The 144179-nt window shown below is 45.7% G+C and overlaps 2 protein-coding genes across 2 annotated transcripts in view; one reads left to right on the top strand and one right to left on the bottom strand.

The window, feature by feature from the left end:
• Positions 1 to 4061: 4061 nt before the first annotated feature.
• SAPCD2 (suppressor APC domain containing 2) lies at positions 4062 to 61198 on the bottom strand. Its single transcript, XM_082262843.1, has 6 exons — positions 60733 to 61198; positions 34670 to 34803; positions 21784 to 21918; positions 13182 to 13283; positions 11204 to 11302; positions 4062 to 4195 (listed from the first exon to the last, which is right to left on the bottom strand). Exons 1-6 carry the CDS (start codon positions 61193 to 61195, stop codon positions 4067 to 4069), a joined length of 1062 nt encoding a protein of 353 aa, XP_082118969.1. The 5' UTR covers positions 61196 to 61198; the 3' UTR covers positions 4062 to 4066.
• A 29663-nt stretch (positions 61199 to 90861) lies between these two features.
• The window catches only part of LOC309559841 (epithelial sodium channel subunit gamma-like), a gene marked incomplete at its 5' end in the record, with an annotated part of 64059 nt that continues 10741 nt past the window's right edge, over positions 90862 to 144179 (top strand). The window contains 7 exons of the mRNA XM_082263274.1: positions 90862 to 91212; positions 100375 to 100586; positions 114615 to 114745; positions 122063 to 122226; positions 128465 to 128569; positions 132597 to 132717; positions 135113 to 135185. Of these exons, the coding sequence (XP_082119400.1) occupies positions 90862 to 91212; positions 100375 to 100586; positions 114615 to 114745; positions 122063 to 122226; positions 128465 to 128569; positions 132597 to 132717; positions 135113 to 135185 (1157 nt within the window). The remainder of the gene's footprint in view (positions 91213 to 100374; positions 100587 to 114614; positions 114746 to 122062; positions 122227 to 128464; positions 128570 to 132596; positions 132718 to 135112; positions 135186 to 144179) is intronic.

Below are 144179 nucleotides of genomic sequence, written 5' to 3' on the forward strand. Positions count from 1 at the left end.
TACAGGCAAAGTGACGTAGGGGTACGTTGCTCGCCCACGAGCCAGTAGGGGGCGAGCGCGTGGCGCGCTGCCGCCCCCGCTCGTTTCCTGGGGAGCTAGCGCGTGTGACTGGTGGCTCTGATGCCCGCCGGCCACTCGCAATCTCCCACAGGAGAGGGAGAAAGACAGACGGCTGATGTAAACAAAGCCGTCTGTCATTCTCACTAAAGTAATCACAGAGGCTATGTGATCCTTCTATGTAGGATCGCATATCTGTGATTACATCACAAGCCACACCCCCCCAGATAGAATCACGCCCCTAGGGACACACTTAACCCCTTGATCACCAGTAAAGTTAACCCCTTCCCTGCCAGTGTCATTTTTACAGTAACAGTGCATATTCATAGCAGTGATTACTGTAGTAATGTCATTGGTACCCCCAAGAGTGTCAAAAATGTCAGTCAGGGGTCTGATCTGTCCGCCGCAAAAAAAAAAAAAAAGAAATTGCAGATCGCCGCCATTACTAGTTAAAAAAAAATTGGCCTTGTTAAATTTAGATTTTTACTTTTTTTTTTTTGAGAATTTCATATAAAAAAAAATGTGAAAAATCTTTTTTTAAAAATCGTCGCTCTTTGTTTGTTTATAGCGCAAAAATAAAAATCGCACAGGTGATCAAATAAAGCTCTGTTTGTGGGAAAAAAAGGACAACAATTTAATTTGAGTACAGCGTCGCACGACCGTGCAATTGTCTGTTAAATTAACGCAGTGCCGAATCGCAAAATATGGTCTGGTCTTTGAGCAGCCAAATCCTCCGGGGCTCAAGTGGTTACGAAATTTGATTTTTTTATTGTTTGTTTTTTTTTTTTTTAAGTAGAAAGTTAAAAAAAATTTTTTTGTTTAAAGCGCAAAAAATAAAAACCGCAAAGGTGATCAAATACCACCAAAAGAAAGCTCTAATTGTGGGGGGGAGACAAATATTATTTGGGTCAAGAGTCGAAACCACGCAATTGGTACAGTAATGCAGTGCCGTATCGCAAAAAATGACCTGGTCATGAAGGTGGGGGGAGGGTAAACCTGAAGTGGAGCTGAAGTGGTTAAGGAACATAAAGGAAGAACATAAAAGGAAGCCATATTTTCTCATGACATATTCAGGCTTTGCTTCCTGCATCACAACTACACAATGTTGTGTTTTACTGGTCCTCTGCATAATGTTATTCTAGGAGATGGCCGACTCAGTAAAACCAATACCCTCCTTATGCGTCTCACATCTGATCTCAAAAGAGATTTTGTAAAAATTTAAATTGAGCCACTGAGAGCGCCCCTTAGTGGCGAATCTATAAATCTCTGGATCTAATACGATAACAATACATATATGAGTAAGCAAAATGTGAGCTAAAAATACACAATATTTGCACAGTAAGAAAAAAGAAGGTACTGATGGATGACAACCTACCAGCATAAACCCATCTGAAAGAACAGCCTTGGGTGGTCTGCCTCTTTATTTTTCTGACAGCATCAGATGTCATCAATAGAATTCTTAGACAAATGACCATTTATAACAAACATATATATATTCTGTTCTACAAGTAAACAAAGACAGGCACTAAAAGGTTTTATAGTAAAAGAACCCTGTTCTGTGTCGTAGAAGGCAGTGAAAACGGGGGTTATAGTAAACCTATCAGCAGCTAAGCATATGCTGAAAAAATGCAAAGTAGAGGAATCCGCACCTAGAATTACAAGCAGCTGAAGTTATGTGCAAATCTCCAATTTTCCTGAAAGTCAAGCTTGGCCCCACCCCTTTTTGAGCCTCTTATCAGTCCTTTAGCCTAGGATTAGCTGAATTCACACAATTTCAAACCGGCATTTCAGTCCGATTTTGGGTGGCGATTTGACAGACATCTGTGCGGGTTCCTGCACAGATGTCTATTGAAATCGCCAAAAGTAGTGCATGAACTACTTTTGGGAATCGGAGCGACGCCGCAAAGTTGCACCAATTCGGACAGTGTCGTTGCCGGCAATAGGCTCTGATTTGCCATGCTAAATGATCCTGATGTAAACGGAAGCTAAATATGACAAGCAACCCCAATGATCAGCAGGGAACTCTGGGGAAGGCTGCGGCCACGCTTGACTTTAACCACTTGCCGATCGCCACACGACTATTTACTGCGGCAGTCAGCCCCCTACAGGCAAATTGACGAATCGGTACATTGCTCTCCCACTAGCCTGTAGGGGGCGAGCGCACGCCGCCGCTCCCGCTCGTTCCCTGCCTAGCCAGCGCGTGTGACCGGTGGCTCCGATGTCCGCCGGCCACTCGCGATCTCCCGCAGGAGAGGGAGAAAGACAGACGGCTGATGTAAACACAACTGTCTGTCATTCTTACTAAAGTAATCACAGAGGCTATGCGATCCTGCTAAGTAGAACCGGATGTCTCTGATTACTTCAATAGCCACGCCCCCTAACAGTTAGAATCACGCCCCTAGGGACACACGTAACCCCTTGATCACCAATAAAGTTAACCCCTTCCCTGCCAGTGTAATTTTTACAGTAACAGTGCATATTTATAGCACTGATTACTGTAGTAATGTCACAGGTACCCCGATTAGTGTCAAAAATGTCAGTCAGGGGTCCGATCTGTCCGCCAAAATGTTGCAGTTCCGCAAAATCGCAGATTGCCGCCATTACTAGTTAAAAAAAAAAATAAAAAAAAAATAAAAAAGGACATAAATCTTTCCCGTAGTTAGTAAAACGCAATAACTTTTGCGCAAACCAATCAAAATACACTTATTGCGATTTTTCTTTTACCAAAATATGTAGCAGAAAACAAATTGGCCTAAAATATTAAAAAAAATTGATTTTTTTTGAGAATTTCATATAAAAAAAAATTTGAAAAATAATTTTTTCAAAATTGTCGCTCTATTTTTTGTTTATAGCGCAAAAAAAAAAAAAAAAAAAAAAAAAAAAATCGCACAGGTGATCAAATACCACCAAAAGAAAGCTCTGTTTGTGGGAAAAAAATGACGTCAATTTCATTTGGGTACAGCGTCGAACGACCGCGCAATTGTCCGTTAAAGTCACACAGTGCCGAATCACAAAATAGGGCTTGGTCTTTGAGCAGCCAAATCCTCCGGGGCTTAAGTGGTTAAATTGCCAAAATCTGAACAAGGTTTGATCTCAGGATCTTATGTATTTTCCCAGCATATACAGTTAAAAATTGCCCAAGTCCTGCTCTTCCAATCCTAGAACGCGTTGGGCATCAGGAATGAATTTATAATGCCGGGTCTGCTAATGTAATGGTAGGGATCCCATAAGAACTGAACACAGAGCATGCCTTATTTTGCCATCTAAATGCAGGAAAAATAAAAACCCTGCATTAAAAATGGTAAACCCAGAGAGCTAAGAAAGAGCTGTTCCTGGTCTGCCTAAGCAACCAGAATTGTGCATAACGCTGTCTTCCAGCATTTGGAGTACCTTCATTATACCAGATAAAGAATGTTATATCTGATGCCTTAACTACAGATTACTGTTCCTTTTGCAAACAGCAGAAATCGTAAACGCCAAAAGAAGCAGGTCAATGCAATCTGCATTCTACTGGCAGAAATCAGGAGTGTTAAATTGTGCAAATAGCAGCACTGCAGTGCCCTGATTGGCTGCTGTAAATGTTGCGCACTTCACCATATGCTACAATAGTGCTCTTCTGTCACCTTGTGGCGAGTCACATTACTGCATGCCAAATTCAGGGCAGGAACAATGTAGAACTTGACAGCTGCCAAAGAAAAGGGTGATTAAACAAAGTTACAATTAAAATGTAAAAGAAAGTCTTTAAAAAAAAAAAAAAAAAAAAATCTGTAAACATTAAGGAGTGTTTTCCATGTGATTAGGATTTGGTTGTGTTAAGTTCCTTGTGATGGGAAAGTCAAACATGTTTGGTAATTCGGTGTCATCTTGTGCACAGTTTTCAGCAGTTCGTGAGTTAATGAAGAATTTTCTGTACCGTAGAAGACAATCATGCAACACCACATTTTATCCGTGTTATTCTTCTCCCTGGAGCGCCACACACTCCAATCAAAGGTGAGAATCTCCCAGCAGTCTATATGAATGTGGAGTCCATTGCGCTGGTTTCAGGATTACTGCGAGCTCGTGCTTCAAAAAGCTGCTTGATTAAAGCTGATTTTTCCTGCTCCAGCTGGGTGATGCGATCACTTTTATCGGACACCTCCTAGACACACCAATACAGACATATTAAAAAGGACATGACAACTATACGCCAACATTACCATTTCAAAATAAGGATGGTAAACCGATAATTGTAAATAGAACTGAAGAAGAGGAATTCCAGGTATAGATATACCATATATATTTACATCGATCCAGCTTGGACCTATAAAACTATATATATATCCCATACCTGGCTGATGGCCCTGCACACTGGAAATCACTGAAGTAGACAGAGCTACTCTGGTGATCTCCACTTTCTTCTGGGCCCTGTGCTGAGTGGCCGGCCTGATGCATTCTAAATTAATGCAAAGCGTTCTCTGATTGGACAAGGTAGATAGGCAGGGCAGTGATATCACACTCTCCACCTTATCCAATCAGATGACATTTTGCATTCATTCAGAAAAGCATTCTCTGAATGGCGCCCATGTCATGTGGCCGACCCCCTGTGTTCACAACACAGCAGGGTAGCCACTTAGCATGGGACCTGCAAAACAAATGGAAATTACTGGGGTAGAGGTTCCAAGCTGGATTAATAATGATGTATAAAAAAAATCTATAGCTGGAATTCATCTTTAACCACTTGCCTACTGGACACTTTTACCTCCTTCCTGACCAGGCCAATTTTTACCTTTCAGTGCTGTTGCACTTTGAATGACAATTGTGTGGACATGCAACACTGTACAAGTAAGACTTATATTTATTTTTTATTTTTTTACACAGCCTTCCATTTAATCACCACTGGGGTTTTATTTTTTGCTAAACAAAAATGGGATTTTTGACTTCTAGTAAAATCAATTTCTCTAAAGTTCATTGACGGACACAGCTCTTCATCTTCATGACCATAGGGTTATGCTGCCCCCTACAGTAGGAGGACACTAGGCAGAGAAAAGCTTGAGCACGCCTATGGGGCTGTCCCTGGGGGGGGTATACTCCCACTTCCTGCTATAGGTATTCAGTTTTGCAACAAGCGAAAGAAAATAACCCAATTCCAAAAGAGGGACAGGTGCTGTGTCTGTCAATGAACATCAGAGAAATTGATTTTACGATAAGTCAAAAATCCCATTTTCCCTTTCGTTCATTGGCAGACACAGCTCTTCATCCTCACGACAAGAGATGAGCGCAGGCGTGTTCGAGTTCCTAAGTGCCGATCCCGCCAGGAAGTCGACACTGCACTCCACTAATCACAGCAGTGAGACATTTCCCGATCTGGGCAGCTGCGGATCAGGAAATGTCTCACTGCCTGTGATTAGTGGAGTGCAGTGTTGGCTTCCTGGCGGGATGGGGTACGTGCAAACTCGAACACACCCGAGCTCATCCCTGCTCATGGCGGTAGGGACGTTCCAAAGCAGTGTCAAACATGAGGGGTGGGAACAGCAGATAAACTTCCCAAAGGCTAAACATAGCCAACCAGGAAACTTGGAGCTCAACTGAGAACAACTGGAGCTCACCTGAAAAAAAAAAAAAAAAAAACACCCTTAAAGAGGATAAACCTCTAAACAGCTGCCTGCAAAACTTTGAGGCCAAAAGAAGCATCCGCAGATGCCCACACATCCACTTTTAAAACGTTGTGAATGTGTGTACAGATGACCAAGTGGCCGCTTTGCAAACTTGCACCACTGATGCCTGGTGACTGAAGGCCCAGGAATCAGGGCAATAAGCGCCCAAGTAGAGTGCGCCCGGACAGAGAAAGGAGGAACCTGACCCTTAATTGAATAAACCTGAATCACAGTCTGCCTGATCCATCTGGAAATGGTCACAGCAGAAGCAGCTAGCCCCTTGCGAGGTCCATCTGTGAGGACAAACAGAGTCTAACATCCAAAACGACTCCGTAGCTGCCAGGTATACCCTGATATCCCGAACCACATTAAGAGAATGCAAGACAACTTCCTTAAGATGCTTAAGCTTAGGACACAGGGAAGGCAACACAATGTCTTCATTCAGATGAAAATCAGAAATGACCTTAAGAAGGAATGATGGACATTGCCAAAGAACAAACCTATCGCTGTGAAAAACTAGATAAGGCGAACGGCAAGACAGCACCGCCAGATCAAACATCCTGTGCGCCGAAGTAATAGCCACCAAAAAGGCCACCTTCGGGGATAATGTAAGCAGAGGAATCTACCCAAATATTTTCAAAGGGAGGTTTCTGAAGAACTGTCAACACCAAATTGAGGTCCCACAACAGCAATGGAAACCGCACCAGGGGAGCCAAGTGTCTCACTCCCTGGAGAAAAGTATGCACCAAGTAGTGTGAGGCCAATGAATGTTGAAAGAAAAAAAATCGCCAAGGCCGAGACCTTGCCCTTGATGGTACTCAAGGCCAAACGTTGCTCGACCCGCAAAGACAAGATCTGAGTCACCGAAAGGGAGCGAGGTGAACACCAAGAGACTCACACCATGCAATGTACGTCTCCCAAGTACGATGGTAAATCTTTCTGGAAGTAGATTTTCTAGCTTTTAAAAGTGTAGGAATTTCCGAATCAGACAACCCTCTATCCTTCAGCACCTGGCTTTCAACAGCCAGGCCGTCAAAGCCTGCGACTGTAAAGCAGGATGGAAGATCGGTCCTTGAGACAGCAGATCTTCCCTGAGAGGGAGTCTACAAGAACATCGACGATCAGCTGTACCAGATCAGTGTACCAAGACCAGCGAGGCCAGTCTGGAGCCACTAGAATGACTGGAATCCCTTCTGCCTCGATCCTGCCCAGGAGTCGTGGCAGAAGCTTAAGAGGAGGAAAGGCGTACATCAGACGATAATGACTCCAGGAAGTCACTAGGGCATCTGTGGCGTCGGCTATAGGGTCCCGAGACCATGCCACAAACCTCTTAAATTTCCTGTTGAGACGAGAGGCCAACAGGTCCATCTTGGGAGTCCCCCACCGGAGACACAACTTACTGAACACCTCTGGATAAAATGACCATTCTCCCTGGTCCAACACCTGTCGACTGAGATAGTCCACCTGTCAATTTTCCACCCCTGAAATGTGTACAGCAGAGGGCTGGAACAAACTGTTCTGCACACCCTAGAACATTGGCTACTTCCCAAGTCGCCAGAACACTTCTGGTACCCCTTTGATGATTGACAAAGGCCACGGCCGTGGCATCGTCTGATTAAATCCATACCGGAGATCCCTGGAGATGAACTGTCCAAAGATCAAAGCAAAGCCTGGTCGCTCAGAGCTCCAGTACATTGATCAGTAAGTCTGGAGTCCTTCGAGTCCAGACTCCTTGAGCACAATCTGCGCCGAGGACACCTCCCCACATGGATAGGCTGGCATCCTTGGCAACAACCATCCAGTACAGGGGAAGAAAGGATTTTCCCCGAAGAAGTGCTGGAGAACGAAGCCATCAAACCAGGGACCCCCTTGTTCTCCAGCTCAACATGTTCAGATTGTCTAGAGACTGAGGATCCTTGTTCCACTTCATCAGAATCTCCTTTTGCAGAGATCTCGAGTGGAACTGTGCAAATGGAACCGCCTTTAAAAGGTAGACACCATCAGGCCCAGTACTCGCACACAAGTCCGAAGAGATGACCGTCTGCTGGACAGCAGAAGCTGAACCGCCACCTGCAACTTCTGCAGTTTTGCCAGAGGGAGAAACACTCTGGCCGAGGAGGAGTCCAGAGGAAGTCCCAAATATTCAAGGATCGTAGATGTGACCAGAGCAGACTTCTGAAGATTCAGAATCCAACCAAACTCTCTCAGCGTTTGCAGAGTGAACGCCAAGTTGGCTAACAGGGCAGTCGAAGACTCTGCTCGCAAGAGGAGATCGTCCAGGTATCCCAGTATCGAGATCCACCGCTGACGCAGTAATGCTAGAACCAGGGCCAACACTTTTGTGAAGAACCGAGGAGGGGAGGCGAGACCAAAGGGTAACGCAACAAATTGATAATGCTCCTCGTCCACGGCAAAGCGGAGGAAGCGTTGATGGGTGATACAAATGGGGCTGTGAAGGTAAGCGTCCTTGATATCGATGGATGCGAGAAAGTCCCCCTGATTTAGGGATGCTACCACTGTGCGAATGGACTCCATTCAAATCTTTTGTACCCGCACAAAGCAGTTGAGCGCCTTGAGGTCCATAACTGGATGCACCTTGCCCTGCTTCCTGGGAACCGTAAACCAGTTTGAATAGAAACCTTGAAAGCGTTCAGACTCCGGAACCAGGACAATCACCCCTTGAAGTAACAGGTCTTGTACTGTTCCATAGAGATCCTGTAAGCAATTCCGGGGATAAGTGCAGGTTGGAAGGAAAGAACCTTGCCGGTGGGTATGATCGAAACTCGATCTTGTAGCCGGATTGAATAACTTTGTGGAACCACTTGTCCTGAATTAGGAAGGCCCACGGGTCCAGAAAACAGCAAAGATATGGGTGAGGGAGTCCCTTCATGTGGAGGTGGTTTTGCCTGCAGGCCTGGCAGACCCTGCTCTTGGTTTGCTCGACCAAAACTTCTTGGAACCCCCATTGGAGGCCCTGAAGGGTTTTGATCCCTTGTCCTGAGATCCTGAGGAACAAAAAGGCTGCTTGTGAGCAGAAAAATATAATTTTTGTAAAATCTTACCGTAAAATTCTTTTCTCTGAGTCCTCTGACAGTCGCCGCCCATTCATACAGTCTTCCCGACTGGGTATTGTCCTTCACTGCAGGAGCAAGCTAAGCAGTAATTTTGTTAATACAACAAACATTAACATAGACACACCCACAGGGGGCCATCCCTCTGGCTTATATGCTTCAGCCAGTACCACTCTAATCCAGTTATGTAGCAAGCAGTCCATGAAAAACCATCAACCCCAAAGAGAGGGGCGGGGGCGGCGACTGTCAGAGGACTAAGAGAAAATAATTTTACGGTAAGATTTTACAAAAATTCTATTTTCTCTTACATCCTCTGACATTCACCGCCCATTCATACAGTCTTCACGCTTGGGACGTCCCAAAGCAGTGTAGATGTGAGGGGTGGAAAGACGCAACCTTAAAATAGGCAAAGCAGCACCCAGGTCAGAGAAAAAACTGAACTGAACCAGTGGAGTAAGTAAAGCTCAACAGGAGCTAACCCGGGAAAAAAATGAAATAAACCCCATGACTAAGAGACATTAAAAAAAAAAAAAGAATGTCTCTTGAAACCACTGCCGCACTCAGCCAAAAGAAGTATCCGAGGATGCCAACACATCAAGTTTGTAAAACGTAGAAAAGGTGTGCACAGACGACCAGGTTGCCCGCTTTGCACACCTAGTGGAGTGCGCCTTAACAGGTAAGGGAAAGACACTGACCCTTAATCGAATAGGCCTGCACAATCGTCTGTCTGATCCATTTGGAAATGGTTGCCACAGACGCCGCTATACCCTTCCGAGGTCCTTCAGGAAGGACAAACAGACAATCCAACTTCCAGAAAGAGTCCGTGGCAGAAAGGTAAACCTTGATCGCCCGGACCACGTCCAAGGAATGCAAGGCAAATTCCTTTGGATGCTTAGGCTTCGCACAAAGCGAAGGCAACACAATATCCTCATTGAGATGGAAAGCTGAAACCACCTTAGGAAGAAAAGACTGATTTGGTCGCAGGACCACTTATCCCTATGAACAACCAGATAGGGGGAGCGGCAAGACAGAGCCGCCAACTCAGACACTCTGCGAGCAGATGTGATCGCCACTAGAAAGGTAACTTTCTGTGAAGACACAGGCAGAGGGATCTCAAAGGGAGGTCGTCGTAAAACGGATAGAACCAGATTCAGGTCCCAGGGAGGTAAGGGAGACTTCCTCGGGGGAGCCAGATGATGCACCCCCTGAATAAAGGTGTGAATCAAGGAATTATACGCCAAAGGGCGCTGAAAAAGAACGGCCAAGGCCGACAATTGGCCTTTGATCGTGGTCAGCGCCAGGCGCTGTCCACCTTAGTCTGTAGGAAGGACAAAACCCTCGCCACTGAAAAGGAGCGGGGGTGAAGACCTTGTGACTGACACCAGGCAAAATATGCCCTCAAATCTTCACAGAGGAAGCTTTTCTAGCTTTTAGCAAGGTAGGAATGGCAGCCGACGGGGTACCCCTGTCTCTCAAGACTTGGCTTTCAACAGCCAAGCCGTCAAAGCCAGCGACTGTAAAGCAGGATGGAAAATCGGTCCCTGAGACAGAAGATTGTTTCTTAGTGGAAGCTGCCAGGGAGGTTCGACAACCATCTGCATAATGTCCGCGTACCAAGACCGACGCGGCCAGTCTGGAGCTACCAGAATCACCAGCATCCGTTCCGAGGCTAACCTGCGGAGGATAAATAATTTGGGGGAAGGAACTAGAGGTCAGCTCCTAAGAATGGCTGCAATAAGGGATGCTCACACCTGCTAATTTCAAAAATGCAATAACTTTATTGAAAAACATAGGATACTGAGTATAAAACAACCCCAATATGAGGGGAGAAATTCAAAAATAATACATGGAATAGAATCAATTTGCGGTGACAATTGACATGTACAACATAAAAACAAAACAATGACTCACACACACATGGCCGGCCACACACAAACCAGAAGAAGAGATACACTGATACTGACACCTGCAGCATATAGCTCAATTAAGAGTTTTGTTAATGAGGCAGCATTAACAAAACTCTTAATTGAGCTATATGCTGCAGGTGTCAGTATCAGTGTATCTTTTCTTCTGGTTTGTGTGTGGCCGGCCATGTGTGTGTGTGTGAGTCATTGTTTTGTTTTTATGTTGTACATGTCAATTGTCACCGCACATGACAAAAAATCTGGCCTGGGAAAAAAAAAAAAAAACAGATTGGGAACCTGTCTTCTAATTGTACACCACAAGGGAGGGTCATACGGGTGTCACTGCCGTATCATCCAATTGACAGAAGGCCCTGAGTCACCCCAAAACACACCTTAGAATCAAATGACAGGAAGAGCTAGTCTCTGGATGGACAATGAGAAGTCCATGACCACCTGATGCCTCTTCAGCCCCACTGTGATGAATAGACAATATCCAGATCCCATAAACATATAGGAGAAACATGAGGTTTTCACTCACCTTTGTCAGTAAACGATTCTGCTCCTTTAACATATTTACAGTTTGCTGCTGGCCAGATACAGTGGCGGCATTGGTCACAGGTGATGAGTGGTTACCAGTCTGTCAATAAAAGTAGAAGCATTAGCAACTAGAAGGGCAACAGATGAAGGCTGTGGTCAAACCGGAAGAGCTGTACACATCCATACTGTATGTAGGGTTTTATCTGCCAAAATATTTCTATCAGATTAGCCACGCATGTGAGCTCCAAATTCAGCTTAAAAAAAGTTAGTAAATATACTTAAGGGCTCATTCACACTGTCTGCAGTGACCTATGTTCTCTGCACTAGGAAAACACAGGTCTCTGCAAGACACATTGAAAACAATTGTTTTCTATGTGTCTATCCACACCAAAAACACTGGGCGGAAGTGTGCGGAATTATTCAGCATGTCTGCAGTTTTCCGTACAGCTTCGCACATAAATTTAGGGAAACTGACAGAACCACTCTGCACTCCAGGTGACAGGTAGTGTAGAGAAGAGCAGAGCGGTGCTGTGTGTCCCAAATGCATGGCTGCAGATAAGAGGGGGGTAGCAGGAGGAATTGGATGGTGGACAGGAGGGGGTGATCGGTGTGGCAGGGGGGCAATTACAGCAACTGATCTCTTGTGAGTTTCTGCCTGCTGCAGCTGAAACTACCAGGAGGGAAAGGAGAAGCCAGCGGCAGGTGGCAGAGACACACAGGGGTTCAGTTCCTGTATTGCCTCCCTGCCACACCAAACCGATCCACCGTGTCTCTTTCCCTCCCGCTGCTGAACGTTGGCTTCTCCTTTCCCTCCTGGCAGTTTTAGCTGCAGCAGGGAGAAACACACAGGGGATCAGTTCCTATAATTGTCCCCCCTGCCGCACCGATCATCCCCTCCTGTCCACCATCCGATTACGCCGGCTGCCTACTCTTATCTGCAGCCAGCTTCTCCTCCTCTCCCTGCTGCTGGAAGAGACACAAAAGGGTTCCCCCCCCCCCCCCCAAACAACCTCTCCTTTCCACCATCTGAGTCTTCCTGCTGCCCTGGCCCCCTGTGTGCTCCTTTACCCCATAGCACCGCCAAATTCCCTCCTCTCCTCTAGTGCCGGCTGCAAAGGTTTGGTTGGGGGGCAGGGCTTGACAACTGCAGGTGGATCGCCACAGCAATCTGACCAGGAGTTGGAGCAGGTACCAATCAAGAGTGGGGTAGTTCTGCTTCAAAGTAAAAGTCTAGTTTTTTTTTTTCTATAAAAATAATAAACATGTCATACTTACATGCTCTGTAAAGTGATTTTGCACAGACCAGCCTCAATCCTCCTCTTTGGCACTCCTGGCACCTCCCTCCTGTGAGTGCCCCAACAGCAAGCAGCTTGCTATGGGGGCACCAAAGCCGAGCCGCAGCTCAATGTATCCATTCAGACACAGATCCAGGGTTCAGCCCCGCCCCCTCTCATGCCTGACTGGCTAACTCACTGATTGACAACAGCGGGAGCCAATGGCGCCTCTGCTGTGTCTCAGTCAATCAGAAGGAAGAGTACAGGATGGCCGAGACACTCGTGGACATCGCTGGATAAAGACGGGCCTCAGGTAAGTATTAGGGAGTGCTGCTCACAAGACGGCTTTCCATCTTAATGCATAGGATAAAGAACTTTCTAACTTTATAACCACTTTTAGCACAGCAGAGGGTGATATCAGGACTTTCCTGGCGAGATCCCAGCAAATGCAGATTTCACAACTCTCTCAAGAGGAGGCTCCAGAAAATAGCAACTTTTCTTTTCAACATTCCCCGGGATCAGGACATCATTGTTGCCTAAGCACTCTGGGCAGAAGCCGGGGATAAGGCAAGTATTTTTAGTAACTTTTTTTCCCCACAGGTTTTTTTATTTGGGGGGGGGGGTGGGGGTGATGTAATAAGCAGACCTTGCTTTTAAGTATAATGCACACTAATAAGCCTATATGATGAATCGGAGTGAACTCACTCTGCAAGGAGAAAGGAGGTCACTCAGGCACCGGTTCACTTCCTGCAGTCTGGTCAGCAGAGTATTTGGGAGTCCTCCTGGTTGGGCATCACTGAAGAATTCCTGGAGAGAGACAGAGACTGTGAAAACAATGAAATAAAAGCGCAATCTACAATGCAACATTTCTGTTCTACAAAGGATCTGTGGCATCACTACAGACATGCATGACTATGTCCTCATCCGCAGTGGACAAGCAAACTTGTAGAGACATATGGGTGCTGCAATCACTGACCAGAAAATGCCAACTGTCTGGCTCTCTTGCAGTTGTGCCCTAATGCAAGCTGCATTTTCCCATTGACACAAGTACAATCAAGCGTGTCTAAACCCCCCCCAAAAAAAAAAAAAATATATAATATTATTATATATATATATATAGCAGCTTACCATTCCTTGGAGTGGCTGCATTAGTTGTCTTTTTTTAAGCTTTTTTTCATTTATTTGCACCTGCTCCTGCCAGTAACAAACTTCCTGTTTTAACCGGTTCCGGCACAGCCTATGGCCGAATGACACCGGAACCGGCCTCTCTTTGATCCGGGTGGACGTCACATGATGTCATCCTGGATTGGGCAACGCATCTATGCAATTTGTAACCGACTGTGTCCACGGGACACATTCAATGACTGATCAGTGTACTGGCCACTGACGGTACCATGTGACGGCCGTGAAGAATCACAGCAGGTCATATGAGAGTTGTACACAATGGATGGCTTTCTTTAATGCCATCCAATGTGTACAACTGTGTTGCTAGCTGTGATTGGTGAATTTGATCACATGGTACGGACAGGGCCAATCACAGTCCATCTGTACCATGTGATTACCTTTGACCAACCACAGCTAATTACAACAAAACAGACTGAATTAATCAGTTACATTCAGTAAAATGCTTGCTTGTAGCAATGAAATACTCTGCTATAAGCAAACAATGTGGGGTTTGTTTTTCAGGGGTTGGGCTTGGCCCGTTAGTTCCAGTGAAGAGAACTCTTAAGGAGTCAGCATACCAAGACATTCTGGACAAATTTCATGCTCCCAACTTTATGGGAATATTTTGGGGATGGCCCCTTCCTGTTCCAGTGTGACTGCTCACCAGTGCACAAAGCAAAGTCCATAAAGGCATGAATGAGCGAGTTTGGGGTTGGAGGTACTTGACTGGCCTGCACAGAGTCCTGACCTCAACCAAACAGAACACCCTTGGGATTAATTTGAGCGGAGACATCAGTGCCAGACCTCACAAATGTGCTTCTGGAAGAATGGTCAAACATTCCCATAGACACACTCCTAAACCTTGTGGACAGCCTTCCCAGAAGAGTTGAAGCTGTTATAGCTGCAAAGGGTGGGCCAACTCCATATTGCCCCCCTCGGACTAAGACTGGGTAGCCATTAAAGTTCACGTGCGTGTAAGGCTCCATTCACACCTGAGCGTATCGTTTTCAGGCGTTTTTTGCAGGCATTTGGAGGCAAGTATTGACATCTAACAAAATCGCTTGTAATCTGCCAAATAAGAAACTCATGTACTTTTTTTGAGCTTCAGGCGTTTTGCTTCAGGCGACAAAACGCTCATATGTGAACAGGGGCCATTGAAATGAATGGGATTTTGCTTGTTGGGCGTTTTGAGACTTCAGAGATGAGCGTTTTACGAGCTGAAAAACACTCAGGTGTGAACAGGGCCTAAAGGCAGGAGTCACAATACGTTTGGTAATATAGTGTATTTTCAGTTATAGAACAAGAAAAATCCGGATGGCTGCACACCAACAATCCACTTTTATTGAACCATTAAGACCAAAATAACGGGTGATAAAAAAAAGGTACAGTGAAGAACTAACAGCTAGCATCTATTTGGAAGTTTTTCTTTTTTATTCCTCTTTGTCTACCATTTAAACTATCCTTTTGCTCAGACTAGGGTTGGTTTTCTTTCTGCGGCCACATCCGGGATGATTGCCTACACTCCCATGAACCTTAAACTTCTTAAGGCAAAAAGTTTTTTTTTTTTTTCGATAGAGTAAGGGAGGGTTATAACCCCTGTCAGTTTTTTTTTTTTTTTTCATCAGCGTGCTAATGGGGAGATTTTCCTTCTCTTCCTGTTCCATAGCCAAAACAGGAAATGAGAGGAAACCCCTGCAAATTAAGGGAATCCCTTAGGGACCCCCAGGTCACCAGAACTAGTGTCCCCATTGGAAGATTTCCTCTCTACTACTTTTCTGAGAACAACCCAAAATTTGGCATTTTCTTTCACTTTCAATGATAATGGTAAAAAGGACAAATAGAGAGGGTGAATTTTCTAATAGGGGCACAGACAGCAATAAAAACTGACAGGGTCTCTAATCCCTCCCCACCCTATCCGAAACTGAAAAATTGAATTTTTGACTTACCGTAAAATCTATTTCTCTGATGTTCATTGACGGACACAGTTCCTTATCTTCTTGACCATTGGGTTATACTGCTCCCTACAGGAGAAGGACACTAGTCAGGAAAAAGCTTGATTACGCCTATGGGGCAGTCCGAAGGGGGTATACTCCCACTCTCAGCTATAGGCACTCAGTTTTGTTACAAGCAGTGTTGGAAGAAAGCCAACCCCACGGAGGGGTGGGTGCTATGTCCTTCAATGAACATCAGAGAAATGAATTTTAGGGCAAGTCAAAAATCTAATTTTCTCTTTCGTTTATTGACAGACACAGCTCTTTATCTTCTTGACAATGGAGATGTCCCAAAGCAGTGTCCAGCATGAGGGGTGGGAACAGCAAGAAAAAACTCCCAAGGTTAAACCGTAGCCAACCAGGTAACATGGCGCTCAACCATAAGCAACTGGAGCTCACCTGAAAAAAACAATACACTCTCAAAGAGGATCAGGTCCTCTAAAACAGTAGCCTGCAAAACCTTGCGGCCAAAAGAAGCATCCGCAGATGCCGACACATTCACTTGAATGTGTGCACTGACAACCAGGTGGCCGCCCTGCAAACCTGCAGCATCGATGCCTGATAACGGAAGGCCCAGGAGGCACTAAGCACCCGAGTAGAGTGTGCTTAAACAGGGAAAGGAAGAACCTGACCCCTAAAGGAATAGGCCTGAATCATCGTCTGTCTGATCCATCGGAAAATGGTCTCTGCAGAAGCGGCCAACCCTTTCCGAGGTCCATCCGTGAGTACAAATTGTGAGTCTGACTTCCTAAAAGACTACGTAGCTGCCAGGTACACCCTGATTGCCCGAACCACACCCAGGGAATGCAAGACAGACATTTCTCTTAGGATGTTTAGACCTGGGATATAGGAAAGGCAACACAAGGTCTTCATTCAAATGGAAATCAGAGACGACCATTTGAAGGAACGTCTGACAGGGATGAATAACCACCTCATCTCTGTGAACCACCAGACAAGACAACACCGCCAGCTCCGACACCCTGTGCGCAGCAGTAATAGCCACCAAAAAGCCAGCCTTCTGGGACAACGTAAGCAGGGGACTATTTTCAAAGGAAGGTTTCTGGAGAACTGACAACCAAATTGAGGTCTCACGGCGGCAATGGAGACCGCACTGGAGGAGCCAAGTATGGAACTCCCTGGATAAAAAAGGTACTCACCGAGGAATGTGTAGCCAATGGATGTTGAAAGAAAACCACCAAGGCTGAAACCTAGCCCTTGATGGTACTCAAGGCCAGGCACTGCTCAACCCCTCGGAGGAAAAAGGGGGAACCCCAAGAGACTCACACCACGCAATGTACGTCTTCCAAGTACAATGGTAGGTCTTCCTAGAGGTAGATATTCTAGCCTTTAACAGCGTTAGAATCACCAATTCAGACAAACCTCTATCCTTCAGTACCTGGCTTTCAACAGTCAAGCCGTTAAAGCCAGCAACTAGAAAGGAGGATGGAAGATGGGCCCTTGGGACAGCAGACCTTCCCTGAGAGGAAGTCTTCAAGGAGCATCGGCGACCAGCCGTACCAGATCTCTGTACCAAGACTGGCGAGGCCAGTCTGAAGCCACTAGAACGCGTCTGTGGCGCCGGCCAGAGGATACCGAGACCGTGCCACAAACCTCTGAACCTTCCTTGAAATGTGTACAGCAGAGAGGGCTGGAACGAATCGGTCTGCTCACCTTAGAATGCCGGCTACTTCCCGAGCCACCAGGACACTTCTTGTGCCCACTTGGTGATTGACATAGACAGACCATGGCCGTGGCATTGCCTGATTAAATTCGTACTGGACACCCCTGAAGACGAATTGTCCAATGATCCAGACAAAGTCTGATCGCTCGGAGTTCCAGTACATTAATTGCAGAGTCCAGACCCCCTGAGCACAATCTGTGCCGAGGATGCCTCCCCACTCGGACAGGCTGGCATTCATGGTGATAGCCATCCAGTACAAGGCGAGAGAGAGGATTTTCCTTGTCAAGGTGTCGGAGAACAAAGCCACTTCTAGAGACCATGGATTCTTGTCCCATTTCACTAGAATCTCTTTTTCCAGAGATCCCGTGTGGAACTGTGCAAACGGAACCACCTCAAAAAAAAGGTAGACACAGTCAGGCACAGTACCCGTATGCAAGCCTGGAGGGATAACCGCCTGTTGGACAACAGAAGCGGAATTGCCTCCTGCAATGTCTTGAATTTTTCCAGAGGTAAAAATACTCTGGCTGAGGACAAGTCCAGAGTCAGACCCAGCTAGTCCGGTTTTGTGGACGGAACCAGAGCAGAAGGTTCAGAATCCAACTGAACTCCCTCTGAGTTCGCAAATTAATCTCCAAGTTGTCCATCAGAGCAGTCTGAGGCTGAAGATGATCGTCCAGGTACTCCAGTAACGCGATCCCCAGCTGATCCAACAATGCTAGCACCGGGGCCAACATTTTTGTGAAGACCCGAGCAGTGGAGGAGAGACAGAAGGGTAATGGCACAAACGGATAATGCTCCTCGCCCACGGCAAAGCGGAGGAAGTGCTGGTGACTGGCACATATTGGAATGTGAAGGTAGGAGTCTTTGATGTCGATAGAAGCAAGAAAATCCCCCTGATGTAGGGAGGCCACTACCATGCGAATGGACTCCATTCGGAACTTCTGTACCCCTACAAAGTAGTTTAGCGCCTTGAGGTCCAGACTTGGACGTACCCGTTATTCCTTCCTGGGAACTGTAAAGAGGTTTGAGTAAAACCCCAGAAAACGTTTCGGAACTGGAACAATCAGCCCTTGAAGTAACAAGTCTTGCACTGCCCCAAAGAGACCCCATAAGCGCTCTGGGGACAAATGCAGGTTGGAAGGGAAGAACCTTTCCAGAGGATAAGATCGAAACTCGATCTTGTAGTCAGACAGAATTACTTTGTGGACCCATTTGTCCTGTACCAGGGAGGTCCACAAATCTGGAAACCAGCGAAGACGTCCCACCCACCCCAAATACAGATGATGGCGCCCCTTCGTGCAGAGGAAGCCTTGTCCGCAGGTCTGGAAGAGTCCGCTCGTGGCTTGCCAGACCAGGTCCTCTTGGAACCTCCGGTGGAGGCTCTGAAGAGCTTTGATCCCTTGTCTTGAAACCCTGAGGGACAAAAATGCCTCTTATGAGATGAGAAGAACGGCCCACGACGGGGCTCCTTCCCTTTGGTAGCCTGCGGAAGAGTACTCTCCCCCCCCCCCCCCCACCGCGAGACCCTTAATGATGTCATCCAAGAAAGCTCCAAACAGGCGATCCCCTACAAGGGGGAGATCAGATAAGGCCTTCTTAGAAGTCTGGTCCGCAGACCAGCATTTCAGCCAGACAATACCCCGCTGATACAGACAGCCTAGAATCAAAAGGAGCAACATCCAGAGGCATCACAGATAAACTGTAGTCCCTGGACCAACTGATCCGCCAGGTCCGCAAAGGCAGGTCCCTGCGTAAAGGTTTAGCCCACTCAGTCAGTTTGCGAAACCAGGGCAATAGTAAATACTGGCCTAAGTGCCAAACCAGCCACAGTGAACATATGGTGGTCAGAGCCTCCACCCTCCTATCACTCGGATCTTTAAAGGTCGGGGATTCAACTGGAATTAAGGTAGCTTGAATAAACCTGGAAACCAGTGAGTCCACTACAGGTAGGACCGTCCACTTTTTAAGCAGGGAATCCTCATAAGGATACCGCATAGCAAAACGCTTAGGGAACACAAGAGTGCGTTTTGGACAACCCTGTTTTGTGACAATATTGTCAAAGTAAGCGGGAAAGGGGAACACCCTCGCCGCTTTGGAGAGCCTGTGGGTTCCAAAAAAGACCAGCGCCTCCGACTCAGCATCAATCGCATCCTCCATTTTTAAAGTTTCACGCACTGACACAATCAGTGCATCCACCAGTGCCTTTTTATGCTCGCTAGAGGAGCAGAGGAATCATCCTCACTATCTGAACACTCAGGGTACGTGGGAGCAGACTCAGTAGGTTGACTTGCATCCGCAGCGGCCAAAAAAGATTCAGGATATCAGGAGACAGATGAGGCAGGGGAGGCAGGGGAGGGCGGGGGGCGCTATATTCTAAGCTCACCTGGAAAACATAACAATCAGGGGAGGGCCACCGACTGCGATCCCGCAAAGGGGACGCCGACCAAGGGACCAGGAATGGACCACCTACTGGACCCCGCAAAAAAACAAGGGGGTTGCCCTCCAAGCCCCTTCATAGGGGCCCGCACAATAGAAAATAGCCCCATTAAAGGTGGGCCACCTACCGTGACGCAGACGCACAGGCGGGGTACCCCGATGGTCGGAAAACCAACAGTGACTACTGAAAATTTTAGAGGAGCTGGGGGGGGGGGGGCAGAACCCAAGGGTCCCACGTCCACCCCAAAACACCCCCCGGGGAAGAGGTGGGGACAGCTACTTACCATACCAGGAACAGGGTGGGCCCCGCTTCTAATAGACTACCGCTTCATCACAACAGGGGAGCTGTCAGCCAGGAGGAACTCTGCGATTCAGGCCGAGGCCAGGTCATGTGCGCCCTTGCGAGACCTTTAACTCGCAGGGCCAGCCCCCGCCCAGTGGAGTTATGTTGTGGCTGACCTAACGCGGAGCTGAGGTCTGCGTGTGCTCACTGGCCAGACTGGAGGGACCCTCTGGATCTAGATTATCCAGTCCATTGCCCAGTTCATAGTAGATTCTCACAGGAACAAAAAATAAAGATAGGAAAAAATAAAAGGAAAAAATCTATTTAAAAAGGAAAACAATTGGCAGGACCAGAGATCCCAGCAAGGAACTAGGACCTCCTCCTGATTAGGCAGAAAAAAAAACCTATAGCTAAGTGTGGGTGTATACCCCCTGGGACTGCCCTGTAGGGAGCAGCATAACCCAATGGTTAAGAAGAATCTGAACTTTGTCTATCAATGAACGAAAGAGAAAAAATGTTTTGCCTTTAGTTATACTTTAAAGAAGAACTGTAGGCATAAAGTTGTTTTTTTTTTTTTTTTTTGGATAGAGTAAGGGAGGGTTATATCCTCTGTAAAGTTTATTCTTGCCATCTGTGTCCCACTGGGGAGATTTACCTTCACTTCCTGTCCCATAACCAACACAGTAAGTGACAGGAAATCCCTGCAAAGTGAGGGAATCCCTTGGGGAGCCCCAGATCACCAGAACTAGTGTCCCCATTGGATGATTTTCCCTCTATTACTTTTCTGGGACAACCCAAAATGTGGGATTTTCTTTTACGCTCACTTTCAATGATAAACAGGAAAAATAGAGAGGATAAATCTCCCTAACAGGGGGGCACAGACAGCAATAAAAACTAACAGGTATTCTAATCCCTCTCCACTTTCCCCAGAATTAAAAAAAAAAAAAAAATTGCCTTTAGGCATACTTTAACCCCTTGGGGCTGGCTGATGGGCCTTTGTGCCAAGCGGCTACATATTTGCATGCATTCGTGTAAATACAGCTGTGCCGAGTGTGAAAGCCCTGCGCCCTCCCGGGCGACTAATGGAAAGCTCCCAATCGCTACTTGCGATTAGGAGCTTTACAATCAAGTGACCGTTGTGATAGCCAATCATGGTGGTCACATGATCATAAACCCCTTAAAGGGCCGGGAGGAATTGGCTCCAAAGAGTTAATTAATGTAACTGTAGTCACAGGAACATCATGTTGCTTACCAATGGCATGCTGGTCTAATTTTTTTTCCTCTGACCTCCTAAGACAGCATTCTCCTTTGCTTTCTCTGGTCTATGTTCAGTGTACCGGTGTAGAAAAAACATGAGGTCCACACAGCATGTGTGTGTGGAGCAGCGTAGAGGTGCGTGCCCACAGCCTGTGTTACTCAATGGAGACGCAGCAGCTGCACTGGCTCACCCGTGTTTGACAAGCATGCAGGGACAAGTGCACAGCCAAGAATGCACATGGTCTGTCTGCATTTGGAGTGCCCATCCGCATACCAATCAAACTCAGATGTGCCAGAGAGCCTGCACAGCGGCTACATCTCCATTGACTAACATAGGGTGCCTGCATGCAGCTCTACGCTGCTCCAGATAAGTAAGCAAGCGGCTCTAACATATTGAATGGGCCTCTGCACCCTTGTAAACAAGTATACAGGACAAGTTCTGGCAGACAAAAGGGTTTCATTTAATTTACTAGATTACCTGTTTTGCTCACCTACCTTCTTTCCCAAATTCCTTTGCTGCTCTTGCACAGTATGCATCTGCTGGAGGTACCAGTCCCGAGCCTTCTCCACCATCTCCAAACCTTGCAGAAGTAGATCCTTCTCATGTTCTAGCTCCTTCATCCTTTTGAGCTGTAGACACAAACATTTGCTCTTTAGTGGCATTGCAAGCTACCAATTTCTCAAAGGCCACAGAGTTTAAAAGAGCAACACGCAACGCCGGTGGCTGCCAGGCACAATATTTTAGGCATTTATGTGTTCGGCCCTTTGTGCCTTGGACCAGTCTGCTGGGGAATGACCTTGGACCAGACAGCTAAGGTCTGGCAGATGAACATGGCAGCAGTGGCCTACAGTGATGAAAAATTTTTTTTTTTTTTTTTTCGTTTTTTATTGGGAATGTTTTATAGCAGAAAGTAAAAAATATTGTTTTTTTTTTCCAGAATTGTCGCTCTTTTTCTGTTTATTGAGCAAAAGAAAAAAAAAAAATCAGAGGTAAACAAATACCATAAAAAAAAAAAAGCGCTATTTGTGGGGGGGAAAAAAGGACATCAATTTTATTTGGGTACAACGGTCGCACGACCGCGCAATTGCTGTATCGCAAAAAATGGCCTGGTCATTAGGGAGTAAAACCTTCTGGTCATTAGGTGGTGAACCTTCTACATACAGTATGCCTCTTTGGTACTGCTGACACCCACCAGGTGAGGGGCTGTGAGGAAAATCTGGCTGCTCCTCTCTCCTTCAGCCCCTCCAACAAACATGTAGAATCCAGCAGAACGAACATGTTTATGGGGTACACTGCGCAGAGAATGGCCTGGGGGCGGTTGGAGCATGCTTGCAAGTCTCAAACTATATCCTCAATTCACCAATGATGCTCTTTAGGGTTGAAGATTGCACTGGACTGACTCACTCAGTTGGGGGCCTGTGAGTGGGTAATGGGGGGCCTGTGAGTGGGTAATGGTGGGGGTGGGTTGAGAGTGTTCACTCCCGATGATTCCAGACCAACTTAACAGAAGGGTGGCGGTGAGCCCTTTTGTGGGGCTTGGGCTCTGGGCCACTGGCCTCAAGGTAGTTTCCGCATATACTTGTAAGGGTGTGTGAAAGGAGCGCCCAGTATCCAATGAGAAGCAAAATGAAGGTGGCATGTAATCCCTTTTATTGAAAGTAGCAACAAATAATCAAGCCAACACGTTTTGGGGGAACAGAGACTTCCCCCTTCTTCAGGGCTGTTGCTGTATGCTAATGGTGAGTGGGGATCTATCAAAGAGCAGCTCTCTATGCTGCCTCTGCAAGAGTAAACAGCAATAATTCAGATTTTGGTGGCACAGACACACCAGTTTGAGTTATATCCCCACTCACCATTAGCATACAGCAACAACTCTGAAGAAGGGGGAGGGTTTGTTTGACCGAAACACGTTAGCTCAATCATTTGTTACTACTTTCAATAAAACAATTACATATTCCCCTTCATTTTGCTTCTCATTGCATACCGGGCGCTCCTTTTACCTACCCTTACCTATCAATGATGGGCAGTAAGAAGTAAGCTGCAATCTTGCCCAAAAGTGAGAAACTTGCTATATTCAGATGGTATATTATGGGGAGATATTTGCTATATTCAGATGGTATATTATGGGGAGATACTTGCTATATTCAGATGGTATATTATGGGGAGATACTTGCTATATTCAGATGGCATATTATGGGGAGATACTTACTATATTCAGATGGCATATTATGGGGAGATACTTACTATATTCAGATGGCATATTATGGGGAGATACTTACTATATTCAGATGGCATATTATGGGGAGATACTTACTATATTCAGATGGTATATTATGGGGAGATACTTGCTATATTCAGATGGCATATTATGGGGAGATACTGGCTATATTCAGATGGCATATTATTGGGCGATACTTGCTATATTCAGATGGCATATTATGGGGAGATACTTGCTATATTCAGATGGCATATTATGGGGAGATACTTGCTATAATCAGATGGTATGCGTTGAATAAAGTTTAGATTAGATTGAATACTTAGTGGTATTCTATTAGGTCAGAAGACAACATAATATCCTTAACAGCTAAAAGCCTGTTCACAGAGTTCAATAACTCAAGCTAAAACGTATACATATTGACTCCTCCACCACCCTACCCTCATTAGGGGACTTTGCCTGAAAATTAAAATTAGAGAGAATTATCTATGCTCTGGCAGTTCTGTGTAATGGCCGCTCAATGTATTGCATTAAAAACAAAGCTTGTACATAATGAAAAAAACACAAACAAAAACTTAGCCCACTCAGACCAACAAACTCAAAGCGGAGCTTCACTGGATCTGAGCACCACAAACCAAAAACACATTCATTTTTAAGATTCAAAGCAAACTCCCCCATCCATGGCTAAAATCAACTTTGAGAGACAAATAGCGGAGGATAGTAAAAAAAACCCAAAGAAATTCTTTAAATATATCAACAGCAAAAAAACTAGGGCAGAGCATATTGCACACATAAGCAACGATGATGGGAGGATGGTTACAGAGGACACTGAAAAGGCCACCGTGCTGAATGCTTTTTTCTCGTCAGTCTTTACACAGGAAAAGGAGGGGTACACTGACCATGACTGTATGGTTAGTAGTAATACACAGGACTTGCCACTATGGCTAACATAGGGGGAAATCAGGGAAAGGCTGGATAAAATTAACACAAACAAATCACCAGGCCTGGATGGCGTACATCCGAGAGTACTCAAGGAACTCGGTAAGGTTATATCTAGACCACTGTTCCTGATCTTTGCTGACAGTATTAGAAATGTACCAGGGGATTGGAGGAAAGCAAACGTGACTCCGATATTCAAAAAGGGTCAGAGGCATATACCGGGAAATTATAGGACTGTCAGTCTGACATCAGTAGTATGTAAACTTCTGGAGGGGATGATAAGGGACTATATCGTAGAGTTTACTAAAGACAACAACATCATCAGCAGTAATCAGCACGGGTTTACAAATGGGCGTTCTTGTCAAACCAATCTCTTAGCATTCTACGAGGAGGTGAGCTGTGAGCTAGATAGGGGCAGACCAGTGGATGTGGTATACTTAGATTTCACGAAGGCGTTTGATACAGTTCCCCACAGGCGCTTAATTTATAAAATAAGGTCTGCAGGTATCGACAGCGGGGTTTGCTCTTGGATACAGAGCTGGCTAAAAGGGCGCGTACAAAGGGTGGTAATAAACAGTGCATACTCAGACTGGTCTGAGGTAGTAAGCGGGGTGCCCCAGGGCTCAGTCCTGGGACCAACCTTGTTCAATTAATTAATAAACAGCATTGAGGACGGGATCAGGAGTTCTATATCAGTTTTTGCAGATGACACAAAATTGGGCAGGGCAATAACTGCACAGCATGAAGCAGATATCCTACAGAATGACCTGGACAAAATAACAGAGTGGGCAACGACATGGCAAATTAGGTTTAATGTGGAGAAGTGTAAGAGCGACTGCAATCGCTTGATTTATTCTCCCTGGAGAAGAGAAGCCTGAGGGGGGACATGATAGCAATTTATAAATATCTCAATGGGGATCTCAGCTTAGAAAAAAAGCTGTTCAGTCGTAGGGATTGCATGAGGACTCGAGGGCATACAATGCGATTAGAGGAGAAGCGTTTTAACCTTAGGCAACGTGGGGGGTTCTTTACTGTTAGGGCTACAAGATTGTGGAATTCTCTACCACAAGAGGTGGTTTCTGTGGGAAGTATGGTGGCTTTCAAAAGACTCTTAGACGTACATCTCAAGGATCAGAACATTCAGGGCTATGTGAGATGATTACAGCCACACACACCTACACAGGTTGAACTGGATGGACTATTGTCTTTATTCAACCTCAACTACTATGCAACTATGTAACTTATGTATGCTTTATTATGTTGAGAAAATCACTTTGAAAAACAAAGCTCCTCTCCTGAATGCAATATTGGTGCATTCAGATTTCAGCCCCTAAACTCCTGTAAAAGCCTGTGTACCTGGACACATAAGCTACAAATAGAGGGGCGTTTAGGGGCAGAAAAAAAAACATAGCTGAAGTGTGCATGAGGCCTTAAAAAGAAGATTGCGGGTGGATGAGAAAAGGGGAAACCAGAAATGTATCCGGCATTTTGTAATGGAGAATTCGACTTTCCCTTTCCATGTATGAGGAATGCAGACCTAAGTCAATGACCCAACAGCATTAAGTGACCCCTCAGCTAATTGTTTTCTTGCTTCCCCCTCTCCACGGGGATTCCATCACTCAGGATTTTGTGATGCGCATGGATGAGTGGATGAGTCATTCGCATGCAAAGAGACCACTGAAAGGCAAATTGAGCCATTTCCTTATGCACAATGCTGGCCCAGTGCTCCCTCTCTAGAGGCCAGGGCTTGGCAGACAGCGCATAATGAAACTGGTATATTAGAGAGAGGGAAAAAAAAAAGAAGAAGCACACAGACTTCTCCAGGTCAACAATACTGTATACACTATGGGGGTTGTTAAACTTAACTGCAGATCCTTACCTGCTTCTGTTTTGTAGATATTACGATATGCCGTTCCTGTGCACTTGCTGGATTCTTTCAAATAAGCTTCTAAGTGGGAGGTTCTGCCTTAGAGGCATGGTGGACGATCCAGAGACAATGCATTTAATAATCATTGATTTTGGGCAAAGTTTATCTACTGCAGCAACCAAGGCAGACTTTCTTCTGAAAAGCTAGCAGCATGCTGGTCTCCAACTTATATGCTTTATGAGCAACAAAGCAGAGACAAGAATGCAAGCTATGAAAAAAAAAAAGTGAAGTCGAAGTTCCTTATCAGAAGACTTGACTTATTTGGGTTGATTTACCAAATGCAAATAGGCTGTTCACTTTGTAAGGGAAGTTTCACTTTATACAAGGGAATTTGCCCCAGAGCTTAGTGAAGGTGGCTACGTTTCACTTTGCAAAGAATATCCAATTGCATGAAAAGGTAAATAAAAAAAAAACAGTATTTTTATTCGCACTTGATTGGATGATTGAAAATCAGCAGATCTTCACCTCATTCACTAAGCTCCGGTAAAAATTCTCTTGAAAAGTGCAATGTCACTTGCAAAGTGAACCAGCCTATTTGCCTTTAGTAAATGAATCCCAGTCACTCTCTAGATGTGCAAAGCTGGTAGAGACATCCCCAAAAAAACATGCAGCTGTAATTGCATTGAAAGGTGGTTCTACAAAGCATTGACTCCGGGGGCTGACTACAAATGCCTGCCACGCTTTTCACATATCTGTAAAAAATTTGAAAACCATTTACCATCTTCCTTCCACTTCACAATTATGTGCCACTTTGTGTTGGTCTCTTACATAAAATCCCAATAAAATACATTTACATTTTTTTGTTGCAACATGACAAAATGTGGAAAATTTCAAGGAGTATGAATACTTTTACAAGGCATTGTATGCCTATCAGAAAATCCAACCTATCAAAATAAAAAATAAAAAAACTTTTTAGGCAGAAAATGGTTCTAGTATCCAACCTCATTTTCCCCGCTGTCAGAGCTATTTTTTCTATAGAAGATGCTTTATTCAACAAAAAAATAAATTTTTGACTTACTGTAAAGTCCATTTCTCTGATGTTCATTGACAGACGCAGCTCCTGATCTTCTTAACCATTGGGTTATACTGCCCCCCTACAGGAGTAGGACACTAGGCAAAAAAAAAAGTCTGGCTACGTCTATGGGCAATCCCAGGGTGTATGCTCCCGCTCTCTGCTATAGGTACTCAGTTTTGTTGCAAGCAGTGTCAGGAGAATTACAACTCCACAGAGGGGTGGGTGCTGTGTCCGTCAATGAACATCAGAGAAGTAGATTTTACAGTAAAATCAAAAATCCCCATTTTCTCTTTCGTTCATTGACGGACACAGCTCCTGATCATCTTAACCATTGGGACATCCCAAAGCAGTGTTAAACATGAGGGGTGGGAACAGCGAAAAATAAATTCCCAAGGCTAACTATAGCCAACCAGGTAAACAGGAGCTCAACCAAAACAACTGGAGCTCACCTGAAAAGAACAATACACCCTCAAAGAGGACCAGGTCCTCTAAGCAGCAGCCTGCAAAACCTTGCAGCCAAAGGAAGCATCCGCAGATGCCAACACATTCCCTTTTTTTAGAACTTTGTGAAAGTGTACTCCGATGACAAGGTGACCGCCCTGCAAACCTGCGTCACTAACGCCCGATGATGGAAGGCCGAGGAGGCACTGAGCGCCTGAGTAGAACGCGCCTTGACAGAGAAAGGAGGAACCTGACCCTTGATGGAATAGGCCCGAACCACCGTCTGTCTGATCCATCTAAAAATGGTCAGGTACACACAAGGAAGGCAACACAATGTCTTCATTCAAATGAAAATCAGAGAAAACTAAGGCTGCAACTACTGATTATTTTCATAATCGATTAGTTGGCCGATTAATCGGATAAAATTTAAAAAAAAAAAAAAAAAAACGTAAAAGTGTGGCGTATCATTTAGTTATTAAGTAAAGTTTAAAAAAAAAAGAATTTATTCTTGAATATCTCTATGCAGTGGTAAATACAAATAACCAGCTATACGATAAGAAAATATATGCCAGTGCTCAAATCCCAATAGCTTGTTCATGTACTTGAACTATCAGGTGCTAAAGGGGTGTGAACACATTAACAATACAAATTCTGGATGGACCCTCTGCACACGGCTTTACACCCTTTCCAGCAAACTATGCGATAAAAACAGGGATATTTAGTTCACATATATTGCAATACTGTACATATTTAAGCTGACCAACTGCGACAAAGAAATCCCTCTTCTGGTCAGTCCTACACTGCTTTGCCACTGCAAATGCTACGGTGGACACCATGCCAACCTCGGGCATAAAGACCCAAGATGGGGGAGAGCTACTAGGTTCAGATCTGGTCACTGACCTGTGTTACAACAGAGAAAAGATATACCTGTGCTCAAATCCCAATAGCTTGTACATGTACTTAAAACTATCAGGTGCTAAATGGGTGTGACCACATTAACACTACAAATTCTGTATGGACTGTATGGGAACTAAATAGCTCTGTTTTTCCTTTCATAGTTTGCTGGAAAGGGTGCATAGCAGTGTGCAGAGGGTATCTTTCAGAATTTGTAGCTATATGGTGAGGGATCAAAATATCGACTATACTCTAATAACAGACAGAAGAGATGCAGTATATATACTAGTGTTGCACCAATACCAGTAGTGGTGCCGATACTAAGTATTTGCACTCGTGCAAATGCCTATACTAAAAACTATACCCGTTTTTGGGGATTTCATTGACTTGCATGGAGTTTGTTAAATGAAGTTGCAAGCCGCAAAGAATCTAGGAGGTCCAAATTACACTGATTTGCGGCTTTGAAATCAAGCTGAAGTAACGCAATTTCAAAGCCACAGAAGAACGGTTCTTCATAATTGTAAAGAAACAGTAATAATTTTTCATTAGTCTAAAAAAAACGACAAAAATAAGTATCGGTAATTGATATCAGGGAGTACTTGAGAAAAAGTATCAGTACTCGTACTTTCTCTTCTGGGGTGCCCTGTCAGCACTTCTTGCTCCTCCGGTCTTAAAAGTGCCCCTATAGCAAGCCCCAAAGTATAATATAGAGTTCCCCTTTAGCAAGGTATGGGACTACATGTCCTATGAGGCATTGCTCCTTGCACATTCACAAGCTTATTGACATGTATGGAGGGTGTACTGAGCTGTATGTGTGCTGCACTGTGTATATTGACATGTATGGAGGGTGTACTGAGCTGTATGTGTGCTGCACTGTGTATACTGACATGTATGGGGGGGTCGGAATAGGTTCAAGGGGGTTCAGGATCCCACTGAAAGTGAGACAAGCAGTGAGACAGATCGGGAAATGTCTCACTGCCTGTGGTTAGCCGTGTGCAGTGTCAGCTTCCTGGTGGGATCGTGCAGGAGGGATCCCAAACATGCCCAAACCCATCTCTAAGGGAGGGTGTACTGAGCTGTACGTGTACTGCACTGTGTATACCGACATGTATGGGGGGGGGGGGGGTACTGAGCTGCATGTGTGCTCCATTGTGTATACTGACATGTATGGAGGAAGTGCTTCCGTATTTCCGTATATGTAAACAAATAATGCATTCTGTAAGCAGGCCAACTAATTGGCTGACCAACTAATCAATTATGAAAATAGTTGACAAATATTTTTATAAAATCGATCAGTTGTTGATTAATTAATTAGTTGTTTCAGCCCTAGAGACAACCTTTGGAAAGAACTACGGACAGGGGCGAAGAACCACCTTCTCTCTATGAAACACCAAGTAAGTTGGACGACAGGATAACGCCGCCAATTCTGACACTCGGTGCGCAGAGGTGATAGCTACGAAAAAGGCCACCTTCTGGGACAGCGTAAGCAGGGGAATCTCCCGAAGGTTCTCAAAAAAGGTAGGTTACTGGAGGATTGGGAGCACTAAATTGAGGTCCCAAGACGATAACAGAGACCACACTGGAGGAGCCCAGTGCCAGACTCCCTGAAGAAAAGTACACAACAGGGGGTGTGTGGCCAAGGGTCATTGAAAGACGACCGCTAAAGACGAAACCTGGCCCTTGATAGTACTTAAGGCCAGTTTCTGCTCAACCCCCCCTTGAAGGAAGATCAAGATCAGAGCCACCGAAAAAGAACGAGGATGAACCCCAAGAGACTCACCACGCAATGTATGTCTTCCATGTACGTTGGTAGATCTTCCTAGAAGTAGATTTCCTAGCTTTTAACACCGTTGGAATCACAGACTCAAACAAACCTCTATCCATCAGCACCTGGCATTCAACAGCCAAGCCGTCAAAGCCAGCAACTGTAAAGGAGGTTGGAAGATTGGTCCTTGGGACAGCAGACCCTCCGAGGGGAAGCTTCCAAAGAACGTCGCCAACATCCGCACCAGATCGGTGTACCAAGCCTGGCAAGGCCAGTCCGGGGCCACTAAGATGACCAGAATCCATTCTGCCTTGATCCTGCATAGAAGTCTTGGCAGAAGCTTGAGGAGGAAAGGCGTAAATCAGACGATACTGACCCCACTGGGCCACCAGCGCGTCTGTGGCGTCCACCAGAGGATCCTGTGACCGAGCCACAAACCTCTGCACCTTTCTGTTGAGCCGGGACGCCAACAGATCCATCTCCCGAATGCCCCACCAGAGACACCACTGATGAAACCTCTTCGGATGAAGGGACCACTCCCTTTGGTCCAACACCTGCCGACTGAAGTAAACCACTTGCCAGTTTTCCACTTCGGGAATGTGAACAACGGAGAGGTCTGGAACTAACCATTCTGCCACCTTAGAATGCCGGCTACCTCCACAGCCACCAGGACTCTTCTTGTGCCCCCCTGGTGATTGACATAAGCCACGTCCGTGGCATTGTCCAATTGAATGCGCACTGGACATCCCTGAATATGATCTGCCCAATGTTCCAGGCACAGTCTGATCGCTCAGAGTTCCAAGACATTGACTAGATTCTTCCAGTGTCCAGATCCCCTGAGCCGAATTTTGGCCGAGGACACCTCCCCAGCTGGACAGGCTAGCATCTGTGGTGACAATTGTCCAAAGCAAGGGGAGGAAAGATTTGCCCAGCCGAAGCGCCGGAGAACAAATCCACCATATCAGGGACTCTTTCCTTCCCTGGCTCAGCTGGATCGGATTGTTCAGAGACTGCCGAGTCTTGTCCCATTTGGCCAGAACCTCCCTTTGCAGGGACCTCGCATGGAACTGTGCAAACAGAACGGCCTCGAAGGTAGACACCAACAGGCCCAGCATCCCCATGCAAGTCTGGAGGGATTACCATCTGCTGAACAGCAGGAGACGCATCGCAGCCTGCAGTTTCTGGAGTTTGTGCAGAGGAAGGAGCACTCTGGCTAAGGCCTAGTCTAGAGTCAGACCCAGATAGTCCAGCTTTGTGTTTGGAACCAGGAGCAGACTTCTAAAAATTCAGAGTTCGTATGGCGATTTCCAGGTTTTCCACTAGAGCAGTAGGAGACTACGCTCGTAGAAGGAGGTCGTCCAAGTAGCCCAGTACCGCGATCCCCCATTGACGTAACAATGCTAGTGAAGACCCCAGGAGCGAAGACCCCAGGAGCAGAGACAAAACCAAAGGGTAACGCCACAAAGTGATAATGCTCCTCTCCCACAGCAAAGCGGAGGAAGCGCTAGTGACCGGCACACATTGGAGTGTGGAAGTAAGCATCCTTGATGTCGACAGGGGCAAGAAAATCCCGGATGCAGGGATGCCACCACCATGCAAATGGACTCCATTCTTAACTTCTGCACCCACAAAAGCAGTTCAGCGTCTTAAGGCCCAGAATTGGGCGCACCTTGCCTTCCTTCCTGGGAACTGTAAACCGGTTTGAGTAATAATGCAAATAAAAAATATCAGGTGCGCTAAACAAATGTGTTCTACAAAGTGAAACACTAAAGAATAAATTAAATAAACAAGTGTGGAAGAATGACCAATAAACCTAGGTCTATCCTAAAGTAAATCGTTGAACATGGTGTATAAACATACAACACTATTAGTGAAATTCAAAAATCCAAATGAAGAGACCACTATAGTGATAAACGTGGCACAAAAATGCACCACGAAACAAAATACATAAAAAATGGTGAAAAAAGTGCAAAAAAAAAAAAAAAAACAACAAATGGTAAAAGTCCAGATATAAGTGCCCGTGATAAGAAAAGCCACAGCCTCCGCCTTCCTGTCAGCCGGGTCTTTAAAGGCTGGGGAGGTTTCAACCGGAATCATGGTTGCCTTGTTCAATCTGGAGACCGGAGGGTTCACCACCGGTGGAACAGTCCCCTTTTTAAGAAGGGACTCCTCAAAGGGGTACCGCATATCAAATCGCTTAGGGACCACAAGGGGACATTTTAGCAGTTCCCATTCCTTAGCGACAATGTTGTCAAAATAGACAGGGAAAGGAAACATGTTTGCCGCTCGAGATGGCTTGTGAGTGCCAAGGTGAACTGACGCCTCCATCTTTAAGGTCTCACGCACAGATACAATCAGTGCAGAATCATCCTCACTATCTGAGAACTCAGGGTGCGTGGTCGCGGACCCAGCAGAGTGTCCCACGTCGGCCGAATCAGATTCAGGATCTGAGGAGACAGATGAGGCAGGGGAGCTTTTTGCTAGCCCGTTGCCCAAAAAACCACCTTCACTCGAGACACAATGACTCCAGGATCGCCGTCAGTGCATCGATGGTTGGTTGGGACCCGGTGGGCCCCGCAGCCTCTGAAAGGGGACCAGGTGGGGAAATGTGCTCCAAAGACTCCATGAGTCAATAGGGGGACCCCACAAGAAAAGGTGTAAAAACACTGCTAAGGACACCTCCCCCCCTTCAGCAGCACCACTCGGTTGCCAGTAACAGAGCATCTAATCGATTCTCAGCAGACAGGGAGAGGACCCCACCAGACTCCCCACCCAGCAGAAACCGGCACCTGCAGCCACCAGGATAATCTGCACTCCTTGTGCGGCGATCAGCAAATGAAAAGATGCAGGAGTCAGCACCAGGGGATGAGGGGCTCACACGACCAAAATCGCCCGCCCACAGTGCTCCACTGTCATGGCCGCCGTTTTTTTTTTAATGGCAAACCCCTGCAAAATGGCCGCTGGACTACACAAACATGGCCGCCGTGCATTGAGCACACAGGCTACAGCAAAATGGTAGCACCAAAAAATGGGAAAGACAAGAAGGGGTGCTCCTGTCAGGAACTGCCAACCAGGTACAGCCCCCCCCCCCAGCCGATCGCCAAGTTGCCGGCGGTGCACTGCCCCTATCGCCAGCACAGCACCTGCCCCCACCCCAGGCGGTAGACCAGGCCACCCCACAGCCCCAAAAATGGAGGCGAGGGAGGGGCAGATGGGGGGGAGATAGGGACCACTTTCCTGATGAGGGCAGTGCCTAATGGGAAGGAGGGGAACCCAGGGGTCACACTGTCCCATGGAGGTGCCCACGTCCACCCCAAAACCCTCCAGGGGGTGAGGGGGGACAGTCATTTACCAAACTAGGAACCAGGCAGGCACCGCTTTATACAGAACCTCTTCTCATTCTAAATGGAGGGGGCTGTCGGCCAGAAGGAATGCTGCGACTCGGGCCGAGACCCCGGTCATAAGCGACCTCGCAAGGCGTTTAACTGGGGGCTATGTCACGGCCGACCTGGCGCAGAGCTGGGGTCTGCACGCGCTCGCTGGCTAGACTGGGGTGACCACTGGATCTAGATTATCCAGCCCGTCGCCCATCCTGGCAGTTGATTGTAGATCTCACATCCGCTACCCCAGCCAACAAGTGCAGCAGGGAGCTCAGAGGACATTCCTGCCCTAGTCACCCACCCCCGGGGTGGCGAGCAACCCTGCTCAACCCCCCGTTGCGCACCAGGAAAAACCTGGCCAGCAGCAACTCCAACAAGCCCCCCTTAAGAACCTGTGGCAAAAGCCAGTACCTGAAATAAATAAATGACCTCAAAGAAAAAATTGCCAGGACCAGAGAATCCCAGCAAGGAACTAGGTCCTTACTCCTGACTAGGCAGAAAAAAAAACTGAATACCTATAGCAGAGTGTGGGAGTATACCCCCTGGGACCGCCCATAGGCGTAGCCACCTTTTTTTTTCTGCCTAGTGTTCTACTCCTGTAGGTTGGCAGTATAACCCAATGGTTAAGATCAGGAGCTGTGTCCCTCAATGAGCGAAAGAGAAATGTGTTTTTGGCAATCATTAATACTTTTGAGTGATGTAATGACAAAACAATACATATGCCTATTTTTGTATAACCGAGGTGTTGAACGGTCTTGGCATATGGAACTCAGAGAAAAAAAACTCAACTTGTTCTACACTCACCACGCCATAGTCCACTCCATTGGTAATAGTGTGCCGCCTATGCTCCCCTCTAGTGCGCTGGTGGCGGCACTGCTCCAACAAGCCTTGACTGCTGCTCTCGCTGTTGGATCTACACATATTCTTAACATCCTCTCCTGCCAAGGGGGAAAAAAAAAAGACACCATTATCAGACCACAGGCAGTAATTAAAGTGTTACTAAACCCAGAAGCCTGCATTCAATAAATCTGGTCTCCCACAGTACACAGAACATGGAAATGCAATCATTTCAGTAAATATAAACTGCTAAATGCCTTTTCTCATCAGCAGTATATAGCAGTCTTGTGACTTCTATCAGTGTCTGGTTAAAGCTTGTAGGAGGAGTTTCCATTCTGCTCTGACTATCCTATGAGGCTGCATGACCCCTGACTTTATGTCTGGATAGAGCCGATTGGCCCTATGCGGATCACAGGCACTCTTCCAAAAAAATAAAGCAACTCTTTATCAATACACACCAAACTGAGCATGTGCAGAGTGCCTCCAGGGCTCTGTTCTATCAGCAGATAGAATGGGGACAATAAAAGAAGGGGAGGGGGGGAGGGGGAATTAAAGAAGACCAGATCAAACAACCTTTTTACACAATATAGAGGATTAACCTCTTAGGTTCCACTAGGAGTATAACAAGCATGCTTTGCTGCATATACAGACTGATTTTACTGTTGTGGGTTTGTTAACACTTTAAAAGCAGGGTTCCAGCCTATTTTGCAACTTTACACCGTTAGATTAAAATAACCTGAAAAGAATTGGATAATTATACATTTTTTTTTTGTTTCACTTACCTTCCTTCCACTTCCTCCCTCTGCGGCTGCGGCCCCCGACGTCACCTCATCCTTTGCATTGACTCCTGGGAGATGAGCGCCATCAATCCCAAGAGTCAATGCGCCTGCACCGGTGTCAATCGTCACTTCCGGTGCAAGCGTGTCCTTCTCTGCCGAATGGAGAACAGCTTCTGGGCATGCGCAATGAGCTGCGGGATGACGCGCCTGCACCGGAAGTGACGAGCATGGCATTCTGGGACTCCAACATCCAGGAAGAGGGACGCAAAGAGGGACGCTCTGGCTTCAGCTGCCCACACCGCAGATGGCAGCGATGGACAAGAAATTTTCAAGGTAAGTTCTTCTTCTTACAGGTAAGCTAAACAGGGGACAGTTCAGAGGCTATCGTTGCTTAAAGAGGTTGTAAACCCAAAATTATTATTTTTTTCACCCTGAAAGAGAAACACATAATGAGCTAGTATGCATCGCATACTAGCTCATTACGAAATACTTAACTTAGAACGAGCCCCCGCCGTGCCGCCCGCTTACCTCTATGACGGGCGACATGTTCTGTCGCCCGTCTTCCGGGATCGCGGCATCCGGCTATCTGATTGGCCGGAGCCGCGGTGACGTCACTCCCGCGCGCACGGGGCTCTGAAGGAACGGCACCAGCGGCCGTTCCTTCAGAGCGCATGCGCCAGTGACGTCACTGGCTGCATGTAAGGTAAATATCTCCTAAACAGTACATGTTTAGGAGATATTTACAGTACCTATAGCTAAGCCTTATCATAGGCTTACCTATAGGTACAACTTGCAGAGGAGGGTTTACTTCCTCTTTAAATGCACTAGCCCTGACTGTCCTGGGGGTATTTTTATCCCCAAAAAATATTTTGCCCGGACCTCCGCTTTAACTATACAGACATCATCCAGAGGGAGTAATGTTACTAAGGGACACCACACTCTGGCAATCAAAGACTTCCAATGCAGAGCTGTATTTGATATCAGCACAGGAGACCAATATAGGGTACTTATGAGAAGACATACAAAAGCTTTTTCAACTTGCGTTACCCCAATAGGGTCATCGTAAAGGGAAGATGCCATGATACTCTACCATTGTTGATTTAAAGCTCCAGGGCTGTCATTCCTGTCCAGACTTTTTCCTAGTGAGTCACTAACCCAAACCAAACTCTAGGAGGAGAGTTCTAACCCAGCAATTCCCAACATGAGACACTTCCCTTTGCCTTACACACTGGCAGCCAATTGGATGAACTAAGCGCTGTCACATGTGGCAGGGGGAGAGTTCGTACCCTGTGTAAGCTCTGGCCAAAACAAATGGAGCTCACACAGGGTGCATGGACCGGGCAAAGTGATTAGTAGGGAGGAAATGAGGTTAAGAGTATGTACCACTGGGGAGGAGGGCTGTACAGTGAACCTGAAGACTTTTCCTCAACAAGCAGAACAGAAGTTCAACATAAAGTGGTTGTAAACCTCAGACATGAAATATGAACAAAGCATATCCCTCTATAATGTGTATTTGTCTCACTCAAGAGCAATAAGTGCTGTGATGAGCATGAATCACTTCTGACAAGCTTTCCTGACACCAAGAGGAAAATGGTGACGGGGGAGGGAGCTTCAACACACAGCCTGTGATTGACAGACTCAGCTCTGTTCTTGTGTGCAGTGGTGTGTGTCCCTTCCTTCTAATCAGCTCTCAGAACTCTCCTCACTGAGCTCTCTAGACTTCAGTCCTCTGCCCAATTTTTTTTCTGAACTCCCACATAAGCTTTATAATTCGGTACTTTGAACAGATGTAGGTTTTTTAAGGCTGCAGAAAGAAAGGTACAACTTATGTAGGAGAATTTGTTTAATCTCTGCGATGTTCATCCCACCTGAAGCCAGTCATTTCATTGGGCATATGGAAGGTTTTATAACCACCTTAATGAGTGAAAGATCTGAAACAGAATTCTCACCATAGATAGTCATGTAAGAAGTCCAAATAAGTCCTACTGATTCCATTCAATGGCCAATAACGCAACGGGGAAACCAAAGGCAGACTTTTTAGCTGAAGTCAGTATTCACACAGCTGGGCTCTAAAATGTTAGGGCCCTTACGCACCCTTGGGGATGGCAGAAAATGTGTGTTGGCACCTCTCACTGCCTTCACTATCAATCTACGACCAGCTTACATCACGAAACAAGGCCAGCTAGACCAATCTAGAGGTCTTCCTTAAACTTCTTCTCACACAGGATAAAAAGGGAGGGCTGTGCCAACACATGGAATTAATTATTCAATGGTCGCCCCCCCGCCCATAGCCCTGGAGCTCCTGAACTGCTCAGCTGCAGTTCATTCCCTGTGGCCCCAGCAGACGTGAATTATTAAAAGTCTCATCAATAATCCGTAGTATTATAGTTTGCAGAGTAAAGAAAAGAGATTCCTATCCCGAAGCAATGCCCCTACCCTGCTTCATATATAAAACCAAAACCGGATTTTCCCAATAGTTTTACAAGAACATTTCAAGTGTTTGCTACATGCCCACACCCAACTGCATCCTCAATGCTTCAATAACTGACTCCAAGTTTGTTTTATGTAGAGGACTTGTAGGTCATCATTAGGAGTTTTGATTGTTTTATATCCTTTTCAGCATGTGTGGGCCATCACTTTGTGCTTCTCCATTTAAATGCTTACCAGATGGTATTTAGTTTACTAAAGCGAATTGTGCATCAATAAATGATCAAGCTAATGTTTTCATAAACTATTCTTTTTGCCAAAAGTAATTTCTGGATTGATTTGTCAAGCTGTACCAGAGTGCTCAGGGAATCCCCACACTTTGTATGCAAATAAAAATATTTTTGGCAAGTAGACGTTTAGGATGCATACAAACTATGCAAATTTTGGCCAGATTCTGATCAACTGTCCAAAATGTGTTAGGTTAACAACCCTGTTGGCTGCCTCCCATCCCAACATCTCTCGATTATAAAAAATAAACCAAAAATCAATGAGTGTATACCCAGCCTTAAAAAGAGAAAGAAAGAAAGAAAGAAAGAAAGAAAGAAAGAAAGAAAGAAAGAAAGAAAGAAAGAAAGAAAGAAAGAAAAGAAAGAAAGAAAGAAAGAAAGAAAGAAAAGAAAGAAAAGAAAGAAAAGAAAGAAAAGAAAGAAAAGAAAAGAAAAGAAAAGAAAAAGAAAAGAAAGAAAGATAAGAAAAGAAAGATAAGAAAGATCCTGATCCTTTAAAGCATGATATACAACATAGTGCTTGTGCGGTGTCATCTGTCCCTCTCTATGTTCTGAAAAAACCTGGTTGATCCTGCATGTTCCTGTGTCCACCTATGCAAACTGACCATATTATAGGCAGGTTAAATTTACCCAAGTTGATCTATTGGTCAACTTGGGTACAACCAGTCTGTCGGATTTTATATAGGGTTTTTGCTACCGCCTGTTAACCACTTCAATACAGGGCACTTTCACCCCCTTCCAGCCCAGGCCAATTTTCAGCTTTTAGCGCTGTTGCATTTTGAATGACAATTGCGCGGTCATGCAACACTGTACCTACACCAAATTTATGTCATCTTCCCCCCACAAATAGAGCTTTCTTTTGGTTGTATTTGATCACCACAAGGTTTTTCTTTTTTGCTAAACAAGTAAAGAAAGAAGACCGAAAAGTTTAGGTTATAAAATGTTGTAAAAAAATGTTTTTTCCTGCACTGACGAGCACCGATGAGGCCGCACTGACATGCACCGATGAGGAGGCACTGATGATGAGGCACTAATATGCAGCTCTTATAGGCGGCACTGATGGGCACTCATAGGCGACACTGATGGGTAATGATGGGCACTGACAGATGGCAATGATGGGCAGCACTGTTAGATGGTAAAGATCGGCAGCACTGATGAGGAGGGCACTGACAGGCTCCCTGAGCACTGAATGGCATCCCTGGTGGTATGGGTGGGCAATCCCTGGTGGCCATGGGTGGGCAGTGGGCAACCCCCCCCAAGGGTCTGCACTGGTAATCAATGCTCTGATTACCAGCACAGACCACCCCCCAGTCAGGAGAGCCGCAGATCAGCTCTCCTCTACTCGCGCCTGTGAGGCGTGAACTGAAAAAATGCGACCAGCTGTTATTGGACACAGCTGATAACATGGTAAAGAGCCTATATCATAGGCTCTTTACCGGGATCAGAGATGGGGTGTGTCAGCGTGACACATCGCACCACCGATCGCCACTCTGCGCGCCCCCTGGGGCGTCATAGGACGCCCAGTCAGGATGGGGCAACCACTTTGCATCCGTCATTTTGCTAAATGACGGGTGGGAAGTGGTTAAAGTCGCTAGAAATAATCATGGTGTTCTCCTGGCAGGGACAGCTTACCCTGCTCCGTCCCCGCCGGGAGAACACAATGGCTTTGTGGGAGGGATTCCCTCATCAACACTCACTGAGTTGATGGGGGAAATCAAGTGATTTTCTTTCCTGCAATCACAAGTTGCAGGAAAAAAATTTGTGCCATCTATGGCCAGGGTTCGGCACACCCAAGCCAACCAGCTGGAGCCTAAACTTAAGCGCGCATACATTCGATTACATTATTATTTTTTTTTTTATTTTATTTCAGGTTCTTATATAGCGCTGTCACTTTACATATACATTGCACATTCACATCAGTCCCTGCCCTCAAGGAGCTTACAATCTAAGGTCCCTAACTCACATTCATACATACATAGTAGGGCCAATTTTTATACAGGATCCAATTAACCTACCAGTATGTCTTTGGAGTGACATAACCAATGTCGTTCGAAAGTACTGCTTCTAGCATTTGCTTGGAATGCGAACCCTACCAAGGCAAGCTTGCATCCCAAGCAAAGAAGGGTAAACAGTTTTACTGCATTTTGCATCCAAAAGCAAGTGTTTATCATAAGCAATCAGACACAATGCTGCTCAATGTTACACTAAAGGTGGCATTTACATACTAACAGCATCCAGATAAAACGCATGTCAGTATGCATTGTGTGCGTGTGCCTGCTGGTCACATGGTATCCTGCATGTGTATTTTATGATGTCATTATGAATTTCTATGGGCCCCCAAACACACATGGATGCAGTGAAATGCAGCGTAGCAGAGATCTGAACAGCCCTGATTGATCAGTAGGAAAATTCAATCTTTGCTGCATTTTTCCTGAGAGCCGAGAACCGTTCAGATTTAAATGTAGTCTTCTGATCAGGAATTTGAACCTGTCAATCCACGGAGTAGGCAGGACGGAGCTAGTCCCTACCCGCCTGCCAATATTTACTCTACACATGAGATAAGTCTTTGTCAAGGAGCCAGGCAGAGGCCAAAAGGACAGGAGGGATAGGTGTGGGGATTTTCACCAGCAGCTCCATATAAACATTCCTGCTGTAAAACGCTCTCCGCCTGCTTGTGAACACATGGAAACTTATCGCCCATCCCCCTATATACCATCACTGTTCACACAGAAGATACGGAGATCAATCCGAATTGCATGAAGTTTGTGGGTTCTCTATTTGGGTTTCCTCTCTCAGCTTGGGACACCCTGATAAGAAAATCAATGTCTTATCAACCGGCCACGACTGAACTTCGTACGAAGCGTCAGGCAATCTACTTCCATATTTTGCAGGGAAAATTGAAAATGGTATTTTATGACTAGACAGCCATCCAAAGTTCTCCATGAGTCTTGGCACATGATGGCACTAGAGTCACCACATCATATGCAGACTACAGCATGGTGGACATTTTCTGCAACCGATCAGCAACCATTCTTTAGGTCTTAATGATCTTCTGAACTCTTCAGCAAGTCTGGGCCAGGTCAGATTTAAAGACCTGGACATTCAATGGTTGCCGCTAGCTCCCTTGTCCCGTGCCGAGCGGCTGCTTACCGAACACAGGAAGTTGCTCGCTCAACGTCGGCACCATTCGGAGAAGACTTTGCATTCTCCCAATGGATACGTGTTCTCTGATTGGACGAGGTGGAGATTGGGTCATCACAGCCCTGCTTTTCCACCGTGTCAAATCAAAGAGTGCTTTGCATTCATTGGGAAAATGCATCGTGTTCCCTGAATGGCACCTGTACCAAGCGAGCGGCCTTCTGTGTTCAGGACAGCTGCTCAACACAGGACCGGAAACCAGCGATTTCCAACTTCCGCATCATCCCCCACTTGGCACATACATACTTTCATTGGTCCAAGCTGCACCAATGTGACTATCTAAAAAATGCCATACCTGAAATTTAGCTTTGAAAAACAGCTTTCGCTGCAAGATTAACCCATTGGAGCCTAAGCCTTTTTCTGACATTTGTTGCCAAATGTAAAATCAGTATTTTTTGCTAGAAAATTACTTGGAACCCCCAAATACTAATACATATACACACACACACACACACACATATATATATATATATATATTATATATATATATATATATATATATACACATACATACATACATACATACACACACACACATACATATACAGTAAACCCCCGTTATAACGCGGTTCCGTTTTTGCGGTCCCGGTATATTGCGTTTTTTTTCTGTAATGTTATTTTACTAATTAAATCATTGATAATTAAATATTTTTGTGTTTTCCGTAGCTCTTGCTCTGTCTCTCAGTATCTTTTATGTGTTTAAATGAGTTTCTATTGTTTTAAAAGTGTGTTTAACTACCTCAATACTGGGCACTTAAACCCCCTTCCTTCCCAGACCAATTTTCAGCTTTTAGCGCTGTTGCATTTTGAATGACAATTGCGCGGTCATGCAACACTGTACCTAAACCAAATTTGTGTCATTTTTTCCCCACAAATAGAGCTTTCTTTTGGTGGTATTTGATCACCGCCAGGTTTTTTCTTTTTTGGTGCACAAATAAAAAAATGCCGAAAAGTTTGAAAAAAAAAAAAAAAGTTTTTTGTTTAGGTTATAAAATTTTGTAAATAGATATGTTTTTTCCTGCACTGATGAGCACTGATGACGCCGCACTGACAGGCACTGATGGGGTGGCACTGATATGCAGCACTGATGGGCACTGATAGGTAGCACTGATATGTGGCACTGATAGATAGCACTGATATGCAGCATTGGTGGGCACTGATAGGCAGCGCTGATGGGCACTGATGGGGGGCACTGATGGGCACTGATAGGCAGCACTGGTGGGCAATAATGGGCACTGGTGGGCGGCACTGATAGATGGCAATAACGGGCACTGGTGGGCAGCACTAATAGATGGCATTGGTGGGCAGCACTGATAGGGGGACACCACTGGCAGGCTCTCTGAGCCCTGTTTGCCATCCCTGGTGGCCATGGTGGGCATCCCTGGTGGTCATGGGTGGGCATCCCTGGTGGCTCTAGTGGCATCCCCTCCCCCCAGGGCTGCACTGGTAATCAATCATCTGATTACCAGCACAGACCCCCCCTGTGATCAGTGATTAATTAGAAATACTCACTGATCACCCCAGCTGCAGAATTGATCCTCTTCTCTTCTCCTCACTGACAGGATCTGTCAGGAGGAGAAGAGATGGAAGCCGTTACAACGGCTGTATTGACATTACATGACGGCTGTGATTGGTCACAGCCGTCATGTGATCAGGAGGGCCAATCACAGGGCCCTCCTGCCGAGGCTTGTTGCTCTGTGTCCTAGGGACACAGGCACATCGAGATCGCGCGGCTGCGCGTGCCCGCGGCGGCGCGATCTCTCTCCTTCTGAAGGACGAGACTCCCACCCGGCCGTATATGTACTATGGCCCGGGTGGGAGGTGGTTAAAGACCTTAAAATGCTTTTAAAAGTACAGTGAATGTTATAAAAACATGCCTATAGTGTATTTTAATAGGGTATTTCTATTTCGCGGATTTTCACTTTTCGCGGCTGGGTCCGGAACGTAACCCCCACAATGGAGGGGGCTTTACTGTATGTATATATATTAGTAATTTTTAACAGATACCCTAGAGAATAAAATGGCGATCGTTGCAAAATTTTATGTCACACAGTATTTGCGCAGTGGTATTTCAAATGCAATTTTTTGGGAAGAAATACACTTTTTTTTTATTTTAATTCATAAAACAGTAAAGTTAGCCCAATTGTTTTGTATATTGTGAAAGATGATGTTACGCCGAGTAAATACATATCCAACACGTAATGCTTTAAAATTGAGCACACTCGTGGAATGGCGACAAACTTCGGTACTTAAAATTCTCCATAGGCGACGCTTTAAAAATGTTTAAACGGTTACCAGTTTAGAATTACAGAGAAGGTCTTGTGCTAGAATTATTGCTCTCACTATGACAATCGCGGCGATAACTCACATGTGTGGTTTGAACACCATTTTCATATGCGGGCGCGAAGTACGTATGCGTTCGCTTGTGCGTGCACGGAGGGACGGGGAGCTTTAAATTTTTCCTTTTGTCTTAATTATTATTATTTATTTTTTTTAATTTTGACACGGTTTTAAACAAAAAAAATTTTGATCACTTTTATTGCTGTCACAGGGAATGTAAACATCCCTTGTGACAGTAATAGGCAGTGACAGGTACTCTTTATGGAGGGACCCGAGGTCCAGTAGACCCCAAATCCCTCCTCTGCACTGTAAAGCATTCAAAACGCCAAGTTCGGCTGTTTTGAATGCTGTCTTTTTCTTTTTTTTTTTTTTTTTTTTTTTTAAATCTGGTGCCTTAGGGCTCCAGGACCTGGAAGTGATGTCATGACATCGCTTCTGGGTTTTTACATCGGAGAACCGATCAGAGCCGAATGCAGCTTTGCTCGGGTCTTCAACCAGCCGGCGGACGTGCCAGCTGGTTGCTTGGGTCTCCCGGTGGGGCGGGCAGCAACATCCCTTCCAGCTGATTATAATTGCAGCTGGTTGTTCTTACAAGAAAGCTGACCGTTGGCTCTAAACAACGGTATTGGGGTGATGCCTCTAGCTGCAGGGATCACCCCAGGACAACCCCTTTAAGCTGAAGCCGCATATTTGCATTCCATCGGTGCTAAGGGGTTAACCTTCAATCCAGATATTCCACCACAGCACTTACTTTCTGCTGCTCGATGTCAGTCTGACAGCCAGCATCAATCAATTGCAGGTCATCCTGGACCAGCCCCAGTCTGTGATTGGACAGTGAAAGGAGAAGCAGCACAGTGATGAGCTCATCTCTCAGTCACTCTGCTCTCTCCTCCTATCAGCACGCACTCTCATATCTTCCTATTATACTGCAGCCCTGCTGTACAGGAACTGCAAGAGGCTGATAGCAGGCCAGATTAAGGTTCTAGTATTATTGATTACAAAGCTGCATTCATTTATTTTATATCTGCCTAGAATTATGTAGTCTGAAGAGAGCCATGAGGCTCCCACGGAGCCAACGGAGCCCCTACTTATTTTTTCTTTGGCTTTTCACATTCCATGACTGTAACAGATAAAATAATTCCTGGAATGAAATAATATACGCAGACATCTAATACTGTAAAAGCGGAGCGCAAAGTTCAGATACACACATGTGGAAACCTGCAGCTAAGCTGTATCCCTTTACACCCATAATTCATCCATTCCCCCATTCGATTAAATCAAGTTTCACCTACTCCCCTCTAAATTCCAGGCACACCCAGCCAATGCAATCAGAAAGCTGCCGACAATGCACAGGGCTAGGGAGAGGCCCCCCGTCTTCCTTTCCCACATCTCCCTTCACTTTCAAGCAATCCTATATGTTAGCGTAGCTGGATGCAGGACCATTGTTCAGCTTTGGGAAAAAGTTTGATAGAAAAAAAAAAATTTCGAATTAACCCAAGTTGACCATTTTAATCTTTTGCTACAGAGTGATTTTAAGGAAAAGTGCATTTACAGTTATGACCATAAATATTGGGACATCGACACAATTCAAAATATTTTTGGCTCTATACACCACCACAATAGATTTGAAATGAAACAAACAAGATGTGCTTGAACTGCAGACCCCTCAAAATAGCCCAACACACAACCATTAATGTCTAAACTGCTGGCAAAAAAAAAAAAGGAGTACACTCCTAAGAGCAAATGTCCAAATTGGGCCCAATTAGCCATTTTCCCTCCGTGGTGTCATGTGACTCGTTAGTGTTACAAGGTCTGGAGGTGTGAATAGAGAGCAGGTGTGTTAAATTTGGTGTTATCGCTCTCACTCTCTCAGACTAGTCACTGGAAGTTCAACATGGCACCTCATGGCAAAAAACTGAAGATCTGGAAAAAAAAAGAATTGTTGCTCTCCATAAAGATGGCTTAGGCTATAAGAAGATTGCCAAGACCCTGAAACTGAGCTGCAGCACAGTGGCCAAGACCATACAGCGATTTAACAGGATAGGTTCCAATCAGAACAGGCCTTGCCATGGTCGACCAAAGAAGTTGAGTGCATGTGCTCAGTGTCATTTCCCAAGGTTTTCCTTGGGAAATAGACAGATGTATGCAGCCAGCATTTCTGCAGAGGTTGAAGGGGTGGGCGGTCAGCCTGTCAGTGCTCAGACCATACGCCGCACACTGCATCGGTCTGCATGGCGGTCATCCCAGAAGGAAGCCTCTTCTAAAGATGATGCGCAAGAACAAGAAAACCGGCAAACAAGTTTGCTGAAGACAAGCAGACTAAGGACATGGATTACTGGAGCCATGTCCTGTGGTCTGATGAGACCAAGATAAAAAGATGGTGTCAAGCGTGTGTCGCTGCAACCAGATGAGGAGTACAAAAAACAAATGTGTCTTGCCTACAGTCAAGCATGGTGGTGGGAGTGTCATGGTCTGGATGAGTGCTGACGGCATTGGAGAGCTACAGTTCATTGAGGGAACCATGAATGCCAACATGTACTGTGACATACTGAAGCAGAGCATGATCCCCTCCCTTCGGAGACCGAGCCACAGGGCAGTATTCCAACATGACAATGACCCCAAACACACCTCCAAGAAGACCATTGCCTTGCTAAAGAAGCTGAAGGTAAAGGTGATGGACTGGCCAAGCATGTCTCCAGACCTAAACCCTATTGAGCATCTGGTTGGATACAGAAGGTGAAGGAGCGCAAGGTCTCTAACATCCACCAGCAATGTGATGTCTTCATGGAGGAGCGGAAGAGGACTTTAGTGATTGCGACATTTCGGCGGACAGATCGTAACCCCTAAATTACATTTTTGACACTTTTGGGGGTACCAGTGACATTACAACAGTAATCAGTGCTAAAAATATGCACCGTTACTGTAATAATGACACTGGCAGGGAAGGGGTTAACCCAGGGGTGTTCAAGGGGTTAAATGTAAGCCTAGGGGAGCGTTTCTAACTGAGGGGGGGCTTTTGAAATGATCATAGAGACCTGTGATCCTATATAGAAGGATCACATGAGCTCGGTGATCATTCCAGGAGAGAAGAACGGTCAGCTGTGTTTACAATAGCGGACCATCCTTCTCTCTCAGCGGGGAGCGATCGCGGGTGGTCGGCCGCAATCAGGGCCGCCGGCCCCATGCATCAGAGTCCCCACTGCCGAGTGGGGGCAGGAGCACGCTCGCCCCCTAGCAGCAGGCGCACGACCGACGTAGGGCTACGTCGGTTCGCGCAGGAAGGGTCAGCCTGCCACAGTATATCTGCGGCGGGCGGTCGGGAAGAAGTTAATCGCTGTGTGTTGAGTTATTTTGAGGGGGGGGGGGGGGGTCAGCAAATTTACACGGTTAGCCCCGGTTGATTTGGAGCGCACTGCTCTGAAAATCACATGCGATGTCTGTGTGATGCGAACAGGATCTTATTTTGGTTACGCAGCAGAATCGGATCGCATGGTGGTTCGTTTCGTCCTGGTGCCTGGGCTGCTGCCTGAATGCTCCCAGCACCCTGCAGTTGCCCCCCTGCAATGTATACCCGGCTCTGCTTGGCCATCTATGTGCCCGGTACCAGCTTAGCAGGTGCAGCCAGGTAGATGGGAGGGAGGAGAGTGGACACATCTGCTCTCCTCCCCCTTATTTGTTGACCCGGGAAGTGAAGGGTGACATCGTTTCCAGGTCCCCCTTGCCAGTTTCCCCCGGCCATCAAGGTCAGTGTTCTGCAGAAAACTCCAACTTGCCGAGAACTTCAATCACGTCACTTCCGGTGACTATACATCATGAATAATTGGAGATTGAAAACTTGGTGTTTTCACAGAACACCGGCAGCCTATACACTCCATTAGACGCTATAAGTGAATATTATTTGTCCAACCGCTAGTAACCAAAAACATGGCCACCTCTAAGGTGGCAACAACTAGTGGGGGACTAAATGTTCACTCATTATAGTATGTACCGGAGTGTAAAGGCTGCCGCTGTTCTGTGAAAAGACCAAGTGCACTCACCGGAGCACTCCCCGGAAATAATGTGATTGGAGTAATCGGCAGAACACCAGGAAAGAATGTAATGCAGTGCGATGTGCATTGCATTCAGTGGAGCACAGGGAAGACATGCAGGGTCTTTTAGACCCCCACCGCCACATATACGCACGTACAGTGCATCCAGGAAGTATTCACTGCGTTTCACTTTTTCCACATTTTGATATGTTTCAGCCTTATTCCAAAATGGATTAAATTCATTATTTTAAATCAAAATTTTACAAACAATACCCCATTATGAAAACATGAAAGAAGTTTGTTTGAAATCTTTGCAAATTTATCAAAATAAAAAAATCACATGTACATGAGTTGTTCAAAGCCTTTGCGCAATACTTTATTGAAAGCACCTTTGGCACCAATTAAAGCCTCAAGTCTTTTTGAGTATGATGCTACAAGCTTGGCACACCTATTTTTGGGCAGAATCTCCAAATCTTCTTTGCAGGACCTCTCAAGTTCCATCGGTTTGGATAGGGAGCGTCAGTACACAGCCAACTTCAGATCTCTCCAGAGATGTTTATTCGGGTTCAAGTCTGGGCTCTGCCTGGGCCACTCAAGGACATTCACAGAGTTGTCCCGTAGCCACTCCTTTATTATCTTGGCTGTGATTTTAGGGTCGTCATGTTAGAAGATGAACCTTCGTCCCAATCTGAGGTCCAGAGATCTCTGGAGCAGGTTTCATCAAGGATGTCTCTGTACATTGCTGCATTCATCTTTCCCTCGATCCGGACTAGTCTCCCAGTTCCTGCCGCTGAAAAACATCCCCCCAGCATGATGCTGCCACCACTGTAAGTATGGTATTGGCCTGGTGATGAGCGGTGCCTGGTTTACTCCAGACATGATGCTTGCCATTCAGGCCAAAGAGTTCAATCTTTGTTTCATCAGACCAAAGAATTTTGGTTTTTCATGGTCTGAGAGTCCTCCAGGTTCCTTTTGGCAAACTCCAGGCGAGCTGTCATGTGCTTTTTACAGAAGAGTGGCTTCCATCTGGCCACTCTACCATACAAGCCGATTGGTGAAATGCTGCAGGAGATGGTTGTTCTTCAGGAAGGTTCTCCTCTCTCCACAGAGAAACTCTGGAGTTCTTGGTCACCGCCCTGACTAAGGCCCTTCTCCCCCGATTGCTCAGTTTGGCCGGGTGGCCCGCTCTAGAAAGAGTCCAGGTGGCTCCAAACTGCTTCCATTTACAGATGATGGAGGCCACTGTGCTCATTGGGACCTTCAATACTGAATTTTTCTGTACCCCTCACCAGATTTGTGCCTTGACACAATCCTGTCTCAGAGGTCTACAGACAATCCCTTGGACTTCATGGCTTGGTTTGTGCTCTGACATGCACTTTTACCTGTTGGGCCTTATATAGACAGGTGTGCGCCTTTCCAAATCATGTCCAATTAACTGATTTTTGTTTTTTGATTAATTTTGAGTATCGTGGCAAAGGCTGTGAATACTTATGGACGTGATTTTTTTTTGTTTTTTTTATTCAATTTGCAAAGATCATAAAACAAACTTCTTTCACGTTGTCATTATGGGGAATTGTTTGTAGAATTTTGAGGAAAATAATGAATTTAATCAATTTTGGAAAAGGACTAACATAACAAAATGTGGAAAAAGTGAAGCGCTGTCAATACTTTCTGGGTGCAGTGTACAAACATAAATGCATGTGGAGGGCACCTACGCCTGAAAACGTATTACCGCACATGCCGGAATGAGAGCAATAACTCTAGCACCAGACCGTTTTCGATGAATTATAGGGGGCTTTAAAAGTGTTGCCTATGGGAAATATGGGGGAACCGACATGTTGGGTATCTATTTACTCGGTGCAACCCTGGCTTTTATATTTTACCAAAATATTGGGTAATTTATTGGGTTTTGTGCCCCCCAAAATTAACTTTAAATGTGTTTTTACTGAAATGTTATGTTTCCTAGACCTTTGTGGTAAAATCGTGAGAAATAAAAAATGATAAACTACCACTATTTTATTCTCTAGGGCAGGGATCCTCAAACTACGGCCCTCCAGCTGTTGTGGAACTACACATCCCATGAGGCATTGTAAAACTCTGACATTCACAGACATGACTAGGCATGATGGGAAGTGTAGTTCCTGAACAGCTGGAGGGCCGTAGTTTGAAGACCCTTGCTCTAGGGTGTCTGCTTTCAGAAAATATATAATGTTTGGGGTTTTAAGTAATTTTCAGGCCTAAAAAAATGTAAAAACAGCTCTGGCTGTGAAAGGGTTAAAAGGATAAGTTCACCTTTAAAAAAAACCCATAAGATTTGTTTAAAAAAAAAAAAATGGCTCCTAACTTTTTATAGCTGGCTCCTAGATTGTAAGCACATTTGTCAAGCCCTGATCCAAGTACCTTTTTCCTAATGGATATACAGCGGTTACATGACCCAACTCTCTCCCAGCCTGTCTGCAGGGAAACATAAGCAGGAAGAACTTCTAGCTCTTTTCAAAAAAAAAACAAAAAAAACAAACATCCTTTGGAATACAGAGTAAAAAATAATAAAACTTTTAAATTGGCATATAAGTATATATTTGAAATCAAATCTATTTTGTGGAAATAACATGGTGTGGGTTGATTTCTGCCAGTCACAGACTGTGTCACACCCCTACAGCCTGTGTTTTAGAATAAAAGGGAGGCGATTCCTTCATTAATCTACATGTAATATCCCGCCCCCCTTGTGTTTATCTGGTTAGTGGGCATGGAGGAGGAGGAGGAGAGACGGAGTGGGCTGTAATTAATCACTGTGTATACGCCCACATGTGTGACTCTACAGACACATGGGCTGCTCAGATGTGATAGGGAGGAAATGCTAGCTTAGAAACGAACTGAAAACTGAGCATGTGCAGAGCTGAAACAACGCCTGGCTGAATTGGGGACATGGGCAGAAGGTGGAGAACCAGAGCAGCAGGATCAACCAGGTTTTTTTTTTTTTTTGCAGAATACAGAAAAGGAATAATAACAGAGTATGAACATCATGCAATACAGCATTTATTGATAATTAAATCAATAATATTGATTTATTGGTTTTTATGATGTGGGTTTGGTGGCCCATCAAGATTCACCGCTACTAGTGCTGCACGATTAATTGTTAAAAAAAATCATTGCGTTCTCGATTCAACCCCCTTACGATCTTAATCCAGCATTTCCACGAATTATGCAACAAGTGCAGAGCAGTTCCTCACTCACAGCTGGAAAAAAGCAGCCAGGAATGTTTATCAACAACATTGGTCAGTGCTGAAAGAGAAAAAAAAGAAACATTGTATCTTTCTGGTCATGTACAGATCAAAGGGAAGATCTTTGGTCTGCAAATTAGGTCAGTTTAACCACCTAAAGACGAAGCCTTTTTCTGACACTTGTTGCTTACAAGTTAACCACTTTACAACCGGAGGATTTTGCTGTCTTCCGTCCAGGCCACTTTTTGCGATTCGGCGCTGTGCGACTTCAACTGACAATTGCGCGGTCGTGCGACGCCGTACCCAAACGAAATTTACGTCCTTTTTTTCCCACAAACAGAGCTTTCTTTTGGTGGTATTTGATCACCTGTGCGATTTTTACTTTTTGCGCTATAAACAAAAAAAGAGCGTTTATTTTGAAAAAATAACAATATTTTTCACATTTTTTTATATGAAATTCCCCCCAAAAAAGATGTAAAAACCAATTTTTTTAAAAGTTTTTGGCCAATTTGTTTTATGCTACATATGTTTGGTAAAAAAAATCGCAATAAGCGTATTTTGATTGGTTTGCGCAAAAGTTATTGCGTTTACTAACTAAGGGAAAGATTTCTGTCATTTTTGGTGTTTTTTTTTTTTAACGCGTAATGGCGGCGATCTGCGATTTTTTTTGCGGGACTGCGACATTGCGGCGGACAGACCGGACCCCTGACTGACATTTTTGACACTTTTGGGGGTACCAGTGACATTACTGCAGTAATCAGTGCTATATATATGCACTGTTACTGTAAAAATGACACTGGCAGGGAAGGGGTTAATTTTATTGGAGAGGGAGGGGTTAATGTATGCCTGGTGCTTACTGACGTGTAGGGGGGGAGGTGACTGAGTGAGTCATGGACAGATCGGATGTCCAGCTATGCTGAACAGTCCGATCTGTCACTCCCTGTCACTATGGAGATCCGCCCGCTGTGTTTACACACAGCGGGCGGATCTCCAGACTCGATCCCCGACGATCGGGTAAGAGCAGCGCCGATCGCCGCTGCTCCTCCCCTGGCCCGACTCCCGCTGTGAATGAAAACAGCGGGAGCGAGCCTCCGGCGGCGCGCAAGCGCCGCCCAGAAGGGGAGGAGTCCAGTCACGTTAATACTACGTGGCTGGACGGGAACGAGCCACTCTGCCGCAGTAGTATTACTGTGAGCGGTAGTAGAGTGGTTAAAATCAGTATTTTTTGCTAGAAAAATACTTGGAACCCTCAAACATTATTATTAGAAAAAAAATCTCTCTCTCATCCCCCCCTCTATCTCTCACAAACATACTTTTTTTTTCTTTAGCAGAGACCCTAGAGAATAAAATACTCGTTGCAATATTTTAGGTAACACTGTATTTGCCCAGTGGTCTTTCAAATGCAATTTTTTGGGAAAAAATAAACTTCAATGAAAAAAAAAATAAAAAGAAAATAGTAAAGTTATCACAATTTTTTTTTTGTATAATGAAAAAGATGTTTCGCCGACAATCGTGATCTTTATTCCAAGCAAATAAAGCGGAGTTCCACCCTGGATTTGTTTTTTTTTTTTTTAATACCCCGGGACAGTCAGGGCTAGTGCATTCCACAATGGCTAGCCTCTGATCTGTCCCGGGTTGCACTTACCTGCAAGACGAAATACTTACCTTGCAGCAAACATCTTGTCCAGCGCTGCCATCTCAGATGTGGGCAGCTTGAAGCCAGCGCGTCCTCTTCGGCGTCTTCTTCCGCCTTCTGTGGTCCCACGATGCTCTGCGCCGGCCCCGACGTCACTTCCGGGTCGCGCGCGTCACCCCTCCACAGCTTCTGGGCATGCCCAGAAGCTGTTTAGAAGGGATGACGCGCGCGACCCGGAACTGACGTCGGGGCCAGTGCAGGCGCAATGATTCCTGGGAGCTATGACGTTCAGCTCCCAGGAATCATTGCAGAGCCAGGAAGTGACGACGGGCCGCGGCCGAGGAAGGAGGAAGAAGGAAGTAAGGTAAGTATATTTTGTTCGCTACGAGGTAAGTAAAAAAAAAAAAAAATATGCGATTATCCATTTCTTTTTCAGGTGACCCGGAGCGAGAAGATGGAGGTAAGTATAAAAATAGGGTGGAACTCCACTTTAATACTACTTGTGGAGTTTACTCCATAAAAAGGGACAGTTCTTCCATCTGTTTCGTGATCAACTGCTATGCCAAGGCAGCATAGAAAAAGCTGGTATTGCTATGAGAGAACCTGCCATCTGCTACCCAGTTCTCATCATACAGTAAACACCAAGAAGTGGTTCTAATGATTGTGAAGGCCTCTAATCTCCGGTGAGTTAGAACCTCTAACTTTGCCCATTTGGTCTCTCGTGAAACCCCACCACCCAAGTCACACCACTATTGCCATTCATCTACATGGCTCCACTTGTCTGTTTGAACCCTTAGAAACACCTGCTCTAGGTATGGGAAGCATGACCACCTCCATTCCTCCCAAAATGCAATGCTTGATCTTGTTCCAGGCCTGAACATCATGTAGTGGAAGGGAATATGACCATAATGGGGCTTACACAGGATTTAGACCCTCAGCTCAGCAGAGGAAGAGAAAGGCAGATGAGTGTGACAAAGGTAAGAATCAGTGGCTGGATGTGGCAGAGAATTCAAGAGAACCTGTCACTTTGCCCTGATCAGCCAAAAGGGACAGATCCCCTTTCACCCACAGACAACTGGATGGTCATTCCATTGCTGTCACACTAACGATGCTCGAAAACGACAACGAGAGAAAGCAAGATTCATTTCACTTTTATTAAAGTTCTGACAAGTTCTACAATGCTTTACAGAGAACACAAACCATATTAGATAGATGGAAGCTGACAAGTCCATGTGGGACTCTATAGTCACAGTTGCAGACAGTTTGATAAATGAGGCCCTCAATTACTGGGTTGCATTACAACAACTATGGGTGGCAGAAGTAAGCTGCTCCTTATTGATCAGCCATCTGTCTTGCATGCCAGACTTGAGAGTTGAATGGCCATTCAGTGTACCCAAGACAAGCTACAAATCATGTGGCGAGGTATGCGGTCTTACGGCAGACAACACTAGCAGTGGTTTGAAGAACGCTCACCACCACCTTCTTCTTGTTTAGTGTACAGTGGGTCAATGTTTTTTTCCACTCCGTGTCCCCTTTATGAATATCCATTCTTAGTATCTACACGGTGACCATCACTCGGACAACAAATGAGGGGAAATTACCTTTACAGCTCCTACAAAAACAGGACTAGGAAGAAAATCTCCCTGCAGGGACACCTGTTCAAGGTTGGGATTCCTCCTTTTTTTTTTTTGCCGAGATTCTCTCATTTCTTGTTGTGTCTCTAGAATAGGACGTGAGGGGAAATCTCCCTAAAGGGGACACAGACAGTAAGAGGCCTGACCGAGGTTCTGGCCCGAGTAGCACTTTAGTGAGTGACAGCCCATCAAATGATTCAATTGGGGGGGGGGGGGGGGGACTTCATTTGATAGTAAAAACTAAAGTAAAAACGAAAGTGATTCTAAAGACACCTGATTGCCCCCGGCTGAGTGCCCACCTAGCAAGCCGCTTGCTATGGCTCGGAGTTCCCAAGACATTGATCGGTAGTGTAAAAACATTGCTAAGGGACACCCCCACCGCTCTGGCAGCACCACCCAGTCACCTGTAACAGAGCACCAATCGATCCTCAGCAGAGAGGGAGAAGACCCCTTCAGACTCACCACCCAGCAAGAAACAGGCACCTGCAGCCATGAGAATAATCTGCACTCTACGTGTGGCAATAAGGAAGAGAAAAGATCCAGGAGTAAACACCAGGGGATGGGGAGGGGCCCCCGCCGCTGAAATTGCCGCCCAGAGGGCTCCACTGTCAAGACTGCCACTATTTTCAAAGCAAAGCACTGCAAAATGGCTGCCGGACTACACAAACATGGCCACCGTGCATAGAAACACACAGGCTACAACAAAATGGTGGCCCTACGCGGCACCCAGGAGGGATCCCTGGGCCTCAGAAAAACGACACAGGCAGGAGGGGGCCCTAGCAGAAGCCCCCACCAGGTACAGACCCCCCCACAGCCGATCGCCGGTGGCGCACTCTCCCCGCCCCCAATCGCCAGCACAGCACCTTTCCCCCACCCTACAGTCCCAGCATAGTAAAGGAAGGGGGGGGGGGCGAGACGGCCCACAGGATCACCAGACTGATGAGGGGGGTTGCCTAATGGGGAAGAAGGGGAACCCGGGGGTCCGAACATCTAATAGAGGGGCCCATGTCCACCCCAAAACCCTCGGGGGGGGGGGTGGGGACAGTTACTTACCATACCAGGAAACAGACGGGCACCGCTCCAGACAGAACCTCCTCTCCATCTAAATTGGGGGGGGGGGGGGGGGCTGTCAGCCAGGGGAACGCTGCGAGACCTGGTCGCAATGCCACCTCGTGGGGCGTTTAACTCACAGGTCAGCCCCCGTCCAGTGGGGCTATGTCGCGGACGACCTAGCACGGAGCGGAGGTCTGCGTGCTCTCGCTGGCCAGACTGGAGTGACCACTGAATCTAGATTATCCAGCCCGTCACCTATCCTGGCAGTTTATTTTTTTCTCCTGTGAGATCTACAAATAAAAAATTGCCAGGACCAGAGATCCCAGCAAGGAACTAGGTCCTTACTCCTGACTAGGCAGAAAAAAAAAGTAGTACCTATAGCGGAGAGAGAAAGTATACCCCCTGGGACTGCCAGAAAGGGTTAGCCAGACTTTTTTCTATCAAGTGTCTTACTCCTGTAGGGGGCAGAATAACCCAATGGTTAAGAAGATCAGGAGCCGAGTCCCTCAATGAACAAAAGAGAAACAAAGTTTTGGCTAGACATACTTATCTGTGCAGAGGTCACATGTCTGAACAGGACTGGCCGAGTGCGGTTGCCATAATCCGCTATAAATTCCTCATTGGGATCAGGGTTTAGTTTTTGCCTGGGCTGTTCAAGTTCCTGCAAGTGACATTTTACACCTCGCTGTGCTACATAGAAACCTGAGCAATTAGGAAGAGTTTACACTGTGCCCTGTGCTGACAGGCGGACAATCATATTTCATAGTAATTAGAAGTCTCTCTAGGACACATCATCATTGTTCTAAAAAGATGACAGCTTGTAGGATGGAAACATTTGTTGCCAAATGAGAACTGTGTGAGAGGTGAAGACTTCAGACAGCAGCACAAAGGAGATAAGAGATGGTCTGAACACCTAGAAGAGGACTGTCACATGAAAATGGATCTAGGTTATAATGGTGAATTGGGGTGGCCATAGACACTTAAAGCGGAGTTCCAGCCTTTTCACTCACCTGTCCAACGGTCCGCCCGAAGCCTCGATCCTCTTTCCTCTGGTCTCGGCGGCGCCGGCATCACTGCTGTGGGCACCCGGCTGTGACAATTTGCGGCTTCACAGCCCGGTACCCACTGCACATGCGCGAGTTGCGCTGCGCGTCTTGATTGGCCGGCAATCTTCTGGGACATCTGACATGTCCCAGAAGGTTGCAGGGAGGGAGGGGGGGGGAGGAGAACTTCCGCTCAGGGCGCCGCGGCGCTCCGAGAGGAAGTGGGAGCGGGTCCCTGTCAAAACTAGGTACCCGCTCCCCCCCAAAAAAAAAGACATCCCAAATGTGGCATGTCAGGGGGTTAGAATACCTAAAGCGGAAGTTCCACTTTTGGGTGGAACTCCGCTTTAAGTGGAGATTTACTCCATACAGAATCTGGTGTAGCTGTGCATGGTAGCCAAACAGCTTCTAATTTCAGTTTGTTCAGTTAAGCTTTGACAATAAAACCTGAATGCCGATTGTTTTTTAGGCTGATCAGAACTGAATTTTGCACTCTCCTGTTTTAGTAAACCCCCCCCCCCCCCCCCTTAGATCTGGTCAACAAAAACCAGAGATGTGATTAGGGCAGGCCATACACGGTGTAAGCACGATTGCCCCATCAACACAGACAGTGCTGACAGGGGAATCATCAATTTTCTTCTCCCAGCCAGGGGAAGCCATCCCCGCCAGGAGAAGACAGGGAGTATTGATAGCAGCGGCTAGCGATAATCATAACATAATCCAGCAGGCTGGTTGTACCCAAGGTGTTGATCGATCAACATGGTACATTCAGCCTGCCCATTAACAGTTCGAACCGTGTATGGCCAGCCTAACTCAATGTACGTACGCTATGAAAACGTCAGCTAAGCTTCAATATTTGCCCCCGAACTCCTGATAGATCCTTTGCACCACTTTGCGGAACTAGTCCAAATCTAACCCAAAAACCTGCCTATGCTCTCATTTTCATAACTTCCTGCAAACACTCCTGATAGCTTCACATAGTAGAACTCTACACAAAACTTTTATTCTGAAGAGCTCACATGGAAAAGAGTCAAAGAGAGAAAATACAAAGTATAATCCTGTCCTACTTAACTAACCTGAAAAAGTTTGTGTGTGAGGTCCCCGCTTCTCTTCTGTCAAGACTAGAATACCCAAGGACATAAAGGAGCAGAGATCCCAGGTGAAGCCCCAAACCACTAAGTCTGGGTTCCCCCATTACTTACTTCAGTTCTCCCTAGTTGGGATCTTTTTGGTGCCGATTATTGGCACACTTCATTTAGTGGAACCCCAAAGGCTGTGTTTTATCTACTAGAGTCCTAAAGATTTGGCAGGAGTTTGGTCACTTTTGTAACTTCTGTCCCAAAATATTCATCAACCTCCATTGCCATGAGCAGAATGTCTCCATTAAGCTAATCTGAGTCTCTTCGCTGTTCCCTCTGGATGCAGACTGCAGGCAGCCGCAGTGCCATCTCGGGATCTTGTTGATGGGCCATTGACTTTGATGTAGTGCAACCCAAAAGGTCAGGATTGGTATTTGAGATCTACTCTTCCACTCCAAAATGTTACACCCAGTAAAATGTTATTACAATAAACAACTCCAGCTGACTGATGCCTTTTTGCACCCATCCCATCATACCCTTTATTGTACCATCTACTACCTGAAAAAGACATAAGTGGGAAATCCAGACTGACCCCCACCCAAGTTACCTAGTCTGGATCTAAGCTGGGTAGGTTTTACTTTACACCTTGTCGTTGGTACTGTTAATGTAGTGGACCCCACAAAGGTTGGGTTTGCATGCTTTTTCTACTTTCTCACCCAAAAATGTTGCAGTCACTTTCAGGTCATCACTTCCAGCAGTTTTATTACTTTCTCATCTTCTGCCCTAAAACATTCTTCAGCCTCTTCGTGCCATTTACCACAAATGCCTCTCTTAGCCAATCCACGGTTCTCTCTAGATCCAGACTGAAGGCAGAATCATACCAGGATCTTGTTGATGGATCATTGCCATTGATGTAGCACAACCCCCAACAATCGGGATTTCATATCTACTCTTCCACTTCAAAATGCTGCTCCCGGTAAAATGTTAAACCTAATAATCCATTCCAGCAGATTGAGGTCTTTTCACCCCCCCCCCCTCCCTTTCCCTACTCCAACCACACTATAATGACATAAGTCTGGACTGACTGTACCCCCAAGTTACCTGGATTGGAGTTAAGAACTTTTTGGTGCTACACTTGCTGGTTTGTACTATTAATTTATTGGACCCCCTCAAAGGTTGGGTTTGCCTGGATTGTGTACTTTGTCACCCAAACATTTTGCAGCCACTTTGAAACCATTGATTGATAGAAACCATTGATTGATAGAAACCATTGATTGATAGAAACCATTGATCTGATGTTTTTTTTCACCTTCTGCACCAAAATCTTCAGCAGCCTCTGATACCCATAAATGCCACCAGCAGAGCACCTCCTTTTCCTAATCTACCATTACCTTAGGGCCAGACTGCAGACAGTATCATCTCGGGAACTTGTTGATGGGTCATTGTTGCTCCCAGTAAGAAGGAGGTTATACTAAACACTTCATTCCAGCAGACTTAAGTATTTCACGCACCCCCCCCCCCCCCCAATTACTCTTTGCTACCTGATAATGACAAAAGTGAGGAACCCAGACCCAGGCTCCCCCGCAAGTTAGCTTGGGTCTCAGTTAATACCTGATCTCTGGTACTAATATTGTAGCAGACCCCCCAAATGTTGGGTTTGTACGTTATCTGCAGTGCCAACCAAAAATGTTGCAGTTACTTACAAATCATCACCATCATCATCACCCAATAAGACATTAGAACCCCGGTTGGCATCCCAAGTTCCTTAGGCTGGATCTTCATTGTGAACTTTTTGGTGTTACACCCCATAGTTAGTAGTACTGTTGATGTATGCATAGTTAGTACACTTGATGCATGTATAGTTAGTACTGTTGATGTATGCATAGTTAGTACTGTTGATGTATGCATAGTTAGTACTGTTGCTGCATGTATAGTTAGTACTGTTGATGCATGTATAGTTAGTACTGTTGATGCATGCATAGTTAGTACTGTTGATGCATGCATAGTTAGTACCGTTGATGCATGTATAGTTAGTACTGTTGATGTATGCATAGTTAGTACCGTTGATGCATGTATAGTTAGTACTGTCGATGTATGTATAGTTAGTACTGTTGATGTATGCATAGTTAGTACTGTTGATGTATGCATAGTTAGTACTGTTGCTGCATGTATAGTTAGTACTGTTGATGCATGTATAGTTAGTACTGTTGATGCATGCATAGTTAGTACTGTTGATGCATGCATAGTTAGTACCGTTGATGCATGTATAGTTAGTACTGTTGATGTATGCATAGTTAGTACCGTTGATGCATGTATAGTTAGTACTGTCGATGTATGTATAGTTAGTACTGTTGATGCATGCATAGTTAGTACTGTTGATGTATGCATAGTTAGTACTGTTGATGTATGCATAGTTAGTACTGTTGATGTATGCATAGTTAGTACTGTTGATGTATGCATAGTTAGTACTGTTGATGTATGCATAGTTAGTACTGTTGATGTATGCATAGTTAGTACTGTTGATGTATGCATAGTTAGTACTGTTGATGTATGCATAGTTAGTACTGTTGATGTATGCATAGTTAGTACCGTTGATGCATGTATAGTTAGTACTGTCGATGTATGTATAGTTAGTACCGTTGATGCATGTATAGTTAGTACTGTTGATGCATGCATAGTTAGTACTGTTGATGTATGCATAGTTAGTACTGTTGATGTATGCATAGTTAGTACTGTTGATGTATGCATAGTTAGTACTGTTGATGTATGCATAGTTAGTACTGTTGATGTATGCATAGTTAGTACTGTTGATGTATGCATAGTTAGTACTGTTGATGTATGCATAGTTAGTACCGTTGATGCATGTATAGTTAGTACTGTCGATGTATGTATAGTTAGTACCGTTGATGCATGTATAGTTAGTACTGTCGATGTATGTATAGTTAGTACCGTTGATGCATGTATAGTTAGTACTGTTGATGCATAGTTAGTACTGTAGATGTATCGGACCCCCCCAAAGGTTAGGGTTGCCCGGGTTACCTACTTTCTCACTTTCATATCATCTCTTCCCACCTTCTGCTCCCCAATCTTCATACACTCAGATTCTACCAGCTCTGTAGGCCAGTTTCGGGGGTCTCAGCCATTGTTGGGGGTGGCGGGGGGTCAATGACATTGATCTGGCAGACCCCCAAATGTCAAAAAAGAATATCTACACTTCCAACTCCAATAATCAGCACCCCAAAAGGTTTACAACAATCCACCCCCCCCCCCCCCATACCTATTACCAGATGAAATAAGTGGGGTACCTGGTTTGGGTCTCTCGCCATCTCCTCGGCAGACCGGTCCATCGCCCCCAGTAGGGATGCGGTCGGTGGGCACCCTGTCGGTGCTGCGCCCAGGGTTGGTGCCATTGATGAAGCGGACCCCCAGAGGCTGAGGTTTGCAGGGATACCCCACTTTGCCGGGACCTTTAGCTGGGACCCGGGGGGCCCCCATCTGGCAGTTCTCTCTGTTCTGGGAGTTTAGCATTGAAGAGCGGAGCCCCAAAACAAAGCGATCGAAGGTCAGGTAACCATTGGGGGGCGCCACCTTCCTCAGGCACTGCAGCACCCCGGGGGGCAGCTCCCGGGTGTCCGCCCCCCTCCAGCGGGTTTCGATCTCATGGATGTGCACGAAGCCCCGGCGCTCATCGTCCAGAATATCGAAGAGAGTCCGGAGACTAAGCAGGAAGGCTCGGGGTAATCCCTGCGTGCTGCCGGCCGCCTCCATCCACACCGATCCCCGACCACACTCTGCTACACTCAGCACACAGGACCCCGTCTGACGTCATCCGCTCCAACTACACAACGCCGCTCATTGGCCGCAACTCACCTCTCCTCGCCGCTCATTGGCCCGCACGCACAAGACTTTCAGTTTGATTTTAGAACACAGGAGAGAGAGAAAGAGGGAGAGAGAGGAGCGCTGGGAGGTGTGACACTGTGACACTGTGACCTACCGGCCTAGGACAGACCCACCTCCCACCATACATACATACTGCATACATAGACACCTACCTCCCACCATACACACTGCATACTGAGACACCTCCCTCCCATACACACTGCATACAGGGACACCTCTCTTCCACCATACACACTGCATACAGGGCCACCTACCTCCCATACACACTGCATACAGGGACACCTACCTCCCATACACACTGCATACAGAGACACCTACCTCCCCTACACACTGCATACAGGGACACCTACCTCCCCTACACACTGCATACAGGGACACCTACCTACCTCCCCTACACACTGCATACAGGGCCACCTACCTCCCCTACACACTGCATACAGGGACACCTACCTCCCCTACACACTGCATACAGGGCACACCTACCTCCCATACACACTGCATACAGGGACACCTACCTCCCATACACACTGCATACAGGGACACCTACCTCCCATACACACTGCATACAGAGACACCTACCTCCCCTACACACTGCATACAGGGCCACCTACCTCCCATACACACTGCATACAGGGCCACCTACCTCCCATACACACTGCATACAGGGCCACCTACCTCCCATACACACTGCATACAGGGCCACCTACCTCCCATACACACTGCATACAGGGACACCTACCTACCTCCCCTACACACTGCATACAGGGCCACCTACCTCCCATACACACTGCATACAGGGCCACCTACCTCCCCTACACACTGCATACAGGGACACCTACCTCCCCTACACACTGCATACAGGGACACCTACCTCCCCTACACACTGCATACAGGGACACCTACCTCCCCTACACACTGCATACAGGGAGGGACACCTACCTCCCCTACACACTGCATACAGGGAGGGACACCTACCTCCCCTACACACTGCATACAGGGACACCTACCTCCCCTACACACTGCATACAGGGACACCTACCTCACATACACACTGCATACAGGGACACCTACCTCCCATACACACTGCATACAGGGACACCTACCTACCTCCCCTACACACTGCATACAGGGCCACCTACCTCCCATACACACTGCATACAGGGCCACCTACCTCCCCTACACACTTCATACAGGGACACCTACCTCCCCTACACACTGCATACAGGGACACCTACCTCCCATACACACTGCATACAGGGCCACCTACCTCCCCTACACACTGCATACAGGGCCACCTACCTCCCCTACACACTGTATACAGGGCCACCTACCTCCCCTACACACTGCATACAGGGAGGGACACCTACCTCCCCTACACACTGCATACAGGGACACCTACCTCACATACACACTGCATACAGGGAGGGACACCTACCTCCCCTACACACTGCATACAGGGACACCTACCTCCCCTACACACTGCATACAGGGACACCTACCTCACATACACACTGCATACATACACATATCTCCCATACACACTGCATACAGGGCCACCTACCTCCCATACACACTGCATACAGGGACACCTACCTCCCATACACACTGCATACAGGGCCACCTACCTCCCATACACACTGCATACAGGGACACCTACCTACCTCCCCTACACACTGCATACAGGGCCACCTACCTCCCATACACACTGCATACAGGGACACCTACCTCCCATACACACTGCATACAGAGACACCTACCTCCCCTACACACTGCATACAGGGACACCTACCTCCCATACACACTGCATACAGGGACACCTACCTACCTCCCCTACACACTGCATACAGGGCCACCTACCTCCCATACACACTGCATACAGGGCCACCTACCACCCCTACACACTGCATACAGGGACACCTTCCTCCCCTACACACTGCATACAGGGACACCTACCTCCCATACACACTGCATACAGGAACACCTACCTCCCCTACACACTGCATACAGAGACACCTACCTCCCCTACACACTGCATACAGGGACACCTACCTCCCCTACACACTGCATACATACACATATCTCCCATACACACTGCATACAGGGCCACCTACCTCCCATACACACTGCATACAGGGACACCTACCTCCCCTACACACTGCATACAGGGCCACCTACCTCCCCTACACACTGCATACAGGGCCACCTACCTCCCCTACACACTGCATACAGGGACACCTACCTACCTCCCCTACACACTGCATACAGGGCCACCTACCTCCCCTACACACTGCATACAGGGACACCTACCTCCCCTACACACTGCATACAGGGCACACCTACCTCCCATACACACTGCATACAGGGACACCTACCTCCCATACACACTGCATACAGGGACACCTACCTCCCATACACACTGCATACAGAGACACCTACCTCCCCTACACACTGCATACAGGGCCACCTACCTCCCATACACACTGCATACAGGGCCACCTACCTCCCATACACACTGCATACAGGGCCACCTACCTCCCATACACACTGCATACAGGGCCACCTACCTCCCATACACACTGCATACAGGGACACCTACCTACCTCCCCTACACACTGCATACAGGGCCACCTACCTCCCATACACACTGCATACAGGGCCACCTACCTCCCCTACACACTGCATACAGGGACACCTACCTCCCCTACACACTGCATACAGGGACACCTACCTCCCCTACACACTGCATACAGGGACACCTACCTCCCCTACACACTGCATACAGGGACACCTACCTCCCCTACACACTGCATACAGGGAGGGACACCTACCTCCCCTACACACTGCATACAGGGAGGGACACCTACCTCCCCTACACACTGCATACAGGGACACCTACCTCCCCTACACACTGCATACAGGGACACCTACCTCACATACACACTGCATACAGGGACACCTACCTCCCATACACACTGCATACAGGGACACCTACCTACCTCCCCTACACACTGCATACAGGGCCACCTACCTCCCATACACACTGCATACAGGGCCACCTACCTCCCCTACACACTTCATACAGGGACACCTACCTCCCCTACACACTGCATACAGGGACACCTACCTCCCATACACACTGCATACAGGGCCACCTACCTCCCCTACACACTGCATACAGGGCCACCTACCTCCCCTACACACTGTATACAGGGCCACCTACCTCCCCTACACACTGCATACAGGGAGGGACACCTACCTCCCCTACACACTGCATACAGGGACACCTACCTCACATACACACTGCATACAGGGAGGGACACCTACCTCCCCTACACACTGCATACAGGGACACCTACCTCCCCTACACACTGCATACAGGGACACCTACCTCACATACACACTGCATACATACACATATCTCCCATACACACTGCATACAGGGCCACCTACCTCCCATACACACTGCATACAGGGACACCTACCTCCCATACACACTGCATACAGGGCCACCTACCTCCCATACACACTGCATACAGGGACACCTACCTACCTCCCCTACACACTGCATACAGGGCCACCTACCTCCCATACACACTGCATACAGGGACACCTACCTCCCATACACACTGCATACAGAGACACCTACCTCCCCTACACACTGCATACAGGGACACCTACCTCCCATACACACTGCATACAGGGACACCTACCTACCTCCCCTACACACTGCATACAGGGCCACCTACCTCCCATACACACTGCATACAGGGCCACCTACCACCCCTACACACTGCATACAGGGACACCTTCCTCCCCTACACACTGCATACAGGGACACCTACCTCCCATACACACTGCATACAGGAACACCTACCTCCCCTACACACTGCATACAGAGACACCTACCTCCCCTACACACTGCATACAGGGACACCTACCTCCCCTACACACTGCATACATACACATATCTCCCATACACACTGCATACAGGGCCACCTACCTCCCATACACACTGCATACAGGGACACCTACCTCCCCTACACACTGCATACAGGGCCACCTACCTCCCCTACACACTGCATACAGGGCCACCTACCTCCCCTACACACTGCATACAGGGCCACCTACCTCCCATACACACTGCATACAGGGACACCTACCTCCCCTACACACTGCATACAGGGCCACCTACCTCCCCTACACACTGCATACAGAGACACCTACCTCCCCTACACACTGCATACAGGGACACCTACCTCCCATACACACTGCATACTGAGACACCTACCTCCCCTACACACTGCATACATAGACACCTACCTCCCACCATACACACTGCATACAGGGACACCTACCTCCCCTACACACTGCATACAGGGCCACCTACCTCCCATACACACTGCATACAGGGACACCTCCCTCCCATACACACTGCATACAGAGACACCTACCTCCCCTACACACTGCATACAGGGACACCTACCTCCCCTACACACTGCATACAGGGACACCTACCTCACATACACACTGCATACAGGGACACCTACCTCCCATACACACTGCATACAGGGACACCTACCTACCTCCCCTACACACTGCATACAGGGCCACCTACCTCCCATACACACTGCATACAGGGCCACCTACCTCCCCTACACACTTCATACAGGGACACCTACCTCCCCTACACACTGCATACAGGGAGGGACACCTACCTCCCCTACACACTGCATACAGGGAGGGACACCTACCTCCCCTACACACTGCATACAGGGACACCTACCTCCCCTACACACTGCATACAGGGACACCTACCTCACATACACACTGCATACAGGGACACCTACCTCCCATACACACTGCATACAGGGACACCTACCTACCTCCCCTACACACTGCATACAGGGCCACCTACCTCCCATACACACTGCATACAGGGCCACCTACCTCCCCTACACACTTCATACAGGGACACCTACCTCCCCTACACACTGCATACAGGGACACCTACCTCCCATACACACTGCATACAGGGCCACCTACCTCCCCTACACACTGCATACAGGGCCACCTACCTCCCCTACACACTGTATACAGGGCCACCTACCTCCCCTACACACTGCATACAGGGAGGGACACCTACCTCCCCTACACACTGCATACAGGGACACCTACCTCACATACACACTGCATACAGGGAGGGACACCTACCTCCCCTACACACTGCATACAGGGACACCTACCTCCCCTACACACTGCATACAGGGACACCTACCTCACATACACACTGCATACATACACATATCTCCCATACACACTGCATACAGGGCCACCTACCTCCCATACACACTGCATACAGGGACACCTACCTCCCATACACACTGCATACAGGGCCACCTACCTCCCATACACACTGCATACAGGGACACCTACCTACCTCCCCTACACACTGCATACAGGGCCACCTACCTCCCATACACACTGCATACAGGGACACCTACCTCCCATACACACTGCATACAGAGACACCTACCTCCCCTACACACTGCATACAGGGACACCTACCTCCCATACACACTGCATACAGGGACACCTACCTACCTCCCCTACACACTGCATACAGGGCCACCTACCTCCCATACACACTGCATACAGGGCCACCTACCTCCCCTACACACTGCATACAGGGACACCTACCTCCCCTACACACTGCATACAGGGACACCTACCTCCCATACACACTGCATACAGGGCCACCTACCTCCCCTACACACTGCATACAGGGACACCTACCTCCCCTACACACTGCATACAGGGAGGGACACCTACCTCCCCTACACACTGCATACAGGGACACCTACCTCACATACACACTGCATACAGGGAGGGACACCTACCTCCCCTACACACTGCATACAGGGACACCTACCTCCCCTACACACTGCATACAGGGACACCTACCTCACATACACACTGCATACATACACATATCTCCCATACACACTGCATACAGGGCCACCTACCTCCCATACACACTGCATACAGGGACACCTACCTCCCATACACACTGCATACAGGGCCACCTACCTCCCATACACACTGCATACAGGGACACCTACCTACCTCCCCTACACACTGCATACAGGGCCACCTACCTCCCATACACACTGCATACAGGGACACCTACCTCCCATACACACTGCATACAGAGACACCTACCTCCCCTACACACTGCATACAGGGACACCTACCTCCCATACACACTGCATACAGGGACACCTACCTCCCCTACACACTGCATACAGGGACACCTACCTCCCATACACACTGCATACAGGGCCACCTACCTCCCCTACACACTGCATACAGGGACACCTACCTCCCCTACACACTGCATACAGGGAGGGACACCTACCTCCCCTACACACTGCATACAGGGACACCTACCTCACATACACACTGCATACAGGGAGGGACACCTACCTCCCCTACACACTGCATACAGGGACACCTACCTCCCCTACACACTGCATACAGGGACACCTACCTCACATACACACTGCATACATACACATATCTCCCATACACACTGCATACAGGGCCACCTACCTCCCATACACACTGCATACAGGGACACCTACCTCCCATACACACTGCATACAGGGCCACCTACCTCCCATACACACTGCATACAGGGACACCTACCTACCTCCCCTACACACTGCATACAGGGCCACCTACCTCCCATACACACTGCATACAGAGACACCTACCTCCCCTACACACTGCATACAGGGACACCTACCTCCCATACACACTGCATACAGGGACACCTACCTACCTCCCCTACACACTGCATACAGGGCCACCTACCTCCCATACACACTGCATACAGGGCCACCTACCTCCCCTACACACTGCATACAGGGACACCTACCTCCCCTACACACTGCATACAGGGACACCTACCTCCCATACACACTGCATACAGGGCCACCTACCTCCCCTACACACTGCATACAGGGCCACCTACCTCCCCTACACACTGCATACAGGGACACCTACCTCCCCTACACACTGCATACAGGGAGGGACACCTACCTCCCCTACACACTGCATACAGGGACACCTACCTCACATACACACTGCATACATACACATATCTCCCATACACACTGCATACAGGGCCACCTACCTCCCATACACACTGCATACAGGGACACCTACCTCCCATACACACTGCATACAGGGCCACCTACCTCCCCTACACACTGCATACAGGGCCACCTACCTCCCATACACACTGCATACAGGGCCACCTACCTCCCCTACACACTGCATACAGGGCCACCTACCTCCCCTACACACTGCATACAGGGACACCTACCTCCCCTACACACTGCATACAGGGAGGGACACCTACCTCCCCTACACACTGCATACAGGGACACCTACCTCCCCTACACACTGCATACAGGGACACCTTCCTCCCCTACACACTGCATACAGGGACACCTACCTCCCATACACACTGCATACAGGAACACCTACCTCCCCTACACACTGCATACAGAGACACCTACCTCCCCTACACACTGCATACAGGGACACCTACCTCCCCTACACACTGCATACATACACATATCTCCCATACACACTGCATACAGGGCCACCTACCTCCCATACACACTGCATACAGGGACACCTACCTCCCCTACACACTGCATACAGGGCCACCTACCTCCCCTACACACTGCATACAGGGCCACCTACCTCCCCTACACACTGCATACAGGGCCACCTACCTCCCATACACACTGCATACAGGGACACCTACCTCCCCTACACACTGCATACAGGGCCACCTACCTCCCCTACACACTGCATACAGAGACACCTACCTCCCCTACACACTGCATACAGGGACACCTACCTCCCATACACACTGCATACTGAGACACCTACCTCCCCTACACACTGCATACATAGACACCTACCTCCCACCATACACACTGCATACAGGGACACCTACCTCCCCTACACACTGCATACAGGGCCACCTACCTCCCATACACACTGCATACAGGGACACCTCCCTCCCATACACACTGCATACAGAGACACCTACCTCCCCTACACACTGCATACAGGGCCACCTACCTCCCCTACACACTGCATACAGGGCCACCTACCTCCCCTACACACTGCATACAGAGACACCTACCTCCCCTACACACTGCATACATAGACACCTACCTCCCCTACACACTGCATACAGGGACACCTACCTCCCCTACACACTGCATACAGGGACACCTACCTCCCATACACACTGCATACAGGGCCACCTACCTCCCCTACACACTGCATACAGGGCCACCTACCTCCCCTACACACTGCATACAGGGCCACCTACCACCCCTACACACTGCATACAGGGCCACCTACCTCCCATACACACTGCATACAGGGCCACCTACCTCCCATACACACTGCATACAGGGCCACCTACCTCCCCTACACACTGCATACGGGGACATCTACCTCCCATACACACTGCATACATAGACACCTACCTCCCATACACACTGCATACAGGGCCACCTACCTCCCCTACACACTGCATACAGGGCCACCTACCTCCCCTACACACTGCATACAGGGCCACCTACCTCCCCTACACACTGCATACAGGGCCACCTACCTCCCCTACACACTGCATACAGAGACACCTACCTCCCCTACACACTGCATACAGGGACACCTACCACCCATACACACTGCATACAGGGCCACCTACCTTCCATACACACTGCATACAGGGCCACCTACCTCCCCTACACACTGCATACAGAGACACCTACCTCCTATACACACTGCATACAGAGACACCTACCTTCCATACACACTGCATACAGAGACACCTACCTCCCATACACACTGCATACATACAGAGACCCCTACCACCCATACACACTGCATACAGAGACACCTACCTCCCATACACACTGCATACAGGGCCACCTACCTCCCCTACACACTATAATGGGACACCTACCTCCCCTACACACTGCATACAGAGACCTCTACCTCCCATACACACTGCATACAGGGACACATACCTCCCATACACACTGCATACAGAGACACCTACCTCCCATACACACTGCATACATACAGAGACCCCTACCACCCATACACACTGCATACAGAGACACCTACCTCCCATACACACTGCATACAGGGCCACCTACCTCCCCTACACACTATAATGAGACACCTACCTCCCCTACACACTGCATACAGAGACCTCTACCTCCCATACACACTGCATACAGAGACACCTACCTGCCAAACCCACTGCATACAGAGACATCTACCTCCCATATACACTGCATACAGGGACACCTACCTCCCATATACACTGCATACAGAGACACCTACCTCCCATACACACTGCATACAGGGCCACCTACCTCCCATACACACTGCATACAGGACCACCTACCTCCCATACACACTGCATACAGGGCCACCTACCTCCCATACACACTGCACACAGGGACACCTACTACCAGCGGCGTATCATGAAATCAGTAGGCTTGTGTGCAAGATAAAAAGTGAGCCCCAGGCAGAAAAGCGGCACACATAGCGTGCTGCGGCAAAGTGTGGCCATGGCTTTAATTGTGCTAAATATTGGGCGTGGCTTAAAGGGGGTTTATTAGAGTCTTAGATGCATTACATAGTGGGTAGTATGTGCAAAACACATTTCTTGCTTTCTACAAATCTCTGTACACCCCTATCCCCACGTACAATGCCTCTAAGTTACAGAGCATGTTAGCGGATCTGCCCATCCCCACTCTCCCGGAGAGTGACGTTAAAATTCTGGACAGGGACTTCACCATTGAGGAGATTGAACTGGCCATACAATCTTTTCCCACCCATAAATCTCCGGGACCGAACGGCTTCCCAGCTGAATGGTACCGGACCCACATTGGAACCTTGGGGCCCCGTTTACAAACATTGTCTTGAACAGAATGTCCTGCCAGACTCCTTATTGGAAGCTCATGTCATTCTGCTGCCTAAGCCAGGCAAAGACTCGTTAGAATGTACGTCCTATAGGCCGATCGCCCTGCTCAACATGGATCTAAAAATTCTTACTAAGGTTTTGGCTACTAGACTCTCACGGGTGGTTTCCTCGTTGATAGATATTGACCAGACTGGGTTTATTCCGGGAAAACCAACTGACACAAATTTTAGAAGGTTGTTCACTCACCTGCAAATAGCACATGAGGGCTCGGGGGCTAGAGTGGTTGTCTCTCTCGACATGGAAAAAGCCTTTGACTTGGTGGACTGGGGCTGTGGTTCTTGGTCATATGGGCTTCGGTCCCCGTTTCATGGCGTGGATATCTTTGCTTTATAGGTGCCCCAGAGCGTCCCTGAAGATAGGACTTGGGCTCTCTGAACCGTTTGTCATTGGGAGGGGGACCAGACGGGTGTCTGCTTTTGCCCTTCTTGTTCGCTTTAGTTGTGGAGCCAATCACAATTGCTTTGCGTAAGTCTCAGGTTGTTAAGGCCCTGGCAGTGTGGGGTATAAAGGAGTGCACAGCATTATATGCTGATGATCTTTTATTATTTTCGCAGGATCCAGGCCCTTTCTTGCAGGCAGTTTTTGAAATTCTAACTACCTTCTCTAAGTACTCAGGCCTTAAGGTTAATTGGGGAAAGTCTAGTATTCTACCCATTGATAGTGAAGCCACGGCATTGGCGTACTCTAATACCCCTATTCCTTGGGTGGATCGAATCACATACTTGAGGGTGGTCATCTCTGTGAGGGATCTAGATTTCCTGGCCTTGAACCTGCATCCTCTGATACCTGCATTTAAGAGGAGGTTGGACGCCTGGAAACATCTCCCCTTATCATTAATCGGATCAACCTCATCAAAATGAAACTGCTACCTGTTATTTTGTATTTCCAATGGGTATCACCAGTGTGGGTCCCTTGATCATACTTCAAGATGATAGAGGGGCTGTTTAGTTCTTTCCTATGGTCCTCGGCACATCCCAGATTGGGAATCCGGGTCCTGCAGGAACCCTTGGGTCAGGGAGGACTGGCGCTCCACGACCTCCACAAATACTTTTTGGCAGGTCAGATGGTCTATGCCCGTAGATGGCTCCTTAGGAAGGATGGAGACGCGGCCAATGGGCTGGAAGCGGCGTTGGTGGGCTCATATGAGGGACTACATCATCTTCTCTTTAGGGGACCTCTGGGATGTGCTCTGCTCACAAATACCATGAAAGTCACGATAAAGGCGTGGGATCAGGTTCAACTCCTTATGCAGCCGGAGGGAGGCGGACTCTCTCCTGCTGCACTGCTTTGGTTTAATCCGAATCTCCCTCACTTTGCCACTGTACCTGACCCCGAAGTGTGGGCAGGACAGGGTGTTAAACAGATTAAATATATTGTGGGGGGAGGGCGGCTGCTCACATTTGCTGAATTGAAATCCGAATTTCAACTTCATAACAGGTATTTTTTTCCGTTACCTGCAGTTGCGGCACGCCTTCCACTCTCAATTTGGAGGCAGGTTAGTGGCCCTGCAGGCTTCTGACCTGGAGAGGTTGCTGGCCTGACTTGTTGTCAGTCACTTTGTTCTATGCGCGCAAGGCCATTCTCCTGCATTGGAGGAAGGCTGAGGCGCCATCGATAGAGTACTGGAAATCTCTTGTGAATAAGATGTTACCCTTTACTAAAGCAACGTATTTAAATAGAGGTTGTGTTAAGAAGTTACCATGTTGAACTTTCAGTGGCCAGTATGAGAGAGTGAGAGTGATAACACCAAATTTAACACACCTGCTCCTCATTCACATCTGAGACCTTGTAACACTGAATCATTTAACACCGGGGAGAGAAAATGGCTAATTGTGCCCAATTTGGACATTTTCACTTAGTGCCGGTTACCACTATTACGACTTGCCAGGCGACTTGGTCAGCCTGCCAAGTCGCGCACTGTCGGGTCCATTGAGTAGTACAGGACCTGTTCTAATAGGAGCGATACAAGTCGCTCCGACTTAGAAAAATGGTCCTGTACTACTTCGGGGCGACCTGGAGGCGACTTGCATAGACATTCATTATATGAAGTCCGTACAAGTCGCGTTGCACACGACTTCACAGGTCGCCCCCTAAGTCGGAGCGACCTAGTGTGAACCGGCACTTAGGGGTGTCCTCACGTTTTTTTATTTTTACATTTTTATTTATTTATTTTTTTTTAATCACTTTTATACCGATTACAAGGAATGTAAACATCCCTTGTAATAGAAATAAGCATGTCTGGACCGTCTTAATGTGAGATCTGGTGTCAAAAAGACCTCAGATCTCACATCTACACTAAAAAAGTCATTTTTTTCATCTTGGAAAAAAAAAAATGGGCCCTTTAAATCAGTTGCTATGAAGCGATGTAGGACGTTGCTCCGGTCCTCCAAGGCCATAGAGTCGAGTGAGGACCTTCTTACTCTCATTTACCAGAGCTTCACAGGTCGCCACTGAAGTCCTCTTCCACTCCTCCATGACGACATCATGGAGCTGGTGGATGTTAGAAACCTTCCGTTTGAGGATGCCCCACAGATGCTCAATAGGGTTTAGGTCTGGAGACATGCTTGGCCAGTCCATCACCTTTACCCTCAGCTTCTTTAGCAAGGCAGCGGTCATCTTGGAGGTGTGTGTGGGGTCGTTATCATGATGGAATACTGCCCTGCAGCCAGTCTCTGAAGTGAGGGCACCATGCTCTGCTTCAGTATGTCACAGTACATGTTGGCATTCATGGTTTCCTAATGAACTGTAGCTTCCCAGTGCTGGCAGCACTCATGCAGCTCCAGACCATGACACTCCCACCACCATGCTTGACTGTAGGCAAGACACACTTGTCTTTGTACGCCTCACCTGGTTGCCACCACACATGCTTGACACCATCTGAACCAAATAACTTTATCTTGGTCTCATCAGACCACAGGACATGGTTCCAGTAATCCATGTCCTTAGTGTGCTTGTCTTCAGCAAACTTTTTGCAGGCTTTCTTGTGCATCAACTTTAGAAGAGGCTTCCTTCTGGGACAACAGCCATTCAGACCAATTTGATGCAGTGTGTGGTGTATGGTCTGACCCCCCCCCCACCCCTTCAACCTCTGCAGTAATACTAGCAGCACTCATATGTCTATTTCCCAAAAAGACAACCTCTGGATATGACGCTGAGCATGTGCACTCAACTTCTTTGGTCGACCATGTTGAGGCCTGCTCTGAGTGGAACCTGTCCTGTTAAACCGCTGTATGGTCTTGCTTACTGTGCTGCAGCTCAGTTTCAGAGTCTTGGCAATCTTCTTATAGCCTTGGCCATCTTTATGTAGAGCAACGATTCTTTTTTTTTCAGATCCTCAGAGTTCTTTGCCATGAGGTGACATGTTGAACTTCCAGTGACCAGTATGAGAGAGTGAGAGCGATAACACCAAATTTAACACACCTGCTCCCCATTCATACCTGAGACCTTTTAACACTAACAAGTCACATGACACAAGGGAGGGAATGGCTACTTGGTCCCAATTTGGACATTTTCATTTAGGGGTGTACTCACTTTTGTTGCTAGCGGTTTAGACATTAATGGCTGTGTGTTGAGTTATTTTGAGGGGACAGCAAATATACACTGTTATACAAGCTGTACAAACTACTTTACATTGTAACAAAGTGTCATCTCTTCAGTGTTGTCACGTGGAAAGATATAATAATATATTTACAAAAATGTGAGGGGTGTACTCACTTTTGTGAGATACTGTGTGTGTGTGTGTAAAATATATATATATATATTGTAAAGTTTGGGGGTTCTAGCTCCACCGGATTGAGTGCACAACCGTTTAAAACATAAACAAAAAGGCTTTATTTCAGCAAACTTAAACAGGCTTCCAGCAGTGCATAAATCAAACACAAAATAAAGTCCGCTTTTCTTCAGCACAAAGGAATAAAGCAAGAAAAAAGGCACATACGGTTTTGTGGATGGGTCTTCACCCCAAGGTTTGTAACAGTCCTTACTAGACCTCTCAGCAGCTTCCAGCAAACTTGCAGCTCCTTCAGACAGGTGCAACCACCAAACTACTCCTCCCCCACACTCACCTATTGCTGCTTCCTGTCTCTTAAGGACTGCTTCTCATGGGTCTTAACCCTGTGTGTGCTGGAATCCCTTATGGTCAGGGGTGGGGGCTCTTTCCCACCCGAATATCACTACAGAGCCCCCCAAATTCCGGGTCCCAAATATCTCTCTATTCAACCCAGAGAGAACTGCGATTCAGTCCTCCTGATTTTTGCTATTTCCAGGAATTTCTCACCCGTCTTGGGTGACCCCCTGAACATTTCCCAACTTTCCTTAAAGAGACCACAACCCAAACACAGGAGATATATAGCGACTGTCCAGGACCCAACCTTGGCGTCCTGTACATATCCCCCCCCTCTGCCTCAACGCGGAGGTGTTGGAGGCACCACTCGACAGCATACAGTGGACTCGGGAGAGGGCATCGGCATTCTGATGCTGTCTCCCGGGTCTGTGTTCTACCACAAAATTAAACTCCTGGAGAGAAAGGAACCACCATGTCACCCTGGCATTGGTGTACTTGTTCTGTCTCATCCAGGTCAATGGGGCATGGTCTGACACCAGGCGAAACCTCCTACCTAGGAGAAAATACCGTAGGGAGTCCAAAGCCCACTTGATGGCAAGACACTCCCGCTCCACCACAGCGTAGTTTCTCTCTGCTGTCGTTAGCTTCCTACTCAGAAAAACCACGGGGTGTTCTTCCCCATTGACCACTTGAGAGAGGACCGCTCCTAATCCTTCGCTTGAAGCATCTGTCTGCACTACAAAATCCTTGGAGAAATCGGGAGCTACGAGCACCGGATGTTGGCATAATGCCGCCTTAAGCTTCTGAAAAGCTTCTTCGGCATTCGCGCTCCACTTTATCATCACTGACTTTCTACCTTTGGTCAAGTCAGTCAATGGTGCAGCAATGGTGGCAAAGTTGGGGACAAACCTCCGGTAGTAGCCAACTATGCCCAAAAATGCTCTGACCTGCTTTTTGGTTAGGGGACGGGGCCAGCCCTGTATGGCTTCTACCTTATTCATTTGGGGTTTAACCAGCCCTCTACCCACAATGTACCCTAGGTACTTGGCTTCCTCCATCCCAATTGCACATTTCTCTGGATTGATGGTGAACCCTGCTCTTCTCAAGGAGTCTACGACTGCCTGAACCCGGGGAAGATGGGACTCCCAATCAGTGCTGAAGACGACTATGTCATCCAGGTAGACGGAAGCATATCTTTGATGTGGACGTAAAGTTTTATCCATGGCCCGTTGGAATGTGGCAGGGGCAGAGTGCAGACCAAATGGCATCCTTTTGTACTGGAAGTGGCCTTCCGGGGTGGAGAAGGCTGTTTTCTCCCTGGCCTCCTTGGTTAGGGGAATCTGCCAGTACCCTTTTGTGAGGTCAAGCGTGGTGATATACCTGGCTGGACCCAACCTCTCAATTAACTCGTCTATCCGGGGCATAGGATATGCATCGAACTTGGAGATTTCATTAAGCTTTCTGAAGTCATTGCAGAAGCGAAGAGTGCCGTTGGGTTTAGGCACCAACACAATTGGACTCGACCACTCGCTCTGCGACTCTTCAATGACATCAAGCTCAAGCATTCTTTTTACCTCCTCAGACACTGCCACCCTATGAGCTTCTGGGATACGATACGGCTTTAACCGGATTTTTTCATTGGGCTCGGTTACAATGTCATGCTCGATGACATTGGTGAGACCAGGTAACCCTGAAAACATGTCCCTATTTCTTTGCAGAAATTCTTTTGCCTGTTGGGTTTGGGGCCTAGACAGGGTAGCAGCAACCTGCACCAGGTCAATCCCTGCAGGGTCCCCTGACTGGACACCTATCACTGCAGACACCTGTTCTCTGTCTCTCCAAGGTTTCAACAAATTTATGTGGTAGATCTGGTATGGCTTTCTTCTCCCAGGCTGGTGTACCTTGTAGTTCACTTCCCCCATTTTTTCCACTATCTCAAACGGACCTTGCCACTTGGCCAAGAACTTGCTCTCCACCGTTGGTATTAGGACGGCCACCCGGTCTCCTATTTGAAATTGTCTGATTTTAGCCGACCGGTTGTACACCCTTCTTTGGGCATCTTGAGCCTTCTGCAGATGCTCCCTCACCAACGGCATTACCTTAGCCACTCTCTCTCGCATTTGGGAGATATGCTCTACCACAGTTTTGTGTGGGGAAGACTCACTTTCCCATGTCTCCTTTACTAGATCTAGCAACCCCCGGGGCCTTCGCCCATACACTAACTCAAACGGTGAGAAACCCGTTGATGCTTGTGGAACCTCCCGGATGGCAAACAACAGGGCAGGGAGTAACATATCCCAATCCTTCCCATCTTTCTGGACCACTCTTTTTAACATGCATTTTAAAGTTTTATTGAACCTCTCGACTAGGCCATCAGTCTGCGGGTGATAGACGGACGTCCGCAACTGCTTAATCTGGAACAGTTTGCACAAGTCCGCCATCACTTTGGACATAAAAGGGGTGCCCTGGTCCGTCAATATTTCTTTGGGGAACCCCGTTCGGGAAAACATTTGAAATAGTTCCCTGGCAATGGCCTTAGAGGAAGTTTTCCTTAAAGGGACTGCTTCTGGATATCTAGTGGCATAGTCTAGGATGACTAGTATATATTGGTACCCCCTTGCTGACTTCACCAGGGGTCCTACGAGATCCATTGCAATTCGTTCAAATGGTACCTCGATAATTGGCAAGGGTACCAGGGGGTTTCTGTAATGGGACACCGGGGCAGTTAACTGGCAAGTCGGACAGGACGCACAATACCTTTTAACCTCGGCCTTTACCCCTGGCCAGTAAAACCGGTCAGTTACCCTGGCCTCTGTTTTTTCTGCCCCCAGGTGTCCTCCCAGTGCATCATTGTGGGCTAGATCGAGAAGCATCCGCCTATAAGGCTGGGGAACCAGCAACTGCTCAACAGTTTCCCCTCTGCTTTCAGCCACTCGATAAACCAAGTTATCTTTCAATGCAAAATGAGGAAACCTCTGGTCTGCACCTGGTATTTGTGGGATCCCATCAATAACAGAAACCTGCTCTCTAGCATTGACCAAGGTAAGATCCTGCAATTGAGCGGTGCCAAACGCACCCCTGGATACGTCCAGGTCTGGATGCACTGGCCTTGAGGAGGTTTCCCCTTCACTCTCCTCAACCTGGGACTGTGGTGGGGAGAGTTCCTCATCATCCTCTCCCAGCATAACCTGTAACGGGGAGACTTCCCCCCCCTCAAAGGTCAGCTCGGTCTTGCGACCTGAAACAGAAACAATATCGTCCACTTTAACATTTTCTGCAATGTCATTGTTAGTGATAGGTACCTCCCCATCAGGGGGTTGTGTTGTGGGGATTTCAGGCCCGGACCCCTCAGACTCTGTTCCTTCGAGGCCGAGGGTCCCCAGTCCCCTTGGTTGTCCAGGCTGTTCACACTGTACCTGGTTCCATAGTTCAAAAAACAGTGGGCAGTCCCGCCCCACTATGACATCATGTATCAAATTTCTTACCACCCCGACTTCTTGTGTCACGGAGGTACCACCATAGGCAACAGTCACTGGCACCAGGGGGTACTCTCTGGTGTCCCCATGGATACATACTACCCGTAGAGTCTTACTTACTGGGCCGAGTCTTCCGATCACCCTGGTATGTACCAGCGTTACCATGCTACCAGAGTCCAGCAGAGCCTTGGCAGGAAGGTGGTTCACCCATAGTTCACATTCAAACTGTCCGGCCGCTATATCAAGATGGGTGGCACATGCTCTTTGCACATAAAAAGAGCTTCTCCGAACAGTCCCGCACTCCATAGGCTCCTCCTGAAGTGGGCATTGTGCCCGGGTATGCCCCCAGGACCGACATCGCCAGCACTGTATGTCACCAATCCTTGGGACAGGAACCAACCTCCGTGGTTCTGCTGAAGAAGATACCGGTTTGTGGGTGACAACGTCTGGCGGAGCTTCTCTCCTAGGTGCTGTGGCTGGCCTGGTTGCCCTATGTGTGGGTTCCCGATGCTTGGCAGGCCCGAGCAGGTCTTCCACCACAGTGTATCTTTCGACCAACTCTACCAGCTGGTCAGCGGTTGCAGGGTCGCCATGGCTTACCCAGCGCTGTAGGTCATCTGGTAGGGACCGCAGGTACCAGTCCATCACTACCCGTTCCACCATTTGCGGGCCTGTCAGCTTCTCTGGTTGCAGCCATTTTTTCACCAGCTGTACCAGTTCGTGCATCTGGGACCTGGGTGGCCGATTAGGTTTGTACCTCCAGCGGTGCACCCTCTGAGCCCGGACAGCTGTGGTCACCCCCAGGCGGGCCAAGATCTCTGCCTTCAGACGCTCATAGTCGCTGATGTGCTCAGTTGGAAGGTCAAAGTAGGCTTTTTGCGGGTCACCAGTAAGGAAAGGGGAGATAATGCCAGCCCATTGGTCACGGGGCCACCCCTCTCTCTCCGCTATCCTCTCAAAAGTTGTGAGAAAAGCCTCCACATCATCACTGGGGGTCAGTTTTTGCAAGTAATGGCTGGCTCTCACAGATACTGGGTTGCCATCGGCAATGACTGCTTGCTCTCGTCCCTGAGCCAAACGCTGTACTGCCTCCTGCAAGGCAGCCACCTGTGCTTGAGTGGACTCCTGCTGGGCAGTAAACTGAGCAGCTAGCAACCGTGTGCTTTCCTGTTGTGCCTTTACAGCCTGTGCCAGGGCTTGCTGCTGCTGAGCCATTGCTTCCTCATGGCGACGGTTTGCCTCTACTGAGGCTTGCTGCTGGGTCACAGTGGCTTGCACCAGTGCTTGAATAACCTCCTCCATGCCTGCTGTTTGCAGTGTCTGAGCTGTTTTCACCCAAGACATGCCATAGGTATACTGTCTCTTTAAATGTCAGTTTTTGGTTTTAAACGGCTTTTGCGGCTGCAAAATGCACTCTGCCCGCATCCGAGACACCAGTTGTAAAGTTTGGGGGTTCTAGCTCCACCGGATTGAGTGCACAACCGTTTAAAACATAAACAAAAAGGCTTTATTTCAGCAAACTTAAACAGGCTTCCAGCAGTGCATAAATCAAACACAAAATAAAGTCCGCTTTTCTTCAGCACAAAGGAATAAAGCAAGAAAAAAGGCACATACGGTTTTGTGGATGGGTCTTCACCCCAAGGTTTGTAACAGTCCTTACTAGACCTCTCAGCAGCTTCCAGCAAACTTGCAGCTCCTTCAGACAGGTGCAACCACCAAACTACTCCTCCCCCACACTCACCTATTGCTGCTTCCTGTCTCTTAAGGACTGCTTCTCATGGGTCTTAACCCTGTGTGTGCTGGAATCCCTTATGGTCAGGGGTGGGGGCTCTTTCCCACCCGAATATCACTACAGAGCCCCCCAAATTCCGGGTCCCAAATATCTCTCTATTCAACCCAGAGAGAACTGCGATTCAGTCCTCCTGATTTTTGCTATTTCCAGGAATTTCTCACCCGTCTTGGGTGACCCCCTGAACATTTCCCAACTTTCCTTAAAGAGACCACAACCCAAACACAGGAGATATATAGCGACTGTCCAGGACCCAACCTTGGCGTCCTGTACAATATATATATATATATATATATAATCACTACTTCTAAAGCACAAATTATAATGGGTTTCCTAAAGAGGGAGCACATCAGAAGCTGTTTGCCTTCAGACTCTCTCACTGCTCTGATTCAATAAAGCCCAAGTCCTGCAAAATCTATCTCCCTCTAATCTGTTATGCACATGAGTACATGCTCCATTTACAGTACAGAAGCATCCTTCTTGCCATCATTCTTTAATGTTACTGCTCACAGTCTCAATATATGCAGTTTCCAGTCCGAGGGACCAGACGCTAGTGGCTCCTCTGATCATTAGGGTGACCTGTCCCCCTCACAGCCCAGTTAGTATTTGGCTGACGTCATCACAGCAGCATTGAAGTAACAAAGATACTGATGTATTTTAATATAAATAATCCTAATGATGTAATCTTATGGCAAATATTGTGGCATTAAAACAACTAAACATGCAGTTAATAAATTATGAGCAATATATATATAATTGAAAAAATATGTAGAAAAAGTCAATTATATCAAAGTGATATAGTTAAATAAGTCCAAAATCCAGCGTTAGGTGAACATAAAAAAGTCCTTTCAATGAAACAGTCGATGGTTACCTCTTCCCAGGGGCAGGCCGAAAGTCAGACCCCTGATGTTGTTATAGGGTCTATTACAGTCTCTTTACTATAGGGGCAGGTATCCAGTGATTGCTTTAGGGGCAGTTAGAGATCGGCTGCAGTCACACACAAATTGCTCTGTTAATGTCTACAAAAGTCATGTAAAGGGCTGCATATTTTTTGGTATTGCTGTGCAGTGCACTAAAAAGGGGGGGGGGGTGGGGGAGGTGGGGATATCCACAGTATAATATACTTTGTAGAAAGCATATCATAGTGGATTAGTACTATTATTGTGCACTGTGCAGCATTGTGACAGGTGTGGTGATGAGACTGAGCGTTTCTGCAGCAACACTACACACAGTGACAAAAGCACTTATAATGTATTATAACTGCTGTGATAGACCAATTGCCCCCCCCCCCCCAATGCCACATATTGAAGTGGGGTGTTATCTGAGTAAACTTTTCCAAGTGTATTTGTGTCATGCAACAATATTGCCTAGTTTGCTGAGCGAAGTCTGGCACACACAGCGCCAAACTCACTGGCCAATTTTTTGAACTGGTGTGCTACACAAATGCCCCCCCCCCAATTTCCACATATTGAAGTGGGGTGTTATTTAACAGTATAATTTTCTAAGAGTGTATTTTAGTCCTGCAAAAATGTGGCCTCTTGCTGTGTAAACAGTGCTACACACAGTGACAACAGTTACTGGCCAATTATTTGTAGAACTGGTCTAATAAACCTGTGCCCCCCCCCCCCCCCAATGCCACATATTGAAGTGGGGTGTTGTTTAACAGTATCATTTTCTAAGAGTGTATTTTAGTCCTGCAAACATTTGGCCTCTTTTGGTGTGTTAACTGTGCTACACACAGTGACAACAGTTACTGGCCAATTATTTGTAGAACTGGCGGACTGACGGACCGGCAGATAGGGAGGAGAGGCAGGCAGAACTTGCATTGCACAAGAGGTACAAAGCAGACTCCAAATTTTCAGGAGCGAGCCATCAACCATGTACAGTCACATCTGGTGCTCCCAGGACGCCGGCACATGGCTCCGCAGTGTGGGCTTTTTTTAATGTGTCCATTGCTGACACCAGTGTTGCCATCTGCAGCCTTGGCAGTCAACGCATAAGTCGCGGTAAGCCCAACACTCACCTAGGGACAACCGCCTTAAGAAGGCACCTGAAATCCCATCGCCAAGCCCAGTGGGAGCAAAACTGTCAGAACCCACAAAGCCACACTCCATGCTCTCGCCTTCCAGCCTCTTCTCCTTCTCCTCCCCCTTCTCCTTCTCCTGTCTCCTTACAGTTGTCCAACACTCCACCTTCCATGATGCCGTCGTCATGTTCTGGAAAAAGGCAGGCTTCTGTGACTCAAATGTTGGAGCGTAAAAAAAGGTGTCCGACAGGTGTCCAACTACATCGGGTTAACGGCCGATGTGGACGCTCTGAGGAGTGATGAACCCCTGGACTACTGGGTGGGCAGGATTGACCTCTGGCCAGAGCTTGCACAATTTGCAATGGAACTGTTGGCTTGCCCCCCGTCCAGTGTTCTGTCCGAAAGGACGTTCAGCTCAGCAGGGGGGATCGTGACCGATAAGCGCACTCGTCTAGTTCATGACAGTGTAGACTACCTCACATTTATAAAAATGAATGAGGCATGGATCTCTGAGGAATTCAACACATGTGACCAGTAGACCAGGTTTCATTGAAATTCCTCATGCCAGGCCACAAATATCCGAAAGACCGCCATCCACCCACAACAATTCCTGGTCCTTGGCTTCGCTAAATACAGCGGCATGAAAGGCATTTTATGTCTATTGAATGGCAAATTTTTGGGGCGAAGTTCTTTGCTGTCAGCTCAACCTATGTGAGCTAATTTTTGCAGCCTATGCAGGCCGACACTTACTTGTGTATACTGTGAACGCCTTCTGTACCTCTAGCCATCATATACTAAGTTCTTTGCTGTCAGTTCAACCCATGTGAGCTAATTTTTGCAGCCTATACAGGCCGCCACTTACTTCTGTATACTGTGAACGTCCACTGTACCTCTAGCCATCAAAAACAAAGTTCTTTGCTGTCAGTTCAACCCATGTGAGCTAATTTTTGGAGCCTATAAAGGGCCGCCACTTACTTGTGTATACTGTGAACACCTACTGTACCTCTAGCCATAAAAAACTAAGTTCTTTGCTGTCAGTTCAACCCATGTGAACTAATTTTTGGAGCCTATAAAGGGCCGCCACTTACTTGTGTATACTGTGAACACCTACTGTACCTCTAGCCATCAAAAACGAAGTTCTTTGCTGTCAGTTAAACCCATGTGGGCTAATTTTTGGGGCCAATACTGGCCGAGACTTACTTCTGTATCCTGTAAATGCCTAATGTACCTTCAGACACAGAATACTACGTTCTTAGCTGTCAGGTAAACGCATGTGGGCTAATTTTTGTGGCCTGTAACGGCCGACACTTACTTCTTTATCCTGTGAATGCCTAATTTTTCAGAATGGAAATGAAAAACAATGGGTCTGTAAAGGTTCCGCCAAATTATGGAATGGATGTGGACCCATTTTACAGATGTGTGAATGGACCCTATATGTATTAGACAATGTATTTACCGGCTGCTGTCAGTTCTGGCTGATTTATGAAAAACAAAATATATATTTTTTGCTGTAAAAAAAAAAAAATTAGGGCAACTTTTTCAATTGCAATACTTCTGTTATGACATTGTCCATGTGCTGGGACTATTTGTGCACAGCTAGTACGCGTTTTGTGGCTGCAAATATGACCTAAAGGTTTTTAAAGTTCGCCTCCCATTAAAGTCAATGGGGCCCGCCGCAAACTCGAAATTCGCGGACTTTTGAGAAAATTCACGGCTGGCCCAGGCCGATGTTCGTCCATCTCTACCGAAGACATCATGCTTGGTTAGCTGTTACAGCGTTCCTTTCTCACGAGCTGACAGTCTACTGGTTTTTGACTTGTTTGTGCCTGTTTACAACTTATCGAAGGAACTACTTATATATTTTAAATAAAAGGACTTCAATGTTAGCAGGCTTTACTATGCTTGTTCATATTTTTTTTTTTCCCCGATTCATTTGGAGCTGCTTCTGAGCAGCCACCACCTATCTCGAATGCCGAGTTATTTTGTGCTTTTATGACATTATAATTTATGGTCAATGCTATGCTAAGCGTTGGTGCTTGGTGGCGGATTTCATCAATCAACATTACTTTCGTGCACTTTATGAACACTATTGCTTAATACTGAAAATGACTTTTTTCAATGAAAGGACTTTTTTATCTTCATCTAAGAGTGCATTTTGCACTATTTTACTGATAATTTATTCACTGCATGTTTATTTGTTTTCATGTGTCAACCATATGATTATTCATGAATGCACTATTCGGATTAAGCGCCGCTTCTTATTTATATTGATCATTTACAGCTGGTATTATAGTTGGTTAAGTGGCTGCTTACCTTTTCGTTCTTTTTACTTGACCTAGCGTTTTCCTGTTTTATATGTAGCACCCTACAAGTAGGTGCTAGGTAAATGTATAGTGGGCCTTGTCTGCCTAACAGCAGGGCCATGATTTCTTTAGTTAGGGTGTCATGGGTTCCAGATGTGTTTGCTGAAGTCTCCCCACTGGCTCCTGTAAGAGGCTTCACATAGGATAGTGGAGGAAGCCCAATCAGGGGACACATTCAAGCTTGTAACTACCCCAGAAGGCAGATTGCGCCACAAAGGATTCTGGGAGTGGGTATAAGTTTGGGGGAGGTTCGTGACCGGGTGTCTTTGGTGGGAGCAGAGTCCCAGGAGGGAGAGAACGGCTGTCTCTCCTCCTGTCTGAGGAAGAGGATGTCTCGGGGTGTCGCCTGGGAGTTCAGAGAGTGCTGAGTTGAGCTGAAGGGATCCGGTGTGCCGAGAACCTGCAGAGAGAGAGAGAGGGGTCCAGTCCCAGGAAAGCCTACACAGGTCGTGAGTACTGAGGATTGCCCCTGGAGGTCTGCCTGAAGTCAGAGAGGACCGCTTCGGAAGAGGTTCTAGGATCCAGTGTCAGCTAGCTGAGGAAAGGGGGTGCCTTAAGTTGAGGACCCTGAAGTTACCAAGGGGGTACATAATCAGTGAACCCCGAAGAGTTCAAGGAAAAAGGGGGCACCGGCAGTTGGGCCCTGGATTGTATAGTGTGTCAGTTGAGAGTTTCAGCCATACAGGAACCTACATCAAACCACCTCAAGCCAGTGCAAGGCTGGGGGCAGTAGCCAGTGACTTTGTAGTACCGCAGTGTCAGTAGTTCTATAATCCACAGTCCTGGATCTTCTAGACTTAAAGTCAAGGATTCAGCACTTCTATCAAGTTATAGTGTGTTCTGAGAGTCAGTGAGTGTTGGCTAGCGTCGACTGGCGTCAAGGCAGCGTTAACAGACATTTTTCCTGGATAAAGTCCCAAGTGTATTTAGTTATGCCTAAGGAGTATCCCACTCATTTCCTTCTCCCATCTCCTTTATCTACAATAAAACCACAAAACAAAAATGCCGGAGTTGTCAGTGTCTCAGTCATCACACCCAGGGCCGCAGCTCACATGGGCTGGAGAGGTAACCGGTAACAATGGCAGACCCACCCCAGGCCTGGAAACACTGCTACATATATTTATACTGATGTATTTTAGCTGGTCCTCTGACAGCGGTTTGCAGCTGGCTAGGTGGGGGTTGCCTTGCTGATTAGGAAAAGCCTAATGCCTCGTACACACGCAACGATTATCGGCCGACCGATCGGCCGACTTTTGTCCAGTCTTGTTGTGTTGGTTGAAATATGCTTTAGACTGCACACAAATTTTCTCGGCCAACAAAAATCTACTTCAGAAGTGAGGTCATGTGATGGTTTACTTTCCGTGTGTTTTTTCTTCTCTGAGCATGCCCAGTCTTGCTCATCAGATTTTTGTCTGCCAAAATCTGTACTGACTGACGGGAAATAGGCCGTTGTGTTGACGGCCAACAAAAATTTTATAGCCTGCACACCAGATTTTTTTCGGCCAAAAAGTCGCAGTCGGTTGTCGGATACATCATACTAACAAGCCGAAAATCGGCCGATCGGACGTTGGCCGAAAATTCCCGGCCAATAATCGATGCGTGTGTACGAGGCTTAAGGCTCCTTTCACACGGGATTTCCGCCTGGCGGACTCAGTTTTGCTCAGGGGGGATCAATCCACCGATTCCCGCTGAGCAGGTGAATGACAAGTCCATCTCCGTTCAGTGTGCAGAGACGGACCCGTCAGAGCCCCACTCTCCTCTATGGGAGATCAGATGAAAACGGACCGTCTGTCCGTTTTCATCTGATCTGATCCTCCAGATGGATGGAAAATAGGGTTACCATTCGTATGGATTGCACGGACAGCTTCCGATCGGATAGCAGCGGGTGTCAGGGGACATGTCACCACTGACATGCGCTGCTCCATAGGGGTGCATGGAGCATCCGATCCGGTCCACCTGAAAAACTCACAGGGGGACCTGATCAAAAAGCTCCTGTGAAAGGGGCCTTAGAAACATACGCCCACCTCATCCCTGGAATCTCATGGACTCATGGGAAATGTAGTTCATAATAGGTCAGACTATGTATATATTGGAAAAGCAGGGACTTTTTAGGCACACATATGTAAAATCTAAGAAAGTTTTTTTTTTTTTTTTCAATCAATAATTTTTATTGAATTTCAAATACAAGTGAAAAACAGAAAATCACATCAAACAAAGTGTGATATCAGAAAATAACAACAACAAGGTAGAACATTTTCCAATAAAGAACGTACCAGTATTCAAACAATAGTTATAAGCTTCGTACCAAAGTGCATTTGCACTATACATGTAAAGTTTAATATGGTTTATTCTGATGATGGGTGGAGAAGAGAGGCGTCTAACTACAAGCTTATATGCGAGCTCTCCAGATTTCTTGGCAGTTTTCCCAGCAGAAAATCCACAGAAGGCAGAGCTCTGATCTCCAGTCTCTGAGAAAACCACCATATTGATTATCACCTCACCTGAAAGTCAATGAAGTAGGTCAGTTTTTATTAAGGATTATCCTTACTTATTTTCAGAAACTAGTTCATTAAAACATGCTTAAAAAGAAGTATTTTTTTAACAAAGAGGACTTCAATGTCGCACAGTCTTACACCTTTCAGAGAATGTTTGGTGACATATTATACAGCATCTATAGTATAGTTATATATTTTAATTTAGTTATATATTTTTAGTAATAAAAAATACAATTCTATTTTTGGTAATTAAATATTGCATATTCCTAGTTTGGACTTTCATATGAAGACAGCAGATGGAGCTGTAAGCCACCTTTAATTTCCAGACTATTCTTTTCCGCTTCGCTGAGGAATGCCTGTTGTTTATTTAGTTCAATAGCTCAATGTGAAATTTATACACACACAGGTAAATGAGTCAGAATAGTGACTCCTCCCCCTTAGTCCCCTTCCTGCCTGCTCTGTGCATATGGTTGTATTTGAAGATCAACCAAAGACAGGTATATGTGCAGTATCTGTGTTTTTTTTTTAATTATTCTGCAAAATACCTTATTTACAGCGCCGCTGTGCGCTCACATGACCTCCTGCCACTCTCCTCCCGGCTGATGCAAGTGGGGAATCCTAGCCCCCTTCTGCTATAGTGCTCGGATTGGGGATAGAGAGAGCCGGCAGGTCACGTGAGCGCCCAGCGGCGCTGTAAAATAAGTTATTTTGCGGAATAATTTTTAAAAAACACAGACACTGCACATTATATCTTCCTGTAAGTGAGGGGATTACAAGATTTGTCGGTGGCAAATTTACAACCACTTTAAAGCGGTATTAACCACTTAAGCCCCGGAAGATTTTACCCCCTTCCTGACCAGGGCCTATTTTGCGATTCGTCACTGCGTAACTTTAACAGACAATTGCGCGGTCGTGCGACGCTGTACCTAAACGAATTTGACGTCCTTTTTTTTCCCACAAACAGAGCTTTCTTTTGGTGGTTTTTGATCACCTGTGCGATTTTTTGATCATGCGCTATAAACAAAAAAAGAGCGTCAATTTTGCAATATTTTTCACATTTTATAATATGAAATTCCCCAAAAAAAATGTAAAAATCAAAATTTTGTTTTATGCTACATATGTTTGGTAAAAAAAAAAATCGCAAAAAGCGTATTTTGATTGGTTTGCGCAAAAGTTATCACGTTTACTAACAAAGGGAAAGATTTTTGTTGTTTTTTTTTTAACGCGTAATGGCGGCGATCTGCGATTTTTTTTTTTTTTTTGTGGTACTGCGACATTGCGGCGGACAGATCGGACCCTTGACTGACATTTTTGACACTTTTGGGGTTACCAGTGACATTACTGCAGTAATCAGTGCTATACATATGCACTGTTACTGCAAAATGACACTGATAGTGAAGGGGTTAACTTTATTTGAGAGGGAGGGGTTGTGTGTGTCCCTAGGTGCGTGATTCTAACTGTGATTGGCGGTGGCTTGAGCTGTAGAAACAGTGATCAACGGTCCTACAAAGTAGAACCGTGTGATCACTGTTTCTACACAGGGGAGAATGACAGGCGGCTTGTTTACACTAGCCGCCTGACTTTCTCCCTCTGCAGCGACGATCGCAGAGTGACCGGCGGACATCGGGTCCGCCGGTCACACGCGCGGGGTGGACCGTGACCACGCACTCGCTCCCTAGACCCTCACAGGCTAGCGACGTAGATCTACATCACTCTGCCTGTGAGGGGCTGCTGCTGCAGTAAATAGACTGTGAGCAGTCGGCAAGTGGTTAAACCCAGAACTAAAAATGTATGATATTGCAGCTTACCAATCATTCTATGATGTGGCAGCATCAGTTTACTTTTCTTTGACTTTTTCACATTTGTTTTCACCTCTGGAGGACTGAGTACAGGGGACACAGCAGACAGCACCATTATCAGTCTGGGGCAGAGGAGTGTTAACTGTATTAGCAGATTTGGAACTACTAATAAATGAAAGCCAAACTCCATTTCGCACTTTATAATCAGTGCCAGCAAAGTTTGTTTTTTTCCTTTTTAGGATAAAAGGTTTTGCATGAATAAATAAAAGCTACTCATTTTAGTCACCCCTGCCAGTGTTAAAGCAGTTGGAAACCACTGCATGTTGTTTTTTTTTTTTTTTTTTCTTACCTCCAAGGCAAAGGCATGATGTGCTAGTATGCATCGTATACTAGCACATTATGTGAAACTTACCTGAAAATGAAGCCACTGCATCGCTAGAGACAGTTTCCATCTTCACCCATCTTGTTTCCAGGTTCACGGACTCCGGCACTGTAACTGGCCAGGGCCGCGATAACGTCACTCCCGTGCTTGTCATGGCACAGACCTCTGAAGGAACAGCACGGGTCACTGTTCCTTCAGAGCGCATGCGCCAGTTATGTCACTGGCTTCATGTACAGTAAATATCTCCTAAACGGTGCACCTTGCACACTGACCGTTACGCATGTACAGCAGCTATAAGATGTACATGTGCAGGAGCTCAGTCATCCTGGCTAGTAGGAAAGGCTAAGGACCGTAGGCCCAGAAGAAGACCAGGAAGAGCAGTGCTGGAAAAGGAGTACTGAAGGAGGACACTGAATAGCTGGAGGAGAGCACATTGCTCCAGAGCTGTGTCCATAAGCTTGAACTTGTGTTTGTGCGTGGCCTTTTCTCTTCCATATCATGTCACAGGAAAACAGGTCTGAATCAGGAAAAAAACTGCTCACTTTCCAAGATGCAAAATAGAACATTTTTATTTTCTCTACTCTTTCTGAACATTGCTGTCCGTGTAGTGAAGGGAAATAGCATGTGAGGGCTTCTATATTATCTGTTCTCCAGTTTTAAAGTAAGTTAAAGCTTCTAGATATGAGAGATGTCTGTATGACAGGATGCCGCAAAGGAGAACAGAATATGTGATATCAAATCAATATATTTCCCGATAGAATCCAAGAGCTTAGTATAGCTGGTATTATAAAATGTCCAGTCTTATTTTAATTGGTTCTCAGAAGTAGCATCTTAAAGGCTGTCTATAACTTGGAATTATAATGAGATCATTACTGGGGTTGTCGCTAAGGTAACAGGTCATCACAACAAAAGGAAATATGGATTAGAGGTCCCTATACCTTTGGGCATTACAGCGCCTGTCTTTTTAAGAGCCTCTCAGGTTGGTTCACAGAAGGTGTTTAAGCTGGGCTGCTGGCACTTCGGTTCCTGTCCTCTGTGACACAAAGTGACAATGGGCTACCCAGAGATGAGGGCCTTGACATCGTCCTATGATGCCACCACCTTAAGGAAGCTAGGTCGGGCTATCCTGCAACACACCTCGGCTCATGGTATCCCTAACATCTTCAGGTCAAGGCATTGGTTTCGGCGCCTAGTTTGGCTTTTTTTTGTGACGTTTGCCCTGTCCTGTGCTCTGTGGCAGTGTACCGAGATGGTCATGACCTACTACACTTACCCATCACACGAGAAGATCATGCTCATCTCCAAGGCCAAACTTAAATTCCCGGCTGTCACCATCTGCAATCTGAACAGCGTTAGACTTTCGTCCATCCAGAAGAACTTTGCCATGTCTACCTCCCTGCAGGTGAGAACATCTAATATATCCTCATGTGTCTGCTGATAAGTGTGTGTGTGTGTGTGTGTGTGGAAGGCAAAGAAAGGGCATCTATGTATATCCCAATATTTTACAAATTTGCTGCTGGAACAACTGTTTTAAACCCCAGTCACTTCTGCTTTTCTGCAGGATTTTGCCAAAATTTGAGTCCAACTTCTTAGCATGTTCAGAGAACCAATATGGTCCCTTTAAAGCTAAGGCGAGCAGGATCATTTGTATTTTTGGGTATATGTCTCAATAACATGGAATATAGGGAACTGCCATTGACAGGTTCTTTGGTGTAAGCTCTAGATCACCCTTGTCCTTGCTTCATTACTGAATGAGTATCTGATCCAAAGCAAATTGCAAGTAGCGAAGTCAGGACTCTTCACCCGAATGCTGCTTTCAGGTCAGTGGCTTATTGCATAGGGAAGACCGAATGAGGATAACACCATCCAAATCGTATGCCTTTGAAAACAAGTCCGGAGAGGCAGTTTCCACATTTCTAGGCAGGTTCTTTTTAAATAACAGGTTTTCTTCAAATGGCTATTAAACTCCAAGATAGACATCCTATATTGTGTGGTAAAGCTGCTACTAACATTCACGGCTATGTATATAAAGGTTCCCAAATCTGTACAGAAGTTGAACCAAACCTGTTGGAAAGATGAAAAATGGGAGCTGCTTTTGTGGACTTGTTTTTAATGGTGGTGGGGCTGTTATTTCCAGCCATTCACTGCTTAGTGACCCAGAAAAATCCAGGGAACTAACCAGGGAAGTGTCTGCATGCTTGTTCAGGGTCAATGACTCAATTAGGCTCATGCACACTTGGCTTAAAAAATGCCAGTTCCCTTGGCTGAAAAAGTTTGTACAAAGTTTGTACAAGTTTAGGAGAGTTTTGCATTTTTTCTGCCAGAAAGCTTCAATCCGAAACACAAACCAGAAGGATTTTTTTGCCTGCCTGTAAACGTTGAGCTTAAGAGCCGGTTCACATATGAGCGACCCGACTTTCGGTGCGACCTGTGAAGTCGCGGTGTGCAGCTCGCACCGTGACCTCGGAGCGGCCGGCATGGACTTCATATCATTGAAGTCAATGCAGGTCGCTCCGGGTCTCCCCAAAGAAGCTCCGGACCCTTTTTCTAAGTCGGAGCGACTTGTGTCGCTCCTATTAGAACGGGTCCACAGTTTCTCTATGGCAGGCGACCTGTCAGGCGACCAGGTCGCCTAACAGGTCGCCCTAGTGTGAACTGGCTCTAAACTATGCCTGTTATTGTTCTAATGTGCATCGACATATAGGATAACATTGAGCTGCTTCTACAGGCAGCTCACAAAAAACTTCTCTAGAATCAGCGATTTTTAAGCCAGTGTGCATGGAGCCTAAGGAGTGAAGTGATTAGAATGTAAAGGAAAGACAGGATTATTAGACAGATAATGATGAAGGATGACTATGATGAATAGTATGACAGCCCCACTGCAATGGCAGCTCCTACTGTATCTCATAAAAGTGAGTACACCCCTCACGTTTTTGTAAATGTTTTATTATATCTTTTCATGTGACAACACTGAAGAAATGACACTTTGCTACAATGTAAAGTAGTGAGTGTACAGCTTGTATAACAGTGTAAATTTGCTGTTCCCTCAAAATAACTCAACACACAGCCATTAATGTCTAAACTGCTGGCAACAAAAGTGAGTACACCCCTAAGTGAAAATGTTCAAATTGGGCCCAAAGTGTCAATATTTTGTGTGGCCACCATTATTTTCCAGCACTGCCTTAACCCTCTTAGGCATGGAGTTCACCAGAGCTTCACAGGTTGCTACTGGAGTCCTCTTTCACTCCTCCATGACGACATCACGGAGTTGGTGGATGTCAGAGACCGTGCGCTCCTCCACCTTCCATTTGAGGATGCCCCACAGATGCTCAATAGGGTTTAGGTCTGGAGACATGCTTGGCCAGTCCATCACCTTTACCCTCAGCTTCTTTAGCAATGCAGTGGTTGCCTTGGAGGTGTGTTTGATGTTGTTATCATGTTAGAATACTGCCCTGCGGCCCAGTCTCCGAAGGGAGGGGATCAGGCTCTGCTTCCGTATGTCACAGTACATGTTAGCATTCGTGGTTTCCTCAATGAACTGTAGCTCCCTAGTGCCAGCAGCACTCATGCAGGCCCAAACCATGACACTTCCACCACCATGCTTGACTGTAGGCAAGATACACTTGTCTTTGTACTCCTCACCTGGTTGCTGACACACATGATTGACACCATCTGAACCAAATAAGTTTATCTTGGTCTCATCAGACCACAGGACATGGTTCCAGTAATCCATGTCCTTAGTCTGCTTGTCTTCAGCAAACGTGCTTTCTTGTGCATCATCTTTAGAAGAGGCTTCCTTCTGAGATGACAGCCATGCAGATCAATTTGATGCAGTGTGCGGCGTATGATCTGAGCACTGACAGGCTGACCCCCCACCCCTTCAACCCCTGCAGCAATGCTGGCAACACTCATACGTCTATTTCCCAAAGACATGTAGAGTGTACAGCTTGTATAACAGTGTAAGTTTGCTGTGGCCTCAAAATAACTCAACACAGCCATTATTGTCTAAACTGCTGGTAACAAAAGTAAGTACATCCCTAAGTGAAAATGTCTAAATTGTAATGTCCAAATTGGGCCCAATTAGCCATTTCCCTCCCTGGTGTCATGTGACTCGTTAGTGTTACAAGGTCCCAGGTGTGAATGGGGAACAGGTGTGGTAAATTTTGTGTTATTGCTCTTACTGTCTCATACTGGTCACTGGAAGTTCAACATGGCACCTCATGGCTGAGGATCTGAAAAAAAGAATTGTTGTTCTACATAAAGATGGCCTAGGCTATAAGAAGATTGCCAAAACCCTGAAACTGAGCTGCAACATGGTGACCAAGACCATACAGCTGTTTAAAAGGACAGGTTCCACTCAGAACAGGCCTCGCCATGGTCAACCAAAGAAGTTGAGTGCATGTGCTCCGCGTCAAATCCAGAGGTTGCCTTTGGGAAATAGACGTATGAGTGCTGCCAGAGGTTGAAGGGCTGGGGGGTCAGCTTGTTAGTGCTCAGACCATATACCGCACACTGCATCAAATTGGTCTGCATGGCTGTCGTCCCAGAAGGAAGCCTCTTCTAAAGATGATGCACAAAAAAGCCTGCAAACAGTTTGCTAAAGATAAGCAGACTAAGGACATGGATTACTGGAAACTGTCCTTTTGTCTGATGAGACCAAGATAAACTTATTTGGTTCAGATGGTGTCAAGCGTGTGTGGCGGCAACCAGGTAAGGAGTACAAAGACAAAGTGTGTCTTGCCTACAGTAAAGAATGGCAGTGGGAGTGTCATGGTCTGGGGCTGCATGAGCGCTGCAGTCACTTGGGAGCTACAGTTCATTGAGGGAACCATGAATGCCAACATTAACTGTGACATACTGAAGCAGAGCATGATCCCCTCAGTTCAGGGACTGGGCCGCAGGGCAGTATTCCAACATAACGACCCCAAACACACCTCCAAGACAACCACTGCCTTGCTAAAGAAGCTGAGAGTTGTAAGATTCTGGTACCCTTAATCACCACTTTCTCTGTAATGCGTCCCACCTTTCTCTTCAGGTGGTACGCATATACCTTTAAGAACGATGATGTCACTGCTGAGCGCCGCAGAGCGGCTATTTCAACCGCCGGCGGTCTCACTCACATTGTTCGTTCAACCTGCCTTGTTATCCACATGCTTTCAAGCCTGTCTCTCGATCGGAACCTCCAGCTATTCCCTTTACCTGGAGCAGACCGGTACCTCGCTACTGATCCCTGTATCTCGCTACCGGATCATTCCTATCTACTGGACCTCTCTAACTACTAACATTACAAGTGATAAGTACCCCGCAGGGGAACCCTCCATAACCTTATTGCACTATCTACCTATGCACATTAAGGACTGTTACTACCTATCCATACTATCCTATCATCTGCACTGTTACATAGGTTGCTAGCTCTTCAGCCTACTACCATCTATCATCTGCACTGCTGCATAGATTGCTAGCTCTCCTGTCTACTACTACCTATCCTTGCACTGGGTAAGTCTATCCTGTATTTGTCATCTGCTGTCCTCACCACCTGTTAGCATACTCGATACTAACCTATCTGCATTTCTAAATACCATCTTGAACTCTCCTATACAAAACCTATCAAGTGATTACCATCCTTGTCACTGTTCACACCTGTCCCTTCAGCACATCACCTTCATACTATCATATACATCCTATCACTCCAGGAACATCTCATTGAGTGTGTATATATCTGTATGTTGAAGCTGACAGGCCCACGGTGATGAGTCCTGGAGAGTTGGATCTGGTATTCAACACATCTCTACATGACTACTGAGTGGAGATTTTGCAGCTGCAAATCCAGCCTATAATAAAAATGCAGGAGCGTTACAAGAGTAAAGGTGATGGACTGGCCAAGCATGTCAACAGACCTAAACCCTATTGAGCATCCGTGGGGCATCGTCAAATGGAAGGTGGAGAAGCTCAAGGTCTATAAACATCCACCAGCTCTGTGATGTCATCATGCAGGAGTGGAAGAGGGCTCCAGTGGCAACCTGTGAAGCTGTGGTGAACTCCATGCCCAAGAGGGTTAAGTCAATGCTGGAAAATAATGATGGCCACACAAAATCTTGACACTTTGGGCCCAATTTGGACATTTTAACTTAGGGGTGTACTCACTTTTGTTGTCAGCGGTTTAGCCATTAATGGCTGTCAGATTACCGCTACCGCCATGGAACGCATATTGGAATGCAAGTGCATGAGCAGTGTGTTTTTATTGTCGGAACATCACTTCCGTTACACAATCTGATGGGTAGCGGTAATCTGACAGAACACCAGCATCTTGATCCAAAGATGGCTGAAGAGCCAGCTTGAGTGAGGACAGCTCCTGATCTCTGGACAGGTAAGTGTCCTAATGTTAAAATCAGCAGCTACAGGATTTATAGCTGCTGACTTTTAATTTTTAAAGAAAAGCTTTAAATAAATATTCATATTATATATCTAAATAAAGGCTACCTTTTACTCCAGAAAAAAATATATGGAGAGAAAAAATTTGATTTCCTTTGCAGAATGCCTTCCGAAAACATTATATGCCCGGCTGTCTCTAGTTCCAGTACTTACTTGGTCAATGACCAAGAACAGACATGCACTCATTTAAATTCAGAGACAACTCATTGCATTTGTAGAAGGAAAGGTCATTATGGGGTGTAGATGAGCAAATGCCGCAAGCTTTCAAGAACAACCAGTTTGAGGGGCCTCTAAGATTCTTCTGATCTGCTTCAGAGGTGCCTTTGACCTGCGTCTGACCTGGTTCTGACCTATTTTCAAGCTCCATGCTTTACGTCACATCTGATGTTGAGGACATGGAACTTTTGTGCCTCCGATGACGTCAGATGTGACGAAACACCCATGACGTTATCACGCACCTCATAACTAGGAAGTGGCCTGTCTGACTCCTGGAACCGGAATTTTACAGAGAAGCTTATATAGTTTTTTATCATGTGAGTGGTTAGTGGTTTTAAATACATTTCAGTTTATGATTTCACGCTATGTGGTCTTCCCAATTTTTTTATTTTTTTTTATTTTAACTGTTATGATTGAATCTCATATGGCGGATGAGACGCTCATAAGGATGTAGCCAAATAGTCAGAGGAGACATAATTTTCCAAATGGGGACCATGCAATTACCCATGCGCTATTGACTCTTGGTATACCTAACAGAGTCCACTAGTTTTGGTAAGAATTCTATTGTACACAAGGTGATGGAACACTTGTGGTGTTTTGATGAAAATAAAATCAGTGAAGTGCCTCTAAGTGCAATAAGATGATGTATTTTAACCACTTTAGCACCGGAGGATTTTACTGTCTTACGTCCAGGCCACTTTTTGCGATTCGGCACTGTGCGACTTTTGCGCGGTCAATTGCGCGGTCATGCAACGCCATACCCAAACGAAATTTATGTCCTTTTTTTCCCCACAAACAGAGCTTTCTTTTGGTGGTATTTGATCCCCTGTGCGATTTTTACTTTTTGCGCTATAAACAAAAAAAAGAGCGAAAATTTTGAAAAAATAACAATATTTTTCAAATTTTTGTATATGAAATTCCCCCCCAAAAAAAATGTAAAAATCTAAATTTTTTATCATTTTTGGGTAATTTGTTTTCTGCTACATATTTTTGGTAAACAAAATCGCAATAAGCGTATTTTGATTGGTTTGCGCAAAAGTTATTGCGTTTACTAACTAAGGGAAATATTTCTGTAATTTTTGGTGGGTTTTTTTTAACGAGTAATGGCGGCGATCTGCGTTTTTTTTTTTTGCGGGACTGCGACATTGTGGCGGACAGATCGGACCCTTGACTGACATTTTTGACACTTTTGGGGGTACCAGTGACATTACTACAGTAATCAGTGCTATACATATGCACTGTTACTGTAAAAATTATACTGGCAGGGAAGGGGTTAATTTTTATTGGAGAGGGAGGGGTTAATGTATGCCTGGTGCTTACTAACGTGTGTGGGGGGAGGGGACTGAGTGACACAGGGACAGATCGCAGGTTCAGCTATGCTGAACCTTGCAATCTGACCCTGCCTGTCACTTAGGAGATCCGCCCGCTTTGTTTACACAAGCAGGCGGATCTCCACACTCGATGGCCCGACTCCCGCTGTAACTAAATACAGCACGAGCGATCCTACGGCGGCGCACGCTGGTGACGTAGGTCTACATCGCCAGACGATAATGAACCACTTTGCCGCAGTACAGTCAACGTGACTGGTCGGCAAGTGGTTAATAAACCCTACAACAGGGCTACTTACAATAGATAGGTAATAAAATAAGCACATCAATGAGTGTAGGTCTGGAATGCCAGTTGCAGAGACCTGCGGGGGCTGCTGGTACTGCCAGGTGGAATGTGACAGGAGTTCCCGAGTGGAGGAAAAAGCCGCCCGCAGCGTGGAACACAGCCAGGGGTAGGACGATGCGGGTAGGGTTTAGGACTAGATTGCAATGCGTTTCGGAGAATGCGCTGTACCATATAGGGGCATGCGCCCTCCCTTGTCAAGCTGTTTTGGAATAGCTGATCCTTGGAGTACTTGCAGTGTGGCGGAATTCCTTTTTTATGGTGCAAAATTAGGAGTCCTTCTTCAGATTGCTTTGGATTATTTTGCGTTTGATTTACTTTTTGGGGACTATTATTTTATTTTATTGCGATTGCTATTATTATTCATGCACTGGTATAAGGATTCATATTTTTTCTTTTTCATTTTGTATATTTTCTTTTTTTGATTTATGTTTGTGTTCTCATTTGTGCGGCCCTTTTTGATTTTGTTATGGTATATTAATATGGTATGGTATGTGTTTTTTTTTTATACACTACTAATGGCGGTGATCAGCAATTTAAAGTGGAATTTTAGTCAGAAAATTAAGTCCTGCTGGATCATTTCAGGCTGACCCCTTTTGCAGGTATAGCTATGTTAAACATTAAAAATAAGTGTCTATATTGTTTAAAATCCAGTAATACACTGTCACACCCTGCTCTGCATATGCTCAGTTGCTCCCCATTTTTAGGTATTTTTAGGCACTGCCGAGTTTGTAGAGGCTGATTTGCTGACAGCCTTAAAGAGAAATGAAATCCTCCTATCCTTTACAGCGAATGAAGCTGCATCTGTTTGAGCTGCAACTGCCATGGTGCTGCACATGTGATCAGTTTATAACACCAGCCATTTGATGTTTTGACAGTTTGGTTGAGGACATAAGCAAATGTGAAAGTCAGCAATCCTGGCCTTCCAGGAATGTTACTGTTTTTTTAAAACTGTTAAATGAATGGATTTAGTCCCGCTTTATGATTTACTGCAGGGGCTCTGGGCTTCAGCAAAATGTCGGCCTCCTGCAAGAAGAAACAGGAACAATTCTGGAGGCAATTTACAGCCCTAACTAATTTTGGTAGCATACTTATTCATGTGGAATGTATGTTCTTTGCTAAAGAACATTATTTTTTATTACGTTGTTATGGATAAAATTCCACTTTAAAACGGGACGGTGATAGTGCGGTGTACAATCTGACACTAACTGAGGCTGGGGGGGAACTGACTTTCTGCCACTTATATCTCCAGCGACACTAATACCGTAATAAGTGCTAATAATATGCTCTGTCACTATACTAATGGCACTGACTGGGGCGGTGGGAGTGCACGGGAGCGCCCCTAGCCGCAAATGCAAATCATATATATATATATATATATATGTGATGCTGCACAGCCAAGCCACACTGTAGCAGTAAAGCTACAGGAGGTGGCCAGCAAGTGGTTTTAACAGAAGTTGGTGGTGGTAGGTTGCATTGATTTATTTGCTCATTTTTGCGATTAAATCTGGTTGGAAGTGGGTGACAGTGGGTTAATTTACCCATAAAATGTATGAAGGATTGTATTAACATGCCTTATGATATTTCAGATATATATTTCAGTTTATGCCCATCCTGTGATGAAATGTGGGCCCTTGCATTTACATCGTAACGAGCTAGACGGACAACCATTCATAACAACCTTGGACAGCAGACAGCTGTATTTTGCATATAGATGAAAAGACATTGACATGTTCAACATTTTTCCATTCATTCATTCAGACACTTAACGAGTTAAGGCTTAGCATTTCGATTACAAGACATTTTGCATAGAGACTGACACCACCATAAACAATTGACAATTGCTTACATTAACACAGACAAGCTGAACACAGGACGGACCGATACTACAACAAAACACCTCATATTGACACAAATGCATGGCGAAAGCAAAGGCCCTTTTATGTACTATTCTGTCTGATATGTGCTATTGACTGATGAATTATAAACCGGTTTGGAGCAGTCTTTCCCGCTCAAAACATGCCTTAAATATGAGCTTCACGTGCAATAAAATTAGTTGTGACTGCACTACGTTTGAGTGCTATGTGTTGTCATAACTCCCGGCCGGACGAGGGTGAATTCACTATCTAGAAAGGAAGGTTAGCAACTGAAGCGCTGTAATATCATTGTGATTGCCTCCTGACAAGATTTGAGCTAACAATGTATTTTAGGCAAACTATATAATTCTATCATTCTGACTCTGCAGGGTTCTGGTCTAGAAACAATCCACCGTAGAAATCGATCGCATGTCAATTCCTCTGCAGAATTTCAAGATGAGACAATACAGTATGCCAGTGCCTTCAATAAGTTTGCTTCTGAGTTTAACCAGTTATCCGATGAGCAGAAGATTGAAATGGGACATCAGCTGGAGGACATGCTAATCTTCTGCAACTTCCACGGCCAAGAATGCAACGCGAGGTAGGTAAAACAAAAGAAAACAGCAGTAAAAGACCTTAACCAGGCCTTCCACCATTTTCAGATGGTTTATTGAAGAACTGTATATTTAAAGCCAAAAGTATGGAAAATGCAGGGAAGGGTTAGAACCTTGGTCAGGTTTTTTCTTACTGGGAGATCCATCCTCTCTATTTGCCCCAATGACTATTGTCTCTGGGACAGAGAGTGGGGAAAAGTCAAACTTTTACAGCTGCCTCCAGAGCAGGAGATGAGTAGAACTCCTCAAATAGGGACACCTTTTTTCATGACAACTGTGCCCTCAATTGGGAGATATTTCCATTCACTTCTCGTTGTGTCTCCAAGATAGGAATTGAGGGGAAATCTCCTCAATGGTATGCAGACACAACAATATCTGAAAGTGGTTCTTATCATTCTCTACTTTATCAAAAGTTAAAAAAAAAAAGGTTTTGGCTTAAGATTCCTATTAGGAATTAGGGTACTCCCTACTCTGCTTACCATTATATGATCAACAAAAAAATGGTACTGTAACTGAAGTATATAGCTTCTTACAAAGATACCACTGCTCCTCGAATTCCGCCGTGGGCAGTCCTGTTATACTTGCTGAAGAAGAGATCAGAACTGTGATCCTATTCCTCAGTGGAAATCACTAGACATTGTCATATGACTGAATTCCATGAGATCAAGGTTTCCTTAAATTGGAACTAAACCCTTCTATTGTATTCAGCCAAGGAAGCTGCCATCTTAGCCTCTGTCTGACCTTCCATTGCCATGATGCTGCACATGTGATCAGATATGACACCAGTCATTTAATGGTTTCACAGTTTGGTTGAGAGCACTAGCAAATGTGATAGTTAGCAATCCCGTCACGTTCTGGGAAAGTAACTGTTAATTAAAACTGTTAAATTGATGGGTTTAATTCCACTTTAAGGGGAATTAAACCTACTTATTTAACTGTTTCCCAACACAGCAAAATTCAAGGCATGCCTGTTACAGTTACTAGTATGCCTATATTAGCCCCCAACTGAACTGTCAAGCCATCACATGACTGGTGTCCAAGCGGCTCACATGAGCAGCACCACAGCAAATATAGATCAAACAGAGACCAAAATGGCAGCTTCCTAGGAGGGTTTAGTGCCGCTTTAAGTGAAGGTAAGTGTTTCAGAGCTACTAATACATTTTAGTTTTTTTGGGGGGGAAACGGTGGAGGAAATGCATAGCTGATGACAGGCCGGAAGGTGAGCAAAAGCAAAAATGGATTATATTGCAGCTTACCCATTCTTAGATGTGATGGCTACATTTTTCCTTTTTTGCGCCTGGTGATCTGGCCAGTAAGTTTGGTTTTTTTTAACTTCCTTTTAACCACTTGCCTACTGGGCACTTAAACCCCCCTCCTGCCCAGGCCAATTTTCAGCTTTCTGCGCTATTGCACTTTGAATGACAATTGCGAGGTCATGCAGCACTGTTCCCAAATGTAATTTTTATTGTTTTTTCAAACAAATAGAGCTTTGTTTTGGTGGTATTTAATCACTTCTTGGGTTTTTATTTTTTGCTGAACAAACAAAAAAAAAAATGAAAATTTTGAAAAGAAAAAACAGTTTTTATAGTTTGTTATAAAATTTTGCAAACAGGTAATTTTTCTCCTTCATTGATGTGTGCTGATGAGGCGGCACTGATGGGCCCTGGTAGGCACTGATAGGCTGCACTGTTGGGCACTGATAGGCGGCACTGGTGGGCACTGATAAGGTGGCATGATGGGTGGTACTGATGGGCAGCACTGAAGGGCACTGGTAGGTGGTGCTGAAGGGCACTAATAAACAGCACTCATGAGCAGTGATGGGCACTAATAGGTGGCACTGATGGGTGGCACTGATGGGCAATGATAGGCACTGGTAGGTGACACTTATGATGGGGCACTAATTGGCACTGATAGGTGGCACTGGTGGACAATGGTGGGCACTGGAAGTGGGCACTGGTGTTTGACACTGGTGGGCACTTGTGGGCACTGGTAGGTGGGACTGGTGGGCACAATTTGCCCTCTCCTCTTCAAGACCGATCTCCCTATGACAGCAGCCGGCGATAGTTTTCTTTTTCTCTTCACACTGACAGTGAGAGGAGAAAAAAACAGCTGATCGCCGGCTGTTGTCTACTTCACATGATCAGCTATCATTGGTTGATCACGTGGTAAGGGCGCAGGACCACCCCATTACTCCGATCTGTGATCAGGCGAGTCTCAAGGACTTGCTGATCACAGAGCAAGCTGGGCCGCTCTGCAGGGAGCACGCAGGCTGCTCGTGCACGGGAGCACGTCAATGTATGCCCTCCCGGCAATTTAGGTCCGCACTGTAGCCGTCTTTCAGCTATAGCGCAGGCGTCCTGTAGTTAAACAGACCAAGCTGTCCAGCAAAAATAGCAGTTAGAGACAAACCATTTAACACTGACAGAGAAACTTACAGTAGCCAAGCTTTAATTAATATATGTAAAACCTTAATATCAAAAGGAAAAAAAAAAACATTGCTGTAACTGCTTTAAAAGCGTTAGCTGGAGTTTGCAGCTTTAATTTTATAGTCAAGTCCTTCTAAATCTGCTAGTTCATCTAAAGTAAAAGTAAAAAAGCCTAAAAAAAGAAAACTAACACAGCCACTACATCTGAGCAATATTTAAAAATTTTATTTTTGGGTTTAAAGTTGTTCTAAATGCATAACATTCTTTACCTTAATACATTCCTTTCATTAGGGTAAAAAAAGGTCCCAGTAGCATTATGGCCTCCTCTCCTCCGTTTCTCGATCCACGCGTGTTCTCCCCATCTGTAACAGCTCTCTCCCTGCATACACAGTACACAGAGGCAGCAGCCATTGGCTCTCGCTGCTGTCAATCAAATCCTGTGAGCAGAGAGCGGGAATGTGTCTGCTCCATAGACGCACACAGCCTGGCTCAGGAGTGAGCCTGCATATCTGCCCCATAGCAAGAGGCTGAGCTGTGCTTTGTGTGTCTATGGATGCACACAGCCCAGCTCAGGAGCAAGCCTGCACATCTGCCTCCATAGAAAGTGGTATGCTATGGGGGAAAACACACAAGAGGAGGAGCAGGGGGCCCTGGCGAGGGACCCCAGAAGTGGAGGTTTAGGGCCAGGTAAATTTAACAAGATCCTATAGGTAGAGACCATGTTATCTTTGCCTGTGCTTTAGGTCTAAGAATGCCGAGCACTGTGCCGAGCTCTACTCTTGTTTAGAGCCTTATGCAATCCGGGACGAATGTCCAGAACATATATCTTCTGTGTTCCAGGAATTCATCCCTGAACACATAGGGCCCTAAACACCAGAGCCATTCGCCACAGCGTTCAGCCTTAATTAGTCAAAGCCTGCCAAAGACTTTGAAAGGCTGCAGGTAGCAGGGCTGGATGCTGCACCTGTGCCTCTAGGGTGCACTAAAATGCCAAATGCACGCTGTGCCTGAATCCTTGTGCCAGGGGCCTAAGGGAGCCGAGGACTAATATATGTTTTTATTTAAAGCAAGCAGGCAATATTAACTTTTTTACTAAAGTGTTACTAAACCCAGGACTCTGCATTCACTATATCTGGTCTCCCACAGTACTCAGAACATGGAAATGCAATTGCTGTATTTATCCGCCTATAACATGCACAGGTGTATAACACAAACTTTAAATGTAAGTGGGAAGTTTCAGGAAAAAAAACGTAAATTTTAAATAAAGAATTTTGAAGCAAAATAAGTCTCAGTGCCCATCAATGCAGCCTGATCAGTGCACATCAATGCAGCCTCACCTTTGCCCATCAATGCAGCCTGATCAGTGCACATCAATGCAGCCTCACCTTTGCCCATCAATGCAGCCTGATCAGTGCCTATATGTAGCCTCACCATTGCCCATCATTGCAGCCTGATCAGTGCCCATCTGCAGCTTTATCATTGCCCATCAATTCAGCCTGATTAGTGCCCATCTGCAGCCTCACCTTTGCCCATCATTGCAGCCTGATCAGTGCCCATCAGCAGCCTCATTATTGCCTATCATTGCAGCCTGATCAGTGCTCATCAGCAGCCTCATTATTGCCCATTATTGCAGCCTGATCAGTGCCCATTTTCAGCCTCACCATTGCCCATCATTGCAGCCTGATCAGTGCCCATCATTGCAGCCTCATTATTGCCCATCATTTCAGCCTGATCAGTGCCCATCAGCAGCCTCATTATTGCCCATCATTGCAGCCTGATCAGTGCTCATCAGCAGCCTCATTATTGCCCATCATTGCAGCCTGATCAGTGCCCATTTTCAGCCTCACCATTGCCCATCATTGCAGCCTGATCAGTGCCCATCTACAGCCTTACCATTGCCCATCAATTCAGCATGATCAGTGCCCATCTGCAGTCTCACCATTACCCATCAATGCAGTCTGATCAGTGCCCATCAGCAGCCTCACTATTGCCCATCATTGCAGCCTGATCAGTGCCCATCAGCAGCCTCACTATTGCCCATCATTGCAGCCTGATCAGTGCCCATCTGCAGCCTCACCTTTGCTCATCATTGCAGCCTGATCAGTGCACATCATTGCTGCCTCATTATTGCCCATGATTGCATCCTGATCAGTGCTCATTAGCAGCCTCATTATTGCCCATCATTGCAGCCTGATCAGTGCTCATCAGCAGCCTCATTATTGCCCATCATTGCAGCTTGATCAGTGCCCATCAGCAGCCTCATTAATGCCCATCATTGCAGCCTGATCAGTGCTCATCAGCAGCCTTACCATTGCCCATCAATTCAGCATGATCAGTGCCCACCTGCAGCCTCACCATTGCCCATCAATGCAGCCTGATCAGTGCTCATCAGCAGCCTCATTATTGCCCATCATTGCAGCCTGATCAGTGCTCATCAGCAGCCTCACTATTGCCCATCATTGCAGCCTGATCAGTGCTCATCAGCAGCCTCATTATTGCCCATCATTGCAGCCTGATTAGTGCCCATCAGCAGCCTCATTATTGCCCATCATTGCAGCCTGATCAGTGCTCATCAGCAGTCTCATTATTGCCCATCATTGCAGCTTGATCAGTGCCCATCAGCAACCTCATTATAGCCCATCATTGCAGCCTGATCAGTGCTCATCAGCAGCCTCATTATTGCCCATCATTGCAGCCTGATCGGTGCTTATCAGCAGCCTCATTATTGCCCATCATTGCAGCCTGATCAGTGCCCATCAGCAGCTTTACCATTGCCCATCAATTCAGCCTGATCAGTGCCCATCTGCAGCCTCACCATTGCCTATCAATGCAGCCTGATCAGTGCTCATCAGCAGCCTCACTATTGCCCATCATTGCAGCCTGATCAGTGCCCATCAGCAGCCTCACCATTGCCTATCAATGCAGCCTGATCAGTGCCCATCAGCAGCCTCACTATTGCCCATCATTGCAGCCTGATCAGTGCCCATCAGCAGCCTCACCATTGCATGGAGATTAGAGCATCCGGATTACACAGAGCGGAGATCTCCTGCCTACTCGGCGGCTGCTGTTATACGAAGTACAATCTCCTGGACCACCCCCCCCCCTTCCCCCCTGAGGCATATCGGCATCTAACACGCACACATTATTTGCACTCTCTTGTCAGGGCGAAAAAAGTGTGTGTTATACGCCGATAAATATGGTATTTTAGTAAATATAAACTGTTAAATACTTTTTTCATTAGCAGTCTTCTGACTTCTATCAGTGTCTGCTTAAAGCTTGTAGGAGGAGTTTTCATTCTACTCCGACTGTCCTATGAGGCTGCATGACCCCTGACCTTCTGTCTGGACAGTGTTGATTGGTCCTGTGCTGATCACATGCACCCTCCCCCCCAAAAAAAAAAAAAAAACAACTCTAGCAATAGACACCAAACTGAGCATGTGCCGAGTGCCCCCAAGGCTCTGTAATATCAGATAAATTGGGGACAATAAAAGAAAGGGAGGATCAGAGAAGACAGGATTAAACATCCTTTTTACACAATGCAGAGGATTAACCCCTTAGGTTCCACAGTGAGTATAACAAGCCTGCTTTACACTTTAAGTAAGAATGAGGTTTGATATTGCTGATATGCAATACTGTTTCATCTGAAGCCTGGATTCTATTAATAGGTCAATTTTAAAGCAAAACTTCCATTTTTATACCAAACCAATTGAAAAAATTCCTTGCTAAGTCCTCATCTTCCTTATATGGTTCTGTATGGTAAAACCTGTCTGAATCTTGTTTTATGTGAGAGTAGGGCTTAACACAGGCAGAGTTTTCAAACGTAACAATTTTTACTGCTCATGCTTGTCCTGACAGCTCTGGGAGATACAGAGCAGGTTAGGGGAACACCAATGACTCCAGGAAAATCCTCTGGTCATATAGGCAGGCAATTACTGTAGGTGCAGACACTATGCCAAAGCTGGCCATACACACATAGATTTTTTTCATTTAGACTGTGGGCTAAATGAAACAAACAAATGTTTTGTTTTAATTACTGTGTTCTGATGGCCGGTGTGACCGGTTGTCATAATCCCCGAAACAGTGACTGCAGCTGATTGGATGCAGGCATTGTTTGACTAACAATTTTGTGCCTTTAATTTTTCAATCAAGGAATGTCGGACGCAGTGCTGGGAGTGATAAGGAGTGGGCAGGAGGGACGGCTGCCCTAGGCACTGTGGTATCATGCAGTGCTGTATTTTGGCCTAGGCCAACAAGGCCCAGGCCTAGGGCAGCACTTTGCAGGGGGGCAGCAAAAAAGCCACCCCCTCCACCTGAGACTATTGGCCACTGATTGCTAGAGCCGCCTCTCTCACCCTCTCTCTCTCTCTCTCTCTCTCTCTCTCTCTCTTATCCCTCTCTCTCTCTCATCCCCCTCTCTCTCTCTCTCTCATCCCCCTCTCTCTCTCCTTCAATTTTGGAGGGAGTCACATCCGTTAAAAAAGGAGTGAGGCAAATTTACATGGGGGGTGCCCAATTTTAGTCCTGCCTAGGGCAGCACAAAACCAAAATACACCACTGGTATCATGTGAGGTGGGGGGGGGGGGCACAAGGAGATTGGGGGTAGGGGGATTTGTGTTTGAAGGAGGGATTTAGGGTGCTGCAGAGTGTAAATATTCTTCATGAAGGGGAAATTTGGGGGAGGTGCAAAGAGTAGTGATTTAGGGTGATTTGTGTTGGAAGGGGGATGGGGGAAGAGGATTTGTGCCAGGTGGGGGATTTGGGGGCAATTTGTGGGGGGGGAAGGAGACATTTACCAGGAGGAGAAATTTTAGGGGTAGAGGATTTGTGCTAGAAGGGGTGAAATTGTTCCTAAAGGGGGGGGGGGGGATCGGAGCTGCGGGAATTTGGGGGTGGGGGGGCAAAGATTTGTGCTCAGATGGTGGAATTTATGCTTAGGGAGTAGCATGCAGATTAGTGCTCAGTGTTTTTGTGTTTTTAGGGGAGATTTTTGCTGGCAGATAATGTTCATGCATCTTGGGGGGGGGGGGGGGGGGCGAAGTTTGCCGTTAGCTCTAGATGACTTTGTACCAGCACTGGTCGGACAGGAGGGTGCTGACGAGGCCAATCACAGAGTGAATTTTTGGCTGTTTCCTGATGAACTGGCCAAAATTTGCACCATAAATGGTCAGCTTAAGTGGACTCCTTAAAGAAAGAATTAAAAAAAAAAAGGATAAAAAAACAAAAACAAAAAAAAAAACGAAGGTTAATTACTCCTGTCTAAATTGGCCCTAATATGTGTGTATGATGTATGATGCCAGCGCAAATGGGCGGCACTATATAACTGACCATAATAAATAAATAACTATAATAAAAATAAAAGAAGCCACACACCTAACTTTTAAAAAAGTCTGTCCACCCTGTAATATTTGAGAGTTCCAGATCACTAGCCAGCCACTCTTGTAAAAGCAAACAGTTATTATTTTTTAAAAAAGCAAACAAAAATAGCTTATTTGTCAGCATTAAAAAAACAAATCAGTTCATCAATCGTTTGAACAAAGCAAAACTTTGGCTCACCACCAGCATAAACTTGTCCCTTAACCACTTTACCACCGGAGGATTTTGCTGTCTTACGTCCAGGCCACTTTTTGCGATTCGGCACTGTGCGACTTTAACTGACAATTGCGCGGTCATGCAATGCCGTACCCAAACGAAATTTTACGTCCTTTTTTTTCCCACAAACAGAGCTTTCTTTTGGTGGTATTTGATCACCTGTGCGATTTTTACTTTTTGCGCTATAAACAAAAAAAAAGCGTTTATTTTGAAAAAATAACAATATTTTTCACATTTTTTTATATGAAATTCCCCCCCCAAAAAAATGTAAAAATCAAACTTTTTTTTAATTTTTTGGCCAATTTGTTTTCTGCCACCTATGTTTGGTAAAAAAAAATCACAATAAGCGTATTTTAAATGGTTTGCGTAAAAGTTATTGCGTTTACTAACTAAGGGAAAGATTTCTGTCATTTTTGGTGTTTTTTTTTTAACGAGTAATGGCGGCGATCTGCGATTTTTTTTTTGCGGCACTGCGACATTGCGGCGGACAGATCGGACCCTTGACTGACATTTTTGACACTTTTGGGGGTACCAGTGACATTACTACAGTAATCAGTGCTATACATATGCACTGTTACTGTAAAAATGACACTGGCAGGGAAGGGGTTAATGTTTATTGGAGATGGAGAGGTTAATGTATGCCTGGTGCTTACTAACGTGTGGGGGGGAGGTGACTGAGTGACACAGGGACAGATCGCATATGTTCAGCTATGCTGAACACTGCAATCTGTCACTCCCTGTCACAAGCGGGCGGATCTCCAAACTAGATTCCCCGACGATCGGGGAAGAGCGGCGGCGATCGCCGCCGCTCCTCCCCTGGCCCGACTCCCGCTGTGACTGAACACAGCAGGAGCGAGCCTCTGGCGGCAGGCGCGCGCCGCCCACAAGGGGTGGAGTCCAGCGAAGTAGGTCTACGTCGCTGGATGATAACGAACCACATTGCTGCAGTAGCAGCAATGTGAGCGGAGTTAAAGTGGTTAACAGGGTTTGAAGTCCCCGGCTTCCAAATTTCAGGATCCATATGTAAAGATCAGTCCCAATTCTCTTCTATTTGGGTCCCCTGTTGGCAGTCCTGGTTCCTTTCCCCTGCTAAGTGCCATAATAGCAATCCACTTGCTATTGGGGCACTCGAGCATGCTTGCTCCCGAGCCACATTCCTATGAATGGACATTGTACATTCACACACAGAGCGTGGCTCGGCCCCGCTCCCGTTCTCTTCTCACTGGCTCCTCACTGGCTCACTGACTCCTGCTGCTGTGTGAGTCAATTAGGAATGAGAGACTCCTGAGAGCCGTTGCTCTCATGCATCGAGATAAGGCTCAGGTAAGGATAGGGGAGGGGCAGTGCCAGGGCAAGGTCATTTAGCGCCCAGGGCAAAGATGCCAAACTGTGCCCCCCATTCCCTTTGGGTTAGGGTCAGGGTGCCCCCAATCCCTGCAATAAACCAATGCGCCCAGGGAAGCTGACCCTCCTGCCCACCCCTTGTCCCGGCCCTGGGGAGGGGGGTGGGAGAGGGGGAGCTGCACTCCTGCAATCCTGGAAAAACTGTAAACCAGTTTTCCCTCTCTGCCAGATCACCCTGGAAACCCTCACCCTGCATGGGTGAAATATACTTCCAACTGTCTCCTGTCCTCGCTCTTAATGGGACAATTACCCAAACAATGGGAACTCATACAGTATCTCCCTACCAAGACCCACACCTAGAGTCCTGTAAAACCCAAACATGATATTTTACTGAAAGTGGGCCTTTTCTAAAAATGGAAGATCCACCCTATCAAAAGCTCCCGCGCCCCCCATGTAAATTTGCCATAAATAAAAAGTAGTCACCTCTTTAGTTCTCACGTATTGCAAGTCTATAAACTGTTGTGCATTTTTGTGGAAAGGTGGAGGACCTTCACTAGAGGGGACCTTCTATTATCATGGATGGTCTGCTTTAAAGCCCAGTGGGGCCCATTTTTATGTTTTTAGTGATTTGGATGCAGTTAAACTGCATAAAAAAGAAAAGCCTTTACCATTTTATTTTTAATATTCTAGTGCTAGTGTCCTGTTGCAACAGCATGTTGGAGAACCAGACTGGTGCTCTCTCATAGAGCACAGGGGACCAGATCTCCAGCAGTCTGACATGCCCTCTGCACAATACTCCAATAAACAATATTTACTTTCCCTGAGCAGCTTTGGTGATACCCTTTAACATCTATTGTTACTAGTATACACATTCAGGATCCAAGGGGATTGCATGCCTTAAAAGCACAAGGTCAAGCAATAAACACCCATGAAAAAAGTCAGACCTTGGGGGCCTATCAACTCTGACTTTAAGCTCTAAAGCTATACATAGTTACATAGTAGGTGAGGTTGAATAAAGACAATAGTCCATCCAGTTCAACCTGTGTAGGTGTGTGTGTGGCCGTAATCATCTCACATAGCCCTGAATGTTCTGATCCTTGAGCTGTACGTCTAAGAGTCTTTTGAAAGCCACCATACTTCCTGCAGAAACCCCTTTTGTGGTAGAGAATTCCACAATCTTGTAGCCCTAACAGTAAAGAACCCCCCACGTTGCCTGAGGTTAAAACGCTTCTCCTCTAATCGCATTGTATGCCCTCGAGTCCTCATGCAATCCCTTCGACTGAACAGCTTTTTTTCTAAGCTGAGATCCCCATTGAGATATTTAAAAATTGCTATCATGTCCCCTCTCAGGCGTCTCTTCTCCAGGAAGAATAAATCAAGCGATTGCAGACGCTCTTCATAATTAAGGTCCTCCAATCCCCTAATTAGTTTAGTTGCCCTTCTCTGGATTCTCTCCAGCTCCAACACATCCCTCCTGAGGACTGGCGACCAGAACTGGACAGAATACTCCAGATGCGGTCGGACCAGAGTTTTATAAAGTGGAGGGATTATAGTTTTATCTCTAGAATACATCCCTTTCTTTATGCATGCTAATATTCTGCTGGCTTTGGCAGCTGCCACTTGACATTGCATGCTATTGCTTAGTCTATCCTCTACCAAGACTCCCAGATCTTTCTACATTTTTGATTCCCCCAAAGGTTCCCCCCCTAACGTGTATTGTGTTTTTATGTTTTTAGTCCCCAAGTGCAAAACCTTACACTTCTCCACATTAAACCATTGGTAAAAAAAGTAAGAAAATTAAATAAAGGCGGCAAATAGAAATCCTTCATAAGCAAACCTGTGCAACTAGAAAAAATGTGAGATTAAATATTCAGATTTTAAAATAACCTCATTGTCTTCTAGCAGGTCCCTAAACCTAGGAGAACATGCTAGCAGAGGAATGCGACCTCTCCCAAGCCCCACCTTACCACCCAGCTTTTAGCTTTAGTGTATGTCTCTGTGTTTTAATATTCTGCTTTATTTGGCTTCTGGCGCTAGAAGTTACTAGAACTAGCTATGCATGCCCAATTTACAGCATAATTATGTCGTGTTGGTGGCTTTCACCAGAAATAGAGGGATTAAGTACAAAGAAGATTCTCCAAGCATCTCATTGTGTAACACAGGTAACAAAGCTGACGTGTGTAATGAAATACTTTATTATCAGATCAATTACTTTTTTGGCTACATATTCTACAAACCTTATGGCCGGTACACACGATCAGAAAATCATACAAAAAAATACTGCTTTGGAGGCGATTGTATGATAATCTGATCGTTCGTACACAGCTTTCAATACAATACAAATACATTACAACCAGTGGCGGCTGGTGCTCAACATTTTTGGGGGGGCGCAAACAGAAAAATGAGTGACCAGCGTGCCCCCAATCAATGCAGAGCGCCACAGCATGCCCCCATCAATGCAGAATGCCACAGCATTGCCCCCAATCAATGCAGAGTGCCACAGCATGCCCCCCAATCAATGCAGAGTGCCACAGCATGACCCCCAATCAATGCAGAGTGCCACAGCATGACCCCCAATCAATGCAGAGTGCCACAGCATGACCCCCAATCAATGCAGAGTGCCAAAGCATGCCCCCCAATCAATGCAGAGTGCCAAAGCATGCCCCCCAATCAATGCAGAGTGCCACAGCGTGCCCCCCAATCAATGCAGAGCGCCACAGTGTGCCCCCCAATTAATGCAGAGTGCCACAGCATTGTCCCCAATCAATGCAGAGCGCCACAGCATTGTCCCCAATCAATGCAGAGCGCCACAGCATTGTCCCCAATCATTGCAGAGCGCCACAGCATTGTACCCAATTATTGCAAAGTGCCACAGCATTGTCCCCAATCATTGCAGAGCGCCACAGCATTGTCCCCAATTATTGCAGAGTGCCCACAGCATTGTCCCCAATCATTGCAGAGCGCCACAGCATTATCCCCAATCATTGCAGAGCGCCACAGCATTGTCCCCAATTATTGCAGAGTGCCCACAGCATTGTCCCCAATCATTGCAGAGCGCCACAGCATTGTCCCCAATCATTGCAGAGCGCCACAGCATTGTCCCCAATCATTGCAGAGGGCCGCAGCATTGTCCCCAATCATTGCAGAGCGCCGCAGCATTGTCCCCAATTATTGCAGAGTGCCCACAGCATTGTCCCCAATCATTGCAGAGCGCCACAGCATTGTCCCCAATCATTGCAGAGCGCCACATCGTGCCTCCCTCAATGCAGTGTGGGCTTCCCCCCCCCCCCAGACCAATGCACTTACCTGGCGACGGCTTCCTCTTCAGTCCCGGCGGCGGCGGCTTTTCCTCACTCTGTCCCCCGGCACGTCTCCACGAGTACTTCCGGTCCCGCCTCCTCCTCGGCCAATGGCAAGGGGTTTGCCTTGCGGCCAATCAGGAAGCGCGTATCGGACGCGCTTCCTGATTGGCCAGGAGGAGGATCGGTGTGGCAATAGCAAATTTTAATTCGCTATTGTCACACAATGGGTGGAGTCGGGACGCACTGCTCTGCGCCCCGGCTCCACCCTTTGCATCGCCCTATTAGAGCCTCTGGCTCTAATCAAGTGATGTTAAAAAAAAAAAATCCCTATTAAGCTCCATGCGTCCGGCGCCCTGCATGCAGATTAGGCCTTGCTTTGTGTGCATTTATGTTGGAACAGGAAAGGGCTATCCTAAAAACTGTTCCCACAAAGTTGGGAGCATGAAATTGTCCAGAATGTCTCTTGATATGTTGATGCCTTAAGAATTCCCTTCACTGGAACTAAGGGGGCAATCCCAACCCCTGAAACACAAACCCCACACTATAATGCCCCCTCCACCAAATGATTTGGACCAGTGCACAAGGCAAGGTCAAAAACATGGATGAGAGAGTTTGGGGTGGAGGAACCTAACTGGCCTGCACAGAGTCCCGACCTCAACCTGATAGAACACCTTTGTGATGAGTTTGAGTGGAGACTGCAAGCCAGGCCTTCTCATCCAACATCAGTGCCTGACCTCACAAATGCACTTCTGGAAGAATGGTCAAACATTCTCATAGACACGCTCCTAAACCTTGTGGACAGCTTTTGCAGAAGATTGAACGCTGTTATAGCTGCAAAGGGTGGGCCAACTCAATATTGAACCCTACGGACTAAGACTGGGATGCCATTAAAGTTCATGTGCGTGTAAAGGCAGGCGTCCCAATACTTTTGGTAATAGTGTATCTATTTATACATTATTTGTCTTGCAAATAAATATTCAATAATTTATAGCTGATCAGACAGCACAGTAAAAATAACTATCAGGCACAATCTCGATGAATCATCCAGCAAGGGAGGAGCCACTGCTCTGACTCAATGACTTTTGTGTAAACTTCATTGTGAGCTATTGATCTCCGTAATCAAACATTTGTTTACAACAAAGGAGCTAAGGAGAATATAGAAAATGTGTACTGGATCCTAAAGCTCCACCTGGTGGCTGCATTATAGACTACAAAATATTATTGTGCTATATTTCATATTTACCTGATTTACATATTTATGTTTTATTTTTTCATTTTTTTTTTATCTTGATTATATTAAAGAAGGAAAAGATGTAAATGTCCATTAATATTGTTGGTCATCCTTCTTTTCCAGTTATTTCTCTGCTTTCATTAACTATAAATTTGGAAACTGTTACACATTCAATTCCCAGAAGCCCACAGATTTCAAAGGGAACCCTGTCAGTACCAAGCCACTGAACATAACCAAAGCTGGCTTTATGTATGGTAAGATTTTGTTTGAATCATTTTATTGTTATTTGAAACGCAAATGAAGTCTCTTTTAATGTGATTTAAAGTCCAACTGAAAAATATCTTCAGTTAGCTCTTGTTTAATTAAAATGAATATGTATAATGCTAACTCAGGGCAAAGCAGCAGCAGGCTCCCTTCATAGAAGGGAGGGCACCTGATGGAGACCAAGGCAAGTATGACTGTATAACTACAGATCAAAGGGCCCTATAGCATCATTTTAATGGCGCCTCCTGGCGACCTCCCTACTGTCATTGATTTTCACATAAGTACAGTATGTCTATATCAGGAGAGGTGTGAACATTGTACAGTTCTAAGACCAGTGAAGTGAATTGAAGGTGTCGTCAAGAGGCGATCATCAGTTCACAGAGTAACATTTTAACCACTTTACCACCGGAGGATTTTGCTGTCTTCCGTCCAGGCCACTTTTTGCGATTCGGCGCTGTGCGACTTCAACTGACAATTGCGCGGTCGTGCGACGCCGTACCCAAACGAAATTTACGTCCTTTTTTTCCCACAAACAGAGCTTTCTTTTGGTGGTATTTGATTTTTACTTTTTGCGCTATAAACAAAAAAAGAGCGTTTATTTTGAAAAAATAACAATATTTTTAACATTTTTTTATATGAAATTCCCCCCAAAAAAAGATGTAAAAACCAATTTTTTTAAAAATTTTTGGCCAATTTGTTTTATGCTACATATGTTTGGTAAAAAAAAAATCGCAATAAGCGTATTTTGATTGGTTTGCGCAAAAGTTATTGCGTTTACTAACAAAGGGAAAGATTTCTGTCATTTTTGGTGTTTTTTTTTTTTTTAACGCGTAATGGCGGCGATCTGCGATTTTTTTTTTGCGGGACTGCGACATTGCGGCGGACAGATCGGACCCTTGACTGACATTTTTGACACTTTTGGGGGTACCAGTGACATTACTGCAGTAATCAGTGCTATATATATATGCACTGTTACTGTTACTGTAAAAATGACACTGGCAGGGAAGGGGTTAATTTTATTGGAGAGGGAGGGGTTAATGTATGCCTGGTGCTTACTGACGTGTAGGGGGGGAGGTGACTGAGTGAGTCATGGACAGATCGGATGTCCAGCTATGCTGAACAGTCCGATCTGTCACTCTCTGTCACTATGGAGATCCGCCCGCTGTGTTTACACACAGCGGGCGGATCTCCAGACTCGATCCCCGACGATCGGGTAAGAGAAGCGGCGATCGCCGCTGCTCCTCCCCTGACCCGACCAGAAGGGGGAGTGTCTGACGACGTAGTACTACGTCATCAGACGATAACGAGCCACTCTGCCGCAGTAATATTACTGTGAGCAGACGTAAAGTGGTTAACTTTCATTTTCCTACTTACTTCTCAGTAGCTCACCGGTCTTTTACAGCATCTCTGATCTCAGGCTCTCAAATTTAGGTTTATGTTTTAAGACTTAGTTCACCTTTTTTTTTTTTGGGGTCATAAACAGCCTAAAAATGTGGTAGTAATAAACAGTGCCTTGAAAAAGTATTCATACCCCTTAAAATATTCTACATTTCAACAGGATTCCCCCCACTGACAGCTGAAATGTAAAAATAAATTTAAAAAAGCCATCAATTATCGGTTGTTAAGGAGCAGGAACGCCGCATCCTTAACAACCGATGACTCATTCAGCTGTCAGTGGGGTTCCCCTGTTGACAGCTGAAGTGTAAATGAAACCCGAATTGGAGCTGTCCAAAAAAAAAAAAAAAGCAGGTGTTTACCAACAACACTGCAAAGCTACAAAAAAAAATAAATTTTTTTTTTTTTTTATTTGTATCTTTCTGTTTATTTGTCTACAGATCAAGGGGATGAACTTTGATCTGCAGATGAAGTCAGTTTAACCACTTACCTACAGTGCACTTTCACCCCCTTCCTGCCCAGACCGATTTTCAGCTTTCAGCGCTCTCACACTTTGACTGAGAATTACTCAGTCATGCAACACTGTACCCATTCAAAAATTGTGTCCTTTTTTTCACACAAATAGAGCTTTCTTTTGATGGTATTTAATCACTACTGGGTTTTTTATTTTTTGTGCTATAAATAAAAAAAGACTGAAAATATTGTGAAAAAACGCATTTTTCTTTGTTTCTGTCATAAAATTTTGCAAATTAGTAATTTTTCTTCACAAATTTTGGCCAAAATTTATACTGCTACTTATCTTTGGTAAAAATAACCCAAGTAAGTGTATATTATTTGGTCTTTGTGAAAGTTATAGAGTCCACAAGCTATGGTGCGAATCATTGAAAATTGATCACACTTGATCACACCTGATGTACTGAAGGCCTATCTCATTTCTTGAGACACTAAAAAGTCAGGAAAGTACAAATACCCCCCAAATGACCCCTTTTTGGAAAGTAGACATTCCAAGGTATTTAATAAGGGGCATGGTGAGTTTTTTGAAGTTGTAATTTTTTCCCACAATGCTTTGCAAAATGAAGATTTTTTTTTTATTTTATTTTTTTTTACAAATTGCCGTATTAACAGGTTATTTCTCTCACACAGCACATGTATACTTGCAACTACACCCCAAAACACATTCTACTACTCCTTCTGAGTATGGCGATACCACATGTGTGAGACTTTTTCACAGCCTGGCCACATACAGAGGCCTAACATCCAACCAGCACCGTCCGGCATTCTAGGAGCACAAATTTCACATATAATTTCCTGACAACCTATCGTACTTTTGAAGGCCCTGGAGCACCAGGACAATGGAAACCCCTATAAAATGACCCCATTTTGGAAAGCAAACACCCCAACGTATAATTTTTGAGGCATAATGAGTCTTTTGAATATGTCATTTTTTTCCACAAGTTTTTGGAAAATGTGGAAAGAAAATGAAAACACATTTTTTTTTATACAAAGCTGTCCATTTATGCAATATTTCTAACACATAGCATGTACATAGCAAAAATTGCACCCCAAAATACATTCTGCTATTCCTCCTGAGTATGGCGATACCACATATGTAACACTTTTTCACAGCCTGGCCACATACATAGGCCTAACATCCAAGTAGCGCTTTACACAAAGTTGTCCATTTATCCACTTTAAGACTGGGCCTATTTTTGACACTTGGTGTTTACAAGCTAAAATCATTTTTTTGCTAGAAAACTACTTGGAACCCCCAAACATTATATATTTTTTTTTAGCAGAGACCCTAGAGAATAAAATGGAGATCGTTGCAATATTTTTTATCACACCATAATTGCGCAGCAGTCTTCCAAATGCGATTTTTTTGAAAAAAAATCACTTTTTTGATCTAAAAAATAAGAAAACAGTAAATTTAGCAAATTTTTTTTCCATAATGTGAACGATAATGTTACGCCGAGTAATTAGATACCCAACATGTCATGCTTCAAAATTGCGCATGCTCACAGAATGGCGCCAAACATTGGTACTTAAAAATCCCCATAGGCAACATTTTAAAAATTTCTGCAGGTTACTAGCTTAGAGTTACAGAAGAGGTCTAGGGCTTAAATTATTGCTCTCGCTCTAACGATCGCGGCGATACCTCACATGTATGGTTTGAACACCGTTTACATATGTGGGCGGGACTTGCGTATGCGTTTGCTTCTGCGCGCGAGCTAACGGGGACAGGGCGCTTTAATTTTTTTTTTTTTTTTTTTTTCCTATTTATTTTATTTATTATTTTTTTATTTTTACACAGTTTAAAAAAAAAAAATGTTTTGATAATTTTTATTCCTATTACAAGGAATGTAAACATCCCTTGTAATAGAAATAGGCATGACAGGTCCTCTTTATTGTGAGATCTGGGGTCAAAAAGACCTCACACCTCACAACTACACTAAAAAAGAAAAAAAAAAAAAAAATTGTTGAAAGAGGAAAAAAAAAAAAGCAAAAAAAAAAAGCGGCCCTTTAAACCGGTTGCTAGGCAACGTCTTTTGACGTAGCTCCGGTCCTCCAAGACCATAGAGTTGAGTGAGGGCCATCTTGCCCTCACTCGACTTCCTGTCTCTGAGGATCCGGGACCGGATAGTTTTCCCCGCTGCCGGCGGGTCCGGTAAGCTGGGAAAACGTCTGGGACGCGGCAGGAGGGGGGGGGGCACCTCTTCCCCTGCACCGTAAGGGTAATTCCGCGGCGAATCCGCCACTGGGACCACCCTTATCTGAAAGCCGACCGCCCGCCGTTTCAAAAAATACCGGGGTTATGGGGGCTATCTTCTGCCATAACCCCAGTATTTAGCTTTTAATGGCCGACGCATATAGTCGTTAGGCGGTCAGTAAGTGATTGCATGTATATGGCAAACAGGTGACGATGACTGATGGGGTGACAGGTGACGATGACTGATGGGGTGACAGGTGACGATGACGGATGGGGTGACAGGTGATGATGACTGATGGGGTGACAGGTGATGATGATTGATGAGGTGACAGGTGACGATGATTGATGAGGTGACAGATGACAATCACTGACCGGGTGACATGTGACGATGATTGATGGGGTGACAAGTGACGATCACTGATGGGGTGTCAAGTGACGATGATTGATAGGGTGACAGATGACGGTGACTGATGGGGTGACAGGTGACGATGACTGATGGGGTGACAGGTTACGATGACTGATGGGGTGACAGATGACGATGACTGATGGGGTGACAGGTGACGGTGATTGATGGGGTGACAGGTGACGGGGCGATGGTCACTGATGGGTGACAGGTGACGGGCGATGGTGCACGGCGGTACTGATGGCAGTCTCTGGTGACCGGTGAACTTTAGGCTACATTCACATGTGAGCGTAGCGATCACGGGCAGAATCACTGCGATTCTGCCCGCGATCCAGAAATCATTGCAAATGGCGGGACGCCTGTGCGTTGCCCGCTGTGCGATGTTGCTGCGATTTCCGCCTGCCGAATCGCGGTAACATCACGCAAACAACGCATGACGCCCCAAAGAAACTCTTGTACTTTTTTGGGCGTCATGCGATGTTTGCGCGATGTTACTGCGATTCGGCAGGCGGAAATGGCGGCAACATCGCACAGCGTTTGGGGTGCTATTGCAAATCACGGGCAACGCACAGGCGTCCCGCAATTTGCAATGATTTCCGGATCGCGGGCAGAATCGCGGTGATTTTGCCCGCGATCGCTGCGCTCACATGTGAACGTTATGGGTGTCAATTTCTGGGCACTGATGAGGTGACTGTTGGGTGACAGGTGACATTGGGGGGGGCTGAGGACTGTGTGGGGGGACCTTTATTACTGTGATTTTAGTGTGATTTTACTTTGTACATGTGTACAGAGCAGTAACTCACTATTTCTAGCTCTTCTCCCCTCATACTGGAAACTGTATGAGGAGAGAAGAGCTAGTAACAGTGAGTTACTGCTCTGTGTTTACATTTTGTGATCGGCTGTGAATGGATTCACAGCCGATCACATAGTAAACAGTCACTGTCAGTGACTGTTTACTACCGCCGGTGACAGCTGTGTTCCTACGGAACACAGTGCCACCGACATGACCGCGCTGCGCGCTCCCGATCGCGCATGCGCGGTCATCTCCCGGCCGCCTCCATTGTGATCGGCTGTGTCATTGGAACACAGCCGATCACGTGGGAAACAGCCATGCCTATTGGCTGTTTCCCCCCTGCCGGTGACCGCCTGTGTCCCGGGGACACACCGACACCGGCAGTGCACGGCGGCGCGCCCGCGATCGCGCGCCTGCCGTGCTTGAATGGGCGGACGTCATATGACGTCCGCCCAGGATAATAGCCGCACCGTCCCGCCGTCATATGACGGCGGGCGGGCGGTAAGTGGTTAAAGCAACCTGTCAATTTTTTTTTTTTTTTTTTAGCAAATGGTCCTCTGTTTAACCCCTTATTAACCTTTAATTTACTCTAATCAGCCTTAATTACCTGCTGGATCTCCTTCTCTATTTAATTATTATTTTCCTGCTGATTTGTTTTTTTTTGTTCATCTCTTTTTTAAAAACCATTAATAAATAAAATGTTTTTTTTGTTTGCTTTGTTGGTTAATATTTTTATACCTTTAAAGCGGAGTTCCGGGCACAAAATCGATATTTTTTTTTTTGTGCCCGTCCGCTTCTTCACCTTCACCTGAAAAGGAATTGGATAGTTAGGTTTTTTTTTTTTTTAAAACTCACCTTGTAATTGAAGATCGAAAATACTCACCTCAATGGACTTCCTCCCTCTGTGCCGCGGCTCCTCCGTCACTTCCTCCTTCGTGATGATTCCTGGGAGCTTAACGTCATCGCTCCCAGGAATCAATGCGACGGCACCGGCCCCACTCGTCACTTCCGGGGCGATGCCGCATTCCCTGCTAAACAGCTTCTGGGCATGCCCAGAAGCTGTGGAGGAATGCGGCGCCGCGCCGGAAGTGACGAGAGGGGCCGGTGCAGGCGCATTCTGGGAGAAGAGGACGCGGAAGAAGACGCGGAAGAGGATCGCGCCGGCTTCAGCTGCCCACAAGAGAGATGGAAACGCTGTAGAAGAAATTTTATAAGTAAGTATTTCTTCTTGCAGGTAAGTGCGAACCGGGACAGATCAGAGGCTAGCCATTGTGGAATGTGCTAGCCCTGACTGTCCCGGGGGTATGTTTATTGAAAAATGCTTTCTGTGCCCGGAACTCCGCTTTAACATATATTTACACGTTTCACATTGAAAAAGAACAAAATTAAAAAGAAAAATGAATTTGTAAATAACTTCTCAATACTTTGTACCATTGCTGACAGCTGAAGTGTAAACAAAACAGTTGCAGATGGCATCGGTAATTGGTATCGGCGAGTATTAAAAAAAAGTATAGGAACTCAGGGAGAATCCCCGCACAGAGGGGATTAACCATATAGGGCCAGGAGCATGACTGTGTATAAGCCAAAAATAGGCCTCTGGCCACCATCTGTACAAAGGACACTGTGGTGTGGGCTGTAGAGTCAGTACAGTCTGGCAACCTGTATTTCTCTGGGTCAGGGTCCAGTTGCATGTGATGGCCATGTGTAAGTGAACCGCACCCCCCCCCCCCCAACCACCACAACCACACGTGTACAACCCTGGACGGCCAATGTTGGCAGAGTCCCAAAGATGTCTTTCTGCTGTGTGTAGTTTACAACTGGTATTGAGATCTGCCAGCACATTGTGCAAAAGTGGCAATGCACGGTAAATGTAGCATGTTATTATTACCTAAATATGCAAAGTATATGTTCACTTCAAGCATCACATTCACTGTCACCTATGTGTACTGGGTACCTAGACCTTGCATAGTTGCATCTAAATGTTGTGCATATTGCTGTGCTCTGGACAGGATTGCACCTCGAGTTGTTCATTCAACAGATTGAATATGTAAGAGACATGACGCACGCTGCCGGTATCCGCCTTCTCATCCACGATCAAACGCAAATGCCATTCCCTGAGGATGAAGGCGTGAATGTGCCACCAGGAGCTGAGACTGATATTGGCATGATGAAGGTAACTAACCATATGTGACTTTTCCATCAATAATTGTTTTCATGTCATACTGAAGACAGGCAGCTGAATACACAACTGCAGTACAAATGTGGGAACTATTTTACCTGCTAAATGTTTTTTAATTCTGTGCAGCCAGTGTTTTGATCCAGGGACCACTGTGAGAGAACACTTTAAGGTGTCCTCCAAAGTACTAGCTTCAGTATCTCACAAAAGTGAGTACAACTCACATTTTTGTAAAATTTTTATTATATCTTTTCATGTGCCAACACTGAAGAAATGACACTTTGCTACAATGTAAAGTAGTGAGTGTACAGCTTGTATAACAGTGTAAATTTGCTGTCCCCTCAAAATAACTCAACACACAGCCATTAATGTCTAAACCACTGGCAAATTGGGCCCAAAGTGTCAATATTTTGTGTGGCCACCATTATTTTCTAGCACTGCCTTAACCCTCTTGGGCATGGAGTTATCCAGAGCTTCACAGGTTGCTACTGGAGTCCTATTCCACTCCTCCATGATGACATCACAGAGCTGGTCGATGTTAGAGACCTTGCGCTCCTCCACCTTCTGTTTGAGGATGCCCCACAGATGCTCAATAGGGTTTAGGTCTAGAGACATGCTTGGCCAGTCCATCACCTTTACCCTCAGCTTCATTAGTAAGGCAATGGTCGTCTTGGAGGTGTGTTTGGAATACTGCCCTGTGGCCCAGTCTCCAAAGGGAGGGGATCATGCTCTGCTTCAGTATATCACAGTACATGTTGACATTCATGGTTCCCTCAATGAACTGTATAGCTCCTCAGCCCCAGACCATGACACTCCCACCACCATGCTTGACTGTAGGTAAGACACACTTATCTTTGTACTCCTCAACTGGTTGTCGCCACACAGGCATGACCCCATCTGAAGCAAATACGTTTATCTTGGTCTCATCAGACCACAGGACATGGTTCCAGTAATCCATGTCCTTAGTCTGCTTGTCTTCAGCAAACTGTTTGCAGGCTTTCTTGTGCATCATCTTTAGAAGAGGCTTCCTTCTGGGATGACAGCCATACAGACCAATTTGATGCAGTGTGCGGCGTATGGTCTGAGCACTGACAGGCTGACCCCCCACCCCTTTAACCTCTGAAGCAATGCTGGCAGCACTCATACGTCTGTTTCCCAAAGACAACCTCTGGATATGACGCTGAGCATGTGCACTCAACTTCTTTGGTTGACCATGACGAGGTCTGTTCTGAGTGGAATTTGTCCTGTTAAACCGCTGTATGGTCTTGGCCACTGTGCTGCAGCTCAGTTTCAGGGTCTAGGCAATCTTCCTATAGCCTAGGCCATCTTTATGTAGAGCAACAATTCTTTTTTTCAGATCCTCAGTGAGTTCTTTGCCATGAGGTGCCATGTTGATCTTCCAGTGACCAGTATGAGAGAGTGAGAGCGATAACACCAAATTTAACACACCTGCTCCCCATTCACACCTGAGACCTTGTAACACTAATGAGTCACATGACATCAGGGAGGGAAAATGGCTAATTGGGCCCAATTTAGACATTTTCACTTAGGGGTGTACTGACTTTTGTTGCCAGCGGTTTAGACATTAATGGCTGTGTGAGTTACTTTAAGAGGACTGCAAATGTACAATGGTATACAAGCTGTACACTCACTACTTTACATTGTAGCAAAGTGTCATTTCTTCAGTGTTGTCACATGAAAAGATATAATGAAATATTTACAAAAATGTGAGGGGTGTACTCACTTATGTAAGATATTGTACATTAGTGACCTACCCCCAACCTGCATATTGGGCAATGAAGAAGCAGTGTGTCAGAATTTTCATGGTTTTGTGATGTTTTATTTAATAATTGACACATGTATACGCAGAAGTGTCTGATTGGTGACTGGTGCTGGCGCTCCCTCTCCCAGTCTGACTGCTGTAATTCAGGGGATTAGAAAAGGCTGATATCAAGACAAATTTGGGTGCTTACAGCAGTTGCATTGAAAGCTAAACACAAGGCAGACAGCTTAATACACAGATGAAATACATACATTAAATTACCAAAAGTATTGGGACGCCTGCCTTTACACGCACATGAACTTTAATGGCATCCCTGTCTTAGCCCGTAGGGTTCAATATTGAGTTGGCCCACCCTTTGCAGCTATAACAGCTTCAACTCTTCTGGGAAGGCTGTCCACAAGGTTTAGGAGTGTCTATGGGAATGTTTGACCATTCTTCCAGAAGCGCATTTGTGAGGTCAGGCACTGATGTTGGAGAGAAGGCCTGACCTGCAGTCTCCACTCTAATTTATCCCAAAGGTGTTCTATCGGGTTGAGGTCAGGACTCTGTGCAGGCCAGTAAAGTTCCTCCACTCCAAACTCGCTCATCCATGTCTTTATGGACCTTGCTTTGTGCACTGGTGCACAGTCATGTTGGAACAGGAAGGGGTCATCCCCAAACTGTTCCCATAAAGTTGGGAGCATGAAATTATCCAAAATGTCTTGGTATGGTGACCTTAACACTGGAACTAAGGGGCTAAGTCCAACCCCTTAAAGACAACCCCACACCATAATCCCCCCTCCACCAAATGATTTGGACCAGTGTACAAAGCAAAGTCCATAAAGACATGGATGAGTGAGTTTGGGGTGGAGGAACTTGACTGGCCTGCACAGAGTCCTGACCTCAACCCGATAGAACACCTTTGGGATGAATTATAGCGGAGACTGTCAGGCCTTCTTGTCCAACATCACTCCTAAACCTAGTGGACAGCCTTCCCAGAAGAGTTGAAGCTGTTATAGCTGCAAAGGGTGGACTAACTCAATATTGAACCCTACGGACTAAGACTGGGATTGCCAGTGAAGGGAACTCTTAAGGTGTCAGAATACCAAGACATTTTGGACGGTTTCATGCTCCCAACTTTGTGGGAACAGTTTAGGAATGGCCCCTTCCTGTTTCAACATGACTGCACATCAGTGCACAAAGCAATGTCCATAAAGACATGGATGAGCGAGTTTGGGATGGAGGAACTTGACTGACCTCAACCCGATAGAATACCTTTGGGATGAATTAGAGCGGAGACTGCGATGCAGGCCTTCTCATCCAACATCAGTGCCTGACCTCACAAATTCGCTTTTGGAAGACATACTCCTAAACATTATAGCTGCAAAGGGTGGACCAGCACAATATTGAACCCTACGGACTAAGACTGGGATGCCATTAAAGTTCATGTTCATGTAAAGGCAGGCGTCCCAATACTTTTGGTAGTATAGTGTATATCAGAACTCAGTCAGATCAGACAATGCCATGGGGAATCTTTAATGTGTTCTACTTTTTTACAGCTAGATGGAGCCCCAGACAAGTGACAGATTCTTTTATCAAAGTATAACTAAAGCTTTTTTTTTTTTAAATTCGTTTGGAATAGAGTGGAGAAAGATTGGAACACCTGTCAGTATTTTTTCCTATCTGTGCTCCCTTTAGGTAGATTCACCAAAAATGAAAGAAAAAGAAAATCCCAAATTTTGGGTTAACACTAAAACAATAATAGAGGGTACATTTTCCAATGGAATCATTGGTGACTATTGTGACACCCCTGGATTTCCTGTGACTTCTTGTTTTGGTTCTGGGACAGGAAGTGAAGGGAAATCTCCCCAAGGAGACACAGATGGCAATAAAAAACAACTGACAAGGGTTATAACCCTCCCTTACTTTGTCCAAAATGAAAAATAAAATAAAAAATTTTGCCTCTAGTTCTTCTTTAACAGTCCACTAACAATATGCATAAAATGGGCAATTTACTAACATTTGATTATTGTCATTGATTACATAAGTCACAGATTGTCTATATGCAGCATAACCATCACTTTTCTATTCCAGATGGAAAATGATCATTTCATATTATGTCATAGAATACAACTTTTTCCATAAATATGGTACATTTAAAAAAAAAAAATAAGATGAACTACAGTAACATTTTCTGTTTTTAATAATAGGCAGAAACATAAATTGCTAAAAACTGTTAAAATTGAAATCAGTATTACAAAAAATTAACAGGCAACAATTTGATTCTGTCTAATTGTTTTGGGACGCTTGAAAAAATTGTAATTGAAGGCTCTGTTTGTTGCATTGAACCTCTGTAAAATGTAATCAATTGAGCTTTGGGTGGTCACACACAGCTCAATCTGTGCAATTGATGGACCCGATTCGAGCACTGATCATGGTGACTGGGTGAATATTTGGGCATATGAGTTTCAATCAAAAGCTTTCTTTATTGTACCTGTATATATATGATTTTCTAGCTGATTGTAAAGGATACACGCAAGCATGCCAGTTTCTCTCCCTTGTCTGTTTTAATAAGAGAGATATGGTCTGAAGGCAAACAGCTTCTGCTTTATTCCCGCTTTAAAAAAAAACTATGTCCTGTAAAACCAATATCACGGGGACACCCTTTTATAAATATATGTAGCTTTTATACATGCAGTATCTCACAAAAGTTAGTACACCCCTCAAATTTTTGTAAATAATTTATTATATCTTTTCATGTAACTACTCTGAAGAAATGACACTTTGCTACAACATAAAGTAGTGAGTGTACAGCTTGTATAACAGTGTACATTTGCTGTTCCCTTCAAATAACTCAACACACAGCCATTAATGTCAAAACCACTGGCAAAAAAAGTAAGTACACCCCCTAAGTGAAAATGTCCAAATTGGGCCCAATTAGCCATTTTCCCTTCCTAGGGTCATGTGACTGGTTAGTGTTACAAGGTCTCATGTGTGAATGGGGGCAGGTGTGTTAAATTTGGTGTTATCGCTCTTACTCTCTCATACTGGTCACTGGAAGTTAAGCATGGCACCTCATGGCAAAGAACTCTCTGAGGATATGAAAAAAAGAATTGTTGCTTTACATAAAGATGGCCTAGGCTGTAAGAAGATTGCCAAGACCCTGAAACTTAGCTGCAGCACGGTGGCCAAGACCATACAGCGGTTTAACAGGACAGGTTCCACTCAGAACAGGCCTCGTCATGGTCAACCAAAGAAGTTTATTGCACGTGCTCTGCGTCATATCCAGAGGTTGTCTTTGGGAAACAGACGTATGAGTGCTGCCAGCATTGCTGCAGAGGTTGAAGGGGTTAGGGGTCAGCCTGTCAGTGCTCAGACCATACACCGCACACTGCATCAAATTGGTCTGCATGGCTGTTGTCCCAGAAGGAAGCCTCTTCTAAAGTTGATGCATTAGAAAGCCCGCAATCAGTTTGCTGAAGACAAGCAGACTAAGGACATGGATTACTGGAACCATGTCCTGTGGTCTGATGAGACCAAGATAAAATTATTTGGTTCAGATGGTGTCAAGCGTGTGTGGCGGCAACCAGGTGGGAAGTACAAAGACAAGCGTGTCTTGCCTACAGTCAAGCATGGTGGTGGGAGTGTCATGGTCTGGGGCTGCATGAGTGCTGCCAGCACTGGGGAGCTACAGTTCATTGAGGGAACCATGAATGCCAACATGTACTGTGACATACTGAAGCAGAGCATGATCCCCTCCCTTCAGAGACTGGGCCGCAGGGCAGTATTCCAGCATGATAATGACCAAAACACACCTCCAAGATTACCACTGTCTTACTAAAGAAGCTGATGGTAAAGGTGATGGATTGGCCAAGCATGTTTCCAAACCTAACCCATATTGAGCATCTGTGGGGCATCCTCAAACGGAAGGTGGAGGAGCGCAAGGTCTATAACATCCCCCAGCTCTGTGATGTCATCATAGAGGAGTGGAAGAGGACTCCAGTGGCAACCTGTGAGGCTCTGGTGAACTCAATGCCCAAGAGGGTTAAGGCAGTGCTGGAAAATAATGGTGGCCACACAAAATAATGACACTTTGAGAACAATTTGGACATTTTCACTTAGGGGTGTACTCATTTTTGTTGCCAGCGGTTTAGACATTAATGGCTGTGTGTTGAGTTATTTGAGGGGACAGCAAATTTACACTGTTATACAAGCTGTACACTCACTACTTTACATTGTAGCAAAGTGTCATTTCTTCAGTGTTGTCACATGAAAAGATATAATAAAATATTTACAAAAATGTGAGGGGGTGTACTCACTTTTGTGACATACTGTATATAAACACCCCAGAAAGTTAAAAAAAAGTAAAACAAAATTGACCAAAGACGAGTAATTACCGTATGTACAAAGTATATACAGTATTGTACATAATAAACCCATACTTTGGTTAAGATTTAGAATATTATTTTACAGGTTCACATCAAAAGATTAAAATCACCATATGTAAGCCAATGCACAGAAGGGGATGGGATCAAAAATTTCTATAAAGATGTTTACGGAGCTGGGTACACACGAGAGGTAAGTTTAATGATGAACACCCTAATATTTGACGGAACAGAGCTAATGAATACCAAGGGAGAAAGCTCTCACTTGCATCATGTTGGGTTAAATGTCTATAAATATGTTTAGGACTGGAACTGTAAATCCAAGACACACAGAGCTTCTACCTCCTCTCCTTAAACATGTTGAGTATATTCATCTGTGCTCAAGTCGGCCGCTGTAAGCCCTGTAGAACCCGAATCTTATAAAAATGCTGGCACTTTGGTAGAATCCACAAACAGATAGACTTTATTACCTGGAACCAAGCATAAAATCCACACAGAGGGCCAACGCGTTTCGGCTGTTAGGCCCTAATCATAAAACATGTTGCCCCTCTGTGTGGGTTTTATGCTTGGTTCCATTTAATAAAGGCTACCTGTTTGTGCCATTTTAGCCAGTGCGTATTTCTTTAGGATTGGGGCTGGTAATAGGCTTTACACTACCCAAGGCTTTGCTAAATGACTAGTATAGTAAAAGCTCATGGAAGAGTTTGCTATTGGACAAAGCATGCTTTCCGTGTTATAGTTACACCTAATGGTTTTTTAGGGTTTACTGGTTCACGATCTGTGAATAATAGCATAATGCTCTCAATGGCTTCTCCAGACCCTTTCACTTCTGTCACATGTGCTCAGGGTGAACCTGCTCTCATCTGTGAAAAGACAGGGCGCCAGTGGTCCACCTGCCAATTCTGGTGTTCAATGGCAAATGCCAATCGAGCTCCACGGTGCCAGGCAGTGAGCACAGGGCCTACTAGAGGATGTCGGCCCTCAGGCCACCCTCATGAAGTCTGTTTATGATTGTTTGGTCAGAGACATTCACACCAATAACCTGCTGGAGGTCATTGTGTAGGGCTGGAGGTCATTTTGTAGGGCTCTGGCAGTGCTCATCCTGTTCCTTCTTGCACAAAGGAGCGGATACCGGCCCTGCTAATGGGATAGGGACCTTCTACAGCCCTGTCCAGCTCTCCTAGAGTAACTGCCTGTCTCCTGGAATCTCCCCTGTGCCCTTGAAACTGTGTTGGGAGACACAGCAAACCTTCTGGCAATAGCACATATTGATGTGCCATCCTGGCCAAATGCAAAACTAGTGAAAAACAGTCCTAAAAGAGTAGGGGGAAAAAATGTCAATTGCCTTCACCTGTAAAACAATTCCTGTTTTGGAGGTTTTCTCATTTTTGCCCATCTAGTGCACCTGTTGGTAATTTCATAAACACCAAAGCAGCTGAAACTGATTAACAACCCCCTCTGCTACTTACCTGACCAGATCAATATCCCAGGAGTTTAATTGACTTGATGCTATACTCTAGTAGTTAAAAAGGGTTCCATTTTTTTGAGCAGTGTAGTAATGTTTTCACGCTCTTTCACTCATAGTTGCTGCCTTTCCCTTAAAGCGGTGCTCTAGCCCCCCACGAAAAAATTAAAAGTCAGCAGCCACAAATACTGTAGCTGCTGACTTTTAATATTAGGACACTTACCTATCCTGGAATCCAGTGAAGTCGGCACCCAGCGATGTTCGATGTTTCCATTGGCTCTCGGGTACTGCTGCTGCCATAGACTGTAATGGAAACTGGCAGTGAAGCCTTGTGGCTTCACAGCGGATTCCTTACTACACATGCGCGAAGCGCGCTGCACTTTCTGAATGGCCCGGCGGTGGGGAAGGAGGAGGGGGCCGAACTTCTGACGGACCTCGCCGCAGGGAAGGTCTGACGGAAGTGGGGACAGGTACCTGTCAAACACAGTTACCCCCCCCCCCCCCCGAAAGGTGCCAAATGTGGCACCGGAGGGGGGGGGGAGGAGACAGATAAGCGGAGCTTCCACTTTTGGGTGGAACTCCGCTTTAAGACTAGTATGCTTATCAGTATTTGGATGCCCCAGGACCTAACGCATGATGTGCTATATTCACAGGACTGGGATGCTCCCCAGACTTCTGGAAAAGATTTCACATTTCATATAAGATAACGAAGAGAAATAATGAAGTTTGGATTTTTGAAACACGACAAAATGTTTAATTTTTTGCTGTTTTGTTCGTTAAGTAAATATTTTTGTTTTGTCATCGTTATGTTAGAATTATTCATTTTCGGAACGATTTGATATTTTAGGAGAGTACACATTCGTTGTTCCGAATCAATTCCTATTTTCGGAACTTCTCTTATTCTTTTGTTATTTTGGAAGATTGACTATATTCGTTTTAAGGCATTAATTCTTTATTTCGGGAGATTAGTCATTAGTATATAATAAAAATATGCTAAATTATTCCCAGCTGTTTAATTATTCCTAAATTTTAAAACAAATGGTCTCCCATTCTCCCATTGGGGTAAAATCCAATATAAAAAGAATCTTATTAGAAATTTCAAGCTATAATCACTAGAATAAAAAAGAATGGATCCAAATCAATTTGGATCATTCGTTATGTCATTGCGTTATTTTGGATGCTTCAAACATTAACAAAAGGTTTAAACTATTGCATTGTGTCATCCAAATGTAACAAATGAATCGGAATGAAGTCGTTGTTTTCGTTATTTATTTTGGATTCGTTGAAATTTGTTACTTTTGTGATTTGGAGATTCAGATACAACCAGGAGTTTTGGTGCGCTTTCAGAAAGCGCACCAAATCCGCAGGATATAGATATAGAAGTCTATGGCTCAGTGCAGCTAGCCTGCAGGAAAGCCACAAATGCACAGCGCTGCACCTGCGGATCAGTGTGAAAGCAGCCTTATAACTCTTTTTATAATGGCTTATAAGCCCATTGTAAGAGTGCAGTGTATGTGATGTTTAACCAGTTCTGGACGGAAAGGATTTGCCCCCTTAATTACCAGGCCATTCGGCACTGCGTTACTTTAACGGAAAATTGCGCGGTTGTGCGATGCTGTACATAATTAAAATTGATGTCTTTTGGTGGTATTTGATCATCTGTGAGATTTTTATTTTTCGGGCTATAAACAAAAAAAGAGCGACGATTCTGAAAAAAACAAAAAAAAAAAACAATATTTTTCACCTTCTGCTATATAGCATTCCCAAAAAAAATTTAAAAATTTAAAATTTTCATCCTTTTAGGCAAATTTGTATTCTGCTACATATTCTTGGTAGAAAAAAAAATTGCAATAGGCATATTTTAATTGGTTTGCGCAAATGTTATCGCGTCTACAAACTAGGGGAAGTTTTATGTCATATATATTTAGTTTTTACTAGTAATGGTGGCGATCTGCGATTTTTAGCAGGACTACGACATTTCGGCAGACAGATTGGACCCCTAACTGACCTTTTTACACTTTTGGGGGGACCAATGACATTACTACAGTGATCAGTGCTAAAAAAAAAAAAAAAATGCCCTGTTACTGTAATAATGACACCGACAGGGAAGGGGTTAACACAGGGGTGATCAAAGGCTTAAGTGTGAGCCTTGAGTGTTTTCTAACTGTATGGGGGACGGACTTGTGAAATGATCATAGATATCTGTGATTCTATATAGCAGGGTCACAGGCACTCTGTGATCATTTCAGAGAGAGAAGAACGGTCAGCTGTGTTTATAATATAGCTGACTGTCCTTCTCTCTCAGCGGGGAGTGATCGCGGGTGCCCGGCAGGATTTGCGGCTGCCGGCCCCGTGGATCGGCATCCCCACTGCCTAGTGGCTCTCAGCAACCTGCGCGCGACTTGACGTAGAGCTACGTCCGTTCGCACAGGAGAGCCAGTGAAACTGCGGCAGGCATTTGGGAACCAGATAATACACTAACCTTTTCATCTTCCAGCCTCTGCTGGCATCACTCGCCAGGCTGCTAGAAAGGTCCCGCTTGGTATTACTCCGCCACAGAGAAGCATCTGCCTTTGCGGCTTCTGCTTTCTCCTCTGCCAACACCGGCTCCATGCACTCTCATGCTCAGGGATGGCGGGTTGGTAACTCATTGATCGCGATCTGGGCTTGCTGATCCACCATCCTAGGGCATGGGCACTGGTATCTCCTGTGATTTATTTTCTTACAGCTGAACTGTCTGTGCTTCCTCCTGCAGGCCTGTAAACGGACATGTGCGCAGGTGAATATCATTGAGAACTGTGGCTGCAGTCACTGGGAGTTTGCCTGTCCTAAGGATCTGGGGGTTCCTAAGTGTAATCTCAGCAACAACGCAATCCGTGAGTCTCCTGTGTAAAATGTCGTATATGGTATTGTCATACCTCCCAACCTTCAAACTTGAGAATGAGGGACATTTGAGGGAGGTAGAAGCCTGCGACACGTGAAGCAAGACAAAAAAATTAGTGGGGCCAAACTTTACAGTGGGAATGGCTCAAGGGCATGGTTAAACAAAACCTAGGCTTCGAGTATGTGCGGGGGGGGGGGTCACACTGGGAGGGGAGAGGACTTGTGCTAGAAGGCGGGGTGGGGGGTCAGATATGTGCTGCGGGGTCTTTTGGAGGGGAGAGGACTTGTGCTGGGAGGTTAGATACATGCTGGGGGGGGAGCACAGAATTTGTGCTGGGAAATTCAGATACGTACCGGGGGGGGGGGGCACACATTTTTAAAAACCAGTAAAACTAAACCGTTTAATACACAGGCCTAATCAGCAGACAAACAAGCTGCTGATTAGGCCTGTGCTTTCAACTCCTTGTTATACTCAGTTTGAGAAACTTCTGTTACCGATATTATTGTTTTGGTTCATTGTGACAGAACAGCTTGGCACCCCAATTAGGTGCTTCCTTCTGCCAAACAACGCCTCCTGCCCTCCAAACCGTTCTTAGCAGACCAAGAGCTAATACCAGCTCTTTTTACCCCAAACATCGTACACAGACAAGATGTGAGATAAAACCCAAAGGAATGACTGTTTACTGAAACTCAGACATATACTTTATACCCCACAAGAGGATATTCCCCTCCTGATCATATTACCCTAACAATACAAACTGTAAACAGGAATATAATTAACATGTGCTAATAACCAGTCACTTAAACCAGCCTAGGTGACCAGACTTTTTGGCCCCTACAACACTAAATACAAAGTACTATACTATACACATTATTACAATTTTAAACACATCCCACAATGGTTCAATAACAAGGTACAGTGGTCACAATATCAATCACCTCTTCAAGAGATGTTTAGACAGACAGAAACAATAGGTGACTTAATTAGCACAATTAACAATGGGAGAAAGACACTTAGGAGGCACACTATAGGAGAGACTTACTTACAATAAACACATTATAGCAGGAGACCCCAGACAGGTGGCTTAAGCTGGTGATATTAACATCTTCTATGAGTCTCACAGTGTGGAGCAGTTATTGTTGGTAATGGGGCATATAGACCCTAAACAAAGATTCTAGGCCTAGATTCCTAGAGTCTGTGTATTTTGGGGAGACATAAACTTGAATCACAAACAAGACCACTCCAAGGGTCCTCCAGACACACACCTCCCAAAGAGTAGTGTTCCCTTAAAGGCCAGGGCCCATAGTCGATAGGCAAGAGGCTATCCTGCAGTCCCCTCCAGAAGCCCATGTCCTAGCTGGGTCTGTCACAATCATTCTATACAATGTATCTTCTGAGATCTAGCCTTCTACTAACTTTTTGCACCCATCTACATTGCACTTCCATCATAGGCACACCTAAATTAAAACACCAATTCCTGAAACTTCACCAAAGCCACCTAACAGGGTTCTTAAAAAATGTGTGGAAAAAAACAAATAAATAAAATAAAATTGTAAAAAAAAAATAAAAACTACTGACACCATCCACTGCCCTGCTGACACCGTCCACTGCTCTACTGACAAGGTCAGTATAAATATACATGCGCACACATATATGTTTGAGCTTGGAGGAGCACACCCTAATGCAATAGGCTGTGCACAGCTATCCACTTCCTAAAGGGTAATGAACCCTTTTGTGAGCTAACCAAAAAAATGTATAAAAAAATAAACTCTCAGTCAGTTTAGTATTGATGTCTGTGTCTCCATTTGGTCCTGTTTACCATTATCATTGAAGGCTAAAGTAAAAGAAAATCCAACATTTTGGGTTGACATGAGAACAGGAAATCTTCCAATGGGAACATTTGTTCTGGTGACCCTGGTAACACCCCAGGATTTCCACACTTTGGGGGGATTTCTTCTCACTTTCTGTGTTGGCTATGGGACAAGAAGTGATAAGAAATATCTGCAATGGGACACAAAGGGCAAAAAACAAAACTGACAGGGGTTACAACTCTCCCTTACTCTATCTAACAAATCTGACATGCTGCTTGTACCCAACTTGAATAATCAATCAACTTGGGTACAATCAGGATTCCCATACATGGTTCGTATCTTGTCAGTCCCAGCTGAACCAGCCGAGATTCGAACTGTCTATGGCCGGCTTAAGTGGCACTTTAACTCAGAACTCATTCATGTGAACAAAGTGAAGGGGAAGGTGGGCAAGGTACAAGTGAGAGGGGGAGTGGGCTTTCATTATGTTGGTAGAAGGACATCATATTCTTGCTGAATGATCTACATTAACTATCTATAACCATCTATCTATAACCATTCTCCACTGATTTATTGCAGGTGACTGTGTGAAGTTGTATGAATTCAAATTTGCTCATGATGAGTTAAACTGTCATTGCCCCCTACAGTGCAAGTAAGTGACTTCTGCCTAAACCTCAGGGGGTGGGTATAAGGTTTGTATAGGATGTGCAGACTGTGAAGCTACACATGGGCCCTTTGGTCCTCAGAGGGAAATCAGCAGTTTTGATACCTCATGTTTGAATCTGCTGTCCAAAACAATGGCATCCTGTACAACATTGTAGTATAACAATTACATTTTATAAGTGATACATAGTTCCAGTTGTTAGGAGACTATTCCATGTAAGCTATAGTGAAGCACCTGCTCCCGGTCTGCAGGGTTGCCAACTGTCAGTAAATTTACAAACAGTTTGTAAAATCCATAATTTTTGCATCTGTCTATGCCGGTCTATATTTTTTTATTGACATTAAAAAGGCTTCAATTGTTTTATAAGGATACAGTGGATTCCTATACTATGCAATCCCGTTGTTATTTGCAATTGACCAGTGCCTTTTTAAAGGGTAGTTGCAGTTATAGCACAGGTAACTTTAGTGGACCCCCTTCCTCTCTCCCAGCATTTTTATAAATGTACACATTATCCTGTACCCTTGCTCCACAGAGATTTTTGCTGGAAGGACTGTCCATAGCTGCCATAAACATTTCCTTTTTACTTTCTACTGTGTCTCTAGGACAGGAATGCATGGTGAAATCTCCCCTGTGGGGACATAGACAGCAATAAAAGTCTTACCCTTCCCAACACTATTCCAAAAACATTTTGTCTTTAGTTTCCACTTTAAATGAATGGGCAGCTTACCCACCTCAATACTGGGCACTTTCACCCCCTTCCTGCCCAGGCCGATTTTCAGCTTTTAGCGCTGTCACACTTTGAATGACAATTGCACGGTCAAGCTACACTGTACCCAGATGAAATTTTTATCATTATTTCACACAAATAGTATTTATTCACCACTGGATTTTTTTTTTTTTTTTTGCTAAAAAATGAAAAAAGACATACAATTTTGAAAAGAAAAAAGTTTGTTAGTTTATGTCTAAAAATGTTGTAAATAAGGAATTTTTCGCCTTCATTGATGTGCACTGATGATGCGGCACTGATGAGGGGGCACTTAAGCACTGATGAGGGGGCACTTAAGAGCACTGATGTGGTGGCACTGATGAGGAGGTACTAATATGCCACACTGAGGGGCATTGATGATAGGTGGCACTGATAGGCGGCACTGATAGGTGGCACTGATAGCACAGATAGGGGCACTGATGGGCGGCAGTAATGAGCAGGCACTGATGGGCACAAATTGGCATCACTGATGGGCACATATTGGCATCACTGTTGGTCACTGACTGGCATCACTGCTGGGCACTGTTGTGGCTGCACAGATAATCAGGGCCCTGATGATCAGTCCCCTGATTACCTGTACAGGTCTCCCCTGCGAGGAGATGCAGCTGATCGGCTCCCCTCACCTCACCTCACACTCTTTCAGTGTGAGGCAAGGAGAGCTGATTACCAACACTACTGTATTGACATGTGATCAGCTGTGATTGGACACAGCCGATCACATGGGTAAAGAGCCTCATCATCAGCTCTTTACCGAGATCGGGGTCCCGCAGTGTCCCCAGGGACAATACTGGCTGACATTCGGCCCCTGTGTACTAGGCTTTAGAATCTCCTCTGTCATACTAATAGGGTTCCTAACTCTCCTTTGAGAATTTTAGATCCCTGGCTGTCACTCTGATGGTTTGAGTTACTGGCCTGGAACAATTATAAGGACAAGTAGCTCTGACACTCATAGGCGTGCGCAGGGGGTGTGCCAGGTGTGCCTGGGCACACCCTAATCACTCTATGTGGCGCCGACTCCACCTATTGCCTGGGCTTCCCCCTGTGTTTCCCCTCCCCCTTGTAGTGCTGCTGGCTTCCTTCCTCTTCTCTCCTCTCCCCTCGGCTGCTGCGGGGGATGTTTCAGTATGGAGAGCAGGGTAAAGGGCTAGTTATTATGTAATATACTGGCCCCTTCCTTTTCTAAATGAACACAATGAAAGCACTCACTCGCTGTGTTCATTCACAAACTGAAGCATAGGAAACGCAGTTTATTATGCTTCAGTGTTTTTAAGCTTTGGAGTGCGTACCCTAATGCAAAAGGCTATGCACACCTATGCGGACACTCTTTTAAAGCATGCTTGTTCTGAAACTTTACCTGGTTCATACTGAAGTCAGACGGTCAGGCTTCTAGCATTTTCAGAAGAAGGTCTGCAGTGGCAGCTGCCCCATAATTCTGTCATGGCACTTTAAAGTGATTCTGTATTTTGTTCATGAAGGGCAAAGCAGCAGGTTCACTTTAATGTTGATTCTACTAGCAGGACATACCTTCCCTTCACTCCCCTTCCAGTCTAACATGTAACTGGGAGCAAGGGAAAATACCTGGTACTTGCAGCTGTGAGGAGCTTGTGACTACCTCCTATTTCTCCCACTTGACAGCACTGGTGTTTGGTGATCGGCTCCAGTCCTCAATAATTTACAAACCTAAGGTCATAAAATTTAGCTTACACAGTCCTCCTTTCTTCTCTCCCAGAAGCTAAATGTAGCAGTGAGAAAGTCAAAAGGAGAAGGGAAGTTTGTGTCACTGGTGTAGCACTTATGTGTCCATTGATGGCCAAAGATTCTGTGCTGGGAGCTTGCTCAGTGCTCGCTCCCATCACAGTGACCGAGCTGTCATAAACAGACAGCTCCCTGCCTCGGGTCCGCGGTTTGCCCAGCAACCAGGAGGCCCTGAATCAGTGTGCAACATCGATAAAACCGATGAAGTGACTTATCAACCATGAACCCCATCTTTTGGCGTAACTAATGCTTGCTTTATACTATACGCTATCAGGGGCATCTCTGCCATAAAAGCAGTTGATGGGTTTTTTCCTTTTAATAACAAATTCTGCCCACCATCCTGATGCTCCTCTTGAGTTCTGCTGTGCAGCTCTTTTCTTTCAGTGCACTGAGGCTGCTCAGCTCTCGGTTAATTATCAGCCACTCATTGTTTCCACAGTGACTCAGCTGGTTGCTATTACTTAAAAATGGGTGTACTTGTGCTCTGCTATGTTGTGCGATTGAGTGCTATAAGACTACAAAACTAAAAACATACAAAGCGGATCCTCCTAAGGAAGCCACATGACCCTGTGGCGTAAAGCGTAGGGAAGGGGCCAATCTGTCATCACGCTGAGGCGTGCATTGTTAGCATACCGTGGAAAATTGTCTGATTGTCTTATACCCGCACTATGAGGACTGAATGCTTTTTTACAGTTTGGTGCACTATAAGCACCAGGAAAATGTGAGTGTTTTTATATTTAGTGTTTAATAAACCGGTTGTTTTAAAAGAGAAAGTGCTATGTCCAGCTTTCTCTCTTTATGATTTGGGCGTATGGAGATAAGTGTAAGAGAAGGAGGATTCTAAACTCAAGATTGCCACCAAAGGAGTGAAACAGCATAAAACAGATCCCCACAGATCCCCAGAGAGGGACAAAAGTGCATATAAACCATTGGTTGGTCTTATACCCCAGGTGAGGGCACATCTGATGAGGGGATTACCACTAATGTATGTGGATGATTGGAGCACATAGTGGTGAACACTAATTAAGGAAGCAGTCGTTTGGATGTGTGAACACAAGCCTGTTTTTTTGAAAAATTGAGCATATGCAAGCAAATTCATACCAAAGGACACTTTATGGAATGATGCATTCATTGTTTTGTTAATGTATGCTGGCTGGTTGCTCGGGTCTCCCTGTGGGCAGGAGATCCGGGCAGAACTGCGGAAGGGGGGGGGGGAGTCCACTCCTGCCCGCTGGGATCATGGCCGAGCAGCTGCTGAGCCACATTGGTTGTTATCTCCTGAAAACTGACCGCTGGCTCTAAAGAAGGATACCGGGTTGAGGCCTGCAGCTGCAGGCATCATCCCAGTACAACCACTTCTTTAAGCCGACGTACTGGTACGTCGGTTTGCAGGAAGTGATTAAACAGCCTCATTTCCTCCTTGCCCTTGCGTGGTCTATGATCTCCAGTATGCTTCTCTATATGACTTGGCCTGGCTGACTTCTCTTCTGATACCGTTCCTGTTTTTGCTCCTTACTATGCAGACTTCTGGCTTCCTGACCCCGTCTCCTCTAAATACCCATTCTGGCTTCCAAACCCTGGCTTCAGTTTTTGACCACGTTCCTGAACTGTGTTATTTTTTTCTATTTTTATTAAAGGTGTGATTTTAACTGCATTTTCTGTCTTTGCCTGGTTTATGGTTCTCGACACCTTCTTTATGTGTGGAGACAGAAATATTCATCACACGCTTATTTGGAAGTTAACACAAACTTAGGGTATTCGCAGCCCCACCAAATGTAAGTATTTGTTTTAACCTTTGTTAAAACATCACATATCCAATTACAGTATATTGTCAACTTAGTGCACCAGAAGGGCTCTCCCTTTTCTCAAATGTTCTTTTTTTTTTCTGGTGGACATTGCAGAGTCTTTCTCCTCCATAACCCTTACAGGAGGACCACCACCCCAGACACAACCTTCAGCCTTAAGCAAACAATTCAAAATGGCTTTGCCTAAAGTGAACTTTTTATTACAGCAACATTACCATGAACACTTGAAAAATCAGAAGAAACAGGTTGCAGTATTGAATTAGCAATCTTGTGGACTGTGCAAACTATCTTTTTTTTTTTTTTTTTTTTTTTTTTTTTAGGGACAAGTTCCCTTCGCTTCTTTTTTTTTTTTTTTTTTTTTTATCTTCTTTGTCTGTGTTTCAGTGAATGGTTTATTTTGGAGAAAGTGAACAGAGACTTTTGTTGGATGACTGTGACACTTAGAACATTTACTTTGAACGCCGTGACACACGCTCCCAGAAAAATCATGGTAAATAGCGCAAAATCATCAAAATAGTCTGCCCCTGAAAACCACAAAGTTGACAAGTCACTTGTGTTTTTGTTCTCCTTATTTTGTCCGGTGCTCGGGAGTGAAGTTTGTTAGTTCAGTACGCTCTGTGTAGACAGCTGAACCATGAGGAAGCCGGTGTGCAGCCACAGAGCACATGACCCACTAAGCTATTATTTCCATCCTGCTTCCAGCTGACTTCAGCAGACAGAAACCCTTAGTCAACAACGCCGCTAAGTCACATGACAGTATGGAGATCTCTCCAGATCTGTGGTAGAGCGAGGTGTTCAATCAGGGGCATAGTTACAAACATCAAGACCTGAAAGTCAAAATTTAAGGAAAGTATTCACTTACTGGCCACTTTATTAGGTACACCTATTCAAATGCTTGGTAACACTAATTGATAATCAGCCAATCACATGGCAGCAACTCATTGCATTTAGGCATCTAGACGTGGTGAAGACAACTTGCAGAAGGTCAAACTGAGTATCAGAATAGGAAATAAAGGGGATTTACGTGACTTTGAACGTGGCATGGTTGTTGGTGCCGGACGGGCTGGTCTGAGTATTTCAAAAACAGCTGATCTCCTGGGATTTGCACATACAACCATCCCTAGGGTTTACAGAGAATGGTCCGAAAAAGAGAAAATATCCAGTGAGCGGCTGTTGTGTGGACGAAAATGCCTTGTTGATGTCAGAGGAGAATAGGCAGACTGGTTCAAGATGATAGAAATTATATACAGAGGAAGCTGGCACACAGGTAAAATCGAATGATAATGCCCGGTGAAATAAATAAATTAAAATGCAGTTAAAGTTCAAATAAACCAAGGATAATTTGAAAAGTCAATGGTAGTCTGTAGAGAGTCAGTAATCCACACTAGGGCTAAAGCATCTCCTGCAGAGTGAAGCCAGCTCCAAGATCCGTATGAAATACAGAAAGAATTTGGAGAGCGCCTCTAAGTGTAGTAGTTATTGAATCCAAAGTAAAAGCACATTAGTAAATAGAATAGAACTCTACTCACATGTACAGCAAGGCATTGTGGGGATCTGTTAAGTCAGATCAGATGTTGAGGAGTAGGCCCTGAGGTTGAGCCCAAACAACTGATTGGTCCCAAGGCAGCTCTCAAGTTCTAATCCAGGGGTCTTAAAACTATGGCCCTCCAGTTGTTCAGGAACTACAATTCCCATCATGTCCAGTCTTGTCTGTGAATTTCGGAGTTTCACAATGCCTCATGGGATTTGTAGTTCCGCAACAGCTGGAGCGCCGTAGTTTGAGGATCCCTGTTCTAATCCAACCATACCTTACATTCCTTTGTTATGACTGTAGAGTGCCATCAGGAGGTTATCAACATATGAAAAGAAAAACCCTTGATAAGGAAGGCATAGAGCATTAGAGGAAAGAGGCACAAGGAAAAAGAATTACATTTACAAAAAAGAGGAGAAAAAGAAGAAAGCTATTTGTATTTGAAACTATGACTAGATGAGAAACCAGAAGACAAAAAAAAAGGGGGGGGGGACGCAAAACTCCCAGGTGGACAAAAATAAAGTCAAGAATTATGGCAAGCAGACCTTATTCTTAGAGTATACATGACCTATATGAAGTCAAGGGTTGACTTAGCCCACCAGGCTCCACATCTATTTTATCACAGTTACCTGATAGTTTCCGTTGTTGGGGTTTTATTCAAGATATGCAAGGAGAGATCACACAAACACTTATAGGTATACTATTTATTTAAGTAATAACAGATACGCCCTCCGTAGCTGCACAGATATGTCTGCCATTTCTATACTATAGAATGCTCTTTTCTTTGACCATTTATTTAAAAGTTCATGCTGGAACAAGAGATCTACTGTCCTACTAATGTTTTTTTTATGACTTTTAGGACTTTATTACTTCGTTGTACCACTTTTGTTCTTTTGTGTTTGGTTGGCTGTACACACTGATTGTTCTTTACTCTGTCTGTTAATTGTTCTGGTTTGTATACTTTGAACATCAAAAAACTTTATCTCTGACTTAAAGAAAAAAAATTACAGATAACAAATGTAATAAAATTAGAAGATATACAGTATCTCACAAAAGTGAGTACACCCCTCACATTTTTGAAAATATTTTATTATGTTTTCATGTGACAACACTGAAGAAATGACACTTTGCTACAATGTAAAGTAGTGAGTGTACAGCTTGTATAACAGTGTAAATTTGCTGTCCCCTCAAAATAACTCAACACACAGCCATTAATGTCTAAACCGCTGGCAAAGTGAGTATACCCCTAAGTGAAAATGTTCAAATTGGGCCCAAAGTGTCAAAATTTTGTGTAGCCACCATTATTTTCCAGCACGGCCGTAATCCTCCTGGGCATAGAGTTCACCAGAGCTTCACAGGTTCCCACTGGAGTCCTCTCTTCCACTCTTCCATGGTGACATCACAGAGCTGGTGGATGTTAGAGACCTTGGGCTCCTCCACCTTCCATTTGAGGATGCCCCACAGATGCTCAATAGGGTTTAGGTCTGGAGACATGCTTGGCCAGTCCATCACTTTTACCCTCAGCTTCTTTAGCGAGGCAGTGGTCATCTCGGATGTGTGTTTGGGGTCGTTATCATATTGGAATATTGCCCTGCGGCCCAGTCTCCGAAGGAGATCATGCTCTGCTTCAGTATGTCACAGGACATTTTGGCATTCATGGTACACTCAATGAACTGTAGCTCCCCAGTGCCAGCAGCACTCATGCAGCCCCAGACCATGACTAACATAATCACATAATAATAATCACATCACTTCCGCTGCTGTTGGGACGCACTTCCGGTGGTTGGAACGCATAGCGTTCCGGAAGCTCCGCTGTACACAGGAAAGTTACGGTCCCAGTTTCCTTACAACACTCGTTTACCTTTTATCTATTGTGAGTACCTTTCTTGCATTTAATAGTGTTTTAATTTACAATATGTGAGGCTCTTCTTCCATTTATGGTCTTAATTCAACCCCCTTTTTTTTATTAATTGTAATGTGCCTATGCACACAGGCGCATAAACAAGGGCCGTGCATTCTTCAGTAAAAATAACAATTAAAAAATCAGCTTTTTTTGGTCATTTTGCACAAATGTATGCAAATGCCCATTTACAATTGTGAAGAACAAGAACGCGAGAATAGATTTTTGCGCGTACGCGCAAAATTGTGCAAACAATTATACGCGCAAATGCATGTAAATACACGCAAATACATACAAAAGAAAAAAATCTGAAAAAGTAGATGCTAAAACAGGAGTATCATGTGCAAGAAGCCTAAAGGTGTTCTTTCTAACTCTTTTCAAATGTTGCCAACTATGTGGCGTTTCATGTTTTGGGGTAACTCCACTTTCATGGGGGGAAAAAATAGCAATTAAAGAAAAAATAATATAGCGTACACAATTGTGACACAAGTCATATTGAAATTGGATGTTCCTAAAAATGACCTTTCCTTTTCAATCTACAGCTGCTGTAATTTTAAGAAAATGCAATTCAATATGGCCGTCTGGAGGTGTTCTGTACACAGAAAGTCAGGAGAACGCCCCCCAGAAACATAATTTCCTGCTTGTGTGAATGGCTCACCAATTTTCCCTGAAGTCTGCCTAAAGTGGGGTACACACTATAAGAAAATCGGGCGAATGATCGTCCGATTTTCCTCGTTGTTTGACAGCAAATTGGAACCGATGAATAAAAATTTGTTCGAAAATTCTCGTACGACAAAGGCTTTTTTTGTTGTTTATTGTTTCTGATCATGTGCAGTCTTTCTTTTCTTAGGCCCCGTTTACATAGGGGCGACGCTACTTCGCACCGCGACCTCCGAGGTCGCGGTGCGAGCAGCGCGCCGCGACCCCGGAGCGGCCGCCACGGACTTCATAACATTGAAGTCTATGGCGGTCGCCTCCGGGTCGCCCCAAAGAAGCTCCGGACCCTTTTTCTAAGTCAGAGCGACTTGTGTCGCTCCTATTAGAACGGGTCCGCAGCTTCCCTATGGGAGGCGACCTACGGCGACCTGTGAGGCAACCAGGTCGCCTCACAGGTCGCCTTAGTGTGAACGGGGGCTTAATTTCCTTGTACAAAAATTGTATGAAGATTGTACACATTAAACGAAAATCGTTTGTTTTTTCCTATACGAGAAAAATTTTGGAGTTT

The sequence above is a fragment of the Pelophylax lessonae genome, assembly GCF_965119305.1.
Source record: "Pelophylax lessonae genome assembly, chromosome: 7".
Lineage (NCBI taxonomy): Eukaryota > Metazoa > Chordata > Amphibia > Anura > Ranidae > Pelophylax > Pelophylax lessonae.

Bases quoted from the DNA above. Each gene is read 5' to 3' on its own strand.
- SAPCD2 (XM_082262843.1), bottom strand. From the start codon at position 61,195: ATGGAGGCGGCCGGCAGCACGCAGGGATTACCCCGAGCCTTCCTGCTT. The intron at 34,804-60,732 runs GTACCCCACTTA...CCCCCTTGGCAG, and splicing joins TGGCGAGAGACCCAAACCAG to GAGAGGATGTTAAGAATATG. The intron at 11,303-13,181 runs GTGAGTTCACTC...TTTTATTGACAG, and splicing joins ACCTCCTTTCTCCTTGCAGA to ACTGGTAACCACTCATCACC.